Source organism: Blennius ocellaris (genome assembly GCF_963422515.1).
Source record: "Blennius ocellaris genome assembly, chromosome: 19".
Classification (NCBI taxonomy): Eukaryota; Metazoa; Chordata; class Actinopteri; order Blenniiformes; family Blenniidae; genus Blennius; species Blennius ocellaris.
The window spans coordinates 18,472,616-18,616,794 of record NC_137668.1 but is presented as its reverse complement, the minus strand read 5'-3'; the positions used below and the strand labels follow the sequence as shown (position 1 = coordinate 18,616,794).

The 144,179-nt window shown below is 39.4% G+C and overlaps 1 protein-coding gene across 1 annotated transcript; it reads left to right on the top strand.

The window, feature by feature from the left end:
* Positions 1-73,388: 73,388 nt before the first annotated feature.
* On the top strand, positions 73,389-136,185 carry ralyl (RALY RNA binding protein like; the record flags this gene model as incomplete). Its single annotated transcript, XM_080514929.1, has 7 exons — positions 73,389-73,644; positions 124,463-124,538; positions 125,630-125,677; positions 127,086-127,264; positions 132,595-132,708; positions 134,059-134,228; positions 136,153-136,185. 7 exons carry the CDS (start codon positions 73,389-73,391, stop codon positions 136,183-136,185), a joined length of 876 nt encoding a protein of 291 aa, XP_080371055.1.
* Between the last annotated feature and the right edge of the window lie 7,994 nt (positions 136,186-144,179).

Sequence of the window (144,179 nt, the reverse complement as noted above, 5' to 3'; positions counted from 1 at the left end):
TCCCTGAAGTGGTTACCCAGTGAAGCTCATCACAAATGCACAACTCAGCAAGATGCTCAGTGAGGTAAAAAAAAAAAAAAAAAAAAAAGATGTTAACAGCTGAAAGGTCCCAGGAATGATTGGCGCAGGCTATCATTTCTGGTCATGAGCAGACTATGGATAAAAACATGAAGAATGGAAGTCCTGCTGCTTTATCCCATGGTTGCTAGGCTAATCAGCTTGTGGCTAATGGGTAACCACAAACAACTGCAATGTATAGTCTTCAGATGAGATATCAATGAGCCTTTCTCACTGCTTCTTCCTCTCTACTCCACGTCTGTTTTCCAACTTTTTCTTTCTGCGTCTGCTTCTTCTGTCGAGTTTACAGGACTTGTTGCACTGCCATCCCTCAGTTCTAATTTACCCGTGTATTTTCCATGTTGTTACCGATTATACTAATAATGCTATTAAATTTTATGACTCCAAAGAACCAGGCTTCACTTCCAAGGTGTAACCAGGATTGCACTCATCATTATAATAATAACAGCTATTAGTCACTGATTGTCTGGCAATATTCTCACTGAACACCACACTGTCAAACTGTAAAATTGTGCCACTTATTGACAGATTATCCATTTAAAGCATTGTGGCACATCGGTTTGGCTTCCTTAATCAAGATCCTACTTACAGCCAAACTATCCAACGGAACTGGTATTAAGCTTTGAGAGAGTTGCTTCTTCAAAAAGGATTATATATTCCTTTCCATAATTCATTGTGGTTGTGTGTCAAAGGGAGATCAAAACAACCAGAAACAGAATTTCCAGTGATTCTTCTTTCTTTTTTTGAATCCGAGGACCTACCCACCACGTTGCTCCTCACCCCTGTTCAATGGGATACGTCCAGGATAGTATTCATTCCTCAAAAATGGCAAGCTTCCCTCTTACTTCATAAATGATATTAGAAACAGAGATAATGCTTTCTCTCTGCTGTTTCACAAATGTGGGAAAGACATTACGGTCAAAAATGAGCAGTGCAGAGTTCCTGGAGGTTCAGCTTCTTTCTTTTCTGAGTGAGGAATAATCGCCTACCTGTGTTTTTGTTGCTCTTGGCACTGACTTGACATGCACTTGACTCTTTTCCAATTTAGTTATTTGATAATCTATTTTTGTTTTCTCTGATGAGTTTGTCTAATATTTTAAGGGGAAACAACAAGCTTTTTGTCATAGTGTGGAGACAATAAACTCAGTAATAATAAAACATTCACAGTCTACCTGAACCTCTGATTAATATTCTCTTCCTCTCATGTTCTCCACTGCAAACACAAGCAGTCTTCCAAGGAAGACAAGTTTCGCAGTGATGAAAAACCCAAGGAGGGAAAAATTAAGACTCATGAGATTGCATCAAACAGATTTTCTTTTTTTTTTTCATTGCGCTTGACAAAAAATAAGACAAATCAAAGCACATAACAGATTAATTAGTTGGGTATTAATCAGCTGCATTGGAGATGACTGAAACAGACAAACATGAGATGAGGATAACGCTTAATGAAATTAACGCAGTCCTTTAAAAGGGATCAAACAGAAAATACTTTGAACAGGTTGCCAGAGCTCAGTGTCAATAATTAAATTTACATTTGCTACAGATTCATTTGCATTCCAATTTTGACATCCTTATGGAGAGAATCATGCAGCTTGACGGCAATACATCCCTGGTACTTATTAGTGTTTCTAAGCATGTAACACATTAAATGGATTTATTTTAGTTTCAATCTTTTGTGACTGTAAGAAACAGTTCAACATTTCTGCAAACAAAGTGACCAGCAGCCTCAGCCAAAGTGTTTTTTTTGTTGTTGTATTTTCTCGAACAGAATGGTGCTTAATGATAAGAAACAGTCTGTTCAGTCTGTTAAGAAGTCACCGCCAGGTCACACTCATTAGCAAAAACATTCTATTCCTAAAGAGTACAGGTCAATGTATTCACAAAGAAAAAAAAATGGCAGAGCCTCGGTGTGGCAGAGCTGGTTTCTTTAATTGGCGATATCGTTAAATATTCAGGTTTTAAATGACTATGGTAATAACTTTCATACTTTTACTTTCAATCCAAGCTAAAAATAGAGCTGTGGGCATGACATATTGATGTAGGCCAACCAAGACATTAGCTTCACCCTAGTTTTCTCCATTAAAAAGTAATGCATTTTTTTCTCTTAACAAATGAACTTGAAAATACCTCAAACTGATAAAATTGCCAGCTAGAAAGTGCAAGTAGTTTGCAAGAGTACAAGTCGAAAGACAAGGATGCTATACAGGCAGATTGGATGGTATTGAAGTGATGATGTAATGTCAGTCACAGTCTGTGTAATATTATACAGAGACTTGTTAGGAGCTGCTTTTTTAGACATAAAAGCTTTAAAACATCACAAGGGGTTATTTACATATTTATTTCATCGTACAAAACGTGAAACTGGAGCGGCACTTGGTCTCTATTTCAGGTCTAGAACCAAAAACCCAGTCAACAAACATAATCCCTTTGAAATGATGGCATTAGATGTGCAAACCCAAACACAAGTGCAGCTTTTTGGAGTCGAAGTTAAAGTTCGATTTATTTATTTTTATAGTTCATGCACAGCTACTGGAGAGAGAAATCATTCCTGTGACTTTTAATACTTCAGCCTCGTTGTTGGCTGTTGAAATGTTGATGTCAAGTCTCTCCTTAAATGTAATTACAATAGAAAATCAATAAATCTGTTTCCTCTCTCATTGTGTCTCCTGAAAGGAGCTGTGTTGGTGAAATATTATGCGAGAGAGTAAAAGTTGCTGTTATCTGCATTTCTTCAGATATTTGTAGCTGACGATACTGGTAATATTCTATATTCTGCACCGACTGTGTGATTTTTAATTTCACAGATGCTTCTCCACATTGGCAGAAGGACGTATCAAAGCTTTCACATGTTTCATTTGCTTTATTGGGACACTGAACACCACTGTAAAAAGCAAGAGTGTTTTAGGGCCAGATATGACGATCTGTTTTATTTTCACTTTATTTTTGCTCTGCAGTTATTTTAAACCAGTAAAGAACTCAGTGACTGTTAAATTTCTCATTTCATGTGAGGCACTGCATCAATGAGCATATCAGTATCACATCAGACGCATAGTTTAATTCATAATTCTCTTCGAACAGAAGAACTTTCACAGGATTTGTCCCTCTCGCATCATGTTGTAAGCTATTTGTGTAAGATTTATTTAGATTTACTCATCATACGTTGTCTTACATGTATGCTTTGTGTATCATAGGGTTAAAATGTTGTGAATGAATTGGAAATCTACATTTCACTTGCAAAGAATCAATATTTCACTGAGTACAAATGGAGGCGCACAGAAAACATCATAACATAAAAGGGAATTCTTTTGGCTTTTTATTCATTCGTTCATTTCACCAGGTAGTTTTCATTTGCAAAGACAATCTGACCAAGACGCGCAAGGGGATTTCTGGTTAATTTGTAGCCTATCATTTCTGTAGCTCAGCATATTTGTACAATATTGGTCATTTAATACCTGAAAATCATTTCATTCCCAGAGTAGATATGTATTACCCAATATAGGTGCTGACTGCCCTTCTAGAGCATGCAATTAATGCAATTCCTTTTTTAAATTCCGTTTTTGTCAACATGCAAAGTGATTTAAAAGGTCTACTTACAACAAATGGATTTCCAGTATGGCACAAATAAATCACCAATGGCTATGCCTTTCCCTCTTTTTCTTTTCACAAAGGGGGAAAACACTATTTGGCAGTCTGTGCAACATTATGCAACATTAAGCTAGAAGGCTTCTTTGCTCACATATTTTCCTTTAAGAAATGAACCTGGTTGCACCATTTTAGACAACAAATAATGGTGACACGTACTAAATACATTTATTTAAATATGTCGTATTCCTGTTATTATTAAGCAAATGAACACGTGCAAAACAATTATGATAATAATCCTTCATACTGTTTTATTCATCTTTGGGTGTGATGAGGGTGGGGGACAGATGGAGTCAATCCCATTCATCTACATGGACAGAAGTTGGTTACTGTCATCAGTCCATCACAGGGCGAACAACTTTCTGGCTGGGGAAAGGAGACATCACAACCTTCAGGATATCCATGGACACACAGGAAGAACATGCAAACGCCACACACAAAGTCTCCAAAACCTGGAATTGGAGGAGGACTATTGTGACAGCAGCTCTCTAACCTGACCCTACAGCAGGTCTTTTCATTTGAAGTCCCTCATGAGCACACATTTTATTTAGGCATAATACTGCCCACCAAAAATGTTTTTGCAATAGGCAGTTTGTGCAACAAAGTCTGTGCAGTATTCATCATCTGAGAGTAATACAAATTCAATAAGAATAACTGGATGAAAAATAGAGAAAGGGTTTGACTGTGGAACTTTTTGTGCTGACAAATTTTAGTTAGTCAAACCTTTAAGTTAAAGAAAATGTTAATTTACATATCTGTATTATGAAGAATGAGACAGAGTTTCGTTTTGCTGCTTGCCAGTGTGTGAGGGAAGCAATGAGGCATTAACTACTGGCTTTGCCAAACAGACACAGCGCTGCCGGCTGTTGCTGTGGGCATTGATTTTATACTTGCAGTAATTGTCGCCGTTTCAAAAAGAAACCAGTTCCATCCACTTTGCAATGAAATTGGAAACAAAGTGTACAAATGATATGAGTCATTTTTCTTTTTTCTTTTTTTTTTGGTCACTTTGTAATTTAAGGCTCAGCCATCATGTGTGCTGTTCACGTCTCACCAACTGTGAAGCCCAGTCTGATGTGATCGCAAAGCAATAACAGAGTATAGATGGGGCTCAATTCATAGCGGAGAATAAAGAACAATTCATTTGTATTAGAACATTGAGAACACCAAGTTTTGTTTTTGGCATTTGCATAGGGTTGACAGAAACGCATCTTTTGCTCTGAGTCAACATGTTGATGTGGCCAGGTCATCAAAAATCAAAAATAACTCTTATTGTAGCTATCTTGAACTGAAACACATTTATTTATGTAGAGTTTTGTCTTATCTTTCACATTTGAATTGAACTTGTGCAGAATTTTGTGAGTTACAAGAAAAAGCGATGGTTCTTCCATCCGACGATGAGTGGTGATTGTCGGTGTTTTCCAGCAGTTTATAGGGACAGAAAAATTCAAGCACAAGACTTTCTTTTTAGATTTTTTCAGTTTCAGTTGTATGAATGCATCAATACTACCTGTAGTGTGAAGAACCAATGGAAGTCTCAAACCACCAATATTTTTATTTTTATTTTTTTTAATTTTAAGCTGGTTGCTTTGGTAGTTGCGCCAGAAGTATATGTCATCTATATGCACATTGATCAATTATGTCAATATTGCTATGAACGATTGAGTTTGTACTGCGTGGGTAAATCACTATGAAATCAGTAACATGGGGTTCAAGATCATGTCCAGATACGTGCTGATAAAAATTACAAAAAAATAATTCACACCAAGAAATGAGCCATGGCAACAAACATTATGTATTCAACATCCATTGTAATACTAAAGTCACATTTTCATCAGTTTCTTACAATTACAAAATATTTGGTATGTTTTCGGGACTAAGACATTTCTAAAACGAACAGCGCTCTTCAACTAATCTCAAAACCTTTCACTCCTTATAAAAAGAGGTGCTTCTCAACATGTAACAGTAGCATATTGATCACAAAATGGCATCATATGTTTCATATCGTACTATAAAGTTAAAAAAATGCCTTTCCCAGACTATCAACAAAATTGTATATCTTTTGTAGAATTTGTCATGTTTTATCTCAGCCTGACCCCATTTCAAGCTGATTTTGTTCTTTTATTAAAGACAGATTGACTGCAGGTATGTACTGCTTGTGCATATTAAACATCAGATGCTTAGTTGGCAAATATATCTCATTTGGAGGATCAAAGAAAAACCTCATAATACCTGAAGCTTCTGTGTGACTTCTCATTCTGTTGGTTATCGAAAAACAAAAGCTGCTCATTTGTATTGTAGTTATTTCATACCCCAATGCTTTTGATCAAATAGCAATTTAGCACCTGAAGTAAAAACTATTTAATATGTACATTAAGTGCATATAATATAGATATGGATATCCTGAATGATGATAGTTTCAGGTGAGGTTCAACTCCTAATTGTTCTGCAATAAAGTAAAATATGCTTCTAAACAGCATGTGTGAGCATGAAATATTATCTCGCCTAAACTCTTGTGTTTGACATAGAATATTTTACTAATATATGAATGCAAACGTTACCTGAAGATGTCCAGCAGTGCGCTTCTCTAATTACAAGCAGAAGGGGAGATAAAAGTCATTTTCTCAAATAATTTCATATCCACTTCAGAATACAAAAAAAGCTCACACTTTATTTGGAAGAAATTACTTTTGTAAAGTGCCGTAACCACTCACCTTCATATGTTTGTCTGTTTCTGGAAGAGGCTGGAGGTTTGTGGCTTGGCTCACCAGTTCAACCACCTTCACAACACAAAGCAGCTCACACAGTTTTAAGACAGCTGATGTCCACAGTCAACTGGCAGACATCAGCATGCACATCCATCATCCAGATGGAAGGATTTAAACATATGGGAAAGGCATGAAACAAAATAAGGAGGGAGGCAGTCGTGTCAGTCTTAGTGAAGGGTGATAGCATATGATTTCTGGGAAAGCTCGTTGGCACAGATGTGAGTGATGAACAGGTGTAGGAGAGATAGGAAGCAGATGTGGAATTATTTTGATGATGAATAGGAATAGGTCATTTCCCTCCACATGTAAGCTGTCAGGGGTTTTTTTTTTTTCCTTGTTCCCTTCTTGTACGGTGGAAGTCAGATCATGTCGAGTTGTTCAAACTTCTTGACATGTAATTAAAGCGTCACAGAGTGAGGCCGTCTCTTCGTCAAAAAGGCATTTCTCTTCTCACACCACGTGAATCATACGGCAGGACCGCTTTTACAGTGCGGTCATGACTGTGGCGTTCATGGAGCGTATTAGCATTCAAACGTTGCGTGCAGTGCAGTCTCATCAGCTTGTCAAACTAAATTACAGGTGCGGAATACACACCGAATCATTCATTGCCTCACACGGTCGTCCTTGGTGCCCAACTGCTTCCTTTTTGTTCAGCCGTGGTGCTCCATTGGAGATTCATCCAATCAATGTAATTGCGGGTGATTGTTTGACTCAATCCAGCGCCTCCTTGCAATCACCGTGGCGATCGATGGCCATCGCGTCCATCTTCCTACCGTCGCAGTGGAGGATTATTGAGTTGCTCTATAAGAAGAGAAATTTTATGTGAAGATTTATCTGATTACTTCTAAAGGATTAAGCATTGTCGTATCCATGGACAGCACTCCCCAGCCTTGGTATACCGCCTTTGTTACCTCCTGTGTTCTGCATTATGAATTGACCATTTTATTTAACAAGTCATACATAAAAAGGCCCAAAGATGTTGGAATTCAGAAACTTATTCTCTTTAATTGCCTCTGCTTTCAATATCGAGTCAGCTACAGAGAATAAATTCTCTCTCTTGCAGAAATTTGCATTAAATACTACTATTTGTCTCTTTAGTTTTAGTGCCTTTTAATGGTTTTACTCATCAAGCCTCTTACTTTTGGTGACACTAAAGTTCAGAAACAAAAGCATCTGACTGTGAAAACATGAGATTCTGTGCAGCTTTGTAATACCTCAGGGAGATTTATCACCAGTGGCCGAGTTATTTATGGACCGGCGATTATGATCAATGTAAGTATGAACTTGTCAGAAATTATGAAAATGGATTTAGCAAAGTGGAGATCCAGCCAAGTATTTCTAATCTGAGGCTGCGAGTTGGAGTCAGATATTCTTCCATATAAAAAAAGAAAAAAACAACTTTATATCTACTACATGGATCGTGTGTGATTTATTAGAGGCTGTATTTGCAAGTCTGCTCATTAGATCCTGTAATGGAGATGAACTTTGATGCCACTGACAGCTTCACGGGACCCTGTCTGAATTCTCCTGCAGCTCGCTGACAGCCTGTTAATCCCCCTCTCTCATATCAGCTCCTTCTAAAATCACGGCTTAGTTTTCATCAAGTCGGGCCATGATGGTAATGAGCTTGGCATTTTCAGCAGTATACTGATATGGCTTGTACTACAGGGTTGGGTGGGGATGCAGTGGATAGCACTCACAGTCAGAGAGGGTCCGTGGTTTGATTCTGTGCCCGGTGGGCTCTCTGTGTGGAGTTTGCATGTTCTCCCTGTGTTCTCCAAGGAATTAACTGCAGGATGGAAAACATTTCATAATTATTTATATTGTTTAGCTTGTGGTTTTTGTTTAAATAATTGGAATTTTTAATCAATTATAAGATTTTGAGTTTCAACAATCTTAACCTTTTGAAGGCTTGGTTATATCTGCTAAGTCTTAAAATTCTGCAACTGCAATAATGGTTTGTTTTTTTTGTTTGTTTTTTTATCATGAAGCTTATTTAATAATCATAATGTATCTTTGTTACACTTCTAAAAGAATGATGACCATGATTGTATGCTTCAATAAAAAGAAACAGAACAAATAATTTTACCTTGCATTTATGTCTTATAATCAAACTTATGCACGCAATGGTTAAAAAAATAAATAAAAATCTGTGCTGGGAAATCGCAACCCTCAGACAACCCGGTTTGTCCTGCGGCTCTCAAAAGCTTTCTCTCTGGTACCATGCCCTTATGGCCCAAGTATTTTCAAAATTACATCAAAGTAGTTGCATCTTCAAAATTACACTTCCCTTCTACAAGTACAAACTGCTAATGGATTGAGTTAGCAGCATTAAAAGCATCTCTTTATCTAAAGTGGGATAAGTAATTGCAGTTATTTTTGGAGCATATTGAAATGTCAGAATATAATGCAACTGGTTGTGTCTGGGCCACACTGCCACTCTGGTCCTTTCTTGTCCCTTCAAATGCTGCTTTTAGATAATGAAACTCAACACGTACTTGCATAAGTACAATTTGTCTCTGCATTTCCTGCCCGAGCACTGCGTGTCGGCCCGCGCCTCGTGCCACGGTGCTGAGCAGTAGCGATGGCCTAAGCTGTGCTGATAGATGGCTTGGCTGCAGGCTGCAGGCTGCCAGGCGCTGGTGCTCGCCTCAGCTCCCACCGACGCAGCGCGACCCGTTAGCCCAGGGGTATGGCTTAGAATGCAGCTATTAGAGCAGTCCGGAAGATTTCCTGAGCTCATTATTGTCAAGTGTTGGGCACACATGCGCGCAGATGCACACACACACACAAAAGCCAGCGCACACAAACACAGCGGCCACTCAGGATGCAGGGCCATGAGCACTGAGGGCAAGATTTGCTTTACAAAAAAGGAGGCAAGACAAAAAAGATAATAAAAAATACACTGCTAAATGCAGGAGACTGGGCTTTGTCGCAATGGCGTGTTGGGAAACACTAACAGAAAAGTACTGGTATTTTTCACAAAATATAGACAAAGAGACAGTTTTATTATTTCAGAATGCCTCCATCATAATACCAGAAATCTGCAGCAGATTTACTCCTCGGGCAGGGTGGGTGTTTAGGATTGTAACAGGTGCACTGTCAGATTCTGTGCCTGTTAATTATGTTTGCTTGTGTGAGTACCGCCTTCAATTTTGTTTGCTTCTTCCAACGGCATTCTCAGCTACTTTTGCATTCTTTGAAATAGAAATATTTTGTCATTATTTTAAGTACTTTGACCCAATAAAATACTACAAAGGTGAGCATAATTTTGACCAAAGCCTGGTTAAATAGACATGGAATAAATGATGCAGCTTACAATGTTGTCTTTTAAAATCACATCTGTTTGAGTTGTACTACTCCTGTGTGTGAGATCTGTTTTATTGGTTGAATGAGATTACTTCATTAAGATTTATGATGCCATATTAAAAACAGGTACGCTGCATCTGTTCTGAACGTATCCCAGAAGCACATAAAGTACCTCATACCGCATGCATATGAATGAAAGTCACCAGAGAGTGGTGTGCGGGGAGTTGGGCTGCAAGCGCGGCAGAGCCACAGAGCAATTAAGGGTGAATTCGCGTAGCTGAAGGAGACTGAGAGAAGTTGACACTCACCCGGGAACCAGGGAGCACCTTAAACACTGCTGCGTCACTGCAAGGTTCTGTCATGGTCCTATCTTGGACAGGTTTGGTGTTAAACGTCCATTTTAAGGCCACTATCATCATTGAACAAAAAGATATTTAGTGGTTGTGAGAGAGCTGAAGGATATCTGAGTACTTTCTGAATTAAAATTAACCAAAAGCAGTGAAAAAGATATCAAGTGGACAAAAATCATTAACTATCATTTTTGTTTTTTGGTTGCTGTATTTGTTAGAAAAGGACTTTAATCATATTGCACAGTTGTTAACCACTTCAATGTGCTTCATGCACCAGTTGTAATCATTCATATAAAAATAAAGACAGATCCACGTGCAAGGACACTTTGTCATTTGAAGAGCATATGAGAAAATGATGAAAGAACTGGAGGATCTGGACAAAGAACACATAAATGTCCCTCACCTATATATTGACTTTGTGAAGCCCAACAACACATATTTGTTCTGTCTATCAACTCAGATTCTTTGCATTGGAGGATGTCCTGTTCTACCAATGCCTCAAGTGCTTGCAAAAGCCTTTCTCTGATTCATAATGTTGAAGGGCTCACGGGCCCAAGAAATCAATTAATTCTGCTTTTAATGGGGAACATAAATCTTACCTGAAGCATGAGAAGAGGTGCATTAACTGTCTCCATCATTGACATTAACTTGCCATAGTGTGTGCACCAAACCATCAATCCCCAACACACACTCAAAAAGCATCACACAAATTAAAGTTGCAGGCATGTCAGCACTGAGTGATACAGTATTATGCTTAAGAAATCATGTACTTTGTCATTGCGATGGCTCTTCAAAATCCTTGGTGGATAACATGATTGATGTATATTTTTCCATACCGCAGGGTGCAACTTGTCTAATATTCATCTCCTGTATCCACTTGTCGTGATGATAACTCCAATAAAACACATTTATACATTTGTGATCGAAGTAAACTTTTCCCAGTCTGGTAAGAGCTGAGTTTGTGAAAGTACTTTTGGCCAAACCAAAGCACACCTTCTAACTATGTCAAAGTTTGGAGAATGTCCAAACCTGCTGTGGACAGTAAATCTGAGGAAGCTTTCACCGTGGAGACGAATCAAAGCAGAGTGTTGATGCATTGTAGGAAAACAAGTAAAGTCAGGAATCCACAGTAAAGTTGCTTACAGGCTCAAATGTGTGTAGATTATTCCCTGGCCCTTGTCCAAGCTGTCACTCGGCTCTTTGTTGACTTACCCAGCTGTAATGAGAAACACTCAGCCATGGGCACCCCGTGAGTCCAGTTAGCTTTTTGATTTATTGAAATCCACTGCTGGCCAGTGCTGAGTCACCAGCTCTGTGCTGAAAGCCAGACTGATACTTCACAGTTCCTGTCCCTGCTTTCATTCTACTTAGTATCATCATGCTGTCAGACATTACCAGAGCAAAGGGTGCGGCCATTTATCCAGAAAAGCCACGATTGACAAGAGAGTCTTGAGTTAAGTAGCTGATTAAAAAAACCTGGGACACTAACACGTTTCCTAAATCTCCTATATAATATGCACACATTGATAGTATTACTGTGCCATATAATACATAAGTAGTTTCTGACCATTGTTTTTCTCCTGCAATGCGCTGTATTCTTTGAATTATTACCAAGTAATTAATCAACAATATAATTAATGCAGCTAAACTGATACCAGGTGGGCTAAAAATGTATCATCATGAGGCATTCAACATGGTGCAGCATGGTTCTGTCATCTTCACAAAATAAACAAAGTTAATTATTCACCATGTATAAATGTTACTGTTAAATCACAGTTATATCATTTTTATAATAAAGCTAATAGAAGTTGACATTTTTCACTTTTAATATTCTTTTTCGAACACCTTGAATGTTTATATTATTATAAAGTAATATATTACAACAAAATCAATATGTTTATACTAATCCCACCATGTATATTTGGCACTTTTCTTTTTACACAAATTTGACCATCCTTTCTGCCCCTATGAATGAAATAGTATCAATAAAATAGATAGAAATCCTCCCAAAGCAGCTCTCATGACACACTAAAAATTGTTGGATACAATTGGATACATTTGTAATTGAGGACGATTCAACTTTACTTATACACAGTTGGTAATTCTCAGTTGTGTTCAGTTCAAGTTGTGTTTCTGTGTTGAAGGGAGGCAAGTAACAGAAAAAACATAAACATACATAGAAACTTTATTTTCTGTGTACGTGTGTTTGTGATGAGGAAATGTATGTAACAACTAATTCTGACCCTTCTAAATGTAATCAAGTTGATGACACGATAGCTCGCCAATAATCTCATAAAATAGTAAATGTTTTTTACAACCATGATTGCAAGAGTTTGTATCCTCAATGAATGAATATAATGACTCCCCCAACTCCCGTAGTTATTTTGTAAGCAATCTAATAGAACATGGTAAAACAAAAGCCTTTTATTTCTCTGAAGTGCAGTTTTATCAACGTGAAATGTGGAATGTGGAATGTTTTTTATGCCACTTCAAATTTGTTATGACTTATTGTACTATTGGAAAGTAATGATGCTAATGTTACAAAAAAAATACAGAAAATGTCACATAAGTTATCACACTTGTGTTACACTGGTACAGCAGATAAAATAGTAAAATAAAATGCCTTTCTCAAAGAAGCTTAAACTTGAGTTGCTTTGTCTTGCTTAATCCAATCAGTCTCATTTCTTCTTAAATGGACTAAGCGCTTCTTTTGACTATAGCATGTGTGTGTTTTTAAGTCTTAATCACTGCACTGCTGAGACTGATGGCTCCGTCATGCTGTTGCCTCAAGAATAAAAGCACAATCATTTTCTTAGCTTATCTTTTCTTGTCTGTTATGATTCAATTTTCACCCCAGTATAAGTCTTGGCACAGACTTGTATGTTCCGAGGCCTTATCAGAGCTTCCCTTTCAGTCCTTCAAGGTCTTTGTAGAAATATCTCCCCTCGCTTGCCTCTTCCACTCCGTCCATCTTAGTTTAGACTGAATCCCAGGAAGTCAGGTGCTAATCGCTAAAACCTTGGACATATGTTAACACTACTGGCATCCCCCGTGTCCTTCTTATCCACGTTGACCATACACACATCTCACTGCAGTGCCATCACACAACTTGTCAACTTGTTGTTAATCTCTCCTGTGCAAGATACTTCAAAGTGCTTATTTGCTAACCTTCATTTGTCATAAACTCCCTGAGCTGATCCCAGGCAATTACTCATTGTTGCAGATGGGAAGAGGAGAGCTTCATAATCAAGCAGCTCCGAGTTAAGAAACTTTGTGATTGATAGCGAGTTGTCATTAATGGCAAAATAATAAAGGCTCAGAGTGCCACAGGGAAGCCTGACGGGCAATGGAATCGAGAGGAGATGAATTAATTACACATCTTCTCACTGAAACTGTCCGTGGACTACACAGGCTCTTCTCAATCATATTAAGCATTTCCTTTTTGTCCTTGAAAAAAGTTTCCTTTTTAAGTTTTTTTCTTCCCCCCGTGAATCAAACCTCAAAGAAAATCCAGTTTGACACGCATTCAGATATTATGTTCGGGTTCCCTTTTTAGCCCACTTAAATAGATTATGAAGGCATGAGCGAAGGAGACAAAATCAATGGTAATGCAACATGAATAGGATTTGATATTTCACTTGGAAAACTCCAAGCCCCCCAACAAGACTGAGCACACAAGGACAATGACTTGTATGTGAGTGAATATAAATCATTCTTCATCTATGTAAACAAAAGAAACGGAGGTTTTCTTTTACAATGTTAATGATATGAAAAATAAGACAAAACTAGGGAACAATGTGGGAGATTTTCTTCAAGAAATTCAGCGCTTACACATAACAATGAAGATTCTGCACTGAGAGTATTGTTATCCTCACTTTAATTTGGAATGAGCGCACCCCAAGTGTGCGAGTGTGTGGAGAAAATGCCACCCAGAAAAAGGCTTGCAGAGATTTGTGCATCACGCTGTATTAACTGCCGCTGATTTTCTCTGAAGGGGGTGTTTGGGGAAACGGTTTGCTAAAATCTGAGCGCAGAATGAAAAAAAAAAAACAAAGAAAAATGTTGCTTTGCATTCTTCAAGCAGACAACTGAAAATCACTGTGTACCAAAGTGGTCCCCTGAGTGGTTGCAATGCGTCTCTGTCGAATCATGGGAAACCAGTCAGTGAAGTTTGCAGAAATAGTCAAACAAAAAAAACAAGGAAAGTGTATGAACTTAATCGTAGATGGTTAAGTTGATACTCTAAAACGCCAGGATTTTATTCCATATGATTTCAGAAATTTCAACACAGTTAATATGAGTTGCATTTGCTGATGTTAAGCCATTTCTAGTCAACAACGCTCAGATAAAAAAAAAAAACGAGTCTTCAGAGATGAGGAAGGGTTTACTCAGAGTTCACCATGTGCGTTTCATCATGAAGAGACAAACAGAAGCACAACAGGGGGTAAAGAAAACAATGAAGCATATGCCATGAGGAGGCACGGTGAGGAATACCAACGAGGACAAGAGCGAAGACGTGCAGGAAAGAGGTGGACGGAAATCTGTTTCAATTATGTTGATAAAGGTCACCGGTCGTGCTGACGCATTGTTAAACATGGAATGAGAGGCCACATCATTATTAATCCATACATTGATTATTGGTCATGAATGCTTTGCCCCCTCAGTTCTTTTTTTTTGCTTTGGGATGTTTTCCTCTTGCTGGGATATTACAAGGCCCCTTGACTTCTACAGTCACAAGGATATACCAATTACTTTGACTTGGCAAGTAGGTCACATATCTAGTCTGGAAAGCACGATATCAGTGTTGAGGGGTCACGCTGGGAAAAAGTTGATAATGGGAAGAGTTCTGAACTGGATGGATCTAGCTTCATATTATTAGATGTAACTGTCCTGTCGCTATATTTTATATCACATCTATTACTTGAACTATGTCACTTCTGGAGGTATTAGTGTGATGTTGTTTAGGCCTCAGATCCTGGTCCAGTTCTGTTTGTTTATATGCACACAGAATTTACATCAACGAGTGCGATCGTGCCATTTACTGTGTCGGTGTCCCTATGAGTACTACTCAAAACAAGACAGTACATATAAGCTACAATTACACCATGAGCTGTTTTTATTCATTTGTGATGCCATAAAACAAATGTCTGACATGATCCGTCGGGTCCACCTGCAGCTGGTCTGAGCATAAAGTTGAAGAGTCAGCAAAGCAGGAGAAACTATCCATGATTAAAATTTACCTGTGGGACATAAACACCAAAAAGTTTGATAGAGCTTCAGTGTGGAAGTCTGGGGACGTGGCATCAGGATTTATAGACACAGAAATATTTGATTCAAGTAATTAAGACCACAAATGAAACTTTGGAAATGTGAAAAAGAATAGAAGACTTTCAACTGCAATTTTTTTGTTCCAACCCAAGTTGAGATGGACATTAAGATAAACATTAAGAAGTTTAATTGGTCATTTCATCAAAATTTATGGAATTGCATTTTGATCCATTGCCAACATTCATAACCTCATGCTTATGATAATATGTCAAAAATGTGTTTAAGCGCTGTGGTGTGCTTGTGCGAAATACGTTTGCATGATTACGGCGAAGTGTCAGCAACTGCCTTTCACCATAAACCAGAGCTCATTAATAGAACAACAGTTTCGCCTGATCCCACAACACGGCAAGAAGATGACATACAGCACTAATTAATTAGCCACTCACTAGTGTATCATCTGCTCACACTCACCGAGGTGCAATTTTCTTACAGTCATTTCAACTACTGCATATCATAATCAGGTCTTGTAATACTGTAATGATGGCCTTGGCCAAGCCCAGTGTACTTTAAGGAGATGCAGAGAGTTTGCTGTGCAGACACGGCAGGATGACATTGATATAGCTTTAAATGAATCTATTTTTCATAGTGTGCAGGTTCTTCTGACTAAAATAACACCCACACAACCCGCACAATCTCCTTACAAACTGCTGCACTCTGATATATACAGCAAATTGTGGTTTTTTTTCCACAGCATAAATTACATTGTTACGCAACTTGATCATTCATAATTTGCATTCCATGTGCCACATTTGCAAAATGTGTCTGTTTGTCGACATCACACAATTCGGTCCCATTAACTCACAGCCTCAGAGTAGCATGTAACACTCAGGGAGACTCATGTGAACCCTGAAAGAGTAAAGCTGGGTGTCCTCTGCACTGACTTGCCACGTTGGTGTCAATTAAAAATAGATGCAGCAGCTCGAGGAGCTAAAATAAAAGCTGGAGTGAATGATGAGGCGATTATTTTTAATGAACACTGTGCATTTCATCCTTGTTGGAAAAAAACTAGCTGTCTAAATGTGTTTGTTTTCATTCCAGCTTTGCATTGTTTTTCACCTGACTTTCTCACAAGTGTATCACGATTGAAGGTTTTCAGTCTGTAGCCTTGTTGCGGGGTTCAACAGTGGGATAAACGCTCTCCGAGGTAAAAGCACTCTATGTGTGGATGCGATAAATAAATCAAACAACACTTCCCCCGCGTGTTCTGTTACATTGCATCTTTGTTTCCTGACCTCCACCATGTTGAAATCTGGATTTAAACCCTTGTCATGTTTTATTTGTCTGTCCCATGTGCTCAGCATTAGATTTCATTTTGAAGTAAAATATCACTCCAGGATGTGACTTGTGAAACAAACTGAAAGTGCTAATTAGATAGCGATGAAGCCTCTTGAGTAAGGCATATAGTTTGGAAACCTAATTAATATTCATGCAGTTAGCATATAAGATACAAATCCCTGTGAGCATGGGCTGCATTATTGGTACAACCTGCTGTGTGTGTGGAGGAAGGAGTCAAAATAGAGGCATGGTCAGCATTTATCATTGATTTTGGACATTTAAAAACATTCCTTGATGCAAACAAGAAATGGTCTGTGAAAAGATTTCAGATCATTCTTTTCTAATGCAAATGCACCAAAAAATAGAAAGAAATGTAAATGTGTTTAATTATTGCACTCTTGTCCTCACAGCTGTGGAAATAGAAATGAAAGAATACAGGCGGGAATTTATCTATATGTGCTTTTTCTTTAATTTGAGAAGACTTTGCAGAATTAGACTGTAATTTATGAGATAAGGAAGAAGAATTTGGCTCACACTGTGTTAAATGTATCTTTATTCATTCATCTTCTTTTGTGCAGCTTGTTATAATCAGTGTCCTGGTCGCCTGCACCAGATCTTGATTACCTACGTTAAGGAACACCTTGGTTAGATCACCAGTGCAATATCAGGCTAAGGTAAACAGTTAACCTGGAGAAAGTCCAGCACACCCAGGGAGACCATACATTTATTAATTTAGAAAACTATCATCAATTAAAAGTTTTATGCACAAGTGAAATTCAGTTAAAACTGAGTTTTGTTTCATTTAGTCATTTTTCCTGTTTACTAACTGTGTTAATAAAATAGCCCGAGGTAGCACCAGTACAATAATTACATTTATGATTAATACTTTCATGAATAATTCATTAATGGATTTTTTTTCTATTGCTTTGGAGAAAATGCGTTTAAACAGAAAAACAGATAAACTGCATCCTTGAGGAAGTTTTGACTGTTTCAAGGTGGGTGACTTTAAAATAGGAATGTCTGATATGCTTCTTTTTTTTTTTTATTGGGAAAACTTAAAGTGGCAGGTTTTATGAGATTGTTACATTGAGGGTGGTTTATTATTATTATTATTATTATTAATAATAATAATAATAATAATAACAATACTAATAATAATAATTAATAGATAAATAAAATATTTCTTATTTTAAATTGTAAGACACTCACACTTGCATCACTGGGCTAAAGATAATTATTTTTTATAAGATTGTGAGTGCAACTGAACTATTCCAGTAGCTAAAAAGACAGAGCCATTTTTTCCTCTGGTAATTCACCCATAATATAGACAATAATGGGATTTTTCTTATTGATCTTCGATGCCATCATATGCTGCTACAAGTCTTACTACAAAAACAAATGACAAAATGAAAAATATCTTTCGATAATTGAACATCATTTTACACCATCGTCGCCACCCAATAATAATCACCTATACTTATTCTCTTGTAAATTAAAATACTCTAAACATAAATAAAGCAACAATATTTCCATTTCTGTCACACACCAAGGCATTCTCTTCTTTATTTTACCTTTGCAGAACATACAATGTTGCAGGGCTGTGTTTTACAGGTTGTGAAATTGAAATTATACAGCGTGGCCCCTGCAACACTGCAGCATTATATGTTGTGCATTTTAAAGCCAAGAGGTTTGTGTCAGACAGCTGAAGCTGGAAGCTGCTCAACTAGCTGCAAGCCTCATATGCCAAAGGTACTAGAAAGCCATCCACCACCACCGAGAGCTTCCATAGGAAGAAACAATAGTGGGCAAAGACCCTCAGACGGTTCTGCTCTCTGGTTTCTGTCGGATTTGTAAAAGGGGGAGACCTGCATTGCTGCCAAACTGCGCCTGGCCACTGGGAAGCTTTTTGTCACTATCAGCCACAGCAGAATCTGATTAAGATGGATTTTCATAGCTTCAACCATGGCCACTGGGAGCGCTCCTTTAAGATGCACCTGTGCCCACAAACCAAAGACCCTCTGGTGTCGGTGCAGCAGGAGAGCAGACGAGGGCTGCCGACAGACAGGCCATCAAACACTTTCCTTCACTTTTGCCATCCTGGATTTGGTTTGCTCTTCAGTTACTGTTAATACACCAAATCATAAATTACCTTTACTTAAATTATGACTCTAAAGTAGAAAACACATCACAACGAATAATTAGAAGTGGAAAACAAAACCCTCCATATGAAAAATCGAATCTTCATTCTAATACATGCATATGTAAAGTATTTTTTAATTATTGAGTTTGGATACTTTGTTACAGAAGCAATGTCATCATTTAAGTAGAATAAACATAGAAACAAATATGGGTTATTTAAAATCTTTTTTGCATTATACACATTTTTCTACCATTATTGCCTAAAATCAGGAAATGTGATAATATTTCTAATGCATTCTTTAAAGTACCGATATCTAATCTTATTTAAATACAACTTACACTATGAAAGCTACTTTGGAACTTTTACAGTCATAACCTCCTATGTACGGGCACATTTTGAACTAATATTTGAACCTTAATTTAGCAGACTTTTTACAATATATTTACTATTCTCAAAGGAAATTTCTCTCCATGCAGGTTGGTTAAACCAAATGCTTGCTGCTGACAATAAAGTTGAATGTTACGAAAAAGCTGTTCTTTTTATGGAAGCGTACTTTCACAAGGTAATATTATTGGACAACACAAGCATTATAACACATTTTCATTACTGCTTCCACCCCTGATTTTTCTGGCTGCATCAGCCAAATATGGAATTAAGTATTTCCAGACTTATAAATTATCTTTCATGGTCGTTGGGACAACATATTGCATAAGTAAAGAGCAGGACGGGTGGACTTTAAATTGATTCCTTAGAAGAAAACATACAGACTTCAGAGTGGCTCCACTCAGGCGTGAAATTAAGAGTAAGCAGTCTAATGAAGCGGTTCAGTTTTCAAACTTGGATTATGACCATCATGTATATAACCACAACTTCAATTACCAAACATAGATAGGGAAACCTTTCAACTTGATATAAATAAACAAACAGATGGATGTTTTGTTTTTGAAAGCTTTTGTTAATATTTTCCCAGATGCAAACATAATTTACATACAATGCAAGGCAACCCAATTACAAACAAATTGATCACAATTTAAAAAGATATGGGATGTGGAAAAAAATAAATGGTTATATAAAAGTACATACATATGAAGAATAGTCTCATGTGACAGGCTGCCTGAAGGAGCCAGTGCAGCCAGGATACAATCACAGCCAGGTTAATTTTTCCTGTTCAGCTTCAAAGACGCATAAGAGGTGACAAAGACTCATGTGAAGGTCTTTAATACATCAAATTCAAAGACATTGCAGTTATTTTTTTCCCCTCTGCTCACAGTCAAAGATAGCAAGTGATTGTAGTTGGCCTGAATGTTAAATCACACTCTGTACATTTCACATTGAAAACCCTGAAGGAAAACATACAATTTCAGGTGGTGTTTCTTTTCCCGCTCTGTCTTTCTCTATATATAACCAATATGCTCTTATACTTACATAATCCAGTTTGTTCACCAATACAGTGATAACCAGATGCTCATTTGAAATTAAATACAAAAAACAATAAACAATAAACATAAACAATTGTTGTATAGTTGGAGCACCAGTCATATCCACATAAAGTTTTGACTGTATTATCTTGCAGAGAAATAGTCTAAAAATGGACTGATAAAATATCTCTTCAATAAGCAACATTATGGATTCGCATAATAAAGATTCACTGTGGTATTCTAGTTAACAGACCCAAAAATGAATCTGAATAATCCCAAAGAAATCACACAACCCATAATAACTTATAGTTGGTAAGTTACATGAAATTGCACTGTAATGTAACTGCAATAAATATTAAACTTCCGTTCAATAAGAAATATGATCCCTAAACTGTAGATGGCTGCTGTTACATAGATGTGTGGCTGCACATTGCATTGATAAACCCAGAAGGAGTAACACCATGCCAACAATATGAGGATTTTGAAATGTTAAAAAATATATTTTCAAGGTTTCTATTAAAATTGGAGAGAAATATTATGCATTACGATAAAACATTTTATTGAGTGAAAAATGTCACTTGTTCTGAAAATACCTCTAACATACACACTCACATATATATATACATATATATATATATACATATATATATATGTATATAAAAACAATGTGTTTAAATAAATACTGCATGGTCCCATATTTCGGAGTTTACTGAAGGAAGTTTTGTTTTGCGTTGTGTTTGGCTCTATGTTTTTCTTCATTTTTGTTTTTTTCATGTCTGTACGCCCTTCTTGTTTTCAGTGTGTCCTCTTTGTAATATGTTACTGTTTCGTTTAATGTCTTATGAATTCCCTTTATTTGATCCAAGGTTGCTGGGTGCTGGAGACGATCGCCGGGGCGGATCTTCCAAGTTTGAATCAATTAGTAAGTGCAATCTCTGTGCCATGTTCTGGTAAGTGCAAACACACTAATAAGAATAACACTGGGTGGAAAAATAAATCAGCTGTCATGTACTTATGTTAGTGATGAAGAGGATCCACGCAGCAGCACGATCAGCTTGCCTCAGTCCCACAGTGTTTCTGGCTGCGTGGTGGCCAGAAGAGTCCTGCTTCTACGTGGTGAAAAGGTCACTCTGCCTCTATCTCTGCAGGTGCCCATGGCCGTCACGCTGAAATGAAAATGTCACTGCGCGATGTGACAATTAATCTGACAGCTGTTAACAAGGTAAGTACATCGTACGTAGGCGCAGCGTTTGAGGGCGAGGTCTCGTCTCTTTCATCTCTCTTCTTTGGCTTCCACCTTTTCTTGCATGTTTCAGCTGCGACGGAGCTGTGACACTGTTTACCTCTTCTTTCAAAGTCAATTATTTTGTTCATCAGAATGTGACGACGTGAGTTTTTTTTTTTTTTTTCCCCCCCAGCTCTTTGTCACCAACCAAGTGCAATTAATTCAAAGCAGGGGCCAACAATTTTCCTCAAGACTCCTCATTCGACAAACCTAATTGGAAACATAAATGCTCTGTAAGATGGCGTGCTGTCAGGAAATTGGCAAAGTCCGGGTTTCGTGCTCCCGTTCATGTACACGTCTGCATACCTGTCTGGATGCATATCTGACTGTCTGCTAGACACAGCACCTTTGACCTGTGAATTCATACATTTGTTTACCTCTCTTGACAAGATGTCAAATTGAGTATTACTTGGAGAGGAAGGAAAAGCAGTGGGAGTGAATGCACAATGCATGTAATTGGGTTGTATCTCACCGCCAGACAACGTTGAGAGGAGGGTGCTTTGGTTTGCATGAGAATTAAAACAAGTGGTGAATTTATTTTTCCTTCCTCATTGAGAATAACTTGAAATATTCAAATCCATTAAGCACATAGGAGGACATTAAATGAGAAGAATGTCAAACAACCGCATGCCGACCGGAGGGGGCATCACTTGGTTTCTGCAAGAAAAATATTCATCAGGTTGGACCATCACTCAACTCCAGTGTGAAGCCCTGAATACCAAAATAATAAGAAGGAGAAAAGTAATGTCTCTTCAGTTACCACTACTGTCAAAACAAAAGTCATCCAAGTTGTAGCCTGAAGTCTCATGACGGGCAGATTCTGGGCAACAAGTGATACCAAGCATTAAACATCACTGGGCCAACTGAAGGCAATCAGAATGAAGGCTGTCGCTGATGATGACCTTTAATATTAGCAATGCTTGCAGGGGGAACAAAAGTTCTTATAGGTCTTAAAGTTGTCATCTTTTTTTGTTGGTGAAGTAATTTCTTTCTCATGACTTCTTCATTATCCACAGTTAACATTAGCAATCAAGAATGACACATGTTCTTTATTCCATTATTCTTTTCACGAGTTGGTTTCAAAGTTAGTAAATTCAGCAAAATACTGTAACACATCTTTGTACTGTTTACACTGACAAACATACAGAAACCACTTTGTAATGAATTAAGTAGTGAAATAAATCTACTCATTCATTTCTCCTTTACATTACTTTAAACCTTTATGTAAATTGTGACCCAGCATTGTACGATTAAAAAAATGAATAAAACACAAATATTGTCATTATTTAAAAACAAACACTGAAGGTTTTCCAATCAAGTTACAGTGGCGAAGGTTGATAATAATTAATCACAGAATATTTTTAGATTGTCTATACTCCATGTTTACTACTCTGTTTTCATATTTCTATGCCTATTATTTTTTATAAATACTGAGGGGTACACAAAGTGACTGCATTGTCATGGTACACATTTATTTTATTGTTATTTTGAGATTCTTACTCTCTCGTTTCAGGCTTCTCGACTGATTGCAGCTTCCTGCTCTGATGCGTTTCACCTGTACCTGAATGTGTGATTGTCCTCACCTGGTGGCTGTGATATATATTGTGCATCTTCTCTGTGTTCTGGCTGTTGGTTCGTCTGTGTTCCTGTGATCTGTGTGGGTGCTTTCCAGTGTATCAGTGTTAGTTCCTGTGAACTCCAGGATTTTGTGTTTTGGTCTTTTGAATTTTTTTAGATTTGTTTCTGCTCCAATAAAATGAGCTCCTGTTCCACCTACTACAATGCCTGGCATATTGGATCAATCCATAACCTGCTTTTCTTTTAATGTATTGTTGACTTCACCATTAAGGCTAAACTCTGTGTTAATATTGGAAAAACACTCAAAATTGGAGAAAAAAAAAGCACAAAAAAAGAAGTGCACAGTCATGTTTGTCATTTAAATCTCAGACATAAAAATTCCAACAAGTTGTAATCCAAATAAGTGCTTGTTACATGTATTCAAATAAAGAATAGACTTGGCTTGGTACACACACAAGACCTTTCATATAATTTTACATTTTGTAAATAGATGCTGATACTGTAAAATACACTTTGAAGTGCCTGCTTTTATTAATGTCGGATATTAAACTCATAATTTGATGCTTATCTCATTGAAGATGGGCATCAGATCACATTATCAATGAGCAAATCTTCAGTTGAGTATATATAATATGAGCCTCTTACTGTCAGCTTAATGTGATATAAAGAGCACTTTGCCATCATATAGTAAAATAAACTGGAGCTCAGAAATGTATTAATCACCATTACTAAAAATTGTTCCAGCCAGGTTCCACATAAAATGCTTAACACAATTTACCAGACTTAAGGAAAAGATTATGGATTATGAATAAAGACTATGTTTCTATTTTTCTTAATGTTGATTTTGGAGATGAAAGTGTGTCATGTCATGTACAAAATAAATTCAAAATGACAGTTTGTCTTATTTATTCAAATCAAAGTTTCAGGAATCTTCTTCATTGCCATCTCGTTTAATTTATAAATATTAACTTTATATGAACAGAAATGTTCTGTACAGCTGCAACATTGGTATTAAGTAACATTCTTCTTTTATAATGACTTTCTTTTACCAAAGGACTACGAATCATGAGCCAAAGCTGAAGGTTGGACAAAAGAAGAAAGCTGTGAAACATGTGAAACATGCTATCTTATAATGAATAGTGCTGCTCTCCAGTTTCTTTTTTCATCTGTTGGAGGAGTATTTGCATACAAATGACGATCCCATGAAACACTGTGTTGGTCAGAAAACCACTTTTTTTTTAACCACACTTTGAAAGGTGGAACCTATTATTCTATAGTGAGCATTTCTTTAAAAATGAATTAGATTCATGGGGCATGTTAACATACAAGCAATTTGTGTGGACATTTTTATTCACTATCCAGGTTTCTATAGTATGGGGATTGTGGTTTCTCTTCAATTATTATATTTTCTTTATATAACAGTGCAATCTATTTGTCCAAAGTATTCACAACCAAGCAACATTTGGGAATATTCTGCCTCTCACAAGAACACCCTATTTTTTACATACAGACTATGGAGGAGTTGCGTATGTGAGTCATAGTAAAGATTAGAAATACATGAAAAGAAGTGATATTAAATAAAAGGAAAATACTTAATTCACATCATACTGCTCACAACCATACTGAAATCTCAAAATCTTGAACTCGCCTACCTTGAAATTTCATCCTCGGGGCATCTTTTACAACTTTTGCATCCTCATTCCAAAAAAAAGGTCAGAATTCAGAGCTTTGAGAACAACTCCACCTCACCACCATTTATTATTGCACTTTACAGATGGCTGCTGCCACTATAAAACCATATCCATTTAATTTAAAATGTACATAATTTACATATGAATACATAAATCCCCATTTTTTTTTGGTGGGCAACATTTTTGATAAATCATAGCAGATCCTTCTTAAACCATAGTTGAACCTTTAATATATAGCAGACATATTTTGAAATATTGCATAAGTAAGTAAGTTAATTGTTGGAATTCAGCTGAATGTAAATGGTAGACTATGAGCATTGATTCTTTTGAATCGTCATGTGTAAACGCTATATGCTGCACAGTAGTTTCTCAATGTGAAACAATGAATGGCAATGAAGAAAAGAATGACACCATAAATTGTATCAAATTTCATGAAAGCCTAAAGAATTTTGCTTCAATGCGAAAATCCCATTCTGTGAAATAAACCCTTTTAGTGCTGGTCTTAAGTGGTTGTATGGGAACCGAACGTTAGTATAGATGTATAGGAGTCAAACATGAGGATTTTCTGCAGGGTGACTGGCTATCCATGTAAGTAATCCAGCTTTAAGTCCCAACAGGCTGATGTGGGTCAGTCAGCTCGGGCAGAGAGTGGCACCACTGACAGGCACAAAGACGAAGAATCAAATGAAGGTGCTATGAAAAATGCACAGGTGATGGATTCAATCAGTTGTTCAGCTGGATACCTAAAAGACATGTTATGACATTTCGCTAACACAAGCACATTTTCAACCTCAAATATGCATGATTGGGACAGAAAAAGAATTATGCAATTGTGTTTTTTTTTTTTTTTAAATCAAACTCATATTTAATCCACTAATGTTGGGAAACAAGCAGAGCAAAAAAGGAAGTATGTTTTCTTCTTTGCATTATTTGATATAATCCTTCTATCTCAAGCTCGCTATTTGTAAACGTAACCCATTTATTGTAATCAGCATTAAATCCCCTTACAGTGATGTCTGCACACTCCATTTGTTTTTGATTAAAATATCCCACACGATTTCTACAGACTCCTTAACGAAATGGTAATTAAAGACTTCAAATCTGAACGTTTCTTTAATGGAGGAAATGTATAATTGTTTTCCTATTATAATTATCATCATTATTGTTATTGTTAATAGTGGTAGTAGTAGTAGTAGTAGTATTTCTTGCTCAAGGATTCTGTAAAATGTGACCAAATATTAAAGTGGACCTCAGCATAAGGGATTATTACCTTTTGACTAAAACTTGCTGACTTGCAGAGGTTGATGAGCTAGAAATTTGGAGTTGTGTGTCCAAAAAAAAAAGTGAAACACTTTTAAAGTTGTGTACATTTAATTTAGAAAGAAACAGAGAAAGCATGCAGTTGTTTACCTGTTCTTGGTTTTGCAGTATGTATTATAGTTTTAGTTCATGGCAATTGTGCACATTCAGTTCAGAAGAATGTGTTTCATTGGTCCATTGTTTCCCTGATTTGAAGAGAGAAAAAGTAGAAAATGATAAGATGCTATGTTACATTTTCATCTCGAAATCCTTGCTTTCACAGAAGGCATTTGTAAGTTATCATTGAAAATGGCTTGAGGATGTGTTTTATCAAAAGGGGTGGTTACTTAAACCACACTTTTCTCTTATGTGTCTGCATGTTGCACACACCGTATAAATAATGTACTGAGAAGTATCGATTAATGCTCCTTGAGAGAAACTGTAAGACTCAAAAGCCCCAATGTTTTGGGCTCTGCCTCTGATTGGACGTTTATGTCCAGAGGCAGTGTGTGTGGTCCTCACGCTCTACTGTATTAATCAGGATTTCAGCCCAGGCAATTGATTAATGTTCTTTTTACGTTCATTTCTTATATACTTTGTTGGAAGACCACTAGTCACACAGGTTCGGGCTGATTCATTTTAAAAGAGAACAAAAAATGGACGAAGTGTGTTTTTGTTTCAGATTTAGCCGTGCAGGGCCTGCTGATCTTATTACTAGTTGATATGATTGATAGCTCTTTGTTCTGATATTCATGAAGGTTGTTGACCTTGCAAGTCTTGTTTTCTCACACACGAGCGTGGCTGATAAAACCACAGACCAGAATCTTTAATGTGCTTCATAATAAGCACAAAACCTTCTGCAGTGTTTTGGGTCACATTTTTAAATCAAGGCAACTTGTATATTTTCCATGGCAGATATTACAAGTTATGCAAGGTTTAATCTGGGAGGAAAGGTGGCACTCGGCCAAGTGGCCATTAATGATGACGTGTCAATAACGATGTTACGCGTTAGTCATAGTTTATTACAGAGTGGCATTGGATCAGGAGGGATTATGCTGGCTTTAATTGTGTCATTTTATATGCCCTCACACTGCAATTTACCCCCATTTATTTATAAATCAGACCTGTGCGTCCTCTTAATTACCTCGCTGACAGCAAGTTTGATCACAGGCACCCATCCCCCCACCCGAACCTCTGGAGGAATATAATTATAGTGTGACATGTCCTAAAGAGCAACATGCCGACCGTCACGTTCGGTTTATGCTACAATGTCCGATATATCATGACACTGTTGACACGTTACACCTAATATAGAAAAAGAAGGCAGTTCAGTGTAATGCGCCACCAAAGAGACAGAGCGAGCTCTGATGGATAAATGAAAGGAGGGATAAACACTGTTAGTGATTAAGGTGCTACAATTTGCTTCAAGGAAAGTTTGATCACTGTTCATGGACACCAAATGTATTCCTCGGAGACTGAGGGGCATTTTACGCTGTGCCTTCCACAGACTTGGATGTGATCTGAAAAGTGAATCAAATTAGACAGTGCTTAAGGTGGAAACAGTGCACCAACTGCATTTATGATGAATGAATGGTGACAGTTGTCTCCAACGCTGTGTGTTACATGAACTTGCACAGAATTTGGTCTGACAACTGCAGTCAGACACTCGTGCATCGATAGCACATTATTACCTTCCTGTCTGATGCAATCAGTAAAAACCTATATTTCTCAGGTGTGTATTTAGTAAATGAGAGTGAAGTAGAGAGGGGAGGTAAAGTAAACATTTTCTTGAAGTCGTGTGGGTGTTGTGAATAATAAAGTTGCATTAAAATCTTTCAAAGCGTCGCCTGTTTTAAATAAACAAATATATAGACAAGTACTGTGGCAGGTGCTTCTCTCAATATCCAAATTAAACAGAAGCAGAAGATGAAAATATACTGTATATTCAGTGTATGATCATGTGTTGTCATCATTTTAGAGCAAAGGTCACCGGAGCTGAAATGGTAGCACTGCTGTTGCTAAATCCTGTCGCATTAACTTTTTTTTTTTGCCATTAAATATAATGTACCTTTTGAAAAAAAACACATACTTCAAAATTACAATTTTTAGGTATCAATGGGCAGAAATTGAATAGGTTATAGTGAATGCACGATTTAAAGTGATTTATCCAGTAACTCATTGTAAAAATCCCATCTGCCAACATCACGGTGATCAAACACACTTTACAACAGTGAGATCAGATGATTCGTCTTTCACGCATCACACATTAGTCACTTCATGACTGCTAAACTCATGATGATGCCACAGGCTGCTACGCCTTACACGAAATAGGACATTTTGGTTGAAATTTTATTGGATTTCCTGAATGCAGCAAAAACTGCATGGAATAACATTACAAGAGAATACAACTAATGCCCTTTCACTAAATATGTAGATTGGACTTTTGTTGTCTGTTTAGCACCATAGCAATTCTTACATTGGTACATCATTTGTAGCTTACTCTGTACTATGTCTTGTCTCCTTTACTTTACAGTTGAAAGAGCATTTTCTCAGTGAGATGCTCAAACTGGAAAGAATCTCACCTGTGAATGCACAACATATTGCCCCTTTTCATTCCATTATAAATGGTCTGTTGGAGTACTATGCAAAAGCCTTTACTGAGTGTTATTTCACACATGGAGATGTGGTACCACCCATTGGGACTGAAGTCTCAGCTCTTTGTGTCCCTATTTTCATCATCAACAGTGTATCTTTTGTTAGGAGAAGTAGGCCAATCAGCTAATGGATAAAGGACTACCTTTTTTTTTATTTTAAATAGAGCTTTTTGCATTGTCTTAATCCATTTATCTTTTTTTTTTCCTGACTTCACATGGGCATATATGTTAAGCATAAAACAAAAGAAAAACTCAGACCTTTGTGATTCATTCAGCATATTTTGTTTGTATATATTTTCAAATAACTGATTAATGTAAAATAAGATACGTTTTTTTCATGTTTATCAAACAAACAGCGTACACACCGAAAAATCTATAAGAATTTAAAAAGAATCAATAAAGCAGCAAACAAAAAGCCCAAAGACAATAACAACAGGTGGAAAAAAATTGAAAAGATATGGACATTTGGACTGGGAGTTTCTTTCCTCTAAGAGAGTTTACCAGGAGGATACATTTTTCTATTGTCTGTTGTTTATCTGTTTTGTTACAGGATACAATTTTTAAAGAATATAGCATGCAGCCAGATGATTGCTCACAGCGATAAATACTGGTTGATCCTTTCTGTTTAGAGTTTGCATGTTCCCCCACACTCCAGAAAAATGCATGTACCATTGTCTACGGGGTCTGTTGATATGTGTGTAGGGGTGATATTTAATGAACTTCCTCCCCTTCCTTCTTTTTGGACATGCAAACTGATTATATCATTCTGCTGTTACTTATTCACTGTTTGTTTGATGAAGAAGTTTTTGTTGATTGGTGTGAACTATTGATTTTGGTATTTGATATTGAGAATATTCGAAAAGAAAAATTTATAAATTAAATGATGTTCCAGATGTGGGGTGAGAGTGATAACAACCCTATGCAACAACCATATTTGTGACCTTTGTGTTGAAAATATCTACATCTTCTTGAGTAACTAATTATTGGAAGAAAAAAAAACAAGTATTTTAAGTATGTATTGTTGCTTTTCTTTCTATAATACCTTACTATGGGTTACTGTAGGTTTTTTTTTTTCTTACAGTTACTGCCACTACTCATATTTTTCTTTGAAGGAGGACACTGTCCTTAAACAACCTTTTGATAAATCAATCCTGCAGCACGCATCTCTGATTCATAACATGAGGAGCATGTGGATGGGATAGGCATGCTGATACCGTGTAATGAACAGGAGGACACGCGCCGGGGACAGAGCCAGTGACATTACTAGTGGCGTTACTGTGCTATTGTGTTAGGGTTGCATGCTCTCACTGTGCCACGTTGTGATTCAGCACCCCGGACCCACGCTGCCATCTATTCGGCAGATTTCAGCACCGCGGACAGCGCCGGCTCCACGGGAACTGTATTATTGTGCAGCGCTTGCGCAATTTCAGCACCGCGGACAGCGCTCTTGTGCGTCTGCTGCATTTATGTTTCATCTCGGATGCGCTACCTTTACGCATACGTGCATTGTGCAACCCCCCCTCTCCTCTCTCCTCTCTCCTGCTGTAATAACCAGTTCGCCTGTCCCCTTCATTTCTCATTAGGGAATAGGGGCTGGATATACAACCCGTGCTTTCAGTCAATGAAACGCGGACACCGAGTGCGCGCTGCATCTTTAAAAAGCGAGAGAGAAAAAAAGAGAGAAAGGAGCAAAAGAAAAACACACAACGGGCTCAGTCATAACTGTGGGATGATAAGGACTACCTCTTTTTTACTTTTGGAGAGAGCCAAGCCGTGAGGAGAGCATTCAGCATCAGCTGTTCAACACTGCTCTCTCATTGCTGGAAGTCGGGGCTGAATCAGTCACATGACAGAACTGGAGGCAGAGATCTAGAGAAAAGGCACAGCATTTCGGCTTGCACCGCCATACTGTATTTTGAGCCATATCACATTTTTATTGCAACATTTTACTCCCGCTCGGTGAGTACATTTCCAATGGCTTTTTTGTAAGCATTTTTTGTCTTTTTAATTGCCCTCTTTTTTTTTATTTTTCCTCCTTTTGCTGGTGTTTGAATTGAGCATTGACATGGTGGTTTTGAGCGTTTTTCACATCCAGGCTTCAAGTTTTTAGCATGCAGTTATTCTGATCCAGAGTGCCACACGGGGGAAACGGGTGCGTTTGCGGTCTTGGGGAAGCCTTTACTTGCTTGCAGTTTTGTTTCGAGGGGTCGAAACCAAGCAGGTTTTGCCAGTGTTGAGATTTTTCACACAATTTATTGGTGGGTTTTGAAACATTTTTATTTTTGTTTTTGTTTTCTGTCGACTTTTGCTGTTGCTATGCTTTGGTTTGCATTTTGCAGTGTTGTTTGTTGCCTTCGAGTTTTGTGATTTTGATGTGTCGGTGAAACCTCACCGATCAAAACCCCCCTTGCTTTCACTTTGTTCCTCTTTTCTTTATCAAAGGGAGTCATTTTTAAAAGCCCCATGGCGTTTTAACCTGATACTTTTCTTGCAGCACAGCTCACAGGTTTGTTTGTTTTTTGTTTTTTGTTTTTGTGTTTCTCTCTTTTTTGCGATTTCATTATACTTTTGATGGTGGCAGTGTCAAGTATTTTTGGATGTTATTTTTTTTTGACTAGATGATTCTGGGTGGACGAGGGGAGTTTTGATTCTTGGGAGAGTTCAATGCGTTTTTGTTTTCTATTTCAACGAGGATGAACAGACATTTTCCCTCCTGCAGGTATATATATATACATATATACATACACACACATATATATATATAATTATCTCAGTGACTGTATTTACAATAAAGAATGAGGTGACAGAAATATTCACCTGTGGCTGACGTGTTATTTTATAAGGCTGGATGAAAATGTTTTAGAGAGAAGGTGATTTTTACCAATGTTACCTGAAGGTTACCTTATGTTATCAGTCTGTCCATAATACATCAACAACGAAAAACAAGAGTCATGGTCAACCCTTCAACAACAAGCTTGGAAACCTCATTGTTTTCTTTGTCATAAGTTCAACAACCTTCACGCCATCCAAGCTGAGGAATACATGTAAGTAGATGTTTTCAGGTCCCTGGGAAGGATGCACTGTAATGATTGAAATGCAAACTATCTATCTATAAGACAAGAGTTTAGCAAGCTGCATGAAGCTGTTTACCAAGGGGGAATAATTAAGTTCTAATGCAGAGGGTCAAATATTTTCCAACACTTAAGTGCCCTCTTCATCGCAGGACAAACTCAAACACGCTTCCGTGAGACTCACTGTATAAATACTTTGTCAAATCTGATTTCACTGAAAATGAATGGAGCCACTGACAGGACTGAAAGGGGATTTGGAACAAATTAATCCTTCAACAGTCCGGTTTCGCTACAGATTATTGGTGTCCTGCGGGAAATACAAACATACACCGATATGAGGTGGTATTTGGGAAAGGAAAGACTATTTTTTGAACCAATAACATTGTATTCTCTATATATGTTTAGCATTTCAGGAGTTGAGTGCATGGTCAAAATTTCTTAAACTAAAATATTTAGATACCCAAGTTTCAACTATTTCTGTATTCATGAAGTATTTTTTTTTCATATCCAAGTTATGCCCCTAGTATTATCTTTCCCTTGTAGAACAAAAAAAAGCAACCTTCTGCATCAAATCTCATCAATTTGCTTCATTTAAAACCATATATGTTGAGTTAAACAGAACACCAGTTCTGTCAGTGTAATTTTGTAGGCCTATAAAACATATGAGAGTGGACCATTAAGTCTGGGTATAGACTCTTAAACCTCAGCATCATTAAATAAGCTGCCACTGTAGATCAGAATCAGAACAATTTAAAGTAGTAAAATGGGATCTGGATAAATATTGAATGCAGGACCCGGTGGGGAAAGTTACATTTTTAATAAGGCAAACTGATTAGGGCAATTAGGATGACAAGTTGTGCTGCCTATTGAAAAGCTGTTATCACAGATCGATTTCTCTGCCCTCTTTTAAATCCATGCAGGTCATAAAGCAGATGTAGATAAAGAGCCACGGGGAAGTTTTAATGGTTTTCAATTTGTGAGACAATTTAGAAACAGTATATGTGGAGTCTGGGAGGAGAATCTGAGTTTGGTTGTGTTGCAGCCTCCCTGGAGATAGAGCTGCCATTGAGCCGGGTTAAGGGAGAGTATATATGTGAGTTTGTTACTCAATGTGTCAGATATTGTGAGATGGGGTGTTACAATTAAATCCAACATCATGATTGTGATACAGATGGTCAATTTAAAATCAACTATCACAATTTAGCTATGATTTAATTTTTTTCTTTCAAAAAGAAAATTTACAAAGAATAAGTAACAAAATGGTTGTACATTGATAATTCAACACATTTATTCTCAACAGAATTGACTAATTGAAATCATATCTTCACTCTCCAGAGGCTTTAATATTAGTCGAATTACAATAGCATTTCTGGATACACATTGTTTTGGGTTTTTTTTTTTCAGCAGCTTCTTCAAGGTAACACTTTTCTCCTGTGCATCTCTGCAGAGTGGTGCACAAATATATGCTAAATTCAATCATATCAAAGCTTTTAGAGCAGCATTTGAGCTGTGCAAATAGCTGCCTTTTGAAAAAGTCTCCAATCACAGACCCACCTACTGCACACATACATTTTAATCCATTCATTCTTTGAAAACCACCTCATCTGTTGGCTTTCAAGCCTCAAATCACCACACCGCAACACATCAACATGTCTTCACTCCCCTAGTTGAGAGGTGTTTCTGTCACACAGCTACGGTGTGAGCTCTTGGACATCTCTCCTGCTAAGCTTTATGATAGCTTCTATTACGTCCTGCAGTGTTGTGTCTCCCCTCCAGGCAGGTTTTCCGTTATCTGGGCCAAGCCAGAGCCGCACAGGAGACTTACAGAAAAGTATGATAGCTCATGTGAGGAATACACCTCTGCCACCATGAATAAAACATTACACAAGAGCCAGTTGTATGCACGGAGTGTGTGTTTAATTATGACGTGTGTGTGTGTGTGTGTGTGTGTGTGTGTGTGTGTGTGTGTGTGTGTGTGTGTGTGTGTGTGTGTGTGTGTGTGTGTGTGTGTGTGTGTGTGTGTGTGTGTGTGTGTGTGTGTGTGCGCGCATCTGCATGCATATCTGAAGACAAAAATATCAATTTGTCTCTAAATTAGGCTGCAAATAGAATTCAGGCCACTGAAAGTAGGTTTTGGGAAGTGACTGATTAAAATGTGTGAATGTTACGGGATTTCCCAACCAGATACATTGAAAAAGCAAAGAGGTAATTTGGTTTTTATTTTAAATTAGTTTTACTCTAACAAGTATCACTTTAATCTCTGTGCTGCTTTCAGTAAAAATGTTTTTTTTTAATCACAATTTAAGCTGAAGGTCATATAAAGAAACATTTTTGTAAAGATGTTCTTAACATAGATGTTCTCTCGTGTCTCTTGTGTCTCTTGTGTCTCTTGTGTCGTTACGACACTTTAACAGTGGAAGCTTTTAGAGAAATATGATTTTTTTCCCCTTAATGTCAGCTCAGAGTATCGTATCAAGAACTTAGATCAAATATTTACTGTTCAAATCAGAATTCCTCTGCCATTTTCTTGCCACTGGACTCCATAGATATCTGCAGTCATGTGAAGGGGGCTGGTTGCTGTTTACCTTGTTGATCGTGTTTGGAAAGTTATCTGGAAAGTTTGTATATTGTGAGCTCCTCCCAGGTGGTAATGAAAGAATGGCCACTGTTTGGGGAAACAACGAGTACCACAAATAAACATACACATGCACAGAGGATAAGACTCGTGAAAAGAACACTTTTTTTAATAGAGATGCTGTTTATGTGTTTCAGATGATCAGATTATATCAGACACAATGTTACAACTGAGCCTATGACAAGTTTTAAGATGTATAATAAAATAGATATGGTGCATCACAGTGTAAACAGGCAGAGCTGTTCTGCAGGGACTTTCAAATAGTTTTAGGTATTTTCACAACCTAATATCAGCTGAGTGTTTCACACTTCGAAAATAAATTAAAAATTCAGTGCTATTTTCATATGTTCTCTTCACACCAGACCTTTTCTTTTCGAACTATTATCTACAATATGTTATTATTTTCTGTCTTCTTCAATAAAATAAGAAAATGTTGCCCGTGCTTTCTGTACAACAATAAACTAACAATAAAATAGAAACAGTGGAAAGTGTTGAGACAGTGTTGCCTTTTTATAAATCATAACAGATCTGCAGATAATCCTCACCACATTGTTTCAATATTGTGAAACATTGTTTTGACCCACAAACATTTAGAAAATATACTGATTTCCGTGGTGAGCAGTGGCTGAATTCATGACAAGCTGCACCCTCCACCTTTAAAGCAGCCTGGGACACGACATCAGAAGCTCGAAAGTTTGCTAAGCTCTGTTGCTCCTCCTCAAGCAGAATTTATGTATTTGCATAGTAATGAATGCTACTCGTCTGATAATATCAATATTTTCAGCAACTCAGATGTTCCTCCATCTGAATTCTGGCAGCCTGACAAACATGTGCACATCTATATGGCCCTTAGTAGCAAGCTAAAAAAGGTGCTTATATCAAGGTTTAACTCACTCAGGGTGGAGTTCTCTTCTTGCTCTTCCTCCTTTGCCGGATAAACTGCTTACCTTTGGCATGACTCTTTCTCCCGAAATGGGTGTTAAGTACTTTACTGTCCTTTTCTGAGCTGTTAATTTGATAAGTGAGGGGATCTCACTTCATATTCTGGGCAATTAAGCTCATATCTGAAGAATAGGGTCAGCCTGAATGACTTTCTAGTGTCTATTATGGGAACCATTTGAGTTATGGTGCATCACAGAAATGAGACTTGCAGAGACCTGATTGTAATTTTAGAATCCCAGATGAAAGCCGACTTTTGCTTTTAGTTACATTTCATTAACATTTGGACTTGAGTGCATCTGTCTTCGTACGCGCTGAGACCCTAATGAAGCCACTGGGGGAAGTATGAAAAAGGTGATTAATGATGATTGAATACTCTTTTGTTTGGCTTTTCATTAAGTATTTGAAAAAGCAAGACCAATAGAGTTGCTGTGCAAAAGGTAATCCACAGAAGCATCACTACACTTTAAAAATGGCCAGTTAAGCAGCAATTACTTCTTTTTTTCCCTCTTTCAAGTACAAACTAATTCAAATAAAAACGGTTTTTCTCCATTTACTAGGAAGATAAGGCTCATATTGTATGATTGGAAGAAAAGTAACGTTTAAAAAAAAAGGAGTCAAGTTGTTCTAAACTGCATGAAACTTCACATTATTGTCTATTATCTGAATGTTTAGTGGGGAAATTAGGTTCATACTCTTTCACCATGTTATCAGCTCGGGAAGCAGATATTGATCGAGCCAATCTAATACTACGCAGGCCACATATGTGTCATCCTGAGTTAACATATTCAATACAATTTCCTAATCACACTGTTCATCAAATTGCACTCAACAGAAATGCCACATGGAAGCAAAACATGTCAAATTAGTTCTTAAATTATGCATAGCTTTAGTATTACAACACCTAATACTGATGTGCATTGTTTTCCTCAACTGAGAGGAATCAGAATTCATATCAAGGACTTTCCTGCAACAGGATCTCTCCCTAAGAAACCATCGTAATTAAACTGCAATTTTAGAAAATGTTCAGTCTCATTGAGAATATGCAATGTCTTTTCATCACACTTAACTATCTGGCATATTAATACATGTTTTTTTTTTCCACATCTGCCTGCCAAACATCACCGTTACAATTTAACCCTCAGGCAGAAGGATGACCGTCATGGAGACGATTCTCAGTTTTCCCACTCACACCTGTCTTTTCTGAAAATAATGGACGGTCTCCACACAGGTAAATATAGAAATCATGGAAATATGGTGGAAACATCCTAGCAATATGCAAAATGTTGCTTCTCAAATACCATCAAATTGATTCCATGACATGCAGCATATATACTCTTGCATACATCAAGGAGAAAAGAGCAGACATTACAAATACAAGCACATTCAGTGTCTTTGTAATCTTTAACGTTGTTTGTTTTTTTGTTTGTTTGTTTTTTACATTATGTTCAAATGGAAAGAGTGGATGAGTGAGCAAATCCCCGGTTTGATTCCAAGCCTGGTCCTCCAGTTTACTCCAGATTCCTGTGTTTAAGGTTGATTAATACATCTAAATGGCCTTTAACTGTGAATGTGAGTGTGTGGTTGTCTTTGATGGACTGGTGACTTTCTCCAGGGTCTAACCTGCCTTCGTCAGCTGGGATCGGCTCCAGTGCCCAGTGGCCCTGAGATCAGTATTGCTGTATACTAGAAGAGAAAGATAGATAAACAGGCAATAGTGTTCACAGAAACTTCCTCTGTCCTTTCTGACTTTCTATCATTCATTGTTAAAAGAAGTGGTGGAAAACTAGAATATGCACTTTTGTTGCTGCATGGGAAATGCATCCAAACTCCATTCAGCTGCTTGAGTAGCAAATATGAACTAGTATAAATATAGAAAAGTGCAGTTATCACAGAAGTATTAATTATTCTATGGATGGACATGGGACGGTGAAGTACTCAAAATAGGTTGTGCGCTTGTATTTTATGTTGTATTTATGTCTGTTTATTTGTGTGTTTTACAGCGGGAATTCAGAGTCTGATTTTCGAGTACAATAAACAGACACACAGTCACAATATGTTTGATCGTGGCTTAAAATATCCGGTCTCATGTTGTGCAATTAATTTTCTGACTGTATGAGTTGGCATTTCATTCTACAAGTGCGAACAACAGAAAATCATAAAAGTGACAAGCACTGCACCTAAACAATAGTTTACCGATACCCAAGGAGATAAAATGGTGCAACCCATGTGGACATTGTGTTCACTTCCATGTTCAGCTCTTTTTCTGAACATACATCCTAATTTGCATCATTGTTGTTTCCTCAAATTACCTTGGAGATTAAGAGCAGACCACCATTGTTAATCTTGTATAATGAAGTATGTCACAGCACCTATGATTCAGTGGAGAGCGGCATTGTGCAGTGAAACTTACGTTCATTCCCAAGTTTGTTATCCCCACATTTCTTTCCAACAGAGTCAAACAGTGTTTGACTCTGTTGGAAAGACATTTTAATAGTTCCATGTGAAATGGCTGGCTGGCCAAACATAAACGAACCAACATGTTCCCCCACCTGAGATAAATACTATGCATCCTACTGAACTATTTAAAAAAATAAAATAAAATCTCACATCACTGCTAGGCACATAATCAAAATAATTCCTTGTCAAAGAAAGGGCACTACAAAACAGTGAATGCAGCGGTAAAAACATCAACCCTAACAGTAAGAGACAGTGAGTACTTACAGGTCAACTTGTTAAGGTTATGATCTGATTATATAGTAAAAAACAAGAACATTGTGTTGCTGCAGGCAACCCACAGGGCTCACTTCATAAATGTAATATTAAGATGCAAAAACAAGTACTCCAGTTAATTTAGAGATGACTGGGACGTACAATAAGTGTAAGAACCACATGCATAGGAAACATCTAATTTGAGAGATGATTCTGTTTGTTCCAGAATAAACCATTGGTTTCTCATGGGTATTAATTCAGCAAAGTTTGAAGGGTGTAGTTCCTGGACAAGACTGACTGTCAGATCAGCATTTCAGTGAGGAGACACAAGTAGAGATGACTTTATTCATGTTTCCTGGGCACATGCCCAGCATGTCTGAGTGGCTTTAAGATGTTTGCTGAGTCCGTGAGAAAAACAAACACATAAACAAACAAATCTGAAATCGGAAAAAGTGGCGAAGGGGTGCCATGAAAAGCCTTCCCGAGCAGGTGGCGGAGCCTCCCAGATGCTGCAGAGAAGCAGCGAAGCAGATAATGTCCTGCCTAGATTACCTCAGGGACCCCGATTACAGTGGAGAGTCCTCATCTGGGTCAGCTCCGAGCCGGTTCTGCAGGGATCAGCTGTTCTCGCTGTCGTCCTGCTGGCCTCAGCTGTCTCTCACCTGCCTGCGACCAGTCGTATCAACACGGCCGACAACACAGTCTCAACAGACATGATACGGCACACAGTGCTGCACCTGCCATGCAATGACAGTCGTACTTGCAGGTTTATTGACAGAGTGTCTGTTGTTTTGACATCGCGTGCGCACAAATATTCTTCTTGAGTGGAGGAGAACTGCTGACCAGGCTTTCAGAGCATGGCCCATGAGATCTTTAGGTCAGCAGGAGCCAGAGTTTCTGTTTCCAGTCTTTTGTTGAAGTGTCAATCAGCATGATATAAAAAAGAAGACGGCCACAATTTTAACAAATGACAAGCTGCGAGAGAGAAAAATCACCCAAGATTTTGGAAGAATGCATATATTATTAATGCATAATATAATAAAACAAATGCTATTGGTGTCTTTACTTGATATGCTTGCTTTCTTTTACCAACCCCCTGAAAACATACACTTTCTGCACCATGTAATGCTGTAATGATTCAACTTAAATTGAACGAAAATACCAATAATATAAAATGACATGAACACTTGCAGAAAAAGAGAATAACATTAACTCATGATTGTGATTCAACATTTAAAAAGTAGCAATTTAACATAAGTAGGACACTATCAATGTTATTTGCTCACTGATAACGATTGCCAACATTTTCTAAATGGCTATTTCGGACCAATATGAAGTGAAACAGAGGGTGAGAGAGAGAGATATTTCAACATAGAGGCATCTTGACTCACATACTCACGAGGATCATGACCTCAATTTTCAGTGTCTGCCACGAGGAAAGCTCAGGTGCACTCAAGGAGAGATGGCTAGCTAGCTAGCTAGCTATTGAGTTTGTGTACCCCCGAGGGCAAAAACATGTCCACCGAGCAAACCTTTTATGTTTCTCTCAACAAACGGCTCAGTCAGGGATAGCAAGAGGACTCCTGGGGATGGTGGGGATGTATTCTGCTCCACATTCAAAGTTTGATCGAAACTGACGGGGAATCTTTAACTGATTACAGCATATGGAGATACTTAAGGCTTTTTACTCAGGGAGAGACAATGTTATTTAAATGTTGTTTTGTTATGCAGGAAGTTCCCTAACCAGGATGAAAAAAAGCAACGGATTCATCTTCTCTTATTCGTCACTCCTCACAATGTGGACACTCGCGGTTTATCAGCATGTGACACCAAATGAGCCCCACCCAGGTTAATCCCAAATGTACTGCATGGTGGAGTGCAGGCGCACGTCTCTGCAATTATGCATCCCACACAGGACTGACATCTCTTTGGATTGAGGTTAAGAATGGCAAATGTCTGATTATGCTCGGAAACCCTCTGAACTGAAACGGAGATTAAAAAAGTAAGAGACAAAAACATCTGTCCTTCTAAAACGTAGCACGTCTCAACAGTGGGTCTATGGCTAAAAATAGCACTCCCATCATTTAATTCCCCACTTAGTCACAAAAAAGCAATCTTCTGCTGAAACATTAATAGCTTGTTGACATCTTGCAGTGAGCCACAGTCTTTCAGTTGGCGTGTGTAAATAAGGCTTCATTATTCATATAGATTTTTCCTTCAGGTTCTGACATCAGAGGAAATCAAGGCGCACATCGCTGTGTGTATTTGAGCTATTACATCTTTGCTTCTGTTTCCATCCATTTTCTCTAATAAATATCTTCGGTCTATACTTATCACTGCGAAAAGATGTGATCGAGATATGTGCGTTGGTGGAAATCTAAATAACCTCGCTAATGAACCCTGGGCTGCATTGTCAGTGCATATAAATTATAGCTACTCATATAGTGGCAAGAGAAACCATGTCAGAGCTCTTGATATGGCCTAGTTTCCTTCATGGACTGAACAATAGACGTGATTAAATCTCCATGTTAGCCTCTAGTATAGAGTTAATGTCTTTGCTGAAGAGATCCATTAAAACGTGACAGTGCTGCTCATTAAAAAACGAATAGTGAACCTGTATTGGTTGTAACAGTGAGCTGACAGCAATAACCTTAACGTAAAGCTTGTGGAGTTTCCAACTATCCTTTTTGGCAGAAGTGCTTCAGCTCAGACATTTCTTTAACTTATCTGATGTGACTGTCTCTCTGAGGTCATTGTAAAATTAGTGTTGTGGATCTTGTTTCGCTCTCTGATTCAGCCCATACAAAAGGTGAATTGCACCTTTAGGAAGTCGTTCTCTGCATTTGGTTCTAGGCTTGATGTCACTATTATGCTGCATCATTTCTGACCCCCAAGCATTATCCTCTAAAGTATGAGAGGATGACATGTTAAGCCCCTATATGAGTCAATTTGTAGTATGGTAAAAAATAACTAATTAAGATATTTAAAATAGCATTAGACCTTCCCATAAAAAAACTAGATCAATATTTTCTAGGTTTCATTCCTTTAAGTAATGCAAAGTTTTTGTGACACATTTATTGCGGAGGTCATTAAAAGGTTAATCAAATCTTAAGAGTTTTAATTGATCAAATTATTTAAAGTGAATAAGGAAATATCCAACAATGACTTCAACATGCTGCACATGTCGATATGTAGGGATAGCATTTGTTCTGGGTTTTATGCCGTCTGGTTTGGTATCTTTGCCATAAACCATAAATTATATATTCATTATTAATCATAATAATAATTATGTGGATGGTATGCATTTTATCTCCCCACTGCGAGGTGGGTGTTACATTTTCCAGTCTAAGTGTTGATGTGCCCTTGGGTAAGAAACTGAACTCCAACTTGCTCCCAATGGAAGTGCAGCACCTGTGATGGCAGCCGCTGATATTAGTGTATGGATGTGCTTCAAGACAGCTGAAGCGGTGAAAATGCATTATGAAAGTGAAGTCCATTTACCATTAATCAGAAGGATCAGGTGATAACTGTTACTCTATACAGTCCCTCCAACCAGGTACAAATCCCTTAAAACCCAGTGTTTAGTCATTTCGGTATACTGTTTATTCGATCACTTTCTCACAAAAATTGTGGGATGGCAGCAGTCTCCCTCAGTCACAACATACCTAGAAAGCAATGCAGAGGCCGGATGTGGAAACGAGGGGCGAAGATGTCAGCCCCTGCAGCTGCAGGATGCTTTGCCCAATTGGTAATCCAGCCTTGTACATCAGCTCTGCCATTTACAGTGGGAATACAGATAAGTTAAAGGCACAGCTCAACTGTTTTGGAAATATTTTCAATCGTATCTGCTTTCTTTGCAAAGGACAGTTAAAAAGACTTACTCCACACTAATTTTTCTCCATCAGTCATTGGACTAGTGATAATTGGTAGTTATCTTAATAGAGTATTTATTTATGACTGAGAATCATTCATTGGCGTCATCATATCAGCACTAAACCCAATGTGTATTTGTTTTAGCTTGAACCCCAAAGTGGACTTTTTGTCTTTTTTGGAATTGCATTGCACTGACCAAAAAAAAACATTGCTTTAAAAGACCCAATGGAGTTTTAGCAAGGAAGAAAATACACATGTATATATTCCACAGTGTGAGATTCTATTGGTCCCAATAAAGATGGTGGGGATTTAGACATTTTAAACAAAACTAAAGATTTTTGTTTGAACCCATTTGGACCAAGATAAATGAGGTGGAGCTGGATTACAGGAAAATGTGTTTTCATGCTTAAATCCTAAATTACAAGAGAATTTCAGCCCCTAATTTGTGGTTGAACTTTAAAAAACTTTATTTAAAAAAGAAAAGATATGTAACGTAAAAATTATTTTTAGAAATGTTCAATGACCTTCAGACAAAGAATTCATGTAAATATTCAAAAGATCCTAAATGAATTAAGTGTATATTATTGACTGTAATATTGTTTCTTCATCTAATATTGTCAGACCAATGGGCAGCAATCTACAAACAAAAATCATTTTCTGAAGATGACAGTGAATACAGTGAGTCTATTACATTAAATTTACGAGCTGAATGAACTGGGACCTTTTTATTCTTATTTCACTATCTTCTAAAAGACACCTGTCGGTGACATCATCCGAGAATACAAACATAATTAAGTAATCAAGCAGACACATTACATATGTAAATGGCATTAACTGTAGACATGGGTTTCAAAAATTCATTCAAATTAGTCACATCATTTAGGCAGGGATCTCTCCCCAGCAAGTGTAATCATTGAACTAATTAGGTCAGTCAATGCAAGTTGAAACAATTTGAAAAGCAATTTCAGTCTCCAATTAATTCTTGGCTGACAGAATGAAAGCAATATAGGATGCAAATGCTTGGAAAAAAATAGTAAGGACAGAAATGTGTCTTTAGAAAAGCAGGTCCGTGAGCTCAGTGGCAGAAATACACTGAGGCTGAGCAAAATTTCACTATAAGACGTGAACCTCTGCTGTTTCTATTTTTCAAGGTTTCTGGGTCCGATTTTGTTGTTGCTGAGCTGTCGGTCTGTATGGATTTTGGAAGTATCTCAGGGACGCTCTTCTACACTGTAGAGCTGAATCGCTGGCTGAAAGCTCAGCAGTTTTTCACCTTTCTGTTACAAAAACATGCAACTCAGGTGAGTTTGTTACCAGATGCAGAGATGATGCCTCCTGGAAAAGCACATACAGTGAATATTTCAACCTGAAGCAGTCCCATTAATTAGCCACAGTTTTGATGTTATTTTTTATGAAATTTTGAATTACAATTTCAGTTACAAGTGAGCCTTATATATATTTTCTCCTGAAAAGTAAATGTATCTTACAATAATAACCATTGGAAGAGCAGCAGGTTTTATGTATATATCAACCTTTAAAGGTGCAATATTTAACAATAGTTTTAGTGTGTAACATAAAAAATTTACTTCAAAATAATCATCTGAATCCGAAAGAGAAATCAATAAGGAGTTAATAAACTAGCAGACTCCACACAGCCCAAAGAGTCTTTTAATACAGAACCTTATTCTACTATAATGTGGAGTAGAAAGTCCCACTTTATGCCTTCATCACAAAATCAGAAAAAGCTGGTTTGGACAATTTATAAATAAATAAATAAAAGCAAATGTCTTGAACCTATACTCACTATTGCTACCCAGAGCATGAAAATGACATGACTTAAATCCTACATCCTCAGTGTCCAGTCAGTAAATGGTGGTCATGATAAATGTTGACATGTCTGTCCAGCTTTGCCTCTCTACACGATGAAACAGTGTGAATGAGGTTCGATCAACAACTGCCCGAGCCGAGTTTTTTCTGTGGAATGGATGTCATTGTACAGCATTTATTTCTCTACATACCAAAGAAATTAATAAGAACATGCTTATTTTCACCAATATACTGCAGTTGTTGGCATGTCGGGTCCAAATACCTTGCACTCTATCAGAGTGTGAAAATAGTGTTTGAAAGATCTCTGCACAGGAGGAGATGCCTCATCTACTGCATTCAGGTGTGAAAATGTGTCTGAGCAGCTCCATATAGAATTGTTACGTCACCTCATGTTTGCTCTTGACATCCTCCTTATTTATCTTGAGATCCTCTTATATTACCTTTATTATTACCTGTCGCTGAAATTATTTTCTCATATATCATCCGTATTTTCATCATATATGTTAAATAATGCCATCAATAAGACATGCACTCCCTGCCCTATGAACTAAAATGAGTTAGCGATAATTGGGCGAAAGGCTTGCATGTAAATATAAATATGTATGTAACAAATAGACGGCGGCCCAGAATGAATAATTGATTGAGAGCCTAGCCTCCTAAGAAGAGGTGAGAATGGCACCTACTGTAAAGTTATCCAGTGTTTTCCATCCATCACTAAACTCATTGGTTCTCATTATCAAAGCTTTAAAGCTGAAGACGGATATTATCAAAAAGAAATATTGACTTGGTTTTCACAAGTACATATTGTCAAACTGGTAAGAGGATTAATGGTGTGAGTCTCAGATCTGATGGGTTAAGACTCTTAACCTGCTCATGTGTCATCAGGAAGAGCATCCAGTGTAAAACTTCTGCCGCATCAAACATGTAGATCTCATAATCTGCTGCAGCAACCCCGGAAAGGAGCAGCTCAAATGTACCTATGATATGATACTCTAAATAAAGACAGCTGCTAAGGCTGGATGATGGTCTCAGATTTCTCCTCTCCCTGGCCTTTCCTTTTTTCACCTTTCCCACCACATTAGCTTCACGCTCACTTTCCTCCTTCCCACATTGCCTCCTCACTCTGCTTCCTCTGAGACCTCACCAGAAGCCCCACAAAGACAGATGCTTTGTCCATTCATTCAGTAATTACACTCCACTGCCAGCTCTTTGCGGGCTGATTATTTAGCTGCCTGTCTCTTTCTCTTTATCTCCTGCCAAGCCACTTCTTCCTCTGTCCGCTGTGATTCAGGCGCTCAGGACAGCGGAGCATCCATAGATAAGACTTGCATCCAGTAACATCACCTCGACGGTGCTCAACAATGACAAGAGTTCAAAGTGATTGACCTGCCAGATTTTGGTTTATTTCTGGACCCATTCTTGGAGCAAAAACAATAATGGCTCTATTACATGTGACAAACGAATCCAAAAGGTGTAGCTGCTCAATGCTGAATATAATGGTGAATTAAAAAACATAAACATATGTCAAATAATTTTTCGTCAGCTGGTGCAATCTGTTTATGGTCTTATTTTTCACCCTATTTCTCCCTTACTATTTTTCTTTTGAATCAGAACATCACCTGCTGTTATGGCAGATGGAAAAGGCAGCAACTGCTTTACATCCAATCACTTTCATGGAAGCACAAGAAGCCATCTCTCTTTGTTGTTCCATGTTTCACTCCTCTAAACACCCATTCAGCTCATCCCCCCATAAGGATGCAGCCTTACTACTTTTTGGATTTTGGAAACGTCTTTTCCAACAAATTTTAAATAGTTGGACTTGAGTCTGTTTTTTTATATATTATTTACTGCTCATATCTTATTGATCTTGTTTTTACATTTTTCACTCATTGTTATATTAATCCATGTTAGCTAATAGAAACTTGACTCAAGAAGTACTTGAGATGAGGCCTGAGTGATTCTGCATGACCAAAACAAGCTGACTATTCAAAATAGAATGGAGTCAAAACGCCACATCCTTTCGTTATTATGCACTTAATTACGTTTAATGAAGTTGTAAGTTTAAGATTACACTTTCTAGTATTAACATCCCTCCCTCCACCCTGCTTTCTCTTGATATTGTGGGTAAATGAAATCACAAAGACCAAGAAGGAGCAGTGAGTGGAGACAAGTGGAAAGGTTTTACCAAAAGATTGAGTATCATACTTATAATCCAATTAAGAGATGCATAACACTTTACACCTCTCACAGAAACACAAACATTTTTATCTTTTTCGCTTTTAGTAATGCTTCTGATTCACACTTTTTCACCTGAAAAGAACACATTGTTCGATATGTTTTTCCTTTTGAAAATGAAATGTATCCCATTCACCATGTTCATTTATTGAAAATATATTGCATTTAATTGCTTTAAACTTACTTAAAATATGAAAAAGTCTCATATTTTAACTTTGCAAGTATTGAATTACATGGACAATAAATGGTTAAAGCAGCTCCTGCAGCAATGATAATAAACAGCAGGGCTGAGCAGTTGAAGGTAATGCTGCTGTGCTTCTCAAATTGTCCCGATCAATGTTTAAAGAGCAGATGGTGCGATTAGTGAGAGCCTTTTGCACTCCTGAAGAACTTTCTGACTCTTGCGCTCAGGGATGTTCTACCGATGACAGTGCAGGGCTTTAACATCCATTTGCACAAGCAATAACTACCCAACAACTACACCGTATCAGTGCATTAGTCTGACTTAATACTTACTGCCGAGGTTATTAATGAGAAGCAGCCTGGAGATGGAAAGTCAACATGCATACAGTACATGCATACTTAAAATCATGGCCGAGTCTCTCTCTGCCTGACTCCATTGTTGTTGGCATAGGATCTCCAAGATGTTGCCAAGTTTTCATTTCGATATCTTGATGATGAATGATTCTAGCTTATTTTCGAAAATTGTACCTACAAGAATATGATATTTTTCAGGTAATTTCATCAGATTTTTCATTTTAACTCTCTGTGGGGATTTCAGGGGCCGTATTGATTGAACAAATTGTAATAAAGTCAGTTTGAATCTATTTTGGCTTTGTAACATTTTATCACGCTGCCATTCTGACTATTAGATTGTAAAACTGTGGTAATAAAGGGATTACGTGGTCACCGGCAATATTCAGACAGGCTAAATAAACCATTCCTGATTGATAATATTGACCCCAACAAAACACTTGACATACAGTTATGCTACTGTGACACACCCTGACCTGGATCAATACAGTTATGATGCAAGACTTCTCAGACCAGTTTTCCAAGCCTGTGTTCCTCCACAACGCCAGATTTCTGCTCTTGACTGACGGAAATTAAACCCAACAGCTGCTGTAGTCCATCTGCCTGAAGGCCAAACCATACTGTTCCTCCTGAGATGCTTCTCTGCTCACCACAGTGGTAAAGAGTAGTCACCTGAGGTACCATGACCTTTATGTCAGCTCCAACTAGTCAGGGCGCTCTCCTTTGACCGCTCACACCAGCAAGCTGTTTCTATCTGCCGGGGTGATGCTGATGCTCACTGGAAGCCGTACATTTTTCACGCAATTTTAAAACAGTTTCGCAGTGAAAATCCCCCCCAAAATTTCGAAAAGTGTTTAATGAAAAGTCTTAAAATAGGAGATATATAGGTTTTCTAATTTAGTAGATTCAAATGGTGTGTTTTGGCACTACTGTTATTAATGCTAGTGTTGGCACTCAAGGAGTGAACTCCTGAGCCCAAGTGAAAGACAGAAAGTTATAGTAGTAACAAAAGTTTCTTAGTGTAAAAATCAATATTCCAAACCAGAAAACCCTAAAAGAGCTGTTTGATGAGTTTTGTTTCACAGATATTAAAGGATGCCCAATCTGTCGGTGGATGGAAGATGTTTAATCGTATTTAGCAATCAAACAAAGCAACATCTAAAACTCTGCATTGGAACATTTTTGACTGTAATAATCAAAGAAACGTATTAACTTATTATATTAAAAAAAATAAATTAATTTGAGATCTGGATGATGGTGCTGCTTTGAGATTGAATAGGCCCTTCAGCTTGGTGTACTAAATATATATTTTTTTAAAGCCACAAACTTGACATTGAATTGATCTAATCTACCAACACGACGCACTTAGCATTGCATCTGACAAAGATACAAAACAACACACACTATCGATTTAGTATGTTTACTTCCATGAATATGGAATGCCCAGTGTGTCAAACAGATCACGCATAATGTGCTATGCGATTTACAATGTCTGAAAACCTTTGCCTTGTTTGCATCTCTTTTTCACAGAACAAGTGTAACATTTCTCAGGCTTTATTGGCAATGCTGCTGTCATTGTGAATAGAAGCACTTTCTGGCCTCACACAACTTATTTCTAGCATAGATTTTTACTGTGGTGTACTCTTTTTATCATACAGTCTTTCATCAATTTATTCTGCCCATTTTCTTTTCCCTATAAATTTGACTTTGGGATAAATCATCCCCCAATATTGAAATGTATTTATTTTTAGCCAAATTCAGGTTTAGCCACCTTTATACATGATTTTTGATAAACCAGACCCATACAGTTAACCAACTCCAACCAACGGTGTGTAATCAATGTATGATTAGCTATAAATGTGCATGTCAATGTATGTTTGGATGGAGGCAGACACATTTTCTGCTCAACTGATGTCTGGTTCTTGGTAAATCTCGCAAAACTTTAGATAAATTAGATTAGCTTCATCACACAAACTTGATACACTTTAGTTCTGGTCATTGTCCTTATTGCGACAGCAATGCTGTAATAAGACCAAATAGTGAATTGAACAATCGTCAGAAAAAAACGAGAGATTCTCTTCTAATTTTCTTTTGTGTCGGATTCTATTAAAATGTGGTAATAAAATCCGCCGAATGATCATTAAATGTAAGAGATTTGAGGTTGAAGAACACAGAAGTCTTCAGCTAAAATGAAATGTCATTATTTCTAAGTGATATATGGTTAATAAATGGACCCATTTCACCCAGTGCAGTTCAATCCAGCTGAGAGAAGGATCGTCTGAGTCCGGCATCTAAGTCTTGAACCCAATATCACTGGCAAGGTTTTCCCTATGTGTCAATCTAAAATCATTCACGTTTCCAGCCTTTGAAAACATAATTGCTATTAAGAAGTTCTTCTAACTTTTTAAAAGCACTTTTCCATTACTTTGCTATATTTTCATATGTAACCTGTTTCCTACTTATCAGATCAAAGTCAATGTCTATTACATCGGCACTCAGAACGTCCACGCAACTTAAAGGGTACTTATGGCATCAGTCTGGTCTTACGTTGTAAAATTATGCTGCAGTATGCATTGCATCTTGGTTTAAACATCCATTTGGAAACATGTGGATTGGTGCCTGCCGCCAGCAAAAGATATGTAATGTTTCATTTTTACATTGCAGCCTAAAGATAGATGATACGATCGCAGAAGTCAGCTTGGAGCACGAGTTCGTATTAATGAAGGCAAAGTGTGGCACGCAGCATAATTTGGGATCCTTTGGCAGGCGTCTTAATTAAATTGCACTGATGACTGCTAACTGACAAGCTGAGCCACTGAAAACAGCAACCCATACAATAAAAATAGCAAATGTCATGACTCATACTTACAGTATGTAAATTAGTGTTTTCAATAGATAGATAGAGAGATAGATAGATAAAAGTGTATCTACACATGTTTTCTTCTCCACATCTCTAAGTCTAATCCAAATCAGCATCACAAATCAACACTTTGCCTGACGAAAAAGCTGAACTCCATTACATAACTTTCAACATTTGACCATGATTACGGCTAATGTAAATGCAGTATCAACCAGCTTCCCATATCAGACAAAATGAGGATTCATTGCAAGTGTAGGGATGCATACTTTGCATTTCTGATGAGATACAGAAACTTTAGCAGCCTGCATTTGTGACTAGACTCATTTCTCCAGCAAACGTTCTCCTAAGAGAGGTAAAAATGCAAAACACTTTCAAGCAGTGCTGAATCATACTCCCTCATGTGGGAAATCAACACATTAAAAGCCACAGAAATACTCCATGTAAACTCTCAAGATGGATTTTCATGGCCTTGTTGTGCTTTCAAGTCTCATCTCACACCTTGGATCTTTGCCAGTGTCATAGTAATGTGTCAGGATGTGTTATCGTCTCAACCATGCAGCATTTTTCAGAGGAATATGTTAAGGGCACGTTTTGTTTTGTTTTTTTATAGAGGGCCGATGGGCTATTGCATACAAACACACGCACGCATCAGGATCCTGCTTTTTGAGAAAGACCTAGCACTGATTGTATTTTCAGTGAATTCATAAGCATGAGAAATTTAGAAAAACGTTGCTGAGTTAGAGACATTACCCTGGAAAGGTCAGCAGAAATTAGTGGAGTAGGAGGGAAACTTAACCTTTCCCTTGGTTGACTGACAGGGAGACAGAAGTGGCTTGATTGCAGTCATTGTGTGCTGCCATGTTTGATGATAATTACATATCCTGTTGTTTGCTTGGGTCCATAAATATTTCATGACTTTCTCTCGTAGATTTTGAAACACTTAGAAGATTTCCACTGTCCTACATCAGAAAAAGGCCGTAACATATGCAGAGCAGTGTTACTATTGTTGTTATACAATACTGATGACATTTTTAGTGCAGACATTTGGTAGCACTTTGCCCTGAATTTGTGCTGTTTTGGTAGAAGAGACTCAATTTCAAGTTGAGTCCAGTGTTATTTCATGCTGTATAGTGCTGATTTCCAAGTGTCTGTTGAATATATGTATTTCAGAGAAAACACCTGCATTGGTCTTTAAGAAAATAGAGTAAAGGGAATGCGAAAGTTTCTTTACTAAGTAGTAACCCCACTATCGAAATAATTACTAACTTGCACAATACTGTTAGTATGTATTTGGGAGGCTACTGTTGGCTGACTGTTGAGCACAGATTAGACAAAGATGTCTGAAAGGAGGAATTCTATTTTCGCTGTTTTGCTTGACTTGTATCTTGATGAGAAACAGATGAACTAATGAACCAGTGCCTCTTGCTTAGTGGTGGCATTATTATTGTTAGTCATTTCATATGACCTAAATGAACACATTTCTCACAATGTATTTATTATGATAACAGTATCAGAAGATTGAAAATGTTAGCTTTTAAGTGATTTGCAACAAGATCAATATTGTTTTTTTCATAATTAAAACAAAAATCAAATAGTAAACTATCTGCAGAAGAAATGGAGAAAAAAGGGGGAAAAGGAAGATCATGTAGAATTCAGATATGAAATAAAGTTTGTACAACTTGAGATGGATATTGCTTGCAGATCTTTCCCTCAACATGGTCAAAGTAACTTTAGATATCAAGGGGCATCACTGGGTTGAATATAAGTCTCACCCATCTCATCTCATCTCATCTCAAGTTTGTGAATGTAAAGATGTATGTTGAATGGATCAACGCTTAGATTAACAATATTAGAATGGCACAGTTTTGGTATTTAGAAGATTAGTTAGTATTGTTAATGAACCGATTTGAGATTATTTAATCCAGCAGCCTCATTTATGATGTACAAAACAAAAACTTGACAATATTTATGCAATGCAGTTTCACAGTCAAATCCCTCCAAAAGTCTGATGAAAACCCTTCAGACTTTTTACACACGTCTTGTTTACTGTTTTGAACTCACGTTACCAAAAATCAAAACTTTACTAAAAATGGAGGGTGCAGTCACCAAACGTCAAGGAAAATAACAGCAGTGTAATTTCACTTTCATCAAGTGTCATTATGATATCATTATTGTGGCACCATCAGGTGTTCCCACAGCATGCCCTACTGTACCATCACTGTGCACAACAAATGCACCACTTATAGAAACACGGAGGTGCAGAGCAGAAGCGGCATTAGTTTCTGCCTGTTCTTTGTTGTTCAAACAGAATTCTTTACACCAGCAACCAGAGATTTGTGTCTGCTGCACATGCTGCATAGTAAACGTGACCCAGCGGCAAAAACTAGCGTACTTCGGCACCCATATTGATTACTGGCATAAGGATAAGGAATGCAGCATATGGAGACACAGTTGGTGGTTAATGAACACACCGCTTTGGACACTGGTGGGTAAAATCAGCTGAACATTGGTATTTTCATATTTTCTGACACCCTATACTGAAGTTTGTTTTTTTTTCTTCAAGGAATCCCCATGAAGATGGGATTTCATTGTAATCCAGTTTACATCACACCTATTAAAACCTGAGATTGAGGCGTTCAGTACGAGTCAACACTGCTCACTTTGTTTTATTGCTTCATCATAAAGAAAAGCTGACATGTTGCCCTCACAGTTTTCACAATGAAGTGATCTTAGAGTGTCTCAAAACAACGTCGACATTGTTTTGTTTTTTTAGGTGAAATTATTCCTATAACTATAACCAAAACAGCACTGCTCATAGAGATTGTACTACATTGAGTTGTAAGTATACACATATAAAGTGGCTGCAATTTACCCTGTATACTCCTCTCTGTCATGTTTTGTTCTATTATGCCTACTGGTTATGTTTCTCCAAAACCTGAGACAGGCCACAACACATGGAATGCTTGTGTTTTAAAATAGTAAAGCTGAGTTAACAAAGTTTGCACTATTAAATTCAACTGCTTGTGACATGTTTTGTTTTGCACCAAATGTGTTATTTTGGTCGGTGTCAGACTTCCTAATGGATTTCACATTCAAAAAATAATGTTGTAGGGATTTGTTTTTTTAATTATCAAATATGTTTTATATAGACAGCCCCATTGTGCCACATAACATTATTACAAGAGATCTATTTAGAGCAGTCTAGGCTCTAAACAAGGTCAGCAAAAAAACAAACAACAAATTATCTGAACATTAACGGGATATTTCAAAACCCAGAATTACAGTTTCTTTCCTTCTTTCCATTTTTTTCTTTTTTATTATTGTAAATGGTGTAAAAAAGTTCTCCTAGTGAAAATCAAACACTGGAACAAGCAACAGCAATAAGGACTGCAGAATTTAACAACATTAAAGCAGCGCGGCTCTCGTAGTGAATACTGAACGAGTGTTTCATCCGAGAGAGAAGTCAAGTCTATCAAATCAGGACTCTGTAGACTCATTCAAAGTATAAGTAAAACACTATCAAGGACAAAATGAAAACAATGAAACGAAGTGCTTAAGAAGCCATATACAGCATGTCATGCCAGAGGGTGAATGGCTGCTGCAAACCAGAGTGTGCCGCTTACAACTCTGTTACAACTGACACAACTGCCATAAAATCAATAGGCTGGCATTTTTCCAGCAGAACCGCTGCTGAAGTCTGAGGGACGAGGCCTGGAAATGTGACTCCGCATTCAGAAAAGGAACAAGTGTCTGGTAGCACATCTTCAGGGAGAAATGCAGATGAATTTCCCCCCTTGGTATCGAAATGAGTCATTTTGTGGAGTATGTAAAATGTTTTTACATCATATTATATGAGTGCCACTATGGGGTTTATACAAATAACATGCCTGAAATACAGATCACTTAAAAGCTATAAAGTACTCACAGTCAGTATTTTACTTGCATTAAACAGGAATTTGGACAACAAATTTGCTGGTTTAAGTAATACAGTAGGCACCGGAACAAACAAAAATAGCAGGACAAATATAACATTTCTTTCGTAAGTAGGCTGCACTGCAGTCCATTCTCGCAGAGCTCCTTGCACAAGAGTCTTGTCCATTTTTGTGTGTCCAAAATCAGTTCACACCCACAGGGAAAATTAAGACAAAATCATGCACAATACGTCTGGCATATCTGTGGGTTTTAAAACCTAATGAATCATCAAAAACCTGAAATGCTTGTGATGTGCAGATACTGCTGGGATTTTCTTTAGCTGTAATATTAGACTGATTAGTGACTACTGTAAGTCAAGAAAAAGCTGCAGTATGTTCCCCAACATCCATTATTGTTGAAGTTTGTCGCCTGTGTATTGGCTAGTATAACACCATATCAGCCCTTCTTGATGCACATTCAGCTTTGAAACAAACATAAAAACAAAATTATATTTGATTATTTCATCATATTTTCTTTCATTGCCTGGTTCCTCAACCCAAATGTATTATTACTCAAAAGCTCCAAGGTGAGTCAATAACAGGAACATAATGGTATTAGATGTCTGCTGCATAACTAAAATTGTCGTATTTATCATTAAAATTACAAACTCGAGTTGATTCAGCAGGACATTCAAAATTCTCATCTAACAAAAAAAAACAAAATCCTTCACATATTATTGTGGTAATTTATTCATTTCAAAACCAAAACAGACATTTAACATGACTGAAATGTTTTCATTATCAGTGAGGGCTGCCAGCTTTCAGCTAAAACTGCTGCTCAGTTTTTTATGACTGTTCATCTTTTCTAGGACATAATCCAAAGTGACAGTTTAAAAAAAAAAAAAGGTGAATAGACACATTGTGACATTATATTGGGAAAAAACAGACTTTTGTTTTTTGTACATGTTCACACCCTGTGATTTGCCTTTAAGCTTTAAATCCACCAACAGATTCATGTTCCCTTCTTTTGTGAAGTTGTCCTGACAGATGTCAGGTGTGTCAGGTAGACCAGAATCAGTTGTACAGTCACACAACAAAGTCAGATTTATTGCCACAAATGAAAAAGTACTGTCTCTATGACTTGTTTTTCATTTATCGCTCATTAAAAAGGGCCATATTTCAGTCACAGGAAAATAAACCTGTTAGCTGCAGTTCGTTTTGTGCTGTAGGTGTGTTGCTGTCGCCAGTGATAGACTTGAGAATGTATGTCATGCAGCCAAGAACTACTGATGACTAACTTGGAAGACAGACAACAACCAAACCCGATTTCCCAAGCCAGTGAGCAATGAAGGATGAATTGTATTTTACAAACATGGACTGCATATACAACCTTCAGACACATTTTTGCAACCTGAATACATTCTAAAAAGACACGATTGCTTCTCAATTTTCAATCAACTTGGAGCATCTATTTCATTTTATTTTTTTGTTTTCTTTCACGTCCTGCAAATTTTTTGTTTGGTTTTGGCTTTGTTCTGGTTTCTAGCCACTGCTGGCCGCTGTCTTTTAAAAGACAATAAAAAAAAGCTTTGTGATGGACCTTTTGTACGGTACCAGCCCTGAAGTAACCAGCAGGCAGACAGAGCTTCTGACAAGCTATGACACAGTGGTACATTCAGCCAGAGTCCACAGGAGTTGATGGATATTCAGGTCCCATTCACACAGTGATTTTAGCTACTCATGTAAGCGGTTTCAGTGTTTTGGAAATGATCTCTGTCACTCAGGACAGCACAGAAGCCCGACCTACCGTCATAGTAAGTAGTTCTGCATTTGCACAAGGTCAACAATGATGATCAAATTCAACAGCGCTACACCAATAATTTACTACACCTTCATCTGGATCGCATGCTGACACTGAGTGGGGCCAGCACAATGAAGAAAGACGGTGGATGTATACCATACTGCTCTACTCCTGCATGGGTGGGTGTTCGTACAGCACCTACTAGTGCATTGACATGCAAAGTACAGTCTTTTCAGCGAGTCTGACATTTCCATCGAGTTCGGGATTATGGTGCAGCAGGGTCATGGTGAACACACCAAAACCAACCTCAGACTATTGTCTTGGTGCGTTCTGTTCAACATAAGTTTGAACTGAAAAGGTTCCTGTTTATTGACTATGTTGTTTTGCTATCAATTAACCTTTTAATAATAATAATACTAATAATAATAATAATAATACTAATAATAATTATTATATATATGTATATGTATATATATACACGTTTTCTTGTATTTTGGAACCTTAACATTCCACATTGATTGTAACATAGATATTGTGACCATTGCCACCAAAAGCCTGAATGCGTCTGTTTCCATTTTTAAATTTTCCAAATTCTACTTCAGAGCAAGTATTTTTCCACTTCATATCTGCATAAATAGGGTGTTACATGCTGCTGGTAGTCAAGGGAACATGGTGCCTTATCAGTTGGTGTTGTGGCTGGACTAACTACAACGTACAGTATCTATTATGGATTTCAGTTTGTAGTCATCACAGACAAGCACCATGAAATATAAATTTTGTCTGTCAAGCTTTTTTTTTTTCTTTAAATGTATTTATTTTTTAAATATTGTTTCATTTAATTCATCGTCATGGAACCCTTGAGCCAATTCCAGCTAACCATAAGCAAAGACAGAGTATACCTGGGACCGATCACCAGTCCAACCCAGGGCCAACAGCTACAGGCAAGTTACAGTAACTCGTTGACCTCGTACACATGGTTTGGGATTACGAGAGGGAATTGTTATTTCTATAACATAGAAACTTCTCACAGTAACCCATAGATGACATGAGGTAAGAGGGCTAACCACAAATACAACTGTACGGCAGATCTGTAAATAGTGACATGTCATATTTAATAATAGATATTGTTATTCCATTACATCATGATTAATCCAGCACTGCTCAGCTTTGTTGTTATTTAATCAGATGTTCTGGTATCATCTTCTGCCTCAAGTAAGACCATGAGGCTGGTATCAAATTTAAAAGCATTTGTGCGCTATGTCTTCGGGCCCAGAGCCACAGAGAGACGCTCTGTGACAGCTCGCCAATCGAACAAAGTTCGGCTCTCATGGTGTAGGTTCTTTAAGGCTTGGCAATGCAAAAGCTGAAACACCTGAAAATGAGCATTTGGTTCCCACTAAGGCATTTTATGCGTTTCCTACATTTTGTATGATCAATGTGATCACTATTTCAATCAAGATTTTCTCAGGAATGATTTGCTCCAATAAGATTTAACATCACAAATCTTGTAGTATCAATATCTTCTAATCCTAATGCACGATTACATATTTTGTTCTTCCTGTGAACATGATCTGACACAATCGCATCAACTTCTCAAGCAACAACATGCGTTTGCTGTCGTACTGTATGCTTAGTCCTACCGTATATAATGCAATTCCATACTGCTGCATTCAGACAGCTGTTGAGATATAATGTAGACACTGAAGTAGCAGTGCAATGCAGTAGGTATCAGTGATTTAGTGTGAGAAGGAGCAGAGGTGATAGAGAGAAAAACATCAGGGCTGTCTATGCTGTACTTGGAGCTCCTCGGAGAGATGTGAGGCAGTAAACACTAAGCTGCCTGCAGCTCTGTCATACATATTATTGGGTTAGCTAAGGGAACCAAGGCTTAATCCTCTTCAACTCTGCAAGGCAAAGCAGGGAATCAGCACATAGTGATTAGAAAATGACAGTGTTTATAGTTTTTCTTTTTCCTAAGGTAAAACCACAACTTCGCGATCAGGCAAATAATAGCACGTGATAAGCTGGAATTAGATTTTTAGGGTGATTCATTTTATGCCGATTATAGGATTGCAAACTGTACGAATGGTACACGAGAGGAAACCACATGGGGAGCCTGATATTGTGTAATGCTTGTTATTCCTCCACCAGAACCACAAATTAACAGGATTCAGCCATCCATGAAGAAGCAGTTTATCTGTATATTTTAAAGTCCCTGGGGCAGGTGCATGTATCTGCCGCCCTCCATCCTCCTCCACAAAGGTGGCTTATTTGATGATTTATCCGACATTCTGTCAGCATTATTAATGCAATCTGAAACATACTGTATTTGACAGACTGCGAAGTGTCATTCAGCTACAAGCGACTGAGGAAATGCATTATGTGATAAGATATGAGAGGGAAACCGAGACAGAGAGGAGGATCAAAGGTTTAGCAGCAGACTTCATACTACCTCTGACAGGTAAAGAGTCATTAGTCCTCTTATGGTAAAGATTTCATCTTTGTTTTTCACCAATCAGCAAAATTATAGACATTTTTGGCCTGACTCATTTAAATCACTATTTGCTCTGGATATATCAGGATGTATTTCATTGTAATAACGAGAAAGAGATGCCACATTTACATATGATAATTGTCTTTACGTACCTGAAATAATAATTAATTTTAATTTACAGGTGGCCTATCACATTCAATGCAATATTTCCCTCATGTGAACTTGTAAAATTTGAGTTCACGTATTCCACCTTAAGAGGATGTGAGCATTCATCACAGTTATTATGTGGTCTGCCTTTTGCATGGTGCTTAAAGGCTTGCATGTCATCCTGTGTGCCGCTGAAGGATCTGAAAGCTTCCTGTCATCTCAAACGCTTTGAATCTTATATTTAGACATAATTTCCAAAGCACTGATGACACTTTACTTAGATATAAATAAATTCTCCGATGTGATCTTTCAAACCTTTTGCTAGTAACATCTGAGCCTTTTTCTTTTGACAGCAATCACTCTGAAAGAGAAGGTGTCATTTCTTTCTGCATGATTGATGTGCTATTATAAAAAGGAACTCCATAAGTGTGTTTGATAATGCCTTCTGAACCATGCCAGTCTTTATTGTCTATTTTTATATATTGTTTGTTGTGTTTCATGCAAGTGAAACTGTTGAAGCCTGTCCGCGTTGTTTGTGAAGCCATATGGTGCATGTGTTTTATTTTATTACTCTGAGAGGAGGAGAAGAAGTGTTGAGGGCAGCAGGCAGACTCTATCAGCCTCTCCCGCTACACAAAAGATGACGTTCGCTGTCAAACTGTCAAAACTTATACTTCAAGGATTGTGATCAGCCTGCTGTGTGAGGTTCTCCATGGCTTTAATGTGCTTTTTTTTTTGGTATTTGTGTACAAATGTGTGGACTTTATGCACCAGTTCTGTGTGCCCTTTTATTTACATATTTTTCCACAGCAACATATGAGCATATGAAAGCAAACAGATAACAGCTTGTGTGTGTGTGTGTGTGTGTGTGTGTGTGTGTGTGTGTGTGTGTGTGTGTGTGTGTGTGTGTGTGTGTGTGTGTGTGTGTGTGTGTGTGTGTGTGTGTGTGTGTGTGTGTGTGTGTGTACATTAAATATGTCTTGCTTTTGGCAAACAGTCCACTCTGATTCTTTTTATTGAACTCTGCAGTTCTTACAGCATGTGTCAGTAGACTTGATAAATGGAAATATGCCAGTGTAACGGAAAAAAGATTTACTTCCTGAAGCACCGTGACGACTTCATTGCCCAGGGAGGCCCTCGAGGGTTCCCTCTGGCTCCAAGTAAAAAAATTTTAATAAAAAGAGAGAGAGAGAGAGAGAGAGAGAGAGAGAGAGAGAGAGAGAGAGAGAGAGAGAGAGAGAGAGAGAGAGAGAGAGAGAGAGAGAGAGAGAGAGAGAGAGAGAGAGAGAGAGAGAGAGAGAGAGAGAGAGAGAGAGAGAGAGAGAGAATCTGCATCTGCACCCTCAGTTAGTGGTTGGGGCAACTGAACTTTGGTTTGTTTGTTTCAACATGTAGAGTTTATGTAAATCGCTGCAGTTTGTGTTGCTAATTTAGAAACACATACCGGTATATAGAACGTGGCAGGCCTCTTCATCTACCTCATTTTATTGTTTTTACAGTTCTTTAAATGAAACAAATTGATTGGGTATAATGAAATGCCTGTTTTCAGATGGGGAGGGTGGGAGCCAGTTTTAATGCAAACACTACATGCAGCCAGCAATTTGTATATAAAGGTTCAGGATTAATTTCCCCTAATGTAATTTAATTCTGCTGGTATTTACATTAGCAAGCAAGACTTCCTTATACTGCAATGGATACGGACAGATGATGGAAAGAAAGTTGTGTGTGCTTGTGCCTGTGCCTCTGTGTGTGTGTGTGTGTGGGGGGGGGGGGGGGGGGGGGGGGGGATTTATTGTCTTTGATTCCAAATAAAACATCAACAACTGTATCAATTAAAGAGAAACCAGAATTATTGTAAATTGCTTCCTATTATAGAGATAATTTACCAATAAAGGGGATTTAAATTAGAAGTGACATCAAGTGTAACTCAAATTGATAGCTTCATTTGCGTTGTATGAGCTCTCACCTCTATGGCTTTTGATAAAACTGCTTGTAAAAAAAAGAGGAAAAGCTTATGTTGCCATATTAATGTGGAAGAAACATATTTTCCGGTCTTTCCGACTACCCCACTCAAAAGACTATCCTGTGGAATTCACATGCACATATTCATATTGCAACAAGAGGTCACCGACATAAACATAGGTCATTTTAGCCTAGAGGCTTTCGCTGAGACACTGTCAAGTTTGGCATTAAAATTCATAGCATATACTCCTGGGAATGTGAAATGTGTCATATTCTTAGTAGCAATAGTGATGTATTTCTTTAAGGACTCCTGGGCTTTTATGATGCAGCCCTTAAATGCCGGGCGCACTAAGTCCCCTTTGATTTTTTTTTGTAGTGAACTATGCCCTTCACTACAAGAGGCGCTTCACTACAAGAGGCTGCTTTGATATGCACATTTTAAACTGAGAAAAAATCAATTGAACTGGACACCCAGCAAGCTCTGCTTTGGTCCTGATGTTATTCATGCCTGTGCAAGAATGTTGTTTTTTAACAAACTTCTATATTTCACCATTTTAAGAAACAAGAAGAAGGGAGAGAGGAAGTGCATGAATTATTCATGCTTTGAAATCTAATATTGAATATATGGATGGAAAGTTGACTTTAATAAACATTTTTTTGTGTTTATTTTCTTTTTCTACATTAATAATGGCTGTGTTTAGAATGAGTAATCAGAGTTTGAATGATAACTGTAATAGATGTTGTAAAGGAATATAACTTTATTGTTTGTGTATTGTTTTGATATGGAGCATTATAGATTCAAGGAAGTCCACTGTACATTGACGACACTGCGACATACTGTGCAAGATTCACAATTTTTTATATTAAACCACAAACTGATTGGAAGTTGGGGTTTTTTTCTGGAGAAAAAGCAATTTAGTATAAAGTGGAGTCATTTCACTCATATGCTCCAATCCAATATCACATTACAAATTCCATATTCGCCTCCCAGGGCTTTACCATCTGTGCTGAACCACCCATGTGAACAGAATATCTCCTAAAAAAAACACAAAAAAACATGTACAGGTGATTTGAGAGAAAATACGTCATTGAACAACTTTTTGGGATAGGGTTCAAGCCACAACTGAATGCATAATGAATCTTTTTCTGTAACTATAATTTGTATTGATACTTTTGGCTTTCTCCACAGGTTAAAAACAACACTTGTTTGACCTTAAAATTTGATTTTCATTCAATTATGAAACCACAATCAACACAAATACATGATATAATTAAAAAAAAAATCAAACAGGAGTGGAGGGGTGTTACAGCTCAAACAGCTAACGTGATAGATGACTTGTAAAATGGTCAAAAGATGCTTTGTCAATTGTAAAGAACATGTTGATGAGACAGATGCACAAAGATAAACCATAAAAACATTGTGAATGTGTTTTATCTCAATATTTTAGGCATCCCAAGATGTAAGGATACAGTAAGAATTTGTAGGAACCTCTAGGATCACCAATAAATTCCTCAATTTATCTTAATGTCTGGCTTCAGCCACGAACGTCGTATTTCTTTGACTTACTGGTTCGCTTGCAGTTGTAATTACCAAATGTCTTCAGCCAGAGGCTTTGAATGTCACACAGGCTGGGGACAGACTTAGTCTCAATTAGCTCTTGTTTTTATCTCTCCTCCGTTTCTCCACACCTCACACATCGGCGGCACTGACAGGCATGTTTGTACCTGCTATGCACAGTGGCACAATCAGTTCGATCCTAGCCATAACTTTGAAGATTAGTCACAGGCGCATGAAGAAGCTTTTGAAGTATTTCGGAGTCTTTGAAGTTTGCGATACACTTCACCCCCCCTCATTTGTCAATGTGTTTTACAAAGTTTCTTCTACCCTTGAACATGTAGCCTGGCTTTAAGATGAGGGAGCTGTCACAGGTACAAACATATGATCATGGAGATTTGGATCTTCAAAGACAATCTGAGGGGTGTTTCAAACCGATGTTCCTCAATCTACATATTCCACAGGTTCCTTCAAACTGAACTGCCAGTAGTATTTTCTTCTCACTTCTCTTCACTCTCCTCACAGAATCCACAAGTGGAACAATGCGGTAGCTCTGACGTCAACATGTTAAAGAAACTTTGATCTAAACCATGATTTACCCAGTGTCCTAAATACCACTTGCTCTGATTTATCTATTCTTGTCATGTGGATGGTGATGAATGGCTGGAATAAACTTTGCATCCACTTTCAGGTTGGCAGACCAAGTGATTATGAATAAAAATGAAACTGACACTGGAAACCGCGGAGTCTGATGGTCACACAAAGGAAAGTTATGGCCAGATTTTCTTTGCCAACTCCCCTTGTCCATGCCGAGTATCCCTGGCTGCTTACCTTGATATGAAACTAATGAATATCCGGTGACTTGATTGATCGTGTCGCTCGCGGAGGTAACGTATGGTCGGGCCAGCTGCACCGCATCAGCCGACGGAGAGCAGGACTCTGCCTCAGTGCATCCAAGCCATCACACCTTGCCACCAGCAGAAATATGTACACAAATCCGAGCAGGGTGTCAGACAAACATCTTTTCATGAAGCTGTTTCAGCGCCAGGCGGTGCTACAGGCAAGGGTAGCTGCTGCCAGAAAAGGCCTCTGCTGACACATAGGTCACGGTAAGACCACAGATGGCCAACCAGCCGCTCAGTGCAACACTACCAGAGGAGCGGCAAGGCCAAATATATCCTCCGTCTAACCTCAGAGTCTGACTCAAGAACACAGCGGCATATTTACACAAATTGAGAGCAAAGTGCATAAAATGTGAAATATTTACTTATTTTGAGAACATTATACAGATAATATTCCTGGTTTTTAGCATATTAATCCCATAAACAAAACCTGTGAATTTTAAGGTCATTTAAATTCCACAGAGCTGTTGCCAAGCCTTTGAAGCCAAAAAAATTGCCTGTCATCTTCCTACAATACAGACTGTTGAGCACCAGGCGGCTCACAGGGACGCCCAGAAATGAGGAATATCCTTATGCAAACCTTAAATTGTAGAGAGCTGAAAACGAGATTATAAATAAAATGTCCCTTTCCTGTGACAAAACTGCCATTTAACTGCATAACTGAGAAGCACTGGCTGAAGCCTGTGTTTTCATCACAGTCAAACACCTTTTAAGTGTAGATTAATGCTCCTAATTATAAATTGAGACTTTGTTTTACCCCCCCCCCCCTGCAGAGTTGATGTTAACAAATGCTAATTTGCCCCCATTAAAAATTTGTCCCAGCTGCAGCTGCAACTTGCAGCGCTAATGATGACACATCCAGATTTAATGAGGAGAGCAAAACGGTCAGCAGCCAAATATGTGAGAACCACCAAATCAAAGCACACCTTCACCAAATTTCAGCATGGTTTAGTACTTTTGTATTGTTATACCATTTGTCTGTATCCTTATTAGTTTGTCTGTGTGGAATTCATCAAAGCAGACAGATCATCATTCATTGTCTAAATGCCAAACAAAAAATTTGCACACCACCTTGATAAATCGCTTAATATTTTCATTTCACAGTGAGAAGGCTTCTCGTTCAAATTTGTAGCTCTCTCAGTGGAGTTTGCCTGCTTTCTGTGTTTTGTTTTTTTTCATTACTTTGTGTTAGGGTTAGGTGTCAGGAGATCAGTTTTGAGATCTGAATAATCGCTGCTTCCCCGCAGCATAGTGCTGCGCTGCTTTCCACATTGCGTGCCTTCAGACTGCGCGCGGGTCACGAGTGATACATGATTGCATCCATACTACACTCTGGGCTCACTTCCGTGCGCATTCCATGACGTAACGTTACGATCCTGAAACTATCTCCACTCCTGCTGCCCAGCGTTCTCGACGATTTTGACGTCACGTGTACTCTGCGCACATGCAGGTTTCACTTTCCCATTACAGCAGAGAACATAAGGCCGGGGGCCAAAACTGACTAGCAAGAGTCTCCAATCTGGTCCCACAAACCCACCAAGCAAGGTGGTTGTATCGGGTTTATACAGGCTTTTTTTTGACATTTCATTGTATTTTGCACCACAGTGTTTCATTAAAATTTACTTTATGTTGATATCGTAATCATTTTCACTACTAATTGTTTGATCTTGCAAAACATAGACAATTGCATTACATACACTGTGGCCACAACAAAGAAAAAACTTTGAAGTGTAAATTTAAAGGTTATTATAGCAATATTTTACCAGTCTAGTCCATTCAAGATGGAACTGGACTGTATGTGGCCTCTGAAGTATCTTATTTAATAATTATTTTGTATACATCTTATATACATGCATATATATATATATATATATATTGAAGACATCTTTGTATTGGTTCAGTTATGTGCTTTTAAATAACCATAACATATTGGGTGTTTGGTTTGTTCAATGTCAACTGGTCTTACAATTTGTCCTCGTGACCCGTCCCTCCGAAGAGAGGACATCTGTCTTCAGGGGACACTTGCCTTTGGATTTCAACATCAGAGGTTTTACTGTCGTTCCCAATAGAAGAGCACAACCGCAGAAAAGCCCCTCGCTTTTTCAAAGATGTGAAGCGCGCCATTTCAATGTTTTTTCATATTTATTTTGTTCTTAACACCGCCTTGCCTGGGGCTGGGCTCGTGCCGCGGCTGGGGCTGAGTGAGAACTATATCCGTCAGCAAAGGCACTTGTAATTACCATATTTTACAGAAGGTTTGAACTTGCGCTCACATTTTCCCAATAGACACGGACCCGATGATTACACTCACTCATTGCGCGTCTATTGGGAACTATATGGTAATCCCATTCTGTTAGCATGGAGAGACTCTTTCAATTTTTAATAAATGCTAATGATAAGATGTATGTTGTCAGAAAGCCAAAATGTGTAATATAATAGTTTACTGAATGCTTTGCTGTGCCGGTCTTTTTTAAACAATCCCTGGTTTGAACTCCCTGCAATTAACAGATAAATAAATAGATAAGATGTGAGCTATATCTTTATAATTTGTGTACCATGTCACTGTACTTCCACTGAGAATGGTTTCAAAAAAGAAACATACAGTAGCTGCTCTTTAATGTCAGTGGAAAGATGATGGCAAGAATAAAAAATAGTCAAGAACAAACTTACTCTTACAGCAATTGTTTCTGTTTTGTTTTTTTAGTTAACAATCTTCATTGTGAACAGTGGTCAGCTTTTATAGGGTTAAAATGAGCAAGCCTGTTCATTTACTGTCTGTAGTTTGTCTTAACAATGTTGTGTAACAAAAAAACTATTCCAGCCAACAGCAAAGTATGTTAGTGTAATCACAGCTTTAATTACAGCAGTTATCACATATGTTTCCGTTAGTACATGCAAATATATAAGCAGAGTGATGAAATAGATCATGTTTTGAATTTCCGTGGGACATTGAAACTGCAGCTCTCCAACAAAATACAAATTCATGTATAAAATTCAGGGGTGTGAGCACTAATGCGGCCGGCCTGGAAACAGGTAAGAGCAGAAAGGTTTATTTAAAGTTCACATTCAGTCCATAGCATGTACAACATACTCACATCATATACTTTGTATACTCTGGTTTATTCTCAGTGCTTTTATGTGAGTGCTTAGTTTCTCCACCACATCTCATGTATAACATATGCATTCAGAACATCTCATATATACACATTAAACAAAATGCTATTTTTGTAATAAACCATAATATAAACAAGAAGGGATAAATATCACAACACATTATCTCTGCTGCTGGTATTTCACTGGTTTTACTAAAGTGAAGATATTTAGTTTTCTCACTCTCCTATATGATGATGATATTTAGCTGCACACTGGATAGGAAGCCCTTACATATTCCATGTGGTATAGTGGAGAGGAAGCTTTCAAATAATCATGCAGAGTGGATTTTATATCACCCCGCTGCTATTGTGGCCAATCAAATTGGATTAAGAGGAGACAGAGATGGATCTATTCTGCACGCAACAGCTCACTATGCTTGACCAGATTAGTTTCAACAGCAGCATACAACCATAGAAAAACCAAAAAATATCCATGTATTGAAATAGTCCCCCTGTCCATCATAAGCAGCAGTCTCCCTTTAGAAATCCCTTGTGTATCGTCAAGTGTCTGCTTCAAATTGAAATTTTTCAGCTCACAGTTCCCTGGTGCAGGTGAACAAGGTCCAACTGAGGAATGACTCCATTTGCATGTTGGCTAATTGTATAGATCTTCCAGCCCTTCTAATAGCCAATGAATTCCCTGGGGGAAGTTCGAAAAGAATAAAAATGACTTGGGCTGCTGAACATATAGCCACTATTTGTAGTGAAATGAGATTAGCTGCAGGTAAGAAGAAAATAGTCCTGTGTGAAAAGCTGTGGTAGTGAGGTTAGATAAGATTTATGAGGCATATTGAATACTGCCTTTCTCTCCAGACCATGTTCACTTAAGTAAAAAAAAGGCATTCTCTCTAGCATTCTGTAAATACATGGTTAAGGACTGGAAATGTGTCCACTGATAGAATCAAACTCTGTACATTTTGGGTGGAGTCAATGTAAATTGCAACTTCACATGGACAAATTGCCCTACAAATATTACAGGATGGCTGTAAATCCCATGAACGTGGAATGACACATATTTATGTAGGTTTGTTTTCCACCTTTTGCTAATAGTAGTTCAACTAACTCACTCATTAGGTATGACACATTCTTTTCAGATAATGTACCTCTATTATCTAGACTACACAATTGTTTACAACATTTGGAGTAAACGCAAAAGGCCATTTCATCCAAAAACAAATGGTATTTTAGTTCCAGGTTCCTCTCTTAAAACAGTTCCTGTGACAATTTGTGCCTGTTTCTGCCATTTTCTGACATGTTGAGGGTATTTTACAGGTTATTGACATAAGGAAAAGTAATGAATGTAAATACACCTCATCTTCAACCTGAAGAAAACCAGTCATACAACAACAGCACCATATTTGCAATGGAAAAGTATGATCAGGTTTAACTTGTGCTATTTTTGATCATACTTTAATTGCATTGTTAAGCTCATTATCACTTCTTAAGCTTTATATGAAGTTAACTACGTGGTTCATGGGGCAACTCATAGATTTAATCTGTTTACCGGGTAACAGGCCAAAATTAGAACCTTGTGAACGTTGGACATGTCTCGAATAAAACATGACAATGAAAACTCTGATGCCAAAACAACTTCTCCTAACTTTCCTTAAAGTTTCTTCTGCATAGCTGAACATCCTGAGGTTGCCACTCTCAGGATTTTTCCTTCGCCTTTTGACTGTTTATATGTTTGGGTTACGTCTCAAGGTTTATGACCACAATGCAAAGTAGGAATACAGACTGAACATTAAACAGAGTTTTGCCTCACAGATCAGGTGAACAGTGAGGTCCAGCAGCCACATTACATCTGCTGCGGTGGCCAGCCTCACAATCCCTCTCACTGTCACTCCTGAACACCTCAAAAGAATTCTCCACATGAGGCAGCTTTTCCCCCTACTTCTGTGAAAGCCTTAAAAGTGCTGGTCCACATCCAGCCTCTCCAAACTCAGCTGGTAACTGCTCCATTGCACACTGGAGCAGTTCCTTCAACAGCCCCAAGAAGAAGACATAATTCCCTTAAAGCAGAGATGCTACTTGTATAGTTTCCACATACTATGCCCTTCACACTTCGGCTAAGCACTGACATCCTGTCAATGCAATTATAAATAGCTGTAGGGGTGAGCCAGATTCCAAAACTCACCTTTAACTGGGCAGGTATAATGTTTAATATGCAGACACAGCTCTGCCTTGCTCTAAATTCAATACTGACATAGAATGACCTTGTGATATAAATAAACTCACTTTTGAAGGAGCAGGTAGCACATTTGCTGGATGAAGGTAATATGATCCTATCACTTTTTTATGCTTAGGTTGAGGATTATATCTTCAATGTACACATTATTAGATGTTTTGAGGTTCAAACAGAGGTTAGCACAACAGTAAAAAAAACAAAAAAAAACTCCTGTGTGGAGTTTGCATGTTCGCCATTAGCCGAGTCCAGGAAACGCTATGAGTACTTTCCTTTTATTGTGTGCTTAAAGCGATACACCCCAACCATGATATGGATTAAAAAAATAATAATATAAATATTCACTAATAATAGATGGTGTTGCAAAAGAATTCATTACAAGATATAGAATAACGTTATTAATTTGTTTTGATCATTGTATTAGCCAACACATGCCACGACAACAGTAACAGCAGTATTTATGTGTTGTCCATTCTGTCATTACTAAAGGATGATATCCACGTTCTCGGTAAAAAGAAGTATCTGGTTTTTATTTAGCTGATAATATTTCATCTTGATTGTAGCTGTCGCTGGTGTAATTCCCTAGAGGTTATCTGAATTCAAACAAGAAATACTTCAGCTACCTGAGGTGGGAATATAACATCTCTTGACAGTGTTTCCCTCGATAGCTCACTAAACGTGAATTCTAAATGATATTCAAAGCTCTTTTCACTTAATTCATTATTGTACTCTAATGCACAAATTATGCCGTCAACTCTGAGTTCTTCATATAAACAACTTTACTCAGCTCTTCAAATAGACTTTACTGTCTGCCTCTGTGTAACTTCTTTTCATTGGAGAAAAAAAAGTCCTCTTCATAATGTGTTGTGATAGCCATAAATAACCGGTTGTATAAATGTCCCATAGAGCAAAATTTATTTCACATTTACAAGACTTTACACACCCTTGGCAGGGAAAAAAATTAGAGTTGCCCTTCCTCTTTCCTTTTTATAGACTCTGTCCTGCTTCGTTGTGTATTTTGACTCATAAAGCCAAAGGGCAGCAGCTGATTGAAAATGTGGCAGAAATTATGTTTAGGTGTCGCTGTCTCGGAGGGGTATAGTCATTCTTCACGATGCCGGTACAAGCTGCAGTATCCTATACAGTATGACATTTAATTTGTTTATGCTCTATTCTGTTCATTTCAAATTGAATTGCAGTCTTTTTTTTTCTTTAGCTTCACAGGAGAGAAGATGTAGTAGCTGCATTTTGTCCTTGCAGGGCAGAGTAGTTGTAGCCTCTGACCACAATTTACAAAAGCGCACAAAAACATGAGTGGCTGCACAACTGCGATACTCTGCAACCTTCTATACATATAGAGGCATTGATTTACAAATAGTTTCTGTTTTTTCAGTTCTCCCCCTTACTTTCACAGTCAGATGGACAGACCAACTTAAGGACAAGCTATAAATGGGAGGAATACATGAAGCAATTATTCCCAATCCTGCAGTACATGGAGGCAATACCATTGGAAAAGGTGTATCAGGTTACGCTTCTCTGTTCTGTTTCAGTGAGCAGCTCCTTCAGCTTTTCCTCATCGTGTCAAGCTGCCTAGGCAACAATCAGAGCAGAGTGGCTGAGGCATGGCGAAGAGGAATGTACAGTGGTGGAGTGGTCGGAAATTACAAAAGGAATCAATTCAATGAGTTCCCTCCCTCCATGAGAAAATGCCTATAAATCAGGCAGGTGGCCGGACCCAAACAACAACCTTTTAAGATCCTGTCTACCGGGGCGCAATGCATTACAGAGCTCAGTGATACGCCTACTTCTGCACTAAATCCTTTTTTTTTTTTTCTCCACTCAACCAACCCAACAATACTGCAGTGCTGTCAACCAAATGACCTTGGAGCCTTTTCGCCCTGACGTTATTCATATTTCTTTAATGTTGGCATGCGGTTGGGATTTTGTTTTGAAATGTATTCAAGGCAGAGCATGCTGTTATGCCAGAACAGCAAAGTGTTTCATTCCAGAAGGAGACAACCACCTTTAGAAAAATGTGACACCTATTTTGACACAACCACGCTGGCATGAAAGTGAAAATGAAGACTTATCTGTCTTCTGCTCTTAACTGACAAAAGGCAGTCCTGTAGAAGCTGTAATCGTTTTTTAAAAGTGGGCTTTGCGCACCAGGTCATCATTTTTCCACTAAAAGCAGGTTGCCGACTACATTTCTGGGATGAAGCTCCTCTTTTGTGTCTTTTTCGATAACAAATGTCAAGCCCTCGAAAACAATTATTTTGCCAATTACATTCCCAGTGCCTATCACTTCCTGTGCTTCTCGCCCATGTTTTTTTCTCGTGACACTATCTTCTCCCAGGATGAGAAGCTTAATGGAGGTTGTAAATATCCTAAAAGGCAAGGTCAGCAGGAAAACCAGCGATGGAATAAATTAGTGTCCCATTCCAAAGAAAACAACACAGAAGACAACATGAAATATATCAGTAAGAAGCTGTAAGATAGATCTGTGACCAGTCCCCACACCTGATTTATCTGACAAGCAGAGGAAATGTAATGCTTCTTCCTTGATTTGTCATGTTCCCAGTGTCCTGCCCACGAGCATCAATATTGGTTGGGTGTCACACGAAGGACTTAAACTCCTGTTAGATGGTCATTGTGGTGCTCATTTGTGTTAGCACATATATGTCTTTGTGCCTGTGCCCCGTTCATTTTCAGCGTCTTCTGCTGATAAATGTCAAGGCCACTTGAAAGATGGTGAGCAGCAATTTATTCCTTCACACACCCACATGGAGAAAGAACACAGTGATGCAGAACTGTAAACACGATTCGTAATGCACACAGAGAGATTTTGGAAGCGTCAACAGTCAAAGAAACGAGGCTCGGACTTTTATATACTCAAAAACATGGGTTGCAAAGAGTGAACGAGCAGTGGGATACTTACTATGGTCTCTGGCTCAAGTGTAATGGATGCCCAAGAGAGAATATCTCCTCCATAAATGACATGGCTGCTCCAGTTTCCTGGATGACTGGGTAGCTTTCTCCTTCATCTTCTGTTGGTTCAGAATAGAGCAACCTCGGGGCAGAGTTTAGTCATCATTCAGTTTGTGAATTACATCCTGTCACTGTATTCTCGACATAATCTCATGCCATGTAATTTGTTGAACAAACCCATTACTGTACAGCACTTCACACGCACACATACAAAAAAAACTGCATTATGTAATTGTGAAGAGACTGAGGCAACAGAGTGTAGCTGAGCTGTAGGAGTCTGCAGCTTCTTGCACTGCAAAATTACATTGGAAGAACACTCCCAGTGTGAGAACGTGTTTGTGTTTATGAGTATGTGTGTATAAGCCTGCACAATAGTCCAACAACATCAGTGTTACCTTGGTTACTAATCCTATTTACTGAGGATTGGATCCATTATTCAGGTTCTTCGACTCAAAGCTGAATAGTTGTTATCACTGTGTGTCAGGGACAGAGACTAAGAACAGGAAAAAATATTAAATATTCAGTATTTTCTTCATGATATTTCACAGGATTTAATGCACTAAGTGTAATCCATTTAGAAATATAAATTGTATTTCAAGCCTGGATTTTTCCCGCTCTAGAAACAAAACAATGGGCTTGTATTATGGACAAAATCAAGCAAAAAAGGTCATGCAAAGTATGTGGGATATATCTTTTTATCTCTCTGTCGATCAGCTTCATGATAACTGTAATTAAATATTCATTCATGAGTGTGCATCCTTTCCTTGGGTAATCATAATTCCCCTGACGTTACAGCCAATCATCTTTCCTAAAAAAAAAAAAAAAATGAAGAAAAAACTAACATCCAAGCCATGAAAAGGTCACTTGGAAATAATTGCAGGGGAAGATACAAAAGCAAAGGATAATGTATGCTGATAACTTGACAGCATAAAAAAGTCTGAATAAGACTGTAACAGGAATTACAGCCCACGCATTCGGTGATCAGTGAAACGACACACAAAGCATTAGAGAAGCAACAATATGGGTATTGAGATAGCAAAGCTTCGCAACTGACAGCTACTGTATTTGGTTTCTCACAAAGCAGAGCAAACTGCTGCGACATCCACATATTGTTGTTCTTTCTAATGCTCCCATCCAGCCATCCAGTGGTAGCATTTCAACCATGCCAAATGAGGCTTAGGTAAGCAGTTGACTGGCCAGTGACCTGGGACATTGTATTTGCTGCATAAAGTAAGGTAACTATGGTAAAACTATGTATACTGTGTGTGTATTTCTGATTGACCAGCTTAAAAAAGAACTAATGATATTTTTTCACAGTGCCCCAGTGTGTTGTTTTTTTGCTTTTTTTTTTTTTAAGAATTGTTAAAAAAAATAACAAGACAAGGAAAGGCAAATTTATTCATAAAGTATCATTAAAAAACAAGGCAATTCACAGTGCTTTACAAAGAAATTAAACAAATATAGAAAAGCTTCACAAAGAAATATAATATATATTAATTAAAGAATACATTAACACTTTAAAAAAAATGAAAGAAATACATTAAAACAAATAATGAAGAATCTTAATCTCCAGATCTTTGTGTTTCCCACAACCACTGTTCATGTGTTCCACTTTTGGACCACAAAGAACAAAACTTAAACTTCCCTCAGCAAATGGCTCATAGGTTAGGTCTTTACCATTAGATCTTCATTAACACAACGTTAATCTCACTTATGGAATCTTGTCATTGTGCACTCGTTTGATACGTCAAACTTAATGTAATAACAGCCACAAAAGCCATAAACAGCCATAGTCTATTTCTTGGATCCAGTACAAACTACTACACAAGTGAAATGAGAAAATACTTTCCTGAAGATACACTTTGTCACTATTATCATTTCACTTTCAGAAAAAATGTTAAATGCATTTTCGAGCTATAGAGTACTCCACACATACATAGCTGCACACGCTGGCCCCAAAGCATTACCTTTGGTATAATGCAACAAATCCGCCTAATGACATTTAAGATGTTCAGTTTAGTGAGATCAAATTAAACCAGTTTTTGTGGCCTAAAAAATATTATCAAATGTTACCAAAACGATGAATAATACTAAAGTATGGACTAAAGTATGAATTGCTAACATATTTCTAGGTATTTGTATTAGCTCTTGCAATTATGCAACAATGTCACTATTCATTTATTTAAATTGTTCTTATTCATTTCATTCAGGCATGTAACATTTCAAAAAAATTTTGCAATCACATATATAACCAATATCCCTACACACACACAACCACACGCACGCACCCACGCACGCACACACACCTCATACATCTGATTAACATGCCTGAAAAGAAGTAGGAAGAAATAAACTTATCCAATCCTACCTCTTCTCCAATATCTAACAGTTATATTTTATAATTATCTCCTGTATTTTTCCTATTTATGACAATAAATTGGTGACCAGCCCCTTGTTAGCATCCTTAGTATCAGTTCATGTCCAACATTCAGAAACACTGTTACTGAGCTAACAGCACCACAAATCCATGATCACGTGACATGAGTTGTCAATACGGTAAGTATCACATCAAAGCAGGTAAAAATGGCATTTATAAAGAAAAGTAAATTAATCACAATATAGGACATTTTTCAAATGCCCATCATGTCTGTTCAATAGCAAACACATTGGGGCTTTGTATTTCCTTCAGGAGACAATTAGCTGGAGTTGGCCCGTCCAACCTCTAAAGCTCCCCCCCCCCCACCCCTTCCCCCACCTCTGTCCATCTCACAGGAGGGCCACTGGAGGAGAATGACTGGTAAAACCCAGACCAGCAACGTGACCAACAAGAATGACCCTCGTTCCCTCAACTCCAGAGTCTTTATCGGCAACCTCAACACAGCCATCGTCAAGAAGACTGACATAGAGGTCATCTTCGCCAAGTACGGAAAGATTGTGGGTTGCTCCGTGCACAAGGGTTACGCCTTTGTACAGTACATAAACGAAAGGAACGCCCGAGCTGCTGTGGCGGGAGAGAATACCCGCATCATCGCTGGACAGCCTCTCGGTGAGTACTTTGTCTTCTCCTCTGTGAAGTATTTCTGCATCACTGGCTCGCAATGCAAATGTCATTAGGAACTTATGAGGGGCAAGTAAGATGCAAGTTGCACTGCACTTCACAAAAAACTTTCCCCTTGAACTACAGAATGTTTTGTTAAGCCTGATCTTTGCCGCGGGAATGGATTGTCTCTCTTGGGAACACAAAATGCCTCCGGCATCTCTGAGACTTTTAGTTTCGAACATCCCTTGGCTCCTAAATGCTGAAGTGTCTGTGTTTGTTGTCACAGTGTTTTGGAGAAGAATCTCAGCTGAATCCTTGAACTGATCCGCACGTAGATGTGAGCACAGTTTGATTTTAACAGTTCCTAAGCAGCAACTTGCAGAAAGTATGCCAAAGTTCTTGTGACATATTATTTAGAGCCAAACTGAATATTTTAAGTAACATGGGATGCAGCTGCAATATGCTGTGCAAGCATTGATTTTCTACTGTGCTTACACTTTGTAGTGAGTTGTTTTTGTGGCTGCTTTTAAAAAAGTTTTTGTTTTATTCACACTTGTTTTGCTTATGGGCAGGAGGCACAAAATTTGAGATATTGAACGATTTGAGTCACAGGGTAACTTTCTAGACAATGTGAGAAAATTTAGAGGAGCATTCTGGGAAAAAAACATGTGCATTTTGAGTTTATGCCCAGAAGGAAACAAAGCTACCATTTAGGTTTGAATGTGGAATTACTTGTGTTTGTGAAGGCCGTCGTCTCAGGCCTTATCTTTATTAAATATCTTGTAAAGACTTGGGGTAAAATTACAAAGACACAGCACAGCAGATTCCAAGATTCCAATGAATTTGAAATGATCCGGATTGGATACTCCCACCTATAGGGAGGAAACCTTTTGATTAAATGATTCAGTTTTAGCATTTCAGTTTGGAAGCTCACTGCGAAGTGAAAAAAAACCTATATTAGACACAGCTGTTAACTTTTAATTGGAGTGAGTTTTTCTTTTTAATGTTTTGGAGGGGGGGGGGGGGTAGTGTTTTGGGAGGGATACAAACAAATACAGAAACACACATGTACAGACTAACATTAGCTATTACTAAGTTATTTCAAGTCTTGTTTTTTGCTATTGAAACTTAAACACCTCAACATGTCATTTGTGCACAAAAAAACTAGTTTAAAAGAGTAAACTAACCAAAACTACCAATTTAATATTTCTACTTGTCGTGGTGCCTCTCTTTTGTAAAAACTATATATTTAAAAAAAAATTATCATTCGGGGGGCTTCGATTCAAAAATAATAAGCAAAAATAATCCAAAAAAAAGTGAATGTGTACTATGCATGTATATCTTTTCAATAAGAAGCCAGTCAAACACAATTTGATTTTGTGGTTAGTAGCAGAAGTACTATTTAATGCTCACAAGAATTAAAAGGTGTGTCATGACATCAAGCTGAAATTGTTTATCGGTGTGAAATGTTTAGAAATGATGGTACGTTGTGGAAGCAAAGACAAAAGTTATTTATGATTACGTCAGTCTCTGCACTACAACAGATCTGATATTGTATGGTCAACATACTTTGAATTCATTTTCAAGGTTACCACTTTATATTTTTGGAGATGGATGTTTGTGCTCGTGGATAGATCTTTACTCTTTTTACAGTGTTTACCAGCTGTGCTGTCAAATTGTACAAACATGTTGGTTCAAGAAAAATTACATTGATGAGCATTAGAACAAATCACTGTGTCCATTCAATCATTCATTCAAACAGTAACACATTACTTTTTATGAAGAGATATTTGACCGGTGTGGAGAATTATGTTATTGCGCTGCCCTCCAAAGCAATCCTGTTTTTAATATGACATCTCTGGAAATTTACCTTCGCCAGCTGCGAGGAGAGAAATATACAGGATTACTTTCCCAAAGAAAACAGTCTGTGGGCCTTGAGGTGACAAACACTGCAGGTTTTTTTTTTACATGTCAATCTTGCAACATGGAGGTCAGAAATAAAATAAAGTTGAACATTTCAATATAAACGGAATGATGAGACCGGTGCTTGTGATTGACTTACTTTACAATTCACTCTGAACTGAGTGTACAAGTGTATGTGTGGCTCTAATGTTTCCTACATATTTTGATCTCAGCGTTTCCACTGAGGAAGTGTCAAACTTCGCAAGTGGTGGAGAGCGAATCTGGGACACACAGACTTTGAACCAGGAGGAAATGTTGTATATGTGGACGCATGAATGACTGAATGGATCTGCCGGGCTCTTCCATATTTGCTGTGTCACGCAAACAGAGGCCTGCAAATATCACTGTGTGACAGAACAGTGAATAGTTTGAGATTTGATTTTTCACTCATCACCGACAGTGATACACAATGGATATTCAATCAGGGAGTTGGACTTGATAATTATCTATCTTATTGCTGCAGAGAACGTATGGACTTGATATTTGGCATCAGAACTCCGATGACATCACTTCTTCCATGAGACGGAGAGTGACATTAATAACTTCATCGTCAAGGGAACGCGGACTGCGAGCTTGCAGGTTGACAGTGGAGGGTGGCGAATTAGGCTGCATTCTATTGCTTCAATTAGCTCCTCGTCGTACACCATTACGGTCTGACATTTAAAAATCTGCTATACAAGAAGTTGAAGTTTTCTCAATTCAATCTAGTGCTGCATCTCCTCTGCATTAACTGGACACACCAATCTAAATGGACCTGAGATTTCAGATGTGAGAATATATAGCACCATTCAAATGCTGATTAAAATGTTTTGAAATGTAACATTTTCCTTTTCACACATTTTCCACATCGAGACAAAACATGAATAGCAATTAATGATGATGTTTTCTCTCGTGTGATTAATGGAAGCTTGAGCACTTTTGTACTTGAGGTCACTCAGCTTGATAGTATGGGTTTTGCAATCGGCAAAAAAGCAGAAAAAAACACATCGGTTATTAAAATATAATTTCAACCAGGTCCGCCAGCAGACAGAGCCAAACCATTACCTAACACTTTGCCATATCTATAATAAGAGTGTTTGGATTTATTTGTAACTTTGCTGTAGAATCATTTTACTCTCTTCATGTGTGATTGCTTGTTTTTGGTTGAGAAAGCAAACATAATTGAAAGTGCTCTAGTGTTCATTCCGCAGCAACCTCGGAATGAAGCAATCCTGCCACATTGCTGACACTCAATCTGCAAGTCATGTGGCAAGAGTACACTGGGAGATACACCTTAATTGACAATTAGGGTCCCCCCTCAGTCTCATCTTTCCAAGCTGATGTTTTTCATATTAATATGGCCGAGAAATGAATAGGCAACATAATTCAGATGTGGGAATGACCAGTGCAAAGAATCAGGTTTCTTGTTTGAAAACTCTTCATTAAAGGTATATTACCCGCAAATTGGTTGCACATCAGTTTTACTAGTGATATCATATTTTGTTTTTGTTATTGAAGAAACATTGCTCAAATATCTTGTTGTTTTTGCCATTGTCTGTTACTCTTCCATCGATCTTCTGCCCCCTGTAGGAAATATAGCAAAAGCAGTGAAACCGTTGTAAAGTGTGCTTTTGGGGAGAGCAGCAGCAGAATAATGAATAATGATCATTCTTCCACTGATCAAATCCAGTTCAGATGCAGTGGTTGTGAATACACTGTATTTCATAATGTTGGGTTAACTTTTCATATTTGTGTCTTCTATATTTCTGCCTTTGAGATGCACAAAAACTGGAAGTACGCTACTCTTGCAGGGTCTGACCAACCCGGGATAAATGTGAGACCCAGAATGTAGGAGCCCACACCGGTTTAGATATATTTGAGTATTAAATTGTGCTTTTAATGATAAAAGTTTGAGTTTTGTGTGTGCGCGCATGTGTACGCATGCTTATGGATGAAAAAGCAAATTAAAAGAAACTCTATAACAGCACAGCTGGCAGCACCTTTGTTGCCTTGCCACCAAATGAAAAATAGATGCTTCATTACCCTATCAAATGTGAATAGGAGTTCATGAGATCATATCTACGTTTCTGAGCACAGCAATCATTACTAAATAACAGTATGTGTGATGCTATTCTGAATCGTGGCCTTTATCACTCTGCAATTCAGAGTTGCAAGCTTGAAGACATTTCTCTAAAAGCACCTCAAGAGCACAGATGTTGAATTTTAAATCAAAGCAGAGATGAAGAAATGCTCCTCTGTCACTCTTCCTGTGGTGCCAAAACATTTTAAACATGCTTCAAAACAACTGGGTAAATTCAAGAGACCTGCAGTGCAAACATGTGAGGACAGTGGATGTGGATCAAGGATCTAATTACATAACTAACTGGTCAAAATCCAACCTACAATTATAAGATATCAGTCATTATTCTGATGAAAATGTCTTGCACCTGTGTTTTAACTGTGAACTGGGCTCCTGCATCCCATCGGGTGGGATAATAACTGTAATTATCACTTAAAATTAAGCTCAGCATTTAGAAAGTGGGTGTGATATGCCTAAGAATATCTCAGAGTAGCCAGAATATATTATTCTATATTTCTCATGGGGCTATAGCATAGAAAACCATAGTGTGTTCAAATGAAACTGTAAAGACATGTATATGCTTGTGTATTAACAGTCATTAAATAAGAGGTCATTCTTTGCCAACTTTATGAAAACACTTTGAAGTCTTTGTGTTTTACCTGTTTTTGGGATCATGGAACTTCTGGAGTAAACTAATGGGTGCATGAGTTACTTTTATCAGCTCGTTAATTAATTGTCTTCTTGTTTTGTGCTAAACATGTACCATCGTTTATAGTTGTTTTCACTCAATACATAAGCCCATTGTTCAAGTGTAGGAACAGACAGAAACTGTAACTGCTTGCAAGCTTAAACTGAGTAAACAAGCATTCCAATACTTGTAACTGTCAATGTCAACACTGTATATTTTTAAATGGTTTCATTACTTGTTCTCAAGTTGGTTGCAAACACTTTTAATGTGGTAGTAACTACTAGGTCCTATAAATCTGGCAATATAATACACAGGAGAGGACTGGAGTCACAATTCAATTTATGACAATACTTTATCTTGGAAATCTAAACAAAATATAGGGATATATTCCTATTTTTGAACTCTAATTTTGGTAAACCTATAAATACTGTTACAAATACATAATTATCTTTCAACATAAACAGAGACAGAGTTGCTTCAATATCTCAGTTTTTTCAATGTCAATTTTATTCATCAAATTGCCAACAGTACCACAATTGCGCAACTCAAACAAAGAAACTCAAACAACATCTTTATCCAATGTAAATAAAGGGAGGAAGTCAGTGAAACAGTATATGAGGATGAGTCACACTGCTAATGTCATTACATAAAGGTGGCACAAAGACAACGGCCAGATCGGAAAATGTTCATTTATCTAACTATCAATTAGAAATTGTCAAAGCGTATCCTGGGGAATTGTTAAAACCTGGTGTATATTAACTAAGTGGCTCAGTGCCGCCCATCCTGGGGTCCAGGAAACCCTTTGTGGGACGGCAGGGATTACCAATGGGGCCTGAGGCTTTGTCTGTTCTGAGGTTGTCAAAAGTAGATTTGCACATGAAATATCACACAGAGAAAGTGATAATAAGTTCAATCGCTCCTCGGTGGCATAGCCACATTGATAGTAAATATTTCTCTGCGTCTCTGTTGTGTAGAGTTGTTGTGCGCTCCATCCCCTCTGGCTAAAAGCTGACTGGGAAATTCCTTGTGACTCACAGTGGCATTATGATTGAAGGCATCATGAACCCCTTTCCCTCTTCACCCTCGGAGATCTATCTCCACACTCTTCACTGGACTCGGTGGGCCTCCACAAACACAGCGAATGACAGATATTTCGCCCTGAGCTGTCCCAGCATTCCTTGAGCCTCCAGATCATGTTGATGTTGACTTTCAGAGCCTGTACAGTACACAGACTGCCTGTGGCCATGGTTCCATCTGAACATTTACTGCTATGTATAGTAGTTGAAATTACACTTGGGGGGGGGTTAAAACAAATTTTATGAAAATATATTTGCATAAGATCTCTTTGACATATTCTCTTGAAATAATGAGTCATAGCTCTTCATGTGGTAAAATGAGCATCTGTCCTTCTTGTTTTTCTTATTCAGAATGCTGGATTCTTTCAACTTTGTCCTGATGTGGCACTGTGTGCCTGTGTGTGTGTCTGCCTTGAGGCAACACATGTGATTGACAGGTGGTGATTGAAGCCCTGATGGAGAAGGACAATGATAGAATGACATCATATACTTTGCTAAGAGAGGCAATATAAGAAGATACAAGCTGCTTTGCAACCTGGGAGCAGAGGAGAGGAAGAGAACAGCAGAGACAGGGAGGCAGCAGAGTGAGGGCAAACTAACAACATCTCTGGAGAGTCCGTTTGGTAACGACTACACCAGATAATCTTCTTTCTGTTGACTCCCATCTGAAGTAGCCTGACCCTCCATGTTGAGATCTGCATTCACGTCTACCTGGAAGTTTCATGGTGAAGGTCCATCCCATTACAATATTAATGACCACACTGAAGGATAATGTGTGATGGATCACCAATCATACTGCCTCCAAATGGCATTGGCAAGAGTTAGGCACATAAATAATAAAGTGATTTAGATGCAAAATCCATCCTAAGCGGATTACAAAGGCAGTGGCACTGCAATCAATCGTCATTTTGGGCCAACATGATGCATAGCAAGCAGCACAGGACACAGAAAGTAAACTATACTGGAAAGGAGGAGCGGAATGAGCGGGGACAGGAGTGACGAGGATGCGCGAGGAGAGCTGCTTCAAGTGTGGCCACAAACACTCTTATCTGAGTAACTTGGCATATGTTTTGGTCCATTTTGATGTTCAGTGTTGTATGAAGGTCTTCATAAAATGATGCTGTCACAACCACCAGAACATCAAACATAAAAAAGTGAACATAGAATTCCCGTTAGGTGAGAATCTGGAATTTGCTTTCTGAAACCATATGTTTCTCTCCTTGCTGCTAATGCATGGAACATAATTTGAGCTAAGTAAGTTTTCAAGTGTTACTGGGAGCTTGGATAAAATATGAGCTATGGTATTTCTACCATAATAGTGTGAAGCCACTCTACTACGCCAATTCAAATGCTTTGTGCTCTGTCACTTTTTTTGTCAGTTTGGCAGACTGCAGATACACCAATCAATGAATCCATCAGTCTGGATTTAGAAGGCACTTTCCATACAGACAATGTAGCACAAAGTGCTTTATGCGATTTAAAAAGAGTCCCACTCAAAAATCCAGTAGCTGAGGACAGATAAACCCTGTTAAGGACCATCGTCACTGGGACAATCTGTACCAGGCGCCATCTATGGTGGGACCCGAGGGACCAACAATGAACACGAGTAAGCAGAGGAATCCACATCACTGCTACAGGCCTGTCATATGGACCCCTGCACTTTGCCTGGTCAGAGTGGGCGCACTGCCAGGACTGGACCCAGCTGAAGAAACGCTGAAACTTACATATAAAATGGAAGAGTAAAATAGTTACATGAGATGAAATTAAAAGGATGATCCTAAAAAAAAATGATGGGCCGGTGAACTGTCCAGACTCTGGACTCACCCTTAGTTTGCCGTGATCAGCTGCAGCCTTGTGTGAACGTGCGCAGATTAAAGCAGTACAGAAGATTGATGGATGGCTTTCTGGCTGTGCAGTATAGCCTGCTGATTATAAAAGCTAAACTATTTTAAATCAGCATTTAAAGGGGCATTTTATATGCTTCAAAGAGAGACACTTTTAGCACACTGGGTAGCAGTAATGAGTGGCTGTTCCTTAAAGCTGCGGTAATTTGCTGTTACCAAAAGTTTCTTGCTTGTGTTGCAATTGGCAACTGCTGGTTCTGACGTTCTACTGAATACAAGAAGAAATGTGAAGTAAATATTTATATCACCTTGTGGTACACAGAGGTATTGCATAATTAATCAACTTGCTTGTTAACTTTGGTAGATTTTTCTGCTGCATTATTGTTTTTACAATTTTTTGGCCAAAATAATATGACGTACACTTATTATAACACTAGCTTGGCTTGTGTGAGGCTTGTAGCTATTAGTTGTGACATACTGCGCACTGTTACCGTCATCTTTAACACACTTTTTAATAGCAGTGACGATCTGAACTATGCAGATTGAATCTGCTGCTTCACTGGCGGACAATCCGAGTGGACAGTACAACATGTGGTTCAAAGAAATTACTCTGAAATATCTAAGAAGATGCTAAGTATCCTGATGCACTGCCATTGTGAATGCATTTTCTGAAGAATCGTGGGAACACGCACTCAACTACTGTTAACAAGCAGTAAATGGGTGACAGCTGACTTGTCTAAAATAAAGTGCAATACATAGAGCTGCTATCAGATCTTAGCTTATCCAGTAGCTACACCTGACTTTGATCATTTACAGCGGCAGTTGTGCTACATGCATAATGCACACAACTGTCTCTTTTTATATGTCAGGTGCACATAAACATCCTGCTGTTCCAGGATGCTGCAGGTAGTTTATGAACTTAGCAGAAAGAGTCCCAAAAAAAATACCAGCTTGAAAGCAAGTGAGCAACTTTAGGCCCAATTTGGGCACAACTGCTGTGTGTCATTAGTAGAGTATGTATAATTTGTGGTACGAACATCTAAAATAAACACAGCACCATCTGCTTTTAGTTGGTTAATAGCCCAGTTGTTTTTGCTGCCTTAAGATAACAATGCACCTGATCACAACTTATTTTAAGATTAGCAGCACCTGTAGGTGCACAGATGGCCACTTTTGGCACAAATGTAAAAAATAAAATCAAGTATCTATGCACTATATTTTAAATCTGGGTTAAAATAGAATAGTTTCCTCTCTATGTGCATCTTACCATTCAGTCAGACCTTCATGTTTATTTTTAACCTGCCTTTTCCCATTCCAGTTACCAGTTTTTTATGCTTATTTGTTCTTCCTTGTTCTTCATTGCTTGTTATCTTTTTCTGGTGTTACCCTAAGGTTTTAGTTGTTGTTTTTATTTGCTTCGTTCTCTTGATTTGGGATTTTTTCTTCTTCTTTTACTTTGCTTGCTCTTTGTGTTTTTGAACATCTGCTATCTGGCTTTTCTTTATTCTGTAATATGCTGACCAAGAGTTAAGATTGTGCTGTTTTTACCTCCTTCCTCCAGTTTCATGCATTTGGAAACGGTTCAAATCACACACCCCAACTACCCCAAACCTCTTTTCATAGTCGCCTTACGTTGCACCCAATGGTTTATTAGACTGCCTATCACACCACATGACATAAAATTAACTTTAAATTACTTGTCTGTGGATAGCTGAATAAAAAACACACCGAAATACAACACTCAAAATCAATCACAAAATATGTAACTCACAGGAAGAAATAATGAAGCTAATGAGATTTTAAAACTAATTGCAACTCTTCACAAAATACAATTGACTCCTCGAATCTACTGAATATCACAAGCTTAAAAATGTAAGTGAATATCGAGGGGGATTTTTTTTTTCCTTTAATGTCTCTCAAAACCAATCCTCTTGCGTTGTCTCCACCTGGCTGCTATAATTCTTCCCATCCTTCGCTATTAGTATTCACAGGCTCGCACTCACTTTGAAATTTGCATAGATAATTCTAGCTATGTCTACAATAACTGCACAGTTCAGTAACTTTATTTTGAGAGCCAGGTTTAGAAGCATGAACAATCGTGAGTGAGAGGCCCTGCGGGTATTGCAGTGTGCAACGAGATGGGCCAATTCCTCCTGATCCACTGGAATGAACCTTGCCAAACCTAACCCCGGAAGGCCCCTCTCTATCTGTCATGTCCCTGCGTTTGCTTCTGAGGCTGTCAGGATATTCAGTCTCTCTGATCATTTGTGTTTGTATCTGTGAAAAACCGCAGGGAATTCAGGTTTGTCCCTGACAAAAGCATTGCAAGCAAACTATAATATCAACATATAATCTTTGTCTTTCTCTTTGCACTTTGAGTTCTTCTCTGTCTCTCCTCTCATATCTTCCCTTGTCCTTGTAGGTGATTAGAATGCATCCTGGTTGTCCGTCTCCTCCCTCATTAATCACACAGTGAGAGACGGGGCCGGACATTGAATGCGCAGTTAGCCTGACCCAGCGTCTGACAACAGCATCCATAACATCGGGTACACAGTAGAACAGGCTCACAGCCATATGATGCCACCAGCAGTGTGGCCTGCATGGCAACAGATATATCCAAGCTTTTCAGAGAATAAGACCATATTGAAACAATAGAGTAGAAACTTAAAGTTGTTCATTGCGTATTTAATAGGCTTTAATAAAGCCACACAGGATACTCAAAAATCCCATTTTCCCCAGCTGCCAGGATCTCTTTCTTCTTTCTGACTATCCCCATTCCGTCTCTCTCTCTATCGCATGCCCTCTTTCTCTGTTTCATATGTACTGACAAATGCTTTGGTGGGGCATGAGCCACAGTGTGGACAAAGTGAGATGGATTACTGTGTGGATTTTGGCAGAGAAATCGGCGACTAATTCTCTGATTAGAAACCTGGGTTCAGAAAGCAGAGAAACACTGAGCTGTGAATCAGAGACAGGGCGCCATGCTCAGTGGGCCTCAGCAATCTGTGTGTGTATTTATGGATGGTATGTGTGCGTACATGTGTGTGTGTGTGTGTGTGTGGGGGGGGGGGGGGGGTTGAGGGACAGAAGCATATGTTCATGTGTACAGGCAAGGCTTGTTTCACTGCTTATACATGTTCTCCCTGCAGGTGTCTGCATTTTAATTATGATACGATTGATTTATGCACTGAGAGCAGTTCATTTAATTTGTATGATTATCGCATAGGAGCAACATATTTTAAATTCTTTACTAAATTTTCATCAAAAAAAATTAAATCACCATCACACATATCGAATAATAATTCAACCATAACATTTCTGTATTAACCAGCAATTAACACAGATTTAATCTTAATCTTGGCAGTTGTTAGTGGGTGGGATATTTTAGGCAATAAGTGACCATTTTTGTCCTTGATTTGTTTGCTCGAAGCAGGAAAAACTGAGAAATGTTAGCAACATTGTCAGAAAAGGGCCAATGTGTGATTGCCGGACGACTCAGTCTCTGTATCTTCAACATTGCATCTGTTGTCACGTGTTCCCGGTCTGCAATGTTACGTTTCTGTTAGTGGTAAGAACAAAAGGGAACAAAAATCACTGAACCAGCAAAGTACAGGTACCACCTTGCACTTTCCAGGCCTTAACATCTTGATGCCAGATACAACAGCACAATTTCCTTGTGTAAGCACTTTTATGGCAGCAAAAAGTAGAGCACATAATATTAAGCATTGTGGTCAGAATGTTTTGACTCAACAGTGAATACATGTTTTTTTATTCATCCTCAGTTTTGAGAAATTCAATTAAATGGTTTACTCAATGTCTATTTAATTATTTTAGACAGGTGCTGGCTTCCTGTACAGATATGTCCCTCTCGTGTAGAAACAAAAAGCTGAGTTTTTATCTTTTTAGCAAAGAAGAAATATCCAGTTCGGGTTGAACCATGGCTTCTCTCACAAAACTATGTGTTCAGATGATTGTTTCCTCAGGTCTGGTAAACTATGTCACACAGCAAGGAGAAGCAGACTCTGCCGATATGGAAATTTCATCTCCTCTCGGAATCAGTGAACTCTGTCAGAACATCCACATCCCAACAGTCACAGCTGCATACCTTTATCCACTGATTCCTTGTCCTGCGTCGTAGCAGTGACAGCTTGACACTAGCCAAAGTGGAGGACATGGAGAACATTTCCTGTGGCTCGCTCCTCCCATAGCCATCAATGGGATGACCAGCAAAATCTGCAGCGAGATGGGATTCAATAGTATAAAACCCACTCTGGACTGCCTTGGTATGAGTTTTACCACAGCAGAGTCTGTGGTAAACAAAAACTCAATGCACTCAAGGACGACTAAAATTTAATTCTGTGAAAGGCTACTCAGTAAATATGTCAATAAAGTGAAATAAAACCATAGTCAATAGATGTATGCTTTTATTCTGCAAAACCACTACATTGGCTTCTGTTCGTGAGAGGATCAGGATCAGAAGAATAGCTCTGATGTTGACATGACTCAGGAGAAGACACATCCGTTTTCATTCCTGTCTTCATATTTTCCAGCTGACCAATCAACCACCTCAGAATCTGAGGCTGAGCTTCTCTCTTTAAGCTCGCCAAGGATCCCTGCAGCCTCCATGCATCCTGTTAGCTGATAGCAGTTAGTAAATAGACCTATGGGGACCCAGTCTGAGATGAGCTGTGTGGACAGTGAGAGGCAGGATTAACTTTGAGCCTAACAAGCATCCTGGATGTGTTCATTAATATTACATCCATCTATAAGAGAAGAGGGAGCAGGGGGAGCAGCACTGGACCAATCAGGAAGAACACAGTGGTTGGATAATTGTTCTTTGTGCATAATTGAATATGCCTGTTGGCCCTATTGAGAGAATAGGTTTACGTTTGAAGCATGCTGATGCAGATTGGATGGGCTTAACACGAATGGATCATTTGCTGAAACTGAGAGCTGCACTTTCATGTCATCGTAGAGTAGATCGTAGAGTAGACATGCATGTTGGTCATGATAAGATAATAAGAACATTAAGTCAAGAAGCCTGTCTTTATCTGTAAGTCTGTGTATCAAGAGTAATGAGCTTTTTGTGTAGGATTAGTGCTCTTTCAGATGCTCTCACTGTGCATGCTGGGAGATAATGCTTCAATAAGAGAAGCGATGTTGTTCCCGGCAGGTGCAGAGCCTCGCCATGACAGAGACCACTGCAGTGCAACCTTTATGCTGAGCATCAGCTAAACAGACAGACTTTAATAACAGACCTGACATACCCCCCCCACCGGCCCCGGATGGAAAAATCTGCCCTTTACCACTTTATAATAATTGATCCAGTCAGTCATGTCTGTCTCTTAATTTGCGCCGTAATTGTCGATGTGCACCTCAGGCTTCCGACAAAAGAGAAATCCGGGTGATAAAAGGTGACGTATTGTGTGAGTAATGGTTCGTGACTTGTGGTTACACATGCAGTGATAATTACTGCGACCCCGGAGCGTTTCAGTGGACTCGTGCTCACAGTGCTCTCTGGCATAACCCCTCTGACTCCCTCTGCTTAGTGCGTGGATTAAGGAGCATTGTGACAGACTCAGCAGGGACTTCACTCCCTGAATGAAGATGGACTGTACAAACAAAATAGCAGTACCAAATAGCCTGTAACCTCGCCCTAAGCAATATCTTGCGCTCTCATTTGTTTACTTCTTCTCTCACATTTCTTGATTTGACTTAGCATTCGTTCTCCCTCCATCTCCTCGTGCTCTCATGGTACTTTGCTCCCACTCTTTCCTCGTTGCTTCGTCCTAATTTCACTGCAAAGCTGACGGCTTGTGACTCAGTTGTGGGATTCTTACTCACAGCTGGAGGACCAGACATGGCTTTGGGCTCCTCTGTCCAGTGAAAGGTCACACAAAGCGCAATGACGGTTAACTACCTCAAGTTTTATCGCATCCGATGCTTTTGCACGAACTGCAGCCAGAAGTAACCCCACTGACACCATCCAGTCGCAGTTTACAGTCAGGCCATAACCATTCCAAAGTACTTGAAGCACTGTTTAGAGCAGCAGTGCATGACAAAACTGTCCACTTGGCCTTCCTAGACCTCAAGCTAGTTGCTATTTTAGGGAGCGGGGGAGCAGCTAGACAGATTATTCCGCAACTGAGAGGGCACAGATTTGTTCCCGACAAAAGATCCACTCACAAACATTTGTCTAATTGAATATGCAGCCATTACATGAAGCATCCAGTACATCATCCTGATATTTCTGCTGCCCCTTCTTGTACAATCTCATTTATCTCCCAGCCTAAACGTCTTTTCCCAAACTCAGCTGATTTGCCTTTATCAGACTCTCCTCATTTTGTGACTGCTATAGATTTAATTAGGGGAATCAGCAAGGGAGAATGACTTTCACCTAAAATGACCTCAATGTAAAAAATCTGCTGAATATTTTACATAATCGCTGTAAGTTTGATTAAGATACAGAACTGCCTGCTCACTCAGTGAAACTCCCGTCAGACAAGAGTGGCGTCGCTGCAAACAAAGACATCCTCATTAATAGGTGCGCACTGTACTGAGTTGACAGAATGACCACACTCGTGTTGCATCTGTTGAAGGAGAGGAAGAGTAACGCACAGATGTTTGCTATGTGTCTCGGAGGAAGAATTCACAAACGGAAGCTTTATGCACTTGTGGGTAGGGTTGGGGCTGCTTTCACGAGATGGCAGCTGGTTTGAAGAGCAGTCCTGACCTTGACAACTCCTTGTGGCTTGTTCACACATCCTTATTAGCCGGTAGCCTTGGTTGGAAAGCAAGACATTGTAAACAACCTCCAAAACCAATGATTATATAAAAGCAGGAATGGTGGTTGTCCATTTTGTATATGAGTATGACAAGAAGATTATGTGTCCTTGTGCTAGAGGAAAATAAATTATATGTAATACATGATGGATGGATGAGTATTACTAAAAACAGGACCACTATGTACAAGCTTAGTGGAACATCATGTAAAATCAGCACCAAAGACTTAAGCCTCTTAGTTTTGGAGCAGAGTATGCAAACATATCTAAGTGGACTGTTGCAGCTGATGAGTCCTAGGATTTGAGCTGTAAAGTGTCATCGTTGTGTCTGTAGCCTACCTGTGTGACAGAATTATTAATGAGCTCTGTCTGTATTTATGCACCTCATCTAACAGGGGAAGATAGGCTGCCTTCGTTGCTTTGACTTGAGGGAGCCGTCCTGTCAGATGGAATTTGAGCCTCAGCCGAGACAAGAGCTTGTTAAAACAAAAGGGGAAGTTCATCAAGTGTTCATTTGGTTTGAATTGATGGGTCAAGACAGCATCAGTCTCATCTCCTCATATGTGGAATGTATGTGTCATAGGATGTGGTGTGTCTCAAGCCTAAGCAGGCAGTTTGTTCACTCTGTGGTCACTGAGCACCACACTGTGGTACTCAGCTGTTACTACCTCTCCATGCTTAACAAACAAATGTTTCACACATTTGAGTATGTTATGAGTCCAGAATGTTTTATATTAATTGGATACAAAACAGATCGGATCATATTAAAATGTCATTGATCGGTTACCACAATTTTTACATCTATGATTAGGAGGCAATAATTTATTCAAACAAAAGGGAAGTAACAATTGAAAGGTTAATGTTCCATTCTTATTAATAAATTGCAATATCTGTCAATTAAGGATATGTTATTAATCACTTGCAAGAAGATATGTGTATGCATTCACTAATATACTTTATCAGGATTGTTTAAAAAAAAAGGATAATTTCAAATATTTAAAAAATGGAATTGACCATTATAATCTGTGTCACTGTATCTCTGATGGATCACATTGAGTATGAAAAGTGAGGTTTTTTTAGGTTAAATGATAAAATGGGACAAAAAAAATAAGATAAATAATATTTTCTCACAATGCACAATTAATATGATATAAATCATGCAAAGATATAAGAAGATGGATGAATCAATGTAGTATAAAGCAGGTTCAGAAGATGAATCATGATTGATGAATGGAAATTCACTTATCTTAACTTACTTATTTCATTCAAGGCAGAAACACCAGGAGCTGCAGTAAGCAGCTTTTGACAGTGCTATTAATTAGAGAAAAAGCAAACAATGTAGATAGACTTGTATGTTGTTGTTGTTGTTGTTTGGGGGGGAGGTTGTTTGATTTAGTTTTTTAAATTTCATTTAAATCATCTACCCTGCTGTTTCCTTACAAGACTGAATGGTAAGGCCTGTTAATTCATCGTCTACACTTCTTTATCCAGCTCACGGTCAATCATCAATTAACTCATGTTTTAGGACTATGTGAGGAGTACCAGGGGAACACCCAAGCACACACAGGAAGAACATAGAAACTCCAAAAAGAAAAGCGACCAAGTCCAGACTCAGACAGGAACATGAGTACTATCCACTATCACCTTGGGGCCCTCTTGGCCAGATGTCTGTAAATCATTTGGTCTGATGATGGTCCTCACAAACTCATCTTGTCATGTGCGTTAGTTTCTGAGCAACAGCTCGGGGCTGTGCAATCTGCTCGTGCAGAATGCTCTGTACGGCATAGAAATGATTCTCTCAGTGCAATCCGAGGTCTTATGCACTGAGAAAGGCTGGTCCTAATGATAGCTATTTTCTTCCAAACAGTAGCAGACAAGAGGAGAATATCAAGTAGAGTTTGCACTTTAGAGAAGTGAGAAGAATCTTTTAGAACGCTTCCTGTTTTAACTGTGACCATGCACCCGTGAGGAAGCAAACATTACTGTTGCTAATGTTAGAATAGATCAGGAGATTTTATTTACATGCATTAATATAACTATGATGGTTGTTATCTCTTTAATTGACATATTTCTCAATGTGTTGACAACAGGGCTAAAATTTAAGTTTTTGAATTGGAAAAAGTTTAGTGTTGTTTGTTGCTGTGTCCTTGATCTGCATCAAAACAAAAAGAGTGAACTTATGCAGTAGTAACAGCAGGTGCAACTGCAATAGGGTCTCCTGAGACGGAACATTACAGATGCTGATCACCTCCACGCCTTCACCCATTTCTAATCAATCAGTCAGAACAATACTTATGAAGTGCACTCTGGTCTCAGGGAGGTCTTTACTTGAAAGGCAAAGCTGACAATCTGCCATTTATCATCCTTCGGACATTAATCACTCTTCTCTTCACGGGTACCACTTTTCACCTCGTGTCAAAGAATTTACAGCCTTGTTAATCTCAGATACACAAAGAAGAATAAGAAATGAAGTGAAATCCATCAGCCTGGCTTTCTCCTCCCCCCCCCACCTTTCTCTGGGTGAAATTGTTCAGTGGGCAATGGTTCACTCAGTTGTGGCTCCATTACATCCAGGAGACATTATTGTCTGCGTATTGGATTTTTCTAACCCTCGCCACCCTGTGCGGTTTGTATTATCTCTGCTGACTGGGTGAGCGACTGTGGCACTGATAGCGTCATAGCTGAATTAGATTTGGCAGCCTTTAATGCTTGTATGAATAGCAATTGCGACTGGTTGAACATTTGAATACTTCTTAATGTGATTCTTTGCACTCTGCTGACCCTGGCAGATGGAGAGAGAGAGAGAGAGAGAGAGAGAGAGAGAGAGAGAGAGAGAGAGAGAGAGAGAGAGAGAGAGAGAGAGAGAGAGAGAGAATGAGTGACATAAGAAAGGATAGAAGCAAATCAGAGAAAAATGGTGGAGAGGAGTCTAAATCTAGGCTGAATGGATATCTTGCCATGGATAGATAGATAGATAGATAGATAGATAGATAGATAGATAGATAGATAGATAGATAGATAGATAGATAGATAGATAGATAGATAGATAGATAGATAGATAGATAGATAGCAAATATTAACAGTATTGTGAGTGTCTGAGCCTAAAAAAAACTGATTGGACTCACTACAGACAGGAAGTGAAGGCCTTTATGGAGTGATGTGATGGGAACAATATGATCCTAAATGTCTGAACTGGTAATCACCTTCAGGAAGAAACAGCCAGTGCACGCTTCACTTTACATCATGGACACTGCAGTGGAAATGATGCAGCACACTAGATTCCTGGGTGAGCATGCGAATAACAACCTCACCTGGTGTCTACACACCTCCTCCATCGCCATGAAGGCTCATCAGCGCCTGGTCTTCTTGCGGCATCTGAACAGAACTCATCTGAGCACATTCAGCCCTCACCACGTTCTGCAGAGGAGCCATAGAGAGTGTCCTCATCAGCAGCATCTCTCTATGGCATGAGAACAGCACAGCCTCTGACAAAAAAGCACTGCAGAAAGTGATGAGGGCCGCCAAGAGGATCATTGGGGTCTCATTGCAACCAATAGGGGACCTGGCAGAAAAACATTGCCTGTCAAGGGCATTGAGGATCACCAAGGAGCCCACTCACCCTGCCCTATCTATCTATCTATAGGATGTACTTACTGATAATGTCGAGTGTTTTCTGACTTGAGCCTTGAAGATGTCTGTGCATAATGTAGGTTGTTTGCTTTTTAAAATATGTGAATATATGTGTATTTTACACAGCTTTGTTGGTATGATTTTGGTCAGCATGATTATTTGTAAGCAGAATTAAATTACTGTAAACGGAGCAGAACATAAGCCTCCTGTCACCTATGAAAACCAGAAAAACCCACCTGAATACATATTTTCTCTAATTTCCAGAAATAAAACACTTCAATGTCATGAGGTAATTAAATCCTCTCTAGAAATGATATTACATCACCTCTGTGAATTTAGATTGCAAAGTAATTATGTGCCAACACAGAGAGATATCTCCTTAAATGGGAAATTATGGAAACACACTTGGTGACAAATTCTCCAAACAGACCCAATGACACTGATTACAGAAAGAAACAGTATCAGAGGCAGACTCATTTAAATGTGGGACTTAATCAGTCAGGCAGGAAATTTTACTTGTGCATATAAAATCATCATGGCTTCTTTAATCAGCCCACTTTTATTTTCAGCCACATGTTTATATAATATTGTTTCTGCAGTGAATAGAAGAAAGGAAGCGATATGCCACAAAAAACAGCTTCAGTGGAAAGCAGCATTTGCTGTCGTGCTGCCTGTTCTCCACTAGAGTGCACAATTTTCTTTTTCTATGATTGGAGTGCAATCACTCCTGGCAGTGGAGGGATGTTGGAGGCATGATGAGATGCTTCCTACAGTTTTTGCTCACAGGGGTTAATCTATACAGTGACGACTAGCAACAAGAGTGTAGCTTAACTTAGATCTATGTTCCACATTCAGTGATACATTCATTCAGATTTTGTCCCGCTGAAATTACTCTAAAAAAATCCTCAAGGGGCCCTTTTTCTCTCTTGATGGATGGATGGATGGATGGATGGAAGGAAGGAATACATGACCACTGAGTAAATGAAAATAATCTGCATGCATATACCTCAAGAGGGTTCATCCATCTGTTTTTCCCTCTTCGGGGGTTTGTTTTGTTTTCCAGTTTTGTCACATTAGCTTAGATCCATGTTTGGGTGTTTGGGGCTTCATAAACAACATATTACCAAAGTGATTAGACATCATTCCCCATCAGACTGCTCAGCGGTGCCATTGGTCGAAACGCCAGATACTACTGCAATCACTCAGTGCCAAAAGCAGTGGCTGTCTAATGAGCTGAGACAGGATCTAAGTTATAGGCCAATGGGATGTGATGGCTGGAGCAGATTTATATCTATCATGTAGAAAATCTGCCTCCTGGGCATCTTCTGCTTGCCTCAATTTCAGTCATAAATGAGGGTCATTTGTTAACAGGCCGTGTGTTTCAAATGACAGAAGACAATCTACAGAGCTCTATACATCTTTAAAGGGGTAATGATGTGCTGAGTCCTTCTGAGACTTCACAAGCTTCTCAAAAACAGGGGGTATCTATGTTCTTCCACAGGAATTCGCAACATTCAGTTCCAGTTGTTGAGAATTGCATTCATCTTATCCTTTTTCACTTTGTACAATTAGAACATAAACTACAATACATGTGATCAGTCCTAAGGTGCAGGATAGCAGGAAAGAGGAGTGTGGCTATAAATTATTTGGAAACTTCTTATGTTTGGTGGCACTGTGTCCATTAAGGAAGATGTGGAAGCATTGTATTCTTCCTCAAACACCAATATTGAAGATTCTAACAAAATAATTGGGACCGAAGCCAAAGCAAGCTTATTTTTTTCATGTTGCACAAGCAGACACAGGTGGTTTCTCTGCAATGGGTTTATTTGGCTTCTCTCCAAATCCACTGTGCAAACTCATAACACAGCAATGAGAATCTTACCAAAGTGCAATACAAACAAATGAAAGAAATACTTGAAATCTCTTCAACCTTCAGCATACAATAAGAGAGCTATAATTTATATTAAATAATAAACAGTTATCAGGGTTACCAGTCAACCACAGAGATACAGAAAATCACACAGTCACATTCATCCCTATGCAGAAACCAATTTACTTTAAATGCATGTTTTGAACTGTGAACCTGCACACAGTGAGAACAAAAAACCTTTCATATAAGGTTTTTTCTGTAAAGCTTTCATTCAGGTTGACTTCATTGGCCCACTGTGCAGATAAAATATCTTTAATCAAGTAAGTGAGTGCCCTTATTTGAATTACAATGACCCACACAGCCGTTTTCGCGTATTCATTGTGAAAATAGTTTTTATTCAATATCAAAGGATGCTTTTTTAAAATTTTTAAAACAAACTGAAAATGTGATGTCATTATCAGAACAGCCCGTGCCATTCACCACAATGTTGCAGCAGCCTGATTCAGTAAGGAACATTAAATCAATACAATACATTTTTTATTTTATTTTTTTTTTATTGTGTTTTAAATGAGGAATCTATCCTTGCTCAGAAATGTAGTATTTTGGTCGTTTTCAAGAGGTCCTTTTTAAATTAAAATGGATATTAAACAAACCAGTCCTTGAATGGAAAAAATTAATTTGAGAGAAATATGCCAACATTATATTCAAAAGGAGAAGAAAATGAATTGCTTTGAGGATACAGGCTCGCTGATGTCTGTTGTATTAAACCACGGCGGACAGCAGAGGTCCCCCCACACTTTAAAATACAGCTTTGTTTCATCGTTCACTGCTGGTGAATGTAATGTGTTTATGCATATTTCTTGCTTTCATCTTTTAAAAGAATACAGCTATGTAGAACGAATAAAGTCTCATTGTGTTAGAGGACATTGTTAAAACAACTCTGAACTGCACCCCAAAGTGCGAATAAGTTTATATATATATATCTTTTGTATTGATCTATCTGATTCTGCCCTTTTCATAAAATCTTCTCTGAGGGATTTCATCTTTCCAAAGTTTCGAAGTACAAACACATAGAAGACCATTTGTCATTCTGGGGCAAGTCGGAGCAGCAGCAGCTTCATAGGAGCCATATTGATTGAACTCCTGCTACTTCCATGAGCGCCAAGCTTTCAAAGTTGTTTGTTTCCAATGCTCAATTCGTCTCAGGTCAAAAACAAAACAAAAAAACCCGAAATAAATAAAGTTCTTTGTATTTTTCTACCCACACAATAATAAAGCAATATCGTGAAATGAATCATACAAAATCAACATCTGTCCTGATTCCTCATCCTTGTCTCCTTAGCAACACATTTGCCTTTGCAAGTAAGATGAGATGCACCTTTTCTCAAGAGGTGGGAGGGAGAGCGTAATATAACACTTTTTTTTTTTTTTTTGCACATCTAAAAATACAATAAGATTGAACATTGCAGCAGAGTGTAGTTAGCTGATGATTGAAAGCAGTGTGTTAATTCACAGAATAATATCTCCTCAAAAGAGAGGAGACGTGTTGCTATGAACACTTGACTCTTATGTCAGGTTCTCTTTCAATGTTGTAAACAAAGTGCGACCTGAACAGAAGAAGATTAAATCACTCCAAACAGAAAAACAAATACATTTCAGGACTACCGAGCCTAAAAAGAATGAAAATAGAGCATAATCTTTAATTATTTTTTGCTTCTCTAGGCAGTCCTGGCTACAGGTAGTATTACCGTGGAAGACTGCTGGAAGAGTGAAAGTCACTGCTGGACGCTGCCCAAACTGCCACTAATGTCGACCCTTTTGTATTCACCTCAGCTAAACCCAATCAAATGATAGAACAAAACTCAAAGTTAGAACAAATGATAAGTCCGAATAGTCACTCTAGGCTCACTTTTTTTTTTATTCTCACATTAAAATATAGATAATTACATTGCAGTTAATATTTTTTCGATACCTGTGTTTGTGGTAGGTTTTGCCCCTGATTCACAAACTGATAACAACTGAAAAATCAAACAGTTAGATAATTGTGATTCATTCTTGAAAAAAGGGGCTGCTAACATTTAGTTGACTTCGATTTTTCTAAATATCCACAATTAATTCCAATTAACTATTTCAAGCATCTTTTATCACTGTGAAATGTTGACATGTTACTCTGCATTTTTCACATAGACAATGACCCCTTAAGTTTCTTTTTAATGGTTTACTTTATAGATAACGGAAGTGCATGAAGGCCTCTGACCACTCATTGATGTTTACTGAATTCATTATGTGTGTTTTACAAGGAAATTAGTATTTTACAATCATATTTGTTTAACTTAATGTTTTGATAAATATCTAATAGTTGTATTTCTCAGATATTAATTATTTTGAAGTCGATCACAGACTTCTGAGAACAAAATCTCGATAAAGAATAACCAAGAGCCCTTCTTACCTTGATGATATTTTAACAGCTATGATTAAAAAATAAAACACTTCCTTTCTCTTACAAGCTTAGGACTACTCACACTTAAAGCTTTTATACAAAAGTATCATCATATTATCAATATCATATACACCAGCTGTGGTTTTATGTGGCAACGAAAGTCACTCCTGAGAGGACACATTTGGAGTATCAGTTTTCTTTATTGAAAATCCAGTCAATATCAACAATGTTACAGTTTGAATGTCATCCAAAGCATCTGATTCAACCTTTAGGCATCATGTGGAAACGTGGGATCCATTTTTGCATATTTTAAACTGTGCAAAATCAATCATCATTGGGTCTAATCGGAGTGTAAAACATACGGCCTGGGGGATGATCCTGCATCCTGCATAGAATAAAAATCATAAAACTAAAAGGTTTTTTTTGTTTTTAATTAATTCACTATGGTTCACTGTTTTAGTTGTGAACATAACAACACTGAGACTACAGCCAATAGTCAGAGATTCAACAGAGATCAGTGGCTACTAAAATAGCTTTAGTATCAAAGTCATGCTGTGAGGATGAACTTGTGAAAATTGCATGCTGTCAACATTAGCCCTGAAGAGAAACACTGTGGCAGACTGGGATTCTAAACCTTTGGGCAAATTTGTCACATAAAGCATGACGTTGTGATGCCAATACATTTTGGGTTGCAACAAAATTCCTCCTGGTATTCCAGCTTCTTCCCACAAGCAAAATGAAACATCTATTTTTGGATAATTGGTTATCCTGAATTGTCCGTAGTGATTTGGAGTGAGTGTGATTGACTTGTGATCGACTGGTGAACAATCCTGAATCTACCACTGTTGCAACTGTATAGACAATGCCCAGTATAGAAAGTAGATGGACGGATTTTGCACCAAAAGACATTGTTGAAAGAACACAATGTGCCTTCTTCTCTAAAAATGTCAAGTCCTTCATGTTTGATATAGAGGTAATACATTATATGAAGACTTTCTCAGAATGTACTTGCATGAAGATGAAGATAAACATTTGGAGTTGTCATTATTTATACATTATTGCACACATAGGATGAGACAGGCACAGATAAAGTTTAATTACATTTTTGAATAGTACCCACATTAAAAACAAAAAAAGGGAATGGGAAACCTATAACTTTTATTAAACCACATGTATTTATGACTGTACTTGTTTTGAAGCTTTTGTGCAGTTACAGTCTACAAATAAAGATTGCAAAAGATCTAAATTAAACCTGTTTCAAACAAGAGGAGAGTTGTGCTTTTAATGGCAACAGCCATAGAGGATTATGTCTAATAATTTGGTAAAAATTAAGAAACGATGCCTTCAACTACATTTTATTTTACAACCAATTGGTTGACAAGTCATTTTTTAGATCAAAGCAGAATATATGTGGTTCCTGAACTAAAATGAGTTAGAAAACATGTCCTGGAAATACAAGGAAGACAAATATAGGATTTTATTCTAAATTCAGAAGACTATGATCAGGGTGGAATTAGTTAAGAGGGGTTAACAAAGACCAGTTGCTTTTATTGAAGAAAAAAAATTATAGCTACGATTAAAGCCAATCTGAAAGTTTGTAAACACGTTTTTTCCACTGGTGTGACTTTCTTTGTGAAGTGGTAGCGCCCGGTGGTGTTTGCGGATGATGAGCCGCGCCGCTTCCCCCCTCCCTGAACTTGGTACGGTCCTCGCTCCAGAAGCGCCTCCTGTTCTCCGTCTGAGCGTCTCATTTATTTCTAGTTACAAAGTATCGCAACGCGCACGAGCCCCCACGCTCTCCGTCCTTCTGACACCCGCACGAGTGCAAAGCTGGATCCCTATATAATGACCATGTACAAACGGAAGCGTCGCAACCATCGATGTGAGTTTCACGCGGCATCATTAAGGCTCCATCACGCGCAGAAGACCAGGGTTTTTTTCTTCTTCTTCTTCTTCTTCTTCTTTTTCTTTTTTTCTCTGCGCTGATGTCGCTTTCGTGCTTTGCTTTAAATACAAGTTGCAATTACTAAGCGGTGAATTATGCATGTTGAGCTGCAATCAGATCTCCTCAAACCGGGCGCGGGCCCATTTAAGTGGTTGTAATTTGCATGAGATAAGCTTTTCCAATGATTTTCAGTAGGTGACAGACTTTGTCTCAGGCTGCCTTTTTCCCCATGTGAAACTCACGATATTTTTTGTTTGTATTACTGCTTTTATTTATTCAGCCATTAATTTGGGAAATCCATCCTTGTACCTACTCTGTTCATCCATTCTGCTGAAAATGTATACATTATCCTGAAAAGTGTTGACTTATCAAGGCTATGAGGAGGCTATTTATAATGAGGTTCAGTTCACTGACACGCACAGCTATAATTTATTACCTCAGAGCTATCAATGCAAACTGCAGTGGTGAAACTTTCCTTTCTGGTGATTTGCATATTCATACAACGATTTCTTTCGTTAGTGCAGCTCCATCCCCTCCCAATTACTGTATCCATGTGTTGAGAGAGGGAAATGTGATTCCTGATCCTGCTACTGAGTGAATGTCGCATCTCAACCTCAGAAGCAATTATGAAATGGAAAAAGAATCGATAGTCATGCATTTGTAGCCATAACATGTTTTCACAATTCTCTTCATATGTTTATATAATTTGATAAGTGAACGTGTGTGAGATATCCCCAGTTATGCAAAACAGTTGTTTATAGATTTATGTATTATCATATGGCATTGTTGGCAATATAAAGATTGAGAAAGTAACCCGCAGAGTGAATGATAAGTCACAAAATGTTTTGCTGCAGTCTGGGGGATGTTGTTACCCAGCAAGCCTGTGAGATCTATGTGCTCAGATATTCAAAGCACCGATACTATACACTGAATGGACTCAAGCAGCCCTGCCTCGCTTGAGTCGAGAAATTGGAAAAACGTCCAAACAAGTAAGAGGTTTGCCAATTACCCATTGGCACTTGTTGTTGGCACAATATTCCATAGAGTGCACACAGTTGGGCAACACCTTAATTTCCCTCTCTGCGTCCTCGACGTCAATAAAGGCTTTCAAGTGCTAGTTTGTAATATGTGTGCTCAGTTTTGAGAAGGAAACTTGTTGTTTTTGTTTCCAGCAAAGAAAAAGACGACATATATTTTCCTTTGCATAGGCTGACAATAGATGTAGCCGCATACCTTTGTGTATTTACAGCCTATATGGAGACAATGTGGGAGGAAACCCAAATTTGGATGCATGAGCTCAGAAGAGCGAAGGCAGAAAGATTCAGGCGCTGTAAGCAATGAGCGAGATGGTAACATAACCTGCTGACTCCACGCGGAGGATCAAATTGGTGAAGAGCTTGTTGAAGATGGTTGTTCTGAACTTTATCTGCCAGCCATTAGGCCAGAGAGACTGTCAGGACTGCCGGTGGTGATGAACTACAAGATCATTTTCCTACCTTATTATATCCAAAAGTAATCTTTTGTAGATGGCAGATGGAAAAATAGTGTGGTTTACCTAAAAAACACAAACTGCTGGGTGCTTCAACATCAGAGGATGCAACCTCTGCTTTTATTTTTCTCATTCCTGCATCTTGATAAGGCCTTTCTGCAAAAGATGGACCTTTAAATTCACAGAGTTGAAGGCTGAGTGCTGTCAGGCAGTGGTGGGATGGAGAGATTATCAAAAAGTACTTGGAAGGTCTGCTGTCACTGATGAATGAGCAGTTCTTACTGCTGATTCAGCAAAGGCGACTGAGATTGATATACTACTGGGAGTCATAAGTAGGTGGAACGTCTGGAATTTCAAGCACTGTGAACTTTTTTTTAATTTGCTTCTTGATACAAGTGACTGGTGATGGCCAGGATGGGTGAGGTCCATTAAAATACAAGTGGCCTTCTTTTAAAGTTGATCCGTAGAAATCTCTCCGCGGGGAGAGAGTGGTCTGCTTATGATGTACTCAGCCGCCCCTCGCCACCTGCTGCAGGTCTTTATTGTTCTTCACTGTACAGCTGCAGAAGCACACGGTGCAGCTGTAGGTCAGAAAGGCTTTTATGTCTCGGCAATTAATCAGCGGAGCATGAGTAAAGCGAGGCTGCTTCAGCTCCCAGAGAGAGTACAGTCTCTGCTACACCACTTTCACCTGCAAATGAAAGCTTTTTTAAATGAAGACTGGATATTGATCAAACAATTAGTGGCTAAAGATCTATGAGAACGATCTTTGTTCAGCGATGCCTTGAGGGAACTTTGTGTTTTTGTTTGCTTTTTATTGAAACGTGAACTCGGTGCCCGTGAGAGTGTTTAATTAGGAAAAGAAAGCCTCTCAGATCCTCTCTTGTAAGTCTGGGCACGAGTTTTCGAGCATGAGTACTTGAGTTAAAGTCTATAAATATTTAAGATCTTGTAGCCAAGGAATCTTTGGAGATCAAATGTGGGTTCAGTCCTCTGAACCAAGGATATCTATTTTCCGTGTAACTTTGTGTTATTTGTTCATGTGTGTCCAGCACAATGCGGCGCAATTTCACCAAGTCAAATACCTGGAATGAGAATGGATAAAAGTAACTTACTTTAGATTTCTTCTTCTTTCTGTTTTTTTTGGTACAGCATCTTTTTCTTTGTTTGGATTTTGCTTGCCTAAGATGTTCTTGTTTCACTTGTGTTTTCTGTCTTGATTGAAGGCTGCACTGCATGACAAGCAAATGTGTCCCTCTGCGGGGCAGATGTTACTTTTGTGGCTTTGTGTGCATGTTGCACTGTTTGTGGTGGAAACGGGGGGGATGCAGCGAGGCCGGCTGTTGCATCTTCTGTCAAATTTCCTCCATGTATCTCAAACCATGTGTCAAGGGCAGCTGTGTGAGTGAATGTTTTTGAGTTTGTTTATTTTATTTTTTTTGTGTCTGTAGCTTTGCTCCGTTTTGCCCAGTATTTCAGTTTGCGCGTTGACGGTAAGGAGTACGACTCCTGGCAACACAATCCTTGGTGGAGCCGTTAGAGACTGGTCCTTGGCTTCCTTTGAATAAATCACAAGCAATTACTGAAAGTAATCTGTTCCAGATACTTTCGCTGCTACCTTAAATGCAGGAGCAACAGTTTAAAAATTCACCAGCTGTGCCTCCACATTTCTTTTTTTTTCTTTTTTTTTTAATAGACAAGCCCCAGCAGCACACTCCACTCTGTCCTGAAAATGTGATTTTTATCTGTCAGAAAGGACCTAATGAGAATCTTATCGATGATGAAATACCGTGACACAGTGGTCACATGATGTTGCTCCCCTTACAGTCATCTTCTACCCCTCCAGCAGTATCGCTCATATTTAGTGGAGCAAAGGCTGTATTGGACTGTTGCCAGGAGAGGCGCCAATCAGAGTGACATAAAGAAAGCATTCAGTGACACACAGCCTTTGACATCTGCACATGTACAAGTGCTGACATGCAGAGAAAACACCAAACACTCACAAGTAAATGGCACCTTATTAGCCACATCCCTGTGTGTAATAAGCTTTCAGGAGGGAGCATATTGCAAATGCAATGTTGCTGTTTTTTTGTTGCTTATTTGTTCCTATTATGTAGATGTGGCATATTTAGAGCATAAGCCTTTGAATGCCACGTTTTAATATCGGATGTAATGTGCACAGTCGACAGATACGGCTGCAGCCTGCATGCACCAGTCTGATGAGTGGGGAAATTAATGTCTGTCAAGTGTCATGGCAAGCCTGCTGAAATAATTAGAGAGCTTGTAATGTCTCACTTTCGCTCTTCCTACAGCCCTTGTCTCTCACATGCACTCATGCGCACCTTTGTGGGGATGTGTAACATGAATTTTGAAAAATGATTGCAGAATTGCATCATGATTTTATGCACGGAGACCAAGAATATGCCTGTCAAATGTCTCTCAATCAATAATTCTCTTTAAATCCAGGTTACGTTAAAATATAAATGTTCAAGTCAGAATTTCAAATCAGCATGGTGTCCAATCTGTAAGGCTAAAGAGTCAAAAAAAAAAAAAAAAAAAGGGCCTGTTTTTTTTAAGTTGGGGAAAGTCAACGTTGATAACCTGATAACTATTGACTTATCTCTGTGTTTCTCAGCAGAAACATTAAATGTTGGTGTGTTTGAGATGAACTGCCGGGTGTTTGATTTTGTGCCTGGCTCCCCACAGCCGAGCTCCCTCGCCGTGCCGTGTTCATCCGTCCGACAGTGTGGATCGTGTGCTTTTTGAAGTGCATCTTTGTTGACTCGTGTGTGAGACAGCTCAGTGGGTTTGCAGGTCACACTGAGGGATATGATCTTGAACCAGCGCAATGCTTTTATCTGTGCTGCCCGTGCCTGAAGGGGTCGCGGATTATGAGCTGATCCCCTTGGACTTTGGTCCCGCTGCCGCAGAGAGAAGCCCCAATACAGCGCAAGATGCTGAAAGTCACACGCGGGTGTGTACAGAAGGATGCTCCCATTTGTTATGTTCACTCAAATGTTGCAGTCGTATAAAATGGAACTAGTTTTTTGTGAACACGAGCCAGTATTATGAAGACACACCTGATAATATTGCAGTCATTACTGTTAAACCAAGAAGCAAATGTGTTAATTACTATAGCAAACTTTTTGTGTCGTTTGAGCAAATATAAAATTAACTGATCCGAGATGGAGTTTGTACTTTCTCGCTCTTCAATTTACAAAAATCTAAAAAGTACCAGTCTCACAGATAATTATAGAATGGAAAATAACCAAAATTACTGAAAATACTTTAAGGTGATTAAAAAAATCTATATATCTTGCGCCTGCATGTTGATTAAAAATCACTTTTCTTTTCATTTAATTAGCAGCAATGATTCTCCTGAGTCCTTGTGGTAAATGAGCTCAATCAGAATGAAATAAATCTGCTTTTCTGTAACACTCACAATCAATATTGCTCAACCCAAACCTGTTTCCTTCATAGTGATATGAATTAATGTGATCGGTCACCATTTTGTGTTCTTTCGTGTTGCAGTACATCTGTTATTGTAAATGATTCACTAAAATTGGAAAGTACAACAATGTACATGTTACTGTGTATTAAATGATGAACCACAACGCCGCAGATGGGGTCAAATCATTCCACATTGGATTACTAATGAATTTGCACTTAACTCACAGATATACAAATGTAATAATAAAGAGACTAATAATACAATTGATCTGAACACAAATTAACAACATGATTTCTTTTATCTTGGAAAAAAATGGAAAATATAAATAAATAAGAATTTGGCTGTTTTAGCAGTTTTATTTTGTGATAAATTACAGTCATAATCAGCAATTAAAATTAGTCTGTTTCCCAGTAATCTACCATTGATTATTTTGAAGTGCAATGTAATTTGTTTCTTATAAAAGTGTATTTATTGTTTCTTTTACAGTGTTTCTCAGAAGCGGCAGAAACGGAGAAGACATAAATTTTAGTTCCTGGCAAGCAAACAGATCCTTCCACGCCAATGGCAAGTCACATCAAAGTTACTGGAGCCAATTCATTGCTGAAAAATAAATTCCAAGCTATTTATCTTTGTGAATATTCTTTCAAATGCCATAAATATTCCTATAGGGTAGTTCTGCTCACTGAGTGGTAATATGATTGAGAGAATCCTACAAACTGCTCAACCAGTGACAAAGGCCAAAAGCCATTGGTTCAAACAAATCAAAGAAAGTTGTTGGAAAGATGTTACATTTAGCTGAATGTAATGATCCACCTAGTATTTTATATATACACGAAGGTATACAATATCTGGTGTATTTTCTTTCCTCACTCAAACAGAAAAACATAGGCAACTGCTTCACCTCACCTTGAACACCTCGCAGCTCTCCGCAATATAAACACTTGATGTTTGATCGTCAAAGGTTGCTTGAGCAACACATTTAATATGCAGATAAATTGCCATCAATTTGTTTTCATGTAATTAGAAGACACTCGTCCCATGTGTTTAGCCTGCTGCAACTCCCCTGTTGTCGAGTGGGATCAGTAAACCAAAACGTTTTTTCTGCCAGGGTTTACAATGTCTCCAGTGTTTGCAGAAGGAAAAGGTAAATGGTTGTTTCTGTTGGCGGGGATTCTTGCACCTTCTGGCCTCGATTGACGGCTCCGCAGGCACAGAACAGTAAGAATAAAACAAGCGTGTGAGAACTAATCGAAGTTAATGTGAGGTCTGGTTCAGAATTGAGATGTCAGACCTTTGTTAAATTCTAAGTCGGTCGGGGCACAGTAATGTACTCCGTGAGAACATGTTTCTATGTAATCAGGGTGCAATTCGCCATGAGGGAGCTACTCACCCTCTGCTCCATGAATCCTCCCTTCTGCTGAATATTTCTTTTTATCACCGGGGGATAAAATCTATCTCTGTCTCACAGTGATTAAAGTTTCTTCAACAGCAGATCGGACATAACACATCAAATAAATGTATTTCAAATCCAACTGAATCAGTTCAAACATTTAGTCGGGGTTTGTAACTCTACAATGGAGCACAATATTCTCAAATATCTCAAATATCTTGAGAAGTTGTTAAAGGTAAAAGTAGTCGGACTGATTTCCAGAGTCATGCTGTTTAGAAGCAGTGGAAGTCAGGTTTGTCTGTCCTTGTATGTCCTGCATGCCGTGTCATACATGTTTCCTTAATCGTTCCTTATATTTGCATCCGGGTGGTCTAAATCAAACATGTGGATAACATCATCTGCTGCAGCGACGCCGGAAAGGAGCAGCCAGATTTTTTCCTGTCTCATCTTCACATATTGTTCAGTTCTGGAAATTAGTCTTTTGACGAAAGTCAATATTTGTTTCAAACTGATGTTGATATTGACTGTTTATATATTATGATTTCTTTAAAAAAAAGAAGATGGTAATACATGGTGAAAATGACCTCCTCTGTTTTTTGCAATACTTCCTGAGACTTTGTGGTGAATATGAGAATCAGACTGTCCCTGCTCGGCCTTCATTAGTCCTTGAACATTTTCAGTCTGGCAACGACGAAAGAAGTGTCTGTAGTTTTATGACGCCCATGGCAGCCGGCGCCTCGCCAGCAGGTCATGAAATAGAGTATTAACTATTGGATTCAGCAATTTCTCCATCTCACACCTCCTGTCTTCCTTACAGATTAACCCAGACTCACAATTCAGCAAGGACTTCACATCAAACACCGTGATGCATTCCCCACTTTCCTATGTGTCCTTTGTGCACGTCCATCACCTGCTTGATTCGGCTCCTTCACGCTCGTCTTTGTCTTTGTTTGCGTCGCTCCTGCTGAGGAACAATTTGCATGATTAGTTACTTTGTTCAATTAATTAAGTCATTGGGGAGATAGGCGGCAGAGTTTCTCCTTCCGTGAGGCGATGATGGGCAGCTCCCTTTGCGTCCCGCTCTCTCGTTGTTTCTTTCTCTGGCGCTGCGTTTATTGTTTATCTCATCAAATAGGCAGTTGTCGTTTGCAAGAAGACACGAATGAAATGAAAGAGCACACAAGAGGGGGGAAAAAAATGTGACAAATGTGATGTGGAACCATCAGCGCTCGTCTTTGGAAAGCTTTTTTCTGTTTTTGACGGAGAAAAGTGTCCATTTCTTATTTTTTGAAGATTGAGCCGATACGCCAGGAAAGGAGTTTATTGTAGTCAATCACCTGTGTGCTGCACACCTCCAATGTGACTCCAAAGGCAACACCCAGGCTTTTTGTGTAATTAGAGGGAGAATGGATGTTTTGTACCTTGGTGTCTGGTCAGAGACGGCTTCATAAATTTAGTATCACATCGATTGTCTGGACACAGTGGCATCGATAAGCCAAAGTGAGCCGTTCTCTCTGGGATTTTGGGTAATACAGCAGTACTGTAGGTTTATTGTTTGGCTATCAGCTTCACACAATTGTTTCAAATCTGTTTCGAACTCATGCAATCTATTAGTTTGCCACGGCAAACAGCTCTAAATGCTACCCATGAGCCTGGGCTCGGTTGTTCTGGAAAAGAAGCCAGACAGCTGCTCGGTGCTTTAGAAAAGTCGAAATGTTTCTCCGTCTCAGCTGGGACCTAAACACAATGTTGTAGTTGCAGAATTTCTCCAAACCAGATTGAGCCCATTTAATCTAAAGACTGCACTGCAGCTTTTTACAGCAACAGTGACTGGATCTTAGTGTACCCTTGCAAGATATCGGATTAATGAGCGGTGAATACATTCCATATCAACGCTCGATGTCTTGAGTTGAGTTTGGGAGGAAACCAGTGTACTTGTAGAAATCCTACAAATGCACAGAAATAACATGTAAAATCTCCATGGAATGAACCTCAAACCTGAAATGAAACCAGGGTTAAACTCCCAAGAGTGCTAACCACTACATGCTGCCTGATCCTATGGCATTCATGTTACTACATGTACAAGTTCCAATACCTTTTTGAAAAAAGTTTTAATCACACCTCATATTGTACATACATGTCAAGTGAACAATGTGTCAATAATAAAATAAAAAAAGTTTAGTAAAAAAACAAAAACAAAAAAAAAACGTCTATTTGACATAATGTGGAATTTGCCAGAACATAACTGAAATGACGGTTCTTGTTGATATCATATTTTTTAGCATGTAAAAAAATGTATGCTTTTTAATAATCAAGTCATTTAAAATACAATGAAAGTTCACAGGAAAAAGGTAAAATAAGTACATAAAAATATGCTTTGAATTGGAGTCTCCCTTAAACTATTTATTTAGCAGTAGCATCATGGCATTGTCAGTGATCATGCAATCAAATGCTTATCCGTTAAATTGTTACACTTTAAAACACCAAGTATTTTATGGAGGAAATATAAATTGAGACATAATGACTTTTTAAAATGCCAATGTATATCATATATCATAATTATACGCTAAAAGCCAACACCCTCTTGGTCAGCCCCATTGTAATTCATAAAACCTGTCCGTAAGGTCTTCACCATTTGCATTACCCTCAGCTGCATTTTGATTTTCAGACCAATTATCAAATGATAGCTTGCTAACATGACTAAGATGTGAAATAGGCATATAATCATTGTTATTATGATCCTGCCGTGTCCATTTAGCTCAAATTAAGCATGACATGCCACTGTGTGGCTATAATCTTATCTTAGCAGTACACACAGGCAAAGTTAAGCCTTGCTATGGGATGCGTTTTACCTAAATGCACCATGAAAGATCTAGTCCAGCTCTACATTTGTTTAGCAACAGTATTGCTTTTTTTAACTTTATAAACTTTCTAATAGAGCTGTGATTCCTTTTATACCAATCTTTTTTTTTTATGCCAGGTAAGATCTCGTTCCAAAAAAGCATTTTCCATGCAGTGAATACCTAACTGCACTGCATATCAGCAGCAGTACCTGAAAATGTTCCTTGAAGTAAAAAATAAACAAAAACTAACAAAAAAACGGCTGCTATGGCTTAAATACTGTCTGCTTATCGAGGTACCGCTCATAGACATACTAGCAATACGAAAAGAAGAGAGGCATACTTGTATTTCTTAAAGGAAGACTGAATCTGTGCCTCTTCATTTTCAGTCGCAGGGCCCACACATATATAAAGCCTGAGTCATCATTAGTCGTTTTCCCAATTACAGCTTCTGTACGGCACGGCAGCAGATGTCCAAACAGGTAATTTGCAGGAACACAAACCAACTAAATCAACTGTGTTTTGGCTGCTGGGTTTTATGCTCCCACTGAAAGGAACATTCGGCATAAACACAAGGTAGTTTGACATGCAAATTACAGCTTTTGGTGTTTTTGGCTGTGAAATGGGTGTAATTCAGAATGAGGGCATGAGTCGGTGTAAGTGGGTTTGGGTCAAATGAGGGGCACTCTTTTTTTTTTTTTTTCTTTCTCTCTCTCTTCTAGATTTACCAAGTCTGCATTTCAATGAGTGATTCAAATATATTCATAGTTTGACTTAATTAGGATTTCTTAGCATTAATTGAGGCTTGCCATATGTTCAGACAATATTCATTATTGCTGCATAAGTCTGAGCAAATTGATTCATCAAATGCAGAATTCTTTTTTTTTTGTTATTTATTTTAGTAGCGTAAAGTTATGGCAAATGAGAACACTTTTTCTCGAGTCTGCCAGTCTTTCAGTACTCTGCTCCCCCGAATACAAAAAGTTTTTTTTGTCTCACTAAGACTGTCTTTCTCTCCCTCATCCTGAGCTGTATTGACCCCTGCTACCTTTTCCTGTTGGCTCCTCTGAAGCCTCAGGCTATTAGCTGGTTTTGCCCTCCCTTTATTTGAGTGGGTAGAGGTAGGCTGTCTTGTTGAGAAAGAAACAGAAAGCGGTAGAGACACAGATTACAGTCTAATTTGTTTTGGCTTCAACAGGACCAGCGGGTTTAGTTTTTTTTTGCTCCAGTAGTTTCTTCACATTCCTTCCAGGAATTTAAGAATGTCTTCCCATCCCCAGGTTTCTCACATGAGTCACTATACCCATATGTTTTTTCATTTTTTTTTTTATTGCTGTCGTCTTTCACACAAGTGCCTTCTCATTCCCAGCGATTCCCTGCATTATGATGCCATTTGGCTGGGTTTACACCCTTGATTTATTCAAAGCTTCTTTTGAATAAAACTTACATTGCTCTACGGTTATTCATCCCTCTGCTAATGAAAGGAGGGGAGGAATAGGACTTGGAAAGCTTTTGTTGGCTGCACAGGTGTCAAATAGAAAAGGCCCCACAGGTGACGCTCTGCACTGAAATGTCTCGTAATGAGCTTCCTCAGCGTGCGCAGACACAAGAAGAAATATGGGAAGCGAGAGAGAGTGATGGATGGCGAGATGGGATAGATATCGTCTTGTGTGAGTGCTTGTGCAAGGAAAGGGGGAGTGATAGGGGGAAGGGAAAGTGAGGGGGGTGGAGATAGAGAAAGAGACATTGAGGGATAGGCTGAGGCTGAGGGCAGAACAGGAGGCATGAGCAAAAGTAGTCTCAAAGAGACTGAGACGTAAGGCAACAAATGAGACCAATAAAACACACAGGCAGGTCCTTCAGGGAGTCACGGATCCTTGTTTTCTTGACAGAGCAACACAGGTCTGTCGTCAGTGATTACTTATGCTCCGTGCCTCTGTCTTTCCACTGCAGTTTAACTCCAGAACCTTGTTTCTCCCATGATTCCTCAGCCAATAACAATGTTGCCTTAAATATTTATTTACCCTGGGTTTGTGCTTCTTTCCATGAACCGAGCCTCTGGCAGATGGAATATCGGAGTCGAGCTCAAACATTATAAATAATTACAATTGTTGGGATTTATGGTTGGTAATTAGCATAAATAATTACTGTAAGTAATGGATTACTGAAAGTAATAGATTACTGAATGTAATTTAGGAAAAATTGGAATTACTAATGAAGTAAACGGTTAGTTACTCATCAACAACTCCTAGAGTAATTGAGTAATTACTCAAAAGTTAATAAATTATCAAAAATAATTTATTAATAAAAATTATTAATTTGCATAAATTGGTTATTTATCAAATAATAATTAAATCGGGGCACCACCAGCTAAGCTGGAAATAGCTAATACCAAATTTCAGTCTCGTTTGTCAAAAAGGGTTATTTAAGTAAAGTTAGTATTTCTGTGTAAATATAACAATATTAAATAACAAGGAAGGTGTGAGATTCGAGCACAGACTGTTACAAACCAGTGAATTGTCAACAATAAATACACAATGATAACCAAGAATCGATCAATTCAGTTAAAATGCGTTTATTAACAAAAAGTATTTATTCAAAAATAATTCATAAATCATTTATTAAAACAACACAATTAAGTAATAAACAATCAAACACGAAGATCTAATCTATTAAACAGCAAACACTATGTACAAAGAAAGAGGGTGTGTGTGTGTGAGAGTGTGTATGAGTGAGTGTGTGGAAGCCTGAGTGGGGTGTAATGACCACGAACGTCCACCAGGTGTCGGCAGGCGTTGGAGGGTCAGTGTGTGTGGGTGTAATGACCTCGAACGGACACTAGATGGCGGCAGGCGTCTAGTTCGAGGCAGTAACCGGAACGACCACTAGGGGCGCGGCGGCGCACGGAGGGAGAATGCAATGACTCGACTTGTCCACAGAGTGGCGGTCTTTCAAGAGATTGCAATCACCAACGCGGCCACCAGAGGCGCTTGGTGCACTCGTTCTGGACAGCGTGACGTCACTGTGCTCGTGCACGGCTCGTGAGCCTGCTCGGAGCGCGCCTGGGGGCTCGTGGCTGAGAAATCCCAGGGACAGTGAACTACACACGGTCACAGAAGCGGGTGCAGCAGCGCGCGGCTGCTTTTACGCGATCGTTTATGAGGAGGAGAGGAAAAATGAAAAGGAGGGAGGGAGAAGGGCAGTGGACAGAATTTGTCTAGCTGCACAGTCCCGCGGTGTGTAACTATGGAGCTGTACACACCAGTCCAGAAATGGTCTGTACAGGTTGAGAGAGAGAGCGAGAGAGAGAGCGGGTTACACAGTGCGGAGGTTCGCGTGGATGTAAATCCAACGCGCAGACACAGATTGGTTGGAAACACGGGATCGGCGTCCCTGACTTCAACACAATAATAAACACACAGCAATATTACAGTCACGTTATTCTCATTGCCTGCCCAGACTCTAAGCCTTACTCAGTTTGATGAGGGTGAACGTGCTGCCGGCGGCCGGGGAAAGTGCGTTGATTTCCCGGCTGGAGATTGTTTTTCTCTCTGGCGTCCCAGGTAAACAAGCTCAAATGGTCTGTGGACAGGAAAAGTCCACAGGACGATCCGAGGAGGATCAAGCGCTTATTTTGAGGAGGGGGAGAAGAAGCGGCTTCAGGTCTGCAGGCGGGAGGACGGTGCGCTGGCAGCTGCACACTCGGACTCCGGTGAAGAAGAAAAAAGGAAAAAGGGAAAAGTAGACGTAGTTCCACGGTGGTTCTCGGCTCGTCCGGCCGGGTGTGGAACTCCGGGCCCGGTCAGCGGGCACACGTGGCACTTCGTCTCCGTGCGAAACGGATGCGTCCGTCTTTACGCAAGTTTCAACATTGGAGAGGCAGAAATCACCCCGGCGGGGGTGTTTTATACCTCTTGTTGTGGTTTCGTGTTACCGGTCGGCTCTGGGTCATGTGGACCAATCCTGACGGAGGGCCCGCCCTGGACCTTCCAGCTGGTGAGGGGGAGCTCTCGTGCGCCCCCTGCCGTTGGCCTCTAGTATTGCACCTTGGAAGGGGGGGTCCAGGGGGTGATCACGTGACCAATGGCAGACTTTTTCAGTTGTAGGCATGTGGTCCTTTGTTCTCAAAACGTGGTCTCCCCTCCCCCTTCCATGAGGTTGAGCGGCCCCCAACATCCCCCCTTTGGTCCGAAGAGTGGGATGCGGATCTCAGGCTTTGGAGCAAACCTGGGCCGAAACGTCGATGAGTCTGTGAATGTCCCAATGTCCTGTGGAACACAAGGTCATTTTCTGTCCAACAGTTCATACAGGAGGTTATTGTCCGAGCAGGGCAAGGCTAGTCTGGGCAGGGTAAGGCTAGTCTGGGCAGACCTACTATTCCTGTTCTAACTATCTAAGCCTTCATACATTTCATTTCTTACAAGTGCATCACCAGTGAAAATGAAAGAGGTAGGAAAGGGCAGGAAAGTTGAAGAACAGGAGGGAAATGGGTTAGTAGGCAGCTCGAGGACAAGTTTACAAAAGCGGAGGTACCGGATACAAGGAGTAGAGTCTGATCTGTAAACTGTGGATGTGGTTGCACCAGTGAGCAAGTGTCCAAAAGCCACCAGCCGTCTGGGGCTTTTGGTGCACCTGCTCCGGTGAGGAGTGAGAGTGAAGTGTGGTGTGTGGAGGTGCACGTGTGTGTTCCCTTCCAAAACCCAACTTTCACTACAGAGGCTTAAAACTGTACACACTATTTCTGTTAATAATGGCCAAGTTTTGAAGAAATCACAACTCTTGGCTCTGTGGTTTCACAGAGGTTAAAATAGCACTGCCGGGACTGTCAGATGTATCTGTGAAGGTTGTATAACCGTGGTGGTGTTAGTCTTGAGAAATTGCTCAACCCGGGTTAGTGGAGCTAAGTAAGGTGGTTCTACCTGTACTGAAGCTGCTAACGGAGGAGCTAATCTCCCTTCGATCTCGTGTGAGATTTCTGACTATACACAGGGGTTATTTCTCCTAAACAATACTTGACTGGTCTAAGGCATGCTAAGTGGTGTTAACAGAGCTGGATATGCGTTTACAGTGACTATATTTCCCTGAATGGTTCAACTCGAGCTTTGTAACTGCTCACGTTGTCTAAGGAGGCAGGGTTAGATTTCTGATGGTGGCAGGGGTTAGTACATGCACCTGCTGGGAATTGAGCATGCTGGCACTAAACCCTACTGATTAAAATCTGTTATGCTCCTGGAATGGAGGTTCTCCCCCCTCGCTAGGGGAGGAGTTGACCTTACTCCGAGGGAGTAAATTGATTGAGTGGCTCTGCAGTGCAGGCCGTGACAACACTGACCTCTTCTGGCTGATCCAGAAGGTGCAGTGTAAGGTCATTTCTCTACCAGTCATTCTTTGGAGGGAGTGGAACCTGTGGAGTGGTGTATGGTAGACCGATTGGTCACCAACACCCGTTGGAGGCTCACGTCTCCATCTGCACCACCGCTGTTGCCATACCGGAGTATGTGGGTGGTGCTGTGGTTGACTCGGTCAACCTGGGAAAATGACTGGGAGTGGTATGGTGAATGGCGGTTGGCCTCCATTACCAAAATGTCGTACAGGGCAACCATGACACTGCGTGTGGCATGTGTGCCTGTCTAAGTCGACCAAAGATGGGAAGCTCCAGTGGCTGAACGCTTGGTTCAGAAGGAGGGCAGCAGCCGGAATGGCTGTGTCAAGATGGAGGCTCCCAAGTTATGACACGTTAGTCGGGCTCTGAGGTTTTGGCTGGCATGAACTCTCCCTGCTGGGGTTCAGTCCCATCAGCGCCACCTATGAGCCCAATGAATTCAACTTTGATGCGGCACCCCAAACTATGCTGAGAGCAAGTTTGGTTCATGCTACCAGAAGTTGATAAAGGACGTGTCGTGTCTCGGCTAAATGTTCCTCACAGGTGCAGTGACGCATGAGGAAGTCATCCACATAGATGAGGTTGCCGTGAGCAGCAATGTTGCTCATCATGGTGTGGAGAAGGATGGTAGACACCGATGGTGGGTCTAAGTAGCCGAAGTGGCACCGGTTCCAGGCGGACTGGCGGTTGCCAAAGGAAGAAACTAGCTGCTACTGGTTAGCGGGGACCACCTTCGTGGTCCAGCACCGCTTTACCGCGTATACAGCTAGAAAGAGTATGTACTGGTGTACACAAGATGGCGGTGCCTCGAGGTCAGTGGGGACGCACGCCAGGTGGGGGTCTGTGACCCCCCTTTCGTGCGAGACCCGCGCGAAGATCGTGCGATAATCGCGGAAGACCTCAATGACTGCATCTCCTCGTTTCTGCTGTGTAAAGCGCTAGCTTTAGCAGGGTGTGGCTCGGTCTTTGACTCGAAACCTGAATAAGGTTCTTCTGGTACAGACGCGGTCTGTTTCCCTGAAGTGTCTGTATTCTCTGGTTGAGTCATCGGAGCGTGCACAACCAGGTCACCTTCAGTGCTCGGTTTTGTTCCATGGAGAACCTGGTCAAGGTTAACGTGGTGAGCGCTGGTGATGGTTTTGGTTGTGGGAATGAGGAGAGCGGTGTCATGCGTGTCGTCACCGGTGGGGGACGACTGCAGGTTGTCAGTGAGAGGCACCATCAGTTCAAGATTGTGAAATGAACTGTCAGTTGACATCTCTAACGGTGGAAATGCGGTCACTTTAATCTGACCGCGTGTCAGATTGTGGACCTGCGGGTTGGCTGAACGATTGTTCAGCTCCAGAAGAGATGTGTCACAGATCACCGGCACGGGATCTGGACAGCGAGTCGAGGAGGCACATGAACCAGAGACCTTGGTTAAGGTCTGAAGTGACCGTGCTGAAAGTGAGCGGTGGCTCGGAACTTTAAGCAGGCCGGCGTCGGTGGCCGATCTCTCGGACCAGCGCGCCAAAGGTGCCTCCGGAACCGAGGTTCCATCCATGTGTGCACCCCCCACGGTGTGGTGGGCGTGCAAAGAAGTACTCATGTACAAAGAAGAACTCACGTCCTTCAGTGACAAGAGTAAAGAGTGGTGTGCTTGAACTGGGTCTCGGCTCGTCACCTGCAGCGGATGCTGACTATCAGGGAGCCTTGAAGTGGATTGGCTGGGGTCAAACTTTGGGAGAGACCCAAGTATTGGTAGGGGACCTCTAGACTGGATGGCATCGACTCTGCTGTTGAAAGCTTGGTGGCCTGGTTCAGGGCCAAGGGGAGTCGGGCTGGGGACTTGGGACCAAAGGCGCCATTGGTTGCAGTCCATCAGCACAGCCAGTTGGTTTAAGAGGTCCTGACCAATAAGCAGTTCCTCTGTGTTCAGGTCAGTGACATAGATGGGATGTGTCACCGACATGTCCTGGAAAGTTATGTCGACCCAGACACGTTTAGTGATGGGAGAAGAGTCCTGAGTGAAGCTTCTGATGTTTATGCTACACTCTTCCACCTGAAGTGGCTTTCCTAGGGCACGCATGGTTCTAGCAACCTGCGTGAAGGTGGCTGAACACATGAGGGTGATTTCTGACCCAGAATCAAGCAGGGCGAGGGTGTCTACACCCCCTGCCATCACTGAAGTGTATACGCAGTTGGCGTTGCCATTGCGTACAAGATCACCCAAGAATGTCAAAGGGGGCTCCTCTGTTGGTTCTGAGGGCCTCTTTGACCTCCTGGATCTCCTCCTCCTCCTCCTGACAAAGCAAACTTTGTGTGCGGAGGGGAGAGGCGACCGGCCTAGTCATGTGGTCAGGGGCCGGGAGTCCGGTTCCTCAGGGGAGCCGAGTCCCTTCTGACCAGGCGGGTCCAGGTCCCGCATCACCTCCTTGAGGCAGGATTTAACCCACTGTGGGACGTCTGCGTCCCAGTGGTTTTGGGTCTGACCTCGGCCTCGGTTGTGAGACTTACCTCTCCGCTGGGAGTGGTGAGGTCTCGGTCTGCCTGATCTCTTACCTCTGTGCCGTTGTCCACCTCGTGGTCGAGGTTGTGGACATCTAACGGGTCCCCCATCCACAGCAAGTGTGGGGGAGGGGACCTCGTGACCTACAGGTGCCAGGTTCGTGTTTCCAGTCGCCTGCATTCTCAGGACGCCTGCGTCACCATCATGGTTTTCACCTGAACTGTGACGCAGCTCCCACACCATCTGCGCGTGTTTGCGGAGGTCTTTCATGGTGGGGTTTGTAGTCCTGCAGAACAGAGCGACATCGAACCGCACACTGTTGTGGAGGTTGTTAATGAAGAGCGACTTTACAGTCTGGTCTTCATCCAACCCCGGTGCACTGCGGCCTTGGAAGTAGGCGGCCCTAAGGCGCCTATAGTACTCTCTGGGAGGCTCCGCCTCCTTCTGAGTAATGGCAAGTGCACCAAAGGTTGCAGAGGCAGGATCATTGTACAGAGAATACTCTTCCCTAAGTGCATGACAGAGGGATGAGTAATGGTCTCTGACGGCAGGTGGGAGGGATTCCATGTAAACATGGACGCTCCTGGACGTCGTCTTCCAGAGAAGCTTCAGCTTCTCACGTGACGAAGGATGAGGCAGGTCGAGGAGGCAGCGTTCAACCTCCCGGAGGTAGTCCTCTATACTAACCTCCCGGTTGTTTGGGTTGAACTGCTCTATGTCCTCTGCAAGGGACTCAAGCCGGCGGGTCCGAAGACCACATTCCCTTGGGGGACCGGAATGGTCCGAGTCATCTGAGCTGGACCCCCCTGGTTCTCTCCGGTGGAGAGAGTGAGGGTCATGATGACCAAGAGGGTCTCCAGTGAGTGGAGGACCAAAGCTGACAGCACGGTGAGGTGCTGCAGAATAACTCCTTTCATTCTCCTGAAAAGGAGTGAAAGAGCTGTGAGAGCGCATTGAGGTGCGGCTAATCACCGATGGATGTGTGTCATAGCACACCGGGACCCTGCGGTCCTTAAAGTGAAAAGCTGGGGGGACTGGGTGTCGGTTCAGTGGGATGCAGTCAACTCCCACAACACTGGGCAGGTGTCTTGTGCCACGCCCCCCTGGCTGTGTGTCAAGCCCCCCCCTCGCCATGGCTGCGGGGAAGCTTGATGCAGTCTGTCCCCCTGACGGGACAGCTCCAAGTCTACACTCACCTGTGGTGGTCGGTCCACCTGACTGGACCACCTCAGGACTGTAGAGACCTGGAGGAGGCTGTCCACCTGACTGGACAGCTTCAAGAATGCGCATAACTGGGGTAATTTGTCCATCTGACTGGACATTTTCCAGACTGCGGAGATGTGCTGCGTCTCTGCTGAGAGCTGCACCAGGTTTTACCCCAATGTGGTTTGGCTCATTGTGCTGAGAGCCATAACCTGACTCATCGTCTGATGAATCATCAGATGATGTGTTTGTTTTGACTTCTTTCGCAGAAGTTCGGGTTAGTAACCCAATAGGTTCCGTATAAGGAGCCTGATGGTCCCTGGCCTGGATCTCCTGTCGCAGGCGGGAGTTCTCCAGCTTCAGCTGGGCATGGTTAATCCTCAGCTGCGAACTGTAAAGTTGCAGCTGGGAGAGCTGCTCTTGAGCTTCGAGAGCTTGCAGCTCGGCCTTGCGCTGGTAGAGCAGTGCAATGTGGCCTAACACATCCGGAATGGTGAGCTCTACCTGACCAACCGGGTTTCTCACATAGCTTAACAGCTGCCTGATCTCTGCTTCACAGGTCTCTAAGCTGTAGCTGTTGAGGTTTCTTCTCTCCTGTGTGGAGAGGCATAGGAGCCCAGCGACCACAGTCTGCAGGGCTGGGTCATGTGGCTCCCGAGGAGTCTCTGCTCCGAGCACGCAGTGTCTCTGACTACTCATGGTAGGAGTCACGCGAAAGCTGTGTTTTGAAAAGTGCCAAAATGTTGTTAATGCACAGGTGATGGTTACACCTGTAGCTTACAACTCTAAAGGTTGCTAATTGCTCTAACTGTAACCTCTCTCAAGTTAACAGGGTGGTGTTAGCACCTTGGGTGAGCAATAGCGGGTTAGTGTACATTTATCTCTGTGCCAGAAATAAAAGAATGCATGAAAATGATAGAAAAAGGCTCTAACCACTTCACAAACACAATTGACTTTGCTTAGCAGTGCTGTAACGTGTTCTTCGAAAAAACTAAGTTCTGAGAAAAACAAAGTTATCGGTTGTAAAACTAAACAGACAATTCTGGATAAATTATGCAGATATTGTGACAATACTGGTTTTAAAACAGCCTCACACGGGCGGCACCATTATGTTGGGATTTATGGTTGGTAATTAGCATAAATAATTACTGTAAGTAATGGATTACTGAAAGTAATAGATTACTGAATGTAATTTAGGAAAAATTGGAATTACTAATGAAGTAAACGGTTAGTTACTCATCAACAACTCCTAGAGTAATTGAGTAATTACTCAAAAGTTAATAAATTATCAAAAATAATTTATTAATAAAAATTATTAATTTGCATAAATTGGTTATTTATCAAATAATAATTAAATCGGGGCACCACCAGCTAAGCTGGAAATAGCTAATACCAAATTTCAGTCTCGTTTGTCAAAAAGGGTTATTTAAGTAAAGTTAGTATTTCTGTGTAAATATAACAATATTAAATAACAAGGAAGGTGTGAGATTCGAGCACAGACTGTTACAAACCAGTGAATTGTCAACAATAAATACACAATGATAACCAAGAATCGATCAATTCAGTTAAAATGCGTTTATTAACAAAAAGTATTTATTCAAAAATAATTCATAAATCATTTATTAAAACAACACAATTAAGTAATAAACAATCAAACACGAAGATCTAATCTATTAAACAGCAAACACTATGTACAAAGAAAGAGGGTGTGTGTGTGTGAGAGTGTGTATGAGTGAGTGTGTGGAAGCCTGAGTGGGGTGTAATGACCACGAACGTCCACCAGGTGTCGGCAGGCGTTGGAGGGTCAGTGTGTGTGGGTGTAATGACCTCGAACGGACACTAGATGGCGGCAGGCGTCTAGTTCGAGGCAGTAACCGGAACGACCACTAGGGGCGCGGCGGCGCACGGAGGGAGAATGCAATGACTCGACTTGTCCACAGAGTGGCGGTCTTTCAAGAGATTGCAATCACCAACGCGGCCACCAGAGGCGCTTGGTGCACTCGTTCTGGACAGCGTGACGTCACTGTGCTCGTGCACGGCTCGTGAGCCTGCTCGGAGCGCGCCTGGGGGCTCGTGGCTGAGAAATCCCAGGGACAGTGAACTACACACGGTCACAGAAGCGGGTGCAGCAGCGCGCGGCTGCTTTTACGCGATCGTTTATGAGGAGGAGAGGAAAAATGAAAAGGAGGGAGGGAGAAGGGCAGTGGACAGAATTTGTCTAGCTGCACAGTCCCGCGGTGTGTAACTATGGAGCTGTACACACCAGTCCAGAAATGGTCTGTACAGGTTGAGAGAGAGAGCGAGAGAGAGAGCGGGTTACACAGTGCGGAGGTTCGCGTGGATGTAAATCCAACGCGCAGACACAGATTGGTTGGAAACACGGGATCGGCGTCCCTGACTTCAACACAATAATAAACACACAGCAATATTACAGTCACGTTATTCTCATTGCCTGCCCAGACTCTAAGCCTTACTCAGTTTGATGAGGGTGAACGTGCTGCCGGCGGCCGGGGAAAGTGCGTTGATTTCCCGGCTGGAGATTGTTTTTCTCTCTGGCGTCCCAGGTAAACAAGCTCAAATGGTCTGTGGACAGGAAAAGTCCACAGGACGATCCGAGGAGGATCAAGCGCTTATTTTGAGGAGGGGGAGAAGAAGCGGCTTCAGGTCTGCAGGCGGGAGGACGGTGCGCTGGCAGCTGCACACTCGGACTCCGGTGAAGAAGAAAAAAGGAAAAAGGGAAAAGTAGACGTAGTTCCACGGTGGTTCTCGGCTCGTCCGGCCGGGTGTGGAACTCCGGGCCCGGTCAGCGGGCACACGTGGCACTTCGTCTCCGTGCGAAACGGATGCGTCCGTCTTTACGCAAGTTTCAACATTGGAGAGGCAGAAATCACCCCGGCGGGGGTGTTTTATACCTCTTGTTGTGGTTTCGTGTTACCGGTCGGCTCTGGGTCATGTGGACCAATCCTGACGGAGGGCCCGCCCTGGACCTTCCAGCTGGTGAGGGGGAGCTCTCGTGCGCCCCCTGCCGTTGGCCTCTAGTATTGCACCTTGGAAGGGGGGGTCCAGGGGGTGATCACGTGACCAATGGCAGACTTTTTCAGTTGTAGGCATGTGGTCCTTTGTTCTCAAAACGTGGTCTCCCCTCCCCCTTCCATGAGGTTGAGCGGCCCCCAACACAATGATGTAACAATTCAAATTGCATCATGTGTACATTCACGGCGCTGACAGGTCGGAGCACTTGTTTTGCTTCATTCACTGCTGAAACTGAGCCAAGGACTGTGGTAACTTGTGCATCTCTTTTTTTCCCCCAAATTTAAAATGGTAAACTAAATGAAATACGAGAATCGAGCAAAAAATGGTTAGGTAATGAAAAAGTGTTGCCTTTTTATCCAACTTATACATGTCTTGTCACCAATTATTCTCAAATGCATATTTTTAGAATGCATTTCAATGGTGTCTTAATATTGACTCATCTTTTATCTGGAAGTATCGGCATATCCTCTAACAACACCCTATGACTAACTCATTTTACCCATATTTTACTGATGGCTCTATAACAGGTCAAATGTGGCTTGTAACTTCAAGTTCAGCACCACGGACAGCTCCTGTCCCCATCACCTTGCTGATTCACATGCACAGACGTAACAGCCAAACAGAGTATGGTAGGAATCATTTTCAGAAAGTTTAACTTGGAGGAGGATGCAGCTTCACGGAGGTGTGAATCGCCTGCTACCGTGGAGGAACGAGCTGTTCTCCTCGACGAGCTGGCATTTTAAAACGGTGATGTCTGGCTGCAGAGCCTCGCTGTACAATGCCTTCACAAACATTCACGTTGCGGTGTTTTGAGTGTAAAATCCGTCCAAACAGCAACATGTTGTCATGAAAGGTCAGATAGCATGGATAGCGCTACATCTGTTAGCATGCTAAGCTGGCTGCAAACTGTGGAAAGGACTTCCTGACTCTTTCCTCCGTGTCTCATTGAGTCCCGCCTCCCTTCAGGAAATCCATTCCACATTTTGCAGTGAGCAGAGCAGCCGGAACAGAAACTCATGTGGACTCATTTCAGCAGAAGCACAGATGCGTATTCATGGATCGGAAACCTACACAGGTTGGATCGGAAATTCCGATCCGTGAATTATGTTCATATCGGAACTAGATACCGATACTGGATTGGATCGGCCCCATTCCTAATTTAAAATATTTAAATTTAAAAAACTAATAAACCCCACAGTTTCTCCTCCTGACTGAGCAAGCATCTTCTTTATATCCAATTGAGCTCTTAGTTCTGTGCAGATACAAAGTGTTCTGCTAAAAATGGCATCAGAGATTCTGCTTAACAGCATGGATCACAGTCGGTGCCTCTCAGATCCACTTCAAGCAGGAGTGAGGACAGTGTGAAATCATTCATTTAGTATAGAACAGTTTGTTGAAAGGGAGTGTACAAAAAGCTGCTGGAAAACCATTTTGTTGTACAACTTCAACCTTAATCAATTTTTACAGAGGATTACATTGTGTTAATTTGTATCCACAACAAATATTCACTATTAAATTTCTTCTACATGATGGGGTTTAACAAATTGCCACGCTCACAAGATATTGCTTTTTAAAGCTTTAGAACTCAAAGTGAATGACAGTTTTAAATGCAAATTATATAAAGTGGAAATAAAACAATAATGTGATTCTTGATACATGTAACATTAGACACTTCCCATAAGAAGTGACTTATTATTTCAATAGCAGTCCAGTGGCGCAGTTTTTAGAAATCTGGAATAGATTGAACAATTGAAATAAATGCGTTTTAGTTTGCTAAATGACACTAAACTGTAATGTGTTGCAGGGTTGTCTGGATCTTTGTTTTGGCCCTGTTGGCCGGTCAGTGCCCTGCTTTTCATCCAAAGTCAGCTGAATTATTATTGAGCTGTCAAGTGGGTATAAAAGATGGATGGGCTGAGGGATGGATGGATTTTCACACACAATCACAATATTTACAATTACTTTCTGCCATTGGATGGTAGATTAATGATTAATCAGCTCATTACTTTACCTCCACCTGGCTCGGTTCACCTCGGTGAAACATCAGTTTTTATTCCAGTGGACTTGAAGCAGGCGTTTCCTGACAGCTTAAGGCAGAGAGGGCTGAGGCTGCCAGGTCAATGCAATACCTGACATATTCGGCTTGAAAGCTCGAACACAACTACGGCTGGCTGTACTGTATGAAACTTGTACTGGATATGAAAGAAAGAAGAGGAATTCTTCAACATTTCTTGATGTCTCGGGGTCTCTGATGCCAATTATGTGCAGTTGGACTGCTGTGAACTAATTAAAGACTCGGTCCTGATGCCTCCGTAGGAAAACCTCCAGGTTAATAAGCAGTAACTGTAATTACCTCCCAGGTCAGCATGGTGGTCAGTCCAAATATATCCTATCAAGCTGACATTGTTCATGCTGCTTGGCATGAAAAAACTGTATGTTTTAGCATGTCTAAGTAGGTAGTGTACCGGAATATAGTCCCGTTTCTCAGGAGAGTATCCACTGGGAGGAGGAGGCTGGACTTCGCCAAAGATTATTTTCACCCCAGTTTCACTTGTTTAGGGTCGTGGCAGGGAGCAGACACATACAATATTTAAGCAAAGTGTGTAGCTGCAAGGGACAAAATGGTAGCACCTTCCAAACAATCTGCATATCTATATGGCGTTTACCCAAGTCTCTTATTTAGAGTGACTTCAAAACACAGAGGAGGTTTTTTATTTCCTCAAGGGCACTTTGCTGATTTGTGCATTGTTTTGGGGTTTTATGCTTGTATCCTTCCAGCTATGAAGAGGATTTTCTGGTGTCTCACTTCCTGTGAGTATAAAGCCAAGGGTTATGAAATCAAAAACAATATTAAAAAAGCAGATGATGCTACTTTAGAGGGGCTTTTTTCTATTCATTTTCATGGGAACAATATTTGTACTTCTTTCTAACCTCGGCTAAAGATCAGGAAGCTAAAAGCTCAGTAGAAGGTGACATTTTATAGTATTATTTTCTACCTGATATGAGGAATACAAGTTGGTGTCTGGCTGCAAAAAGTTGGTGGACAGTTCTCTCCGCCTTTTTGCTGTTTTAACGTTCAAGGGCTGATTTTGACCAACTGGCTTGTCTCCCAGAAGCCACTCAGACGATGCACCGAAAGACCTTGCAACACCCTTGGCAATGCACAGATAACCATGTGAAGAGTTCTACATCAACGACTGTCAGGTCACAAAACTGCACACCTGATTTTCGTCTTTTTTAAACGTTGAAAATAAACCACTAGAAATCAGAGCTCAGTTCGCATTCAGTTTTCGAGTTTGTTTTCCCTTTTTTTATTGCTTTGTTTTCAAGGATTTACTCCTGCCTTGCAACAAGAATTTAATTTCTGTAATCTCGTCAGCAAGGTTGCCTGTCTTGCCTTTAGAAAATTGGCTCCCAGACCTCAACTTGACTTTAGTGAACATGTCCCACAGTACTGCGGCTTTATGCAGCACTCTGTTTTCTAAATGTTAAGTTTCGCAGTGTAAAATTCAGAGAACAGCCAAACAAAATTGTACTTTTGTGCTTGTACGTGACTCTGCTCTGCTTTGTTCCAATACAACACTCACAAACTGCTGTCCTATTTGGGGATTGAAGTTTTACTTTTAACTTGGCGCAGATTTTAGTTGTTAGATGAGGTTACACAGTCATGTGGGAAATGCTTGTGTTCAATGAATTCCTACGATACTACTCATGCGGTTTGATAATATTCAAGAGGGAAACACTCACAAAACTTCCCTCGAGTTAGTCTTTGTAATTATTTATCGTACAATATTATGTAACTGGAAACAGAGGGTTAGAGGACTATATATTAATGTAACAGGGGGAAAAGAACCATAATTCATTCATAGCTACTTTTTGTAAGTAATAAACATTGATAACATATCCACTTGAATGATTGATTCATAGGTGTGATTTCACCTGAGAAATGCCCTACATAAGAATGTTGAATATATTAACTATGTTATAAAAAACGTTAGGTTTTTTTCATGGATTTATAAATGGATCTATGTTTTTAGTCTTGCATACTTTTGAATTGTAAATTTTGCCAAATCCTGCAATTACACAAGTCATGAAGTTTCCAGTTTTTACAAATGTAGAATCTTAAAGAAAGTGTCTTTTGAAACTTGAATTTATCAATTCAGTATATCTTGATTTAATCAACCTGACAACCTGATGCGGCCAATTTATGAATTTTTACAGGTTAACGGGCTTCATGCCACCAGCTTGCACATACATGCTGTTTTGAGTGCCTCTGCTTCTCCAAAATTTGCCATAAAAGTGACATTTCTGTTCTTCGTGACCTCGTGCTGTTTTCCGTGGTCCAGAACTCCAGCAGCTGGAGGCAGTGAGTGATGCATTCAGGTGCATCACGTAAAGCCGCCCTGCTGGACACTGTAGCTGAGGAATCTTCCTCCTCAGAATCACGATCAGAAAAGAAAAAAAAAAAAGGATAAAATACTTTATCAACAGAGATAAGACCCTGTGACTGTGTGAATTTCCAGCACTATGAAAGACAGATTTGCAGGAATTGATGAAGATATGAGCAATCCCCAGTGAAATTCCTGCCCTGTTACAACGTGAGCATCTGCGGACTATAGTCAAGTGCTGCATTTTGCGCGTGCGGCTTATATCCAGATGCGCTCAATAGTCTGGAAAATGCGGTAAATGAGGAGTTATATTTGGTTACCTGTTTTCGATTTTACATGGAAGCTGTCACACTAAAACAATGACCTTTTGAATTTCAGTACGACTACTAATAATAATACTACTACACATTGCTTTGGTAGCATATAATACTAACAGACAAACTTAAGTCACAATTTTCTCAAATACAACTCAATAACATTTGATATTCTATTACATCATCAAAATCAGGCAAAAAAAAACCTTTCAATTCAGTTTAACCACTGAGATATCTCTATTCATTAAAGCTTTCTTTTCAAACAGAATGTGATATTTGAATGGACACTCTGGTAAATAAATGTTACCAAAAACAACGAATGTAGATGCTACAAAATGCAGACCAAAACATTTAAAATGTTATTTAACGTTGGAAGGGTATGCTGTAGAAACTTGATTTTATAGTGAGCAAAGTATGTTACCATATAATAGAACTAAAATTACAATTTCAACAAAGTATTATTTTTTTTAAATACTGTTTGATTGTAGAACATCTGTATTTGTTACTTCCTCTCCTTAAAACTGTGTATTTCTGTGTGTGTGTTTACAGACATAAACATGGCCGGTGAGCCCAAGCCTTACAGGCCCAAAGCCGGCTCAAAGCGGCCGCTCTCTGCTGTCTACAGGTAATTTTCATCCTCCCAGCCAACATCCAGACACTTTCAAATGTGGGGCTGCAGCTCCTGTCATCAATATTAACCATCGTTCACATCCCGCTGCTACCGCTGATGTAAATTTGCAGCAGTATTTAGAATTTGGATATTTCTCAGATTTAATAATGATTTTTTTTAGGGGGGGGGGGGGGGGGGGGGCATTTCTAATTGAGTGTTTATTGCTTTTCTACATTTCCCTGGTTTGACTGGAGTTTATTGAGCTCCATCTTGTAGAGCTCAGAGGAGACGCTGTTGTATAAGCTTCATTAAGCATGACCCTGATTTCTTGCCCCATACGTGTCTCCTGATCGCAAACACATCAAAGCAGCGCTTGTTTACTCCAGTCTGGCGTGACGAACAGGTTTTTTCTTTTCACGCGGACACTTTTCTGAGGACTCTTGATAGTTTGCCTCTTAGCAAAGTTCCATTCAATTTGCCCCTTTTCGAATTGTTTGTTTCATTATACTTCTTAATTCATTAACTTGTGCTTTGAGTTATACATCCTCATTTGCATTTTACAGCAGCAGTCGAAAACAGCCACAGTGTATTATGGTAATTATGGAAGAGGAACATGAGAGGCAAAAACCAACACTACACTATTCTAAAATGAAATAATAATACATTAATCCCGATTAAAACTCCCATGAGATTGGCAATGTTTGAAAACGGCTTCTTCTTTCCACCGCTTCTCTTTCTTTTACTTCCCTTGCTGAATTGTAATTTGCTCTCCATTCTGAGCGTGTGGCATTGATTTTCCTCTCTAGGGTCTCACGGTATTTTTTTACCCCCGTTCTCTGACTGTATTTGCCCTCTAAAAGTTTTTTTCTTGATTCAGTTGATCGTTAGTCTTTGCATGCTGGTGTGATTCAGGCTTTCTGCTCAACCTGCGATGAGCTTTAGGCGTAAACTGGAGCGTGTCGGTTCGAGTCAAAACAGCTCCAGTTTGATCTGCTTTGCTTTTGACAGATCGGAAATGGTTTGTCTTAATACAATCTATCTCTCCTTTATCTCGCTCTCGCTCTCTGTGCCTCCCCCCTCTTCCTCCCACTCTATCTCTTTTTCAGCGGTTATGAATTTGATTATGAATACTACAGGGATGATTTCTACAGCAGGTATGTATCATTCAAATGTGTTTATATGAATTTGGCGATTTAATCGTGAAGAATAATGTAGAACTCGAAAATAAACATTCCGTTCCTCTGGGTCTTGAATGGTGGCTTTTCTATATTGAGTCTGCGTGTTCTTATGTGGGTGCATTAATTATTTTCCCTAATATGCCCATAGTTATGAATGTTAGTGTGCCCAGAGACAATAAACTGGATTAACATGTATTGATATAAAATACCTCATTTCACATAGCATCACACCGGTGGTAGCAACAAATAGAGGAATAATACCTTGAAGATACTACATAATCAGACCTCAGACTTTTCAACGCTTACTTAATTATGAAGCTAAATCTAAAATGTTTAAATTTATAGCTTGTTAAAGCATTCACAAGGTCGTTTTTAGGAGTTAAGCATACCGAATTGAATTACTGTCTTGAAATTTGGAGTAGTGGCATAGAACTCATGAAAATTAGTTTTCTTTTTACTTTGCCAATCTCAGTAATCATTTGATGTTATCTCTTCACATAATGTTATTAGTTTTTACTGAGGCAGATAAAACTTTTCCACCTTTGCATGTCTTATAGCGCTTTAAAAAGGTTAAGGGATAATGGCCGTCCTCCATTGTCTTTAAAATGCAGTGCACGGTTCCTACTACAGCCAGAGTTACTTTGTTTAAAAGGTAATGGCTCAGCTATAAATTGGCTATATGCATTCAGAGTAGAGGATTAGCTAACAGTCATGAAGAACAGATTCTGATTGACTTGTCCTCATTGAAAGTGTCACTTGTCAGATTTAATTCAGCAACCTTCCCGCCGAGGTGCCTTAAAACCGTCATCTTGTCAAAACGGGTGATCAGATGAAGCATGTAACTCCAACATGCTGATGAAGGAACACTTGTTTTGTCTCTCATTTACCGCCAGTGATCAGAGTGCTTATCTGCCGGGACATTTTCTATTTTCTAAATGTCAAACTCGGTAAGAGCCGTGACAAGTCGAGTGTCACGGACAACAGTGGAAGCTGACACCTTCATCTGACATTTAGCGCCCGCTGCTTTTCATCCTCTCCAGTTTTAAGGGATATGTGAAGGGATTATTTTCCATGAAAGTTCTGCTCTGGAAAGTTTCACAGAAAGAGGGTTATTTGTAAGCCTGAACTGTATCATCAACCTTTTTTTGTTTATTTTGAAGAATTGAAAAGAAATCCATACCAAATCTATCTTGAAATGCAATACTGGGAATGGAGAGGAGGCTTCGGAAAGTGGTGATGAGATGGAGTGAAAAAAGCCTTTAGTTTGAGTTGATGGGCGTTTTCTGAATGCTATAGGACCTCTTATAAAAGACAGAGACTTATAGAAGGAGTGCAAGAAGTGAAGTGTAATTTGAAAGCTTTTTTTTTTCCCTGCTTTCTTGAGGCTTTTTGACTACCATGGCAGAGTGGCTCCCCCTCCCAGAGCTGTGATCCCGCTGAAACGCTCGAGGGTGCTCGCTCCTTCCTCCCGCCGGGGAAAGACCTCCTTCCCCATCAAAACATCCTCCTCTTCCTCCTCTTCATCCTCCAGACCTCCAACATCCTCGTCCTCAGGGGTCAAGCGTAAGTACAAGAAGATGTCTGGTATTTACTTTAGACCAGGGGTGTCCAAACTTATTTCACCCAGGGCCACATATGGAAAAATACACAAACAGCCGGGCCACTCACTCAAGGTGAGGTATATCTTGTTATTACAATACAATTTGAAACCATGGCTCAAGTAGAAAAAAAACCATGGGCATACAACACTATAAAAAGCTATTTAAATCAACCCAGCAGTCACACTGCAATGTAGAGCAAATCACAAACACAAATGTAATCCGAGCTTTCTGAGCATTCAACAAACGGCGCTATTCCCATCGCCCAGCTTCCATCTGGATCTCATTCGGCCTCCCTGATTAGCTGGTGATGCATTATAGCATCCTAAATGTAATTAATGTGAGATTGGGGGCATCTCGGCAGAGCTGTGGTCAGCTGTGTTTTTCTAAACGCTCGTCCCCGTCCGTAGCCTGTGTAATTGGTTACAGTGTTTGTTTCATTGTTGCCTGTCTAGGCCAGTGTTATCAGCACAAGCAGCTTGGTACGGTCTGTCAGGAGGACCCTGCTGCAGTTGGTATTACAGAGAAGAGAGGGGGGGAAAAAAATCCCCAATCTTCCATCCTGTTTTTGGACAGACTCGATGAATTCTCTTCTCTGTCTAAGCAGTGCTAGTATGTGTTTGGGAGACTAATTCTTCCCTGGCATGACTGTGAAATCCCTGTTTGTATTGACTTTGGCCCCCGAAGATTGGATAGCAAAATAAGGTTAGTTTGTCTGAATAACAGAGCACATAAGTGTGGGGCAGTTTGAGCCGTGATAATTCAAAGTGGGGGGAAGGCAAACAAGCCGGAGGATGCATGGATCATGAGGATGGAACACGTATGTGTTTTTCACTTGAAGCCTTTTGACACAGCTGGCAGCTCATCAGATTTAACGAAGTCTGTCAGAGAGAGACTGTCAGTGTCAGATAAAAAGTTTTGTTTTGTGGAGCCTCTTATTTGGGGGTGGGGGGGGGAGTCTTTGAATAATTTGCAGATCCTGAAAATAACTTGTTTTTTGTATTTCTTTCACAATTTTTTGTTTTATTCCTCACACAACTGATGGATTATCAGTATCTGCTGATAAACACTAAAATAATTAAACATTGGTTGGCCTCTCATTATATTATATTATTATAGTATTATTTGTAGAATGTCTGATTGAAATATTTTTCCCTTGGACTTGAAAATGGAAAAAAAGGTATTTGTTTGCACATCATCAACATGAATGTACAATAGCCTGAGCTCAGTTTGGAGTTTACATTTATATTTTTAACCATCGTATAACAACATGGGCTCCTATTCTTGCAAAACCTGCTTTCATTAAGTTTATACATGTGCCTGTGAATCACCTGCAGCCCACTTATTTAGTTTTATTCATTTAAATATTGTGACTATTTAATGTGTTCAACCTCAAATTTTGACTTTGTGACCGACAGATCTGATCAGATCTGTTTTCCCATCAAATGAGATAGTTCCTGTCATGCTCAGATAATTCAGAACGTTCTTCACATTGTCATGCAGTTACATGTCATCCTCATGCAAACACGATCTGAACACACCTGTTTGCATGGGATGTCACTCATTGCTTTATTCTTAGTAATTCACTTGCAAAGAACATATTAATTGAAAGTGCATCTTAGTAAATCATGCACTCTGAGTGCAAGTCCCTCCTGGTACAATATGGTTAAATCACTACATTGAGTGTGTGGAACCTGGGTTTATTCCCTGGTCACAGCAAGGATGTGCATTTGGTGGAAATATCCAGCCAAGGCGATGGTACAAGTTGCAATGATTTGCTGTTAAAGTTACGGTTGCATGCCTTTATATAATGACCCGTCCAACTTTTTAAAGTAAATTGCTTTAGCGGATCACATTCCATCCTTTTATTATACAGCGTGAAATCACACCATGTTTAAATGTGTTTGCAGAAACATATACCATAAACACAAGGAGAAAAATATATCTATATTTAAAATATGAATACCTAATGTATGTCTTTTTTTTTAAGTAGCAAAAAAAATATCCCCTGCAGTGTTTGCTGACCGACATCAAGTTCATCAGCCCTTAAAACTCTTTGTCTTTGCTTAATCTTTATAAACCTGTGATTGAAGACATCCTAACTATCCCTAAGATGAAGTATCTCTGCCGCATAATGTGGTCCTAAAATTAGATCCATTAGTCATTCCCAAAATCTGCCCAAATGCTTATTAAATTACAATAGCATGGTTTCTTTTCCTCACTCTTTTCCTTTCACCAGAGCCATCTAAAGATGCCGTTGTTGATGAAAAGATGCTGGATTAGGGTACGTGTGTTTTCTCTCTGCAGCTTATGCAGCTGATAACACAAAGGGAAAAAGGCCTGGAGGCCCTTGATAAATTAGAAACTGTTCCACACTTTCTTATCATCAAAGGACGACTAGTAAGCTGCCCAGAGCGAGCTCAGATAGTGTGTGTGTGTGTGTGTGTGTGTGTGTGTGTGTGTGTGTGTGTGTGTGTGTGTGTGTGTGTGTGTGTGTGTGTGTGTGTGTGTGTGTGTGTGTGTGTGTGTGTGTGTGTGTGTGTGTGTGTGTGTGTGTGTGTGTGTGTGTGTGTGTGTGTGTGTGTGTGTGTGTGTGTGTGTGTGTGTGTGTTACGGCTGTTGGTTTTTCCAAATGGAAGCAGGTGATGCTGAGAAAGAGATAGACTCTACAGTGTGTTTCCCATCGAGATATGATTGCATATTCCGCACCTTTTTTCCCCCCGCCTGAAAAGGTCGGTTTTCAGCTCATCTGTAGATATATAGTTGATGACTGTGTTACAAAACAACATGAGAGTAGGCTGGGTGTTTAGTTTTTTTCTTTCTCACATTATGTATGTATTGCCTTCAGAATGGCATTATACGCAGCATTTTCTCCCATTTCCATGGCCACATTAATCATCCTGCTGAGTTTTAAAGAAGTCCCACATTGACAAACATCATACAATGTGCGTTAGATCCTCCTGGGGCAGCTGCTGAGTTGTTTTTCACTGTAAATTCAAGTGAAAGATTAAAATGTCCTTTTGGGGGAATCTTGTCTTCTGCAAGGTAATATGTCAAGGGATCTTTTTTTTTTAATCACACAGTGCTATCTTCCTTAAATGCCAATGTTTTATTCATTAGTTTTGATCATTAAAAAAAAAAAAGAAACATTGGAGGAGCTCGGCATTGTAACGTGGTGTGGGTGTAAATATACATGAAAGGAAACTAACTTAAAGAGCCACAACGCAGACATGATACCAGACAAGTAATGTTTTGATTTTGTGCCTGTCGTATGCTTCTGATTTTCCAGCTGCAGATTTACAAGAACTCGTGGGTTTGTTTACTGCACACTCATCCATCCTCTTTCCAGCCCTGACAGAATCTGATAGGTGTCAAAGAGAATTTTATGTTTTCTTCTTCAATTCTGGTATCTGTTTTTCTCCCCCCCACCCCCAACACGACTTACTCTCAAAAGATGACACATTTCAGCTGCCGAGGGTTAAGGAATAAGATTATCTCATTACTTTATGGTCTAAATTCTTTAATCTGCTCTGTTCAAGCTGTTAAAGAGTACACCCTCGCTTCGGCAGCCGTGAGACGGACCCAAACTGAATTAATGGTGACGTCCTTCTGACAAATGTTTTTTTTTGTTTTTGCATAGAGCATATCAAGGTTAGGACTCAAACTTTGACATGGTCCAGTTCCACTACATTTACCCAGACGTCAGATATGCATTGTAGAGTGAACGGCGAAAGCCCAAAGCTAAACAGAAACGGGAGAGCAATTATTCATGAGGCAGTAAACAGACGCTGTGGGTGGGAAAATTGTGCCCCCTTGTTTTTCATGTTAGTGAGGTACTGATCAGGCAAGTGCATGAAAATGGAAAAATAGCACTGAAACTTTGATAAAAAATCATGCTGCTTGTTGATTTTGTTTTGCCACATTTTTTAATGTTTTTTTTGTTTAAGCTTTACTAGACAACGGCGAAATAGCCTGGAAAAAAATATTTACATTTTACCGGCATGTGAAATACGTGAATTTAGACTCTCTTCGATTTATAAGGTAGAGGTATTGTAGATACTTGACAGGAGTTCCTAACTATTAGCCTTTGACAACCTAAAGAGACACAGAGATCACAAGGGATTCTGCTCTGAAGTTGTCGAACTCAAAAGACATTTACTGCACTCAAACGCGATATGCAGGTTTGTTTTTTTTCTTTTATGCACGATATGCTTAAGTTGGTTAAATGTGACATCTGGATTTCATTTGAATTCTTTCTTACAACTCTGTTTAGTTTGTATATGACCTCTCTCCTTTGCCCTCATGGTTCATTTGAAGGTTTTTCATTTTAAAAGACTTGATTCACATTTTTCAACCAGCTTTAAAGTTTTTGTCTTTATTTTAAATTGTATTTTTCGACTTTGACAGACTGAGCATTTGGATGAATACATTCCTGTACTTCTTTAGTATTCAGTATAAAGAGATGTGGGAATTGGTTTGAGATGTTTGCATTTTAGTGATCTTCTTGTCGAATGTACAAGTAATTGACTTGCAAAGAAAAGCTTTGAGCTCTGTCTTTGAGTTTCATTTACTGCTAAGTCTCATATAGTAATATTTTGCAGTGTTACAACACCACCTTTCAAATAAAATATCCTAAACTCAAAAAGAAATTGGGAATCATTAAAAAAAAAAAAAAAAAAAATTTTTATTAAGTAAAAACAACCCAGACTTATCAGTTGTAATCCTAAATCTGTGTTTCTTTCAACAAGTGTATTTCAATACTGAATGTTTCAGCTTAATCCTGCCTGAGCTACTTTGGTTTATCTGGTAGCAGCACAGATAAATGATAAATAATGCATCCCATTTCCTGTGTCTGATAAAAATCTGCCAGTTGAATGCTTTTAATGTCAAAGTCACAACAGCGGGAAATGATGGATGCTCAATAACTGCAACCAAACTTAAAATGTATACCCAACCAAACAGATCCTGTCACTAGCTTGTAAGCATGGAAAGCCCACAGTTTGTCTAGATACTGGCACTAGTGAGTAAAACGTGAGCACTGCGCAGCATGGTGGGTGGTAAGCCGCGTGTTAATCTTCAAATTGAAAGCAGCAGGTCCTCAGTTTTATCTGGGTAAGGTTTCAGTTAACCAAACTGTGATCCTCATCCCTGAGGAAAGTCTAAGTCAGACTGATGGCATGAGATCCCAAACATCCAGCCTACCAGTATTAATTGAGAGCGTCTGTGAAATAACCAATCAGCCCAGGCTTCACCACAATTGAGGATATCTTCGTCTGTGTTTCTGTGCTCCAGCAGTGAAGACGGACCAGCTTCAGACGATCAAGCGAGAGCTCACTCAGATCAAGCTGAAGATTGACTCTTTGCTGGGCCGCCTGGAGAAGATTGAGAAGCAGCAGAGAGCCGAATCAGGTGAGAAGCAGACGGGAGAATCTGCCCCAGATGGCAACGGAAGGGAAAAGGACACCAACCACTAAGGGAGGGAAATTAGGAGCACACCCCGGCCATACGTCTTAGTGACACCATCTAAGATAAGAGCGGCAGAGCTCTTCGTCATAACGGCAGACAGATGTCAACGCCACGCTGACTCAGTGTATGTGAGAGGTCTTTATAGATGTCCTCCACCACTGTGTGTGCCGCATCCTGCGAAGGTCATTCAGACTTCATGAAAAAAAACATCTGTCGTAAACATTTCTCCTCCTGCGGTGATGTTTTTATTCAAACCTCAGGGCTTGTTCCATTTTAACCTTGGAGCATCTTTACCTCCATGACAGTTGTTTACCAAATAACTCGCAGCAACTCACGGTTTTCCAGGGGAAATGCTGTGATGTTTTGTTTAGAGTGAAAGTGAAAAGTAACTTGGATATTAGAAGCACTTGTGGTGGCCATTTCCAACAACAACAAAAAATCCATAGGTTTTAAAGTTTTCCTTAAATCTTTATTACATAACTAGTTTTGGTCCCTCACATCTGACATTGTTTCCCGTAAGGCTTTAGGAACATCAGGTAATGAATGGAAAAATGTCAGAATGGTATTTGGTACTGGGCTCCAGTGAAAAGTGTGTGATAAATGAGCGAGACCTTTTTGAGGCAGAAAACTGGGTTGATTATAGTTAATAAATTTCCTCACTGAGGCTGCTGCCAGAGATTCAGCAAAGATTGATGATTTCTCTTTCGTTCTCGGGAATGCAGTTATGGAGCAAAATTCTCATTAATATTACATATCGAAACAAATGGCTTCAACTGTATAACTGTAAAATGGACAATTTTTCTACCTGAACTCAAATGATTTTGTTGTTAATTGTAGAGTTCTATCCAGATCTGCTTTCCACGATCCATTTCAAAACATAGCTGTTCATTTCATCTACAATCATCTTCATTTGTTGTTGTTTTTTATGGCTATTTAAATTCCTCAAATACTACCGCAGCTTAAACTTAACTTAAAGTAGGTCTAGATCTAATTAAAGTGATTAACTTAACAACCCTCTGTCCACCACAATGACCATTTAATTGGGGCTTCTGCTTGTGGTTAACTCAAACAAAAGTTTCGACTCCTGAAATACAAAATTTCTCCAGCTAAATTCTGCTCACAAAATTACTGATGTACAACGAGTGTGTGCACCTGTCACCTGCTTAGTTGTTCTGTCGACCGATGGGTGTGCTGTTTTTATTTTTGTGCACAAGACAGAAATACAGGCATACAACTGCAGGCTGTGATCAAACTCTTGACTTCTTCGTACGTGCGCTCCTTTTCTCCTGCCAGAGGCTCAAAGAAAGTACGAGGACAACTGCGACTCCTTGCATGAGGAGTCGGTGTCAGAGGCAGCGGACAACTCTGGGGAGGAGGCGGGCGAGGGGGCGCTGGACGTGGAGGCGGGAGAGATGACCGACGGTGGCGAGGACGACTACGACGAGGAGAGTAGCCACCATCTGGTACGAGAAACGGTTGACAGGGCTGACAGGGAGGGAGAGAGCAAGACACTTTGGGAGATCTCAAGTGGGCCGACTGTCTTTGCTTTCTGAAAGTTAATTTTCTGGAATTATTCATGGCCGCAGATCTGAGAGAGCAGGGCCTCACATGAGTGAATGGTGAGGGCGCCTGGACTGACAGTTTCTCCCTGTTGACCTCAGCTCAAACCGTGGAAGCATGGCTCTGCCCACACACAGGCACACAAACACACACACACACACACACACACACACCGGCTATTACTGGCTATAATTAAAGCAGTGAGCTCAAGTCACATAGGAGAGTGTTAAAGAACAGGCTTGACACAGACTGGTCACGATCTAACCGCAAAGTGGTGCAGGTAGAACGGCGCAGAGGAGGTTTTCTCTCACAAGGTCACAGAAAAAGGGAGCCAGCAAAAGCTGATCAGCCAGGAGAATTCGGTCTTAACGACTATTTAAACACTTGTTCCATTTAGGAAATTAAAAAATTATCAGAATGATCTTTATTATCACAAAGAAAAAAAATGAAAATTGTTTTAATAAAGCCAATGTAAAACTGATAGAAAACCCACACAGCATGACATTTCCAACCTATAAGAGGATTTTTCCATAAATATCTTTATGTTGGCCTCAAGTTACAAAAGCCTCAGCAAGAAAAACTGAAATGGCAAAGCACAAAGTACAAACAATGACAAATACAGAACAATGCAAGATTGTCTAGGGAGAATTACTATTTCCATAAAATAGAAGATGACCGATTCATCTTTAAAAACTCTTCAAATCCAACTCAGACTTCCTCTGTAGGATAATAGTGGATCAGCTGGTTGAGCACGTCATTGCTTATACCAAAGGATGGTGGTTCAATTCTCTATCCCAAATCACTCACCATGCGCTATGGAGGTTAGTTCCTTTCATAGATACTAATAAATAAAGGATGTCTAAAATATTACTATTACAAAAAAGAGGCAGATGAATGGTTAGAGTCATAGCTTTTCGAAGTTATCTGTAATAACAATATTTATTTGATATGAAAGATTACATTATGCCTCACAAATAATGGTCAAACAGCAACATGTAAAGTTGTTTCTTCAGTTTTCATTTCAATAAAGAAATAGGCTTTATTAGTCTTTCTCGTGACATGTTTACTCCACAAGGCTTGTTTGTTATATTCAATCTGCCATTGTTTTCCAGGTATCCCACACCTATTTATCGCACCAGTGATATTAATGGGAAATAAAGAGCAACAACTATAACAGCCTGCTGTCTAAAGAAGACACTGTTGATGCATGGGGGTTTTACAGTGTCCTTTTTTCATATGTTGATTTTTTACTTCAATAGATGAATAGCAGTGGTGTATCTCAGCTAAATCCTATTAGTGTCTCCTTTGCACTGGTTTGTTTATATGTCCTATTAATCTGAAATAATATTTCAGCTTAATTATGTGTGCTGGGACTGTTGAAACACCTTCATATTATACAGCAATTCAAACGTACTAATGTTTCTTTTTTGAAATATAAAGAGCCTGCAGAGCAATTGTCTGGGTTTTTGTGCTCAAGCAATTGTCCTCGGTTTGATCTGGATTCAGCCGTGCAATGTGGCCATGGTTCGGATCAGGCTTTCTTCATTATGCTGGATTAATCCTCGATTAGCATGGCCATCCTATCCTTGATGAAAGCTTTGTGTCTTCACGAATGGAAGAACTAATTTGTCAGAGGCATGGCAGAAGAGATTTATTTGCTTCCTGAAAGTCACATTGATCAGAATTTGTGATAATGTACCATAAAGCCTGTTCGGCAGGTCGGCACGGCTGCTCTTGTTGGGCGTACATCAGCACTGACCTTTGGAAAAGATTAAATATCTGTGTGCTATGATGGGTATGATGCTAACTCGACACTCTTCTTTTCAGATAGAAAACCACGTATCGGATATTGACAACTGAGATCAGGTAAGAGGTTCAGATTTATGTTTTAATTTGAGTGTTCCTCACAGCCGCTGAGAGGTTGTTCGACAAGACTGCAAAAAACACACACACACATTCTGGGGGCTCTCACAAGTCTGTCCTCATTAAAGATCATATATCCAGCACACTCATTAAAAAGCCTCGTCACTGAACTGTGTCCTGAGCATCTCTAAACTTTGTTAATCATCTCCGAAGTCATAAGCTCCATGACATTTGGAGGACTGGCTTCACTGAAGGGCAGCTAATACAAGATCCAACAGAGGGAGCAATAATGGCATTCCAATGGGTCAGAACTGCCCGTAAACAACATTCATCTAATTGAATTGTGTGGCGGGGGGTACAAGTAGCAAGGCCTAAGGTAAAGAGTTTCCTGCCTCTCGCCTCTCGGGGTGTGGGTAATGATGCGGCCACATCATCAGCTGGCTCGCTCTGTATGGCGGGGGGGCGCTCGGCAGTGTTTATGAGTTGCGGACCGTTGATGTAACATTGATTTAAGCTCCGTCGTCTTGTGCTACTCGATAAGTAAAGCAAATCTCTGTTCATTGGAGACTGCACAGCACTGCTGTTTTTGAATAGATTTAGATTTACTTTTTGGGAAACTATATTAGATCTAAAACTAAAATCATTTTGTTCTCTCCTTGTATTTAAGGTAATCACAATTATAGTGTCACTCCCTTAATAGTAGTTGTCTATATGTATTTCATATATATTTATATCAAGTGCCACATGACTCATTTTCACATATTTTCAAGGATAGATTTGGCTTGAAACTTCAAAATTCAGTTTCAACTGTTTTTGATTAAAACCATATGAGGTTGTTGTCATCTTCTGATTGTGCGTACAGTCACAGGTTGTAGGTAAAGGTGCTGATCATGTGATCACGCCGCGGCAGCATTAATAGATTACAACCTGAGGAAACTTACAACAAATTATAAAAGGATACATGCAACAATTACCAGCGATTACTTATTTGTGCAGATCGGAATGCATTTCATCAGTCATAAATCCTAAAAATGCCACGATTATTTAATTGCCTTCACATTTTGCTTCCGGTATTGCAACTCTCATGCATGTTTTGTTTTACAGCAAATACAAATTTCTGGTTGAAGGATAGATTTTATAATGTTATCCATCATTTTAAGATATAATGAAAACAAATGTCTTTGCACTTTAATTTTTCATCAAGATATTCATTAATGAATGTGTGTTGTTTGATTAAAAAAAAAAATCTAGTTTTACCCTTCCCCTATGTCATTGCATCATGATTTCCAACAGCAAATTCGAACACTATTTTAATCATTCCCATGAAATACCACTGCAGTGTCAGTCTATGTGCATTGGGTTACACATTAAAAAAAAACATTTGCTATTGCATATTTGTGGAACAGTGTAAAGCTGTCCAAGTGTTGGCGTAATGTCAACACTCTCAATAATGTCATGTAAGCGATAGCAGCTTGTATAGTTTATCTGCTGTTGCTGCTTCTTGTTTGAGTCCTGGTGAGATTGACTCCATGAATCTGTAACACGCAGTGATATTTTTTGATAAAAGTTAACATTTCTGAAGCGTTTATGCAAGAAGTGATGTTCATAAATAACACTTGGGCTCCGACACAGTTTTTTTTTTTTTTTTTTTTCCCCAGCTGCAAGTGTCCCAGTTCTTTCGATTCCTTAAGAAACCACATGTTACACTTGAGTTTCCCATTTCCTCTCCATATGTCTGGCTTTTTAAAATTCTATCTGTGGCCAATTCACAAAACCTCCTCACAGCACATACATTTAAAAACCTGAAAATCCCTCTCGCGGTTGCGGAGAATATATGAATATTTTGCTTGCAGGCCTACCAAGGATAGCGAATCACAGTGGGAAGACCCTCAATGAGTCATGTCCAGAAGGATTAGAGAGGCAGTCGCAGTTCGCAGCAAATATTTTCGCACTTCCCAAGTTATTTCTGAGGCCATTCAGAATGGACAAGCTTTAAATCTAATCCTCATCAGATTCACAGCATAATAACCAGCCGCCATGTTTGAACAGGACACGGCCCTATAATGTGTTTTCATAAGTTTTCTCTCTTCAGGGTGGGGAAGCAGACTCTCCTGGCCGGTGGTATTAGAATTCATCATCACCTCTGAGAGACAGAAAAGGATCTCCAAGGGATCAAGACACCCATTCAGGACTGTAAGTTGTGTTCAAGAGAAGCCAAATCACATTTAGATGCCCGACTGTGCAGCACAAACCAAATGTGATGTGCTCTCTACTGCAAATGTATCCGAGGCCCATTTTAATGCATCGGACTGAGTTTCCTTCACATGCAACTCATGCTACGTTTCAAGACGTTGTCGGTACTGCACGCTGATTTTATCCCAGAAAAAAAAATGGAAGGAAAGGGAATTTAGTGTCTTTTCATTTTCTTTTATGCACAACATTATTGAACTGTTGTTTATTTTTATGTTTGCTTGTGCTGATGTTTTGCAAAAATAGTTATAAAATGTGTATTTTTTGTTTGGTTTTTTTTCCCCCTCAAATGTTAAATAAATAAAGATCTGTTGCTGCGATACGATACTCAGAAAGTTAATGAGACATCTTGACCGTTTGGTTTGGATTTTGACTCATACATAAGCCAATGGCTGTGAGCATCACTTTATCCAGCTTTATCCATTTATCACACAAATGCCCTGCGGGGATGTTCCATCGTATAGTCCAACTCCTGCCAAGTTTCAGAAGCAGAAAGGGCTTCCTGTGGGAGAGCGCCAGCGCTGGCACAGGCATCCTGCCAGGGAGCAGCGCCCTAACGTTTCAGTGCTCTCCTCCCATGCTCAGCCTGTGCATCCCAACACGGACTGCTGCTGTTCGGGAGCCAACGCCTTTCTGCTGCTTCACACTGCAACAATTTCATGTTATGTAGACAATGTTCTCAAAGATGTCAAAAGTGACATTGATATCAGATGCCAATGTATTGTTTAAAATGATAAATACATTATTTCTATTATATTCTACATGGATTATAAACTGAACATGCTCACTTTTGAGTGTATGTAGAATAATGTAAGATGAGTTAAAGGATAAGCAAACATTAAAGCTATTAAACAAAGCGCTAAGACGATTTTACTAACCCTAACAGTGATTAGACGAAACTAAGCAGAAAATGCAGAAAATTGATATACAATGATAAAGAAGAAATTCTTATTAATTATCTGCATGTCTGCCATGCTGAGCTGCTACAATGCAAAAAAAGACAAATAAAAAAAACATTGGGCTCCAGGTGAGGAATTATAATTAACATGATTATAAATAAATAGCTTCAAATTGAATTATGCCACCACTGATTAGGTGTCAGCTCATTTTTTCTGTTAATTATTCAAATTATCCCATGCCTGTTTGTTTTTTCCTCCTCACACATTCAACCACCGCATTGTGTTCAACCAATGAGACGCTGATGCTTTCTAACATGAACCAGGTGTGCCAGCCGAGAGTTCAGGAGCTTCAGTTTGAAAAGCTTCATGAAAGAAAAAGGCTTCTGCAGCACTATTTGATGAAAACAGGTGCGAATACCAGAGAGGAGACTCTTTGTTATCCCAGTGTGCCTTGAAGGAAGGTTTTTACATCGAGACCAGGCATATCTGCTGAAAACACAACCAGCTCCATCTTTTTAAGGTTGCCAAGGGTGGCACGTTGCCTGCAGAGTCCACCCTTTTCTGCTACGGTTAAAAATGTCGAATCATTGTTCTATGCTTCAGTTCACTGTTTGGGTTATCCAGCATGGCCAGGATAGTTAAGGAAAAACAATTTTTATTTACTGAATTTTAAGTTTCAACCCAAGTTTAGGACATAGAGGTTTGTCTACATATTGGGCTTGGAGCTTTGGATTTACACATGGGGAAATACATCATATATGGGGATTTATGCATCATTTTGGTTGTGATCATTACAACAGAGTACAATACAATATTCTATATTGGGATTTTCTTTCAATACTGTCTTATTTGTGATCATGAAATTCAGGGGTTAAAAAAAACACAACAATAATTCACCATCCCTTAAGCTGAGGCACACGCTCTGATTATTAGTTTGGAGCACTGCAGAGAAAACATAAATTTTCCATTGAATTAGCTCTGTTAACCCAAATTTTTGTTCAATATATCTTCCATATATTCATCTTTAAAAGAAAAATGACAAATGTTGAATGCCTTCATGCTGAACTGCTGTATAACATAAAAAGTGCAAGTAATAAATGCAATGGGAAATGAGTAAAAGAAAAAAATAATTAAATGTAAACCTTACAGGACACTTGTTATATGATGCTCTGATGTGTCTCCTTAAATGGGCTTTATTTTACCAGATAAAGGGGGTACAATATTGGGGGTAGAAAAATATTTGGAGCTACTCCATAGATACTGAAACATAGTTTGTTCTTTAAGTAGTTGCACTGTATAATACTATTTCCTGCTTAATACTCTCATAAAAAGCTGAAATTAACCCATTTTGTATTAAAGGTTGATGTCTTGTCTGTCAAGTCTTAATTTTGTCATGTGATGTGCTGCTTAACTGATTCTGCTGTCCAGTCTGCTGGCACACCTGTCCCCAATTCCAGGCTTGATCCTCAACTAACATTTAGTCATCTAAATAAGTGTGCTGACTGGTAAACATGATTTAAGGCCTCGATATACAAAGTTGATCCATGTAATTTTTTGCAGGTAGTGATTTAATGGATACCTTCACTTAAATTATAGAAAGAAGAAAAAAAAAAAAAAAACTTTTTACAGCACAGGCTTTGAGGGATCTGCCCTGTGGGTCTTGGAGCAGCACCAGTGCAGTGAAGGAAACTTCATTAGTGGTGCTGGAAACAAAAGGAAAAAAAATTAAACATCAGGCTTTCTTTTCAGAAACAATCTTTTAATTACTCCAGGAAATCCATATGCCTCTGTTGACATTTCGGTACCATTTTGTTTAGCCCTGGGTGAAATAATGATTCCCTGGGCACTATTAATACTGGCTAATGAGTTGGTATTTACACTAATACAATAATTACATCCCGGTTCCTGCCAGCAGGAATAACATTTAGTTTTGTAACTTGGGTGATATGACCCTTTTAGCAAAGCCTTCCCAAAAATGGAAGCGAGAACATGCCTTGAATAATTTCATAACCATACCAGTCAATCTCGAGAGAAAAAATACACGCAATCAAGTGTAGGAAGACTGCGCCCACAGCCTAAAATAAGTGTATGGTGAATAATGACAATGTGTGATAATTAGCACTATTTTTGTATTCAGAAACATGTTGAAAGAGAATTCCTCCACTACATGTTTATCATTTCTTTTGCTTTATTTTTATTTTTTCCCCAGTAGCCTGTTTATTAACTGAACGTCTGGTGATGTGTCAAACAGTTTGCCAAAAAAAAAAAGAAATTACGCTTGAAAAAAAACAAAAAAAAACTCATCGCTTTTGACTGTCGTAATTTACATCTGGGTCACTCGAAAACATTCCTGGCTCAACACTTGCTTTCAGTTCTCCCTGTAAATAAACTGAATCATGTTTCTTTTAAATAGCCTTGAACAGATGAGTTTTATTAAGTTCAAAACAATTCTGATATACTGACAGTTTGTTGGATTCATTGCGGGTTTAAACCAGAATCGTGGGCATTGTAGAGATGTGTAACTGACAACTGTTGTATAGAAATGTACATTTTTTTGTAAAGATATTTTTATCAAAAGGCATGTTTACTGTAACTTTGTATTTTTGTTTCATGTACAAAAAAAAAAGAATCAAACTGTTGTAAGGCTAGAAATCCCATTGTCATTGTAGATAAATATTTGTGTTCAGTCAATAAAAATATTTGTGTCATAAATTTAACCAGTCAAATGTTTCAATGATCAACACTTTATTTTACAAATAAATATGAACTGAAGAACAAAGAAACCTTTTGGTTTGGTTGTGAGTTTCTGTACAGGCGTGATAATTACTCACAGATGTTTTTCTACACACATGTAAATATTTGGAGCCTCATTAGGATGAGACACTTTAATGTTCATTTTCTCTATTCATCCCCATGCGTCTTTTCTTTCATGCAGGCTGCTAATTTAATCGTGATTTGTGTTTGATTATGCGGCGCGTTTGCCACAGCCGCCATCAAAATGACACTTTAACAAGTAGTAGAGCACAGTGTTTGAATACCTGTCAAATTAACGTCAGTCAGCACGAAACTCTGCTCTGTAAAATCGGTTTGTCAAATGCCACCAATCCTGCTGCCTGCCAGTTAATGTCGCTGCGTAATTTTAACTAGAGGCTTTTCTTATTTTATCTTGCAAAATATGATTAATAATGTCCACTACTGGCAGGTCAATTGAACTCTGGCTGGAAGAGTGTCAACCGGTGCTTATAAGTAGAAACCGGACAGTCAAGTCAAATGAATTTATGATCCAAAACTTCGATTTCTGAAGCTCAGAACTGAATATAAATAGAAGATTTTGTCTAATTTAGAAGAAATGTTCAGTGAAGGTTAACTTGTTTCAGTTCAACCAGCTGAATATTTTTTTTTGCTCCCTTTTGAACAACATGATGTCAGAAAAAATTGTCACGTATCTGATGCAGTCAGGCTGCCAAAACTCCCTGAAAGCAAATGGTGCATTGTGCAAAGACAAGAAATGTGAGGAAGCGGGTGCATGCAAAAACAACATAAAACATCCACAGCAACTTTATTAGGTCAGAGAAATTGTATCCATCTGTATCTACTACATCGGATTTAGGACTGCAAGTTCTCGAGCCAATCCCATCTGACAGTGCCTAATATCCCTGTGTTTATAAACCTCACAGAGAAAACGTGCAAACTCTAGCCTGTTACAAACACCTGTCAGTGCTATATAGTTCAATTATACTCTCTTTGGAAATGTAATATTAATGGCAGAACTGTTGATCAAGACCACACTCCAGTGTACATGTGTAGTTACCTAATAAAGTGGTGGGTTTATTAGGTGTTTGAGCAGTTTTTAAAGCTGTCCCCCCAAAAAAAAATCAAAATTAACACAATGGTGCTTTATGTTTCTCCTGGGATTTTTTTGCACTTGAAGAAGATGTTTCTTCATAAGTTGGGAGGATTAGACGGACCACCCACTCGAAAAATTCATCTGAAATGAATGAGAATATTTATGCAATGTTAGCACAGACTAATATTTGAACCACCCGATGTTTGAAAAGTTGTCACACAAGTGAGGCAGACATGCTGCCAAAATAGCCTAAAAACAAATGGTGCATTTGCATTTGTAAAAGTGATGAGCAGAATGATTTGTGCTGTAAAATTAGCTCAAAGAAAACACAAAAACTGTTGGAGCAGATGAATAAAATGATTGAGCATTTCTTGACATGATGCAGATCCTCCCATGTTTATACAGCCCTGAGCAAATGAGGTGAGAGGAGTATTGTGTTCATTAAAAAAAAGAGTTTGAGAAACAGTCTGTAAAGTGTAGCGTTCACATTCAGCTTTTTCACAAAAAAAGGTTTTTTATAAAAGAATTGCCATTCGCCTCAGGGACGCACAGGTTGCAGGGACCACGTGATGTAAACTTGTGTCCTCTGCTCCAACAGTCATCCCAAAACTCATTACACTTGCACTCACACTCATTTACAAACAGCGCAGTTGTTCAGCTTCAATTGGAACTCGACAACATGATTGTAAGCCTGATTGTGACCTTGATTCGGCCTTGTTTTGTTTTTGTTTATTGTTCTTTTTAAAGATCGCAAAGACTCTATGAGTATGCAAAGCTCAGCAGGGCAGCATACACAAATCACTGACATTATCATTGTTGCACATCCCTCAACCATAAAATATCACAGCCAGGATGAACTTTTTGGTTTGTTGGAGTAAACAAAACTCTCTGCCAAAATCTACTTGCTGTGCAAGTCAGCCCTTTCACAGTTGGATGGGGTTTTAGGTCCACATGGCCCGTTCTGATTCGATGTGTGTCAAAAACTCCAGAAATTA